This window comes from Lytechinus variegatus, chromosome 16, assembly GCF_018143015.1.
Source record: "Lytechinus variegatus isolate NC3 chromosome 16, Lvar_3.0, whole genome shotgun sequence".
Lineage (NCBI taxonomy): Eukaryota > Metazoa > Echinodermata > Echinoidea > Temnopleuroida > Toxopneustidae > Lytechinus > Lytechinus variegatus.
Genome location: NC_054755.1, coordinates 4,714,882 through 4,859,060, shown reverse-complemented (window position 1 = coordinate 4,859,060; position 144,179 = coordinate 4,714,882). Strand labels below are relative to the sequence as shown.

The 144,179-nt window shown below is 36.9% G+C and overlaps 3 protein-coding genes, 1 long non-coding RNA gene and 1 other non-coding gene across 7 annotated transcripts; 3 read left to right on the top strand and 2 right to left on the bottom strand.

Moving 5' to 3' along the window:
* The first annotated feature begins 2,201 nt into the window (after positions 1-2,201).
* Positions 2,202-11,981, top strand: LOC121429459 (transmembrane protein 45B-like). 2 transcript variants are annotated; one of them, XM_041626476.1, is made up of 3 exons: positions 2,202-2,470; positions 3,452-3,763; positions 10,451-11,981. In XM_041626476.1, the coding sequence occupies exons 2-3, from the start codon at positions 3,478-3,480 to the stop codon at positions 11,272-11,274; spliced, it is 1,110 nt and encodes a 369-aa protein (XP_041482410.1). In that variant the 5' UTR covers positions 2,202-2,470; positions 3,452-3,477; the 3' UTR covers positions 11,275-11,981. The 2 variants fall into 2 exon arrangements, with proteins under 2 accessions (XP_041482410.1, XP_041482409.1); XM_041626475.1 differs by having other exon boundaries at positions 2,202-2,492.
* Positions 11,982-20,595: 8,614 nt separating this feature from the next.
* Positions 20,596-38,933, top strand: LOC121429458 (scavenger receptor cysteine-rich domain-containing group B protein-like). The gene is made up of 9 exons (XM_041626474.1): positions 20,596-20,715; positions 24,890-25,210; positions 30,041-30,352; positions 31,897-31,911; positions 32,899-33,231; positions 33,842-33,856; positions 34,457-34,792; positions 36,321-36,376; positions 38,396-38,933. The coding sequence occupies exons 1-9, from the start codon at positions 20,649-20,651 to the stop codon at positions 38,510-38,512; spliced, it is 1,572 nt and encodes a 523-aa protein (XP_041482408.1). The 5' UTR covers positions 20,596-20,648; the 3' UTR covers positions 38,513-38,933.
* On the bottom strand, positions 29,575-29,646 carry TRNAR-UCG. Its single transcript has one exon. It is a non-coding gene; the product is annotated as a tRNA-Arg (tRNA).
* A 13,766-nt stretch (positions 38,934-52,699) lies between the features above and the next one.
* LOC121430254 lies at positions 52,700-54,722 on the bottom strand. Its single transcript, XR_005972010.1, has 3 exons — positions 54,531-54,722; positions 53,839-54,114; positions 52,700-52,950 (listed from the first exon to the last, which is right to left on the bottom strand). It is a non-coding gene; the product is annotated as an uncharacterized LOC121430254 (long non-coding RNA).
* A 19,598-nt stretch (positions 54,723-74,320) lies between these two features.
* Positions 74,321-131,561, top strand: LOC121429469 (cAMP-dependent protein kinase catalytic subunit PRKX-like). 2 transcript variants are annotated; one of them, XM_041626486.1, is made up of 7 exons: positions 74,321-75,230; positions 81,414-81,582; positions 101,944-102,210; positions 102,686-102,805; positions 113,554-113,649; positions 126,393-126,528; positions 128,984-131,561. In XM_041626486.1, the coding sequence occupies exons 1-7, from the start codon at positions 75,083-75,085 to the stop codon at positions 129,110-129,112; spliced, it is 1,065 nt and encodes a 354-aa protein (XP_041482420.1). In that variant the 5' UTR covers positions 74,321-75,082; the 3' UTR covers positions 129,113-131,561. The 2 variants fall into 2 exon arrangements, with proteins under 2 accessions (XP_041482420.1, XP_041482421.1); XM_041626487.1 differs by lacking the exons at positions 74,321-75,230; positions 81,414-81,582 and adding an exon at positions 100,478-100,636.
* Positions 131,562-144,179: the final 12,618 nt, after the last annotated feature.

Sequence of the window (144,179 nt, the reverse complement as noted above, 5' to 3'; positions counted from 1 at the left end):
ATGACGTCATCAGTCTCTTAATTTGCATACCGACCCGGATGTGCATATAAAACTATATTGTAAAATTAAGCGAAACTAAAAAAAAAAGGTCATAACTTTTTTATTTTACATCCGAATTTGATGAAATTTTCAGTGTTGCGCTTGGTGGATTTTTCTCTTTTCATTCAAATCAACTTCTTGTTTGGGTGAACTTGTCCTTTTTTAAACTTCCACCCAAATAATGCATTCAGAAGCGCGCGTGTTGCATGATTTTAGGATTCAAGTACACTTTCTACGAGAATGCCGGCGGGGAATACCTCTGTCTAAGCTTCGCGCAAAGACTCTTGGATTTGGTCTCTGGTCTTCAGACATTGGCTTCCCCAAACAAGCGGGGAATCAAAATCCAGGAATCTGAGAAACAAGAAAGAAATCGTTGAAAGGCAGTGTAAAAATGTAATGTATATATATATATATATATATATATATATATATATATATATATATATATATATATATAATATATATATAATATATGATATATATATATATATATATTCCTTTTTTAATTCGACTACTAAATGCTCACTGTGTCTAATCAGTATTTTTCCCGACATGTAGTGGAAGCTTCTTTCTGATTTTCTCAGCTTTGCTCATTTTTCATTTTACCATTGCATTGCTTTAATCTTCCTTTCTTTCTTTTTTCACTTATTCTATTTCCCCCTTTTCTTTCAGATTTCGCTTTCCATTATATATATATTGACTGCTTTGAGAGGCATGGTTGTTTCTAGAGGGGACCGCAATGCGACTATGCCCGAGGGCATGGTCTGGGCGATGCGGTACCCGCGAGCCGAAAGAAAGAACCGTGTCTCGAAATATAAAAGCAATCCATATATATTAACCGAATTAAACGTTAGATCTTATCATCTAGGGCCTAGTCTAGATCGAGATCTTAGACAAGTTAGACCTAAAAAGAGGCTAGGCCCCAGGCTAACTTAGGCCTAACGTTAGGCCCTAACTTAGCCCTGTCCCTGACGTTCGGTCTCGGAGTCGAATATCAAAGCAGTCATACCAATTAGTTTTTTACTAGGCCTAGATAATTCTTTTTAGGAACCAAATTAGGGTCTGAACTACTCTGAGTTACGTTAACAGTTTAAATCTCTGTTATAGTCTAGATCTAACCTGAGATCTCGGCTAGGTCTATGTCAGATCTAAGATTAACCGGAACATTAGGTCTAGTTAGATCTAAGTTAGATCTTGAGTCTATTCTTAACTCCTATAAGCTAACGTTAGATCTAACGACAACATTACCTAACGTTGTCGTTTGTCATACCTAAAGAGCAGTCTAGACTCTAACGTTACTTGCATAAATCTAACTTTAGAAATGGTCACCTTAAACTGACCCATCCCAATGTACCAGGATCTAGGTACGAAACTAGAATTTTTGATTGTTACGATCACACTCACAAACACACACTCTCTCTTTCCCTTCCCCGATCTTCACGCCCTCCCCCTCCTGCTTTCTTCTCTTTTTTTCTTATCTTTCTCACAGTCTCAGATCTCTTTTCCCCTTTCCCTTTCGTTCTACTTGCTGGTAAATCGGGACGTATTATTTTTATGCTAGTTTGCCGCATGTATTTTAGTTTATTGGTTTATCTTGATATGGATGCAAGCCATAATTATATACATGCGTCCCCAACATGATATACAACATTTCTATGTGCTTTGCTGTTTCTTATGATGTATAATTCTGTAAATTGAGCTTTTGATTGGATGTTTAATGTATTTTAAGTATTTTTAAAGGGGTTTGCAATTCGTTTTTTCAGCCGATATAGATACCCATGTTATAATAAACCGTTTTAAATATTTTTTTTAGAAATATAATGTATAACGTATAACGTAATTTACACATCGATTTTTATTAAGTAAATTTCTAGGTATATTCCTAAAATATATATCAATTAATCCATTAAGAAAGAGAGAGAGAGAGAAGTTGATGGAGGGGGGGGGGGCAGGGAGGAAAGAGGGGGGCATATAGGAAGGAGTGAAAATAAAATCGATAACGCGAAATAGGCATGAAATGGTCATGAGTGAAAATCGATTGAGCCTTAATTTATACATGCAGCGGGAGTTAATAATTAACAGCTGCCACCGATTAGAACATGTTGTTAATATGATCAAAGCACACAACGGCACGTACAGCGAGCCTATTCATTACAGTTGGTTCTCTATATGGGCAGATCAGAAAAACTAGGAACTCCGGAATTCCTACTGCTACTTGTACATGTAGCCGTCTGTATAAAACAGCAAAACACTATTGAATCAGTTTGAAGCTCCAACAAAGTGTATTATTGTATTATATTTTTCGGTAGATTGGTTAACAATACAGTTAAGTTTGCATTGGCCAGTGCCCTATATAGGACATTAACATTCACCTTGCCTTCGCTTTTCATCGAGTATACATGAGTATGTTTACTTTGAAAGATCATCTTTGGTGAGTGACTGGAAGCATTTTGGTGAGTATATTCGGTGATAGTATACTGAAAATCATAATAGGAATATCAAAATAAAGTTGAGATAATTGTGTGTAAAATTATGTCGACCCAGATCACCTGAAACCAACGTAAAATTGGGGAAGTCTGAATGCGATGTTTCGGATGTGTACGTGAATGGAGCTTCTTACAGCAAAAACTGTGGTGTTAACCGGTGTACATAGAGGACAACGCCAGTTATTTTACACCGGTGTTAAATTGGTGGTGTTAGTTTTACACCTATAGGTGTTATTACAACACCTATGGTTGTTACATTTAAACTCTTTGGTGTTATGTTCAATCTCTAGGATGTTATTTTAACACCTCAGCTCAGGGTGTGGTCCTCTATTAAAACCAATTGGTGTCAGTTTTAACACCACAGTTTTATGCTTGTTTGATTCCTCTCTACTTATTCAAATCAATTTTTTGCTGGGGAAGACTTGACCTTTGAGCAGCTAGAGTAAGGGGCAATATTGTATTGAGATGCCGCCAGGATGTGTTTTTAATTGACGATAAAGTAATTTTGCTTTATGTAGTTTTCTTTATACATACACTCACCCACATCGCCTCACTCACGCACTCGTGCGCACACACACACGCGCTCGTGCACACACACACTCACGTCTCCTCACATTCCCTCACACCCGCCCACACACATGTTCTACATAAGTACCTAATAGTCATTAAGCACCACGAATATGATGTATGTCCTCTTTCTGTTTAATTCCCCATGTATCTGATTTTCCGTTTTTGTAGACTGCGTTCTTTCATCTGGTATCAACTCCGTACCTTTCATTATTAATAAAAAAGAATATCTTTACTAATGGCATTCAACTGTTTCGAATATTTCTTTGCTCCTTTATTTCGTGATCTAAAGTATTACATTTCCGAAGAGCTAGGGAGTTTCATCTAAAGTTTAATCAGTACTTCTCTTTTTCCTCCAGATTGACGAAATCAGATATGACCCATCATGGGAACTTTTCTTGGCCATATCCTCCCCGGAACTTTCTTCTTTATCTATGGGATGCTGTATGTTGTCAAAGATGCCTTCAGTAGCATTTCTCTTAAACGAGATCGGGAGACGTCCCAGACGTCATCAAAACCATCCAAAACACCGGGTACCCCACGAGAAAACAACTGTGAAAAAGAGCGATGTCTCGATAACAATTTTTCTCAGCCTCAGGGAAATAATGGACGTTCAAATAACGGGTGGGAAAGTTTTGATTTTCAGTCAGACGAAGAAGAAACCTGCCTCTTCTCTCGTCACAGAGATACGATCTTACGTATACGTAAGCTCCCGAAGGGAGCTAGAGAGGCAACTCTTTTTGCGCGTTTTTGATTTTCCATAGGTTTTGTACATAACAAACATGGCTGCCATTTGTCCAATTTGAAGGTTGATTTTGGAAGGTCAATGTTTAATTCATGAGTAATGACGTCAAAATACGCACAATGCACTTGTATGATTGGATAAAACGCTAATGTTTTATTCATGTCTCATGCATTAAACATTTTTTTCCGTCCCACAATTCCCTACGATATCTGTGCGAAGTGTCGTTCTTTTTTATTCTGCGAAATTCAACTTTTTGAAATACAATAGCAAGTCTAATTATCTGTTTTTAGAATTGATGTTCGAAATCATGATTTCTGAGTGAACTTCAAAGGAGCAGAAAATCTTGGAGGAAACATTAATATCAATCTAATGACATATTCCATAAGAATAAAAGTAAGTTAAGTTCAATTCCTTACTTTGATCCTAGTTGAAATTGTAGTGTGTTTGCTGGGGTTCGGCGTCGCATGCATGGCTTTATGTGCAGTTTACAACGCAAACCACAATTTCCATATTTCCATTTCTTTTTCCTGTCCTGATCCTAAATTAGTCTGAAATCTGACTGACATATTTTCTCAGAAAATAACATAGTTCTTCGTAGAACTAAGTTTGTTAATTGGGATGCTTCATGTCCGCCCTTATTAAATCTGTATTTCAGTTCTTATTGTCAAATATCAGGGGTAGATGTGGACTTGTTTAACGGCAAAGCTGCATCAAAATCCCAAAATTAAGCCAAATACGGTACCGTACCATATAGCCAGAGCGGGATGCGGACTTTGATATCGCCGGTGCCAGCCGGCTGCGAAATTGCCGATGTAGGCTAGGTCATTAGGTGTTGGAAATTAATTGTCAAACAAGCTTGAGTTGAAATTTGAAGTTATAGGCCATGGGCCTATAGTACTGATTTTTCGACACCGCTATTTCAATATAATTATCTGCATTTGAAATGAAATGAAATTAAATGAATTGAATCTGTTTGGAACTTTGGAATGATATTGGTAGATTTTGCCATGCTCATGCTCATGGAATGATTTGAGACAGATATTAACGTTTTTCTTTTTTTAAATAAAAGTAAGGCCCTAGGATAGGTCTAACTTGAACATAGATTTTAAAAAATAAAATTCTAGATCTGTCTGGTTTGACTTTTTTTCTACAAAGATTTAAGTTAACTTTATTTTAGTTCCTGGCTGGACCATTGGACTAAAATATAATTAGCCTAGCAACGGAGTTTAATTATTCTTTTTTTTCGGGGGGGGGGGGCAACATTTATTTGTCAGGGTTCAAACTGCTCAATTGTTTTTTGGAAGGGTTGAGAAAATTTATAGTGCCCTATTTTGAATTGTTTAAGTATAAGGCTAAGCAGAGAGAGCAGCTGATCCAATTGATTTATCTTTATTGTCCTCACTTGATGTTATTTGTGGTGAAAGGCAAAGGGTCATTTAAACCTGCCAGCAAGTGAGCTAACCCTTTTTTAAAATAAAAATCAAACTTAAAGAGGAACTCACTTAACGTAGAGATTCAAATCAGACATGTTTATAGACGAGTGCAAAAAAATTAACGATTGTCTCGCACTGATGAATGAGCGAGAGCCATATTATTACACAAATGATAATTATCCTACATCTGTCAAAGCTGGCTTGGTGTATATATATATTGAAGATTGACAAAAGACCTCACTATAGTAGGCCGCGTATGCTTGAACCATTACTTTTTGGTCAAGACCTGCTTTTTTGTGTTGGGAATTTTGAAAGCTGGAACTCTGAAAAAATTGTTTTAAGAGAGGAATTTTGTTTATCACTTTTGAAATTTTTAACTGTAAAGTATTGTATGTATATTGAATTGCAGATCCAATGGGATCCAGTTCTTAGCAGTCCCAGCCTAGTCAGAAGTACAAAGTCAAATACCATTTGCACATCACCAAGAGGTACAATCTGATGAGTAACAGGATATCTGATCTAAAAGCTTGCCAGGTATGCTTGTTTTCATAAAAATATAAAAAACCTATTTTTTCTGAATCATGTTATCCCATAAAGTAAAGCTCCATGATGAGATAATGTTCTTTTGGATTCAAATTCACCAGTATTTCCATTATCATCAATGCATACTTCTTGTCCATGTCTCTTAGCTATATTAATCATACATAAATTCACTTTAAAACTCAGTTACTCTGAAGACAGAAATAAAAGAGCAAAATATTGAGATTAATCTTTCGATATCATATTTGAATGGGTTTTCACACTTAATAAAAAAAAGTTATATGAATAATGATCTATAATAGTGATCTATGATTTTTATCTGGCAACATAAGTTACTACATGTGCATTTTCTAAATAATATTGCATGGAAGAGTAGGGGCTAATAAAAAGTTTAAACTTCTAAATAAACTGGACTAGATGAGTAAGAATAATTTATATCAGCAGCTCATTTTGTTCCTTTCTCTTTTTGTTTACTATGCAGGTTTCACAAGCAGTTTGAGTATCACCAGGGCAGATCAAGAAGAAATATGAAGGCCAGGTTCATAACAAGCAGTTTCTTCATTGCAATTACAGATTTAAGAACTTGAATGAATTTAAATAAATGTGTCAATACATATTGAATGCTGCTTAAACTACACATCTGTTGAAAAAAAAATTAATTGGAGTATAGATATTTAGGTCCATAGGTTTCACACAAGATTAAAATATTTTTCCAAAGGGCACACTTATCCCCCCCCCCTTATCAATGTTCTAATCATCTACATGTAGTACTTATACTGGTAGTGAAAGCACTTTGAATAATATTAGTAGTTTGAAAGGGATAGGTTGTATTCTGGTTATCTAAACAATGCAGAATGGACCTTTACTGAGGTCTGGGCTATGTAACATACATGCCTACAGACATATAAAGGTGATAAGAAATAATGGATTTTCATTGAAAAAATGTGCATAATAAAAACAATGTGACAGAACAAAGGGCGAAGAAATCACTCTCAGTCCAGGACCCCAATTCATTAAAGGGGAAGTTCACCCTGAAGAAAACTTTGTTGTAAAAATAGCAGAAAAATTAGTAAAAAAAAACATTGGTGAAGGTTTCAGGAAAATCCGTTAAAAAGTAAGAAAGTTATTAGAGTTCAAAGTTTTGGATTTGTGACGTCATAGTAGACGAGCAGCTGCCCCATGTGTTATGTAATATAAAATGCATGAATTTCAAATTTTGTATGGTTCCTGATGACCTAATTTTGTTTTCTATTCATGATCGGGTATGAAATGATTTGTCTATTGATACACAAAAGGTAGAGTGAAAACCATTTTCAATTTTCTGAGAAAATGACATTTATTTGATTTTTTACCATTCGCTATGTATGAATGCTGCTCGCATATGACGTCACAAATCAAATAATTGAAATTCTAATATCTTTTAATTATTTGATGAATTTTTCTCAAACCTTTGGCAATATTTTTTATTATTTTTTCTACTATTTTTACAATAAACTTTTTGTCAGGGTAAACCTCCCTTTAAGACTAACTACTATTCTAACTTTGAAATTCTGGTAATTACTATGGAAACATTAAAGCAACAGATCAAAATTGGGGTTCCCATGCTAGTTGCTAGTTACATTTGGGGCCAATTTACCATAATTGAAGTCTTTATGAAACAAGAACCTCTATGTATTGCTGGACATTAAGCTGTTGAATTCATTTTCTGGGGGAAGTGAAAAGTTGTACTATTTTTTTTTTCGTTTTTAATCTCTTTGTTTTTGTAACACTGTATTGTCGATGTCCCATATAATGAACTAGATTAGCTCTGAAAATAAAAGAATTTGTTGGAAATAGAACACAGCTCTAGCAGCACTTCACAACAATAGACAAGAAGCAACTTTGTTACTGATTTTCTAATGTGCAGATTTGGGAAGGCACTCTTTAGAGAAATGTGGCAATGTGCTCCCTTTTTTTTATGAAGTGTCCCCGATTAGATTAGCAGGCTATTTCTTGTCAGCAAATGCTAAAATAATGATTTGATATTTGAGTAACTGACTTTGAGAGGTATATCGATAATCTTTTTATTAATGGCATCCTTGATGCCCCCCTTATATTGACTATGTAAGGCTTATCAATAACTATGTAAGTGAATATACATACTTATTTTTTTCTCTAGATTTTACCAAAAAAATGCATCCCGTCTCTTGTAATATTCTTGCAATTTCTTTTGCACTCATTATAGGCATTTTGCTGATGTAATTTGATGCTTTGGTGAGAAAAAAGAGAAAAAATATTTTTATCATGTATTCAAAAATTTATTAATTAATAAACATTTTAATTTGAAATATTACTTTCTAATCTTGATATTCGTGATTTAATTAATCCACCAATTTATATTCCGTGAAAGATATGTGATGATGATGTTATTGCTACCAAACTGTGTTGTGATGAAATAGCACTGAAGATTACTTCTATATGACTGGAATATGATAGTGCTACCGATTGATTGATTGATTCTGTATGTCGGGTATCCATTGGTATAATACTAGTACAACAGGTATTTAGTATCAAAATAACATGCGTGGCAAGATAGCCCATAAAAGCCATTGCAACATGGCATACTGTGACATTCAGGTGCAGCCGAATTAAAGACATGAATGAGTTTGATTTAAAAGTGGGATAGGAATTAAAATGAAATGAGAATAATTGTTTGCTCACATGATTATGTGGAATGTGTGTGTGTGGAAGAGAGAGAGGGGGGGGGGTGGAATCGATAGAGAAATATAGGGGGTGGGCAGGTACAAAATTTTTATTTCATTTGGAAGTGACCTTTAAGATAGCCTTGATGAGAGCAAATACATGGGGGGGTACTGGGCTCTCTACTGCTCCCATCCCAAACTCAGACTTTAAAAAAAAAATCTTCATAAGATTTGCACCAGATTGTTCATTTCAATTTCAAAATTACTTCCCTAATTCTTCCCTATCTGAATTATGGAATAATGACATGGGGTAACGCCAACAAATATCTTACAGACAAAATTCTCATCTTACAAAAGAACATTATAAGAATTATACATAATGCTCCTCATCGTTCTCATACTAACAATTTATTTTACAAGTCCAATATTTTAAAACTTCCAGATCTATTTCTTTTTCAAACAGGGCAATTTATGTACAAATTGAATTCAAACGAACTCCCAAACATATTAATTAACATGTTTACAAAAAATAACGCCATTCACAATTACCCAACAAGACAATCACTCCGTTTTCACCTTCCCCGTACCCGCACTCAACTCGCACAAAAAACAATTTCCTTTTACGGTCCTAAATACTGGAATACACTCAGTCACGACATCATTAACTCCGTTAGTCTGAACTGTTTTAAAATCAAGCTAAAAAAGCACATTCTCGAATCTTATAGAGTAAGTCCAAATTGAGCGCTCAGGACCCAACTTCTCTCTTTCTCTCTTCTTTCCTCTATGTCCTTCCCTTTCATCTGCCATCACCCTCATTCCCCCCCCCCCCCTTCATTCTCTTTCATCCACACAGGTGCACCAGTCTTTCTTCTCGGTTATCTATCTTTTCACTTTCATCCATCATTTCCGTACCCATCCATCACAATAGCTTTCTTACGATTTTTTTTTCTCGTTCTTGCATTTATACTTATACCTACAAACGTGTCTTTAACTTATTCTTTGAGGAATCCACACTCAACAAGCCCTGCTTTTTAGTGGATCCCTCCATTTCCTCAACATTTATTTAAATAGTAAAGATGAATAAAATAAATCATATGCAAAACTCTTTAACATGAATAGTCTGCAGATTATCTAGTTCATCGTAAATATCATTATTATTATGATTATATTGTTTCGTGTCTATTGTATATATTTACTTATATATGCTACATTGTCATACTGTATATACTTGCATATTCATTTATATCTTTGTAATGATTTCTTTTGCTGTTAAAATTGATTTGAGTTGAAATGAAATAAACCAAACTGAACTGAACTGAACTGAAAAATAAAGACAAAGTGACCTGATTGCTCTCTTGCTCAGATTTTTCTCATCATTTTAAGTATTTACCCCACCCCCAAAAAAAAATAATAATAACCAAATATTTGTGGCTATTCATGATGTGTAATGAAAATAATGGGCAGTGATGAACACCAATAGAGCAAGCAGATCCCTAAGTTCAATCATACTAATGAATCTCTTGTAAGCTTCCAAAATGTCTTCCAGGGAAATATCTAGCAAATAAATAAGGAATTAATTGATGTAGTAATAATCGCGAAAGAATAAAAAATATGTAAACAAGAAAAGATGAATAAACAACTGAATACCTTGGGGGGGGGGGGTGAACGGGGGATCGATCCGGATCGATCAATGACATGAATTTACCAAAGACGCAGCTCTATGAATACATTTCATATTCAATCACGTCGCGTATTATGCTAATTTGTGACAATTTGCTTATTTGCATATTTTTACGCTTGCGCGCAGGCCAATTTATGACCACGCTCTGTTTCGCTGGTGTGCCATGAAGTTGCGGTGTCCATAGCCTTGTACGCGAAAAATGGGAGCAGTGTGCACTTTTGACCTTCCAAAATTTCCCCATGGCTGACCGGATGCAGAAGCGGAGTTTCCACCCTCTGTCTCTCGTGAGAAACACCGCCCTCTTTCTGCAGATTCTGAATACGAATCGGGACCCGGGGATCAAAGTCTTTGCAACCATGGCAACAGTTCGCGTTCGGATGAGCTCGATGTTGACGAAGAAAAAATGAAAGTGAAACATGGGTGGGTGCGAGTTAAAGAAAGTTTAACGAACATGTTGGTTATTGAAGGTATCTTAAAGATTGCATGCGCCACCTTCGGTGCTCTAGGTGAACTCTGGTGGGGAGGATGGTATATTATTAGCCCGAGAACAGGTAACTTCACCAACATGAACAACTGGCAACACGCAACCATGTTCATGTACTTTGCCATCAGCGGGGTTGCAGATATCGTCTTCCAAACATGCCTCCGATCGTCGTCACCATCGGACCAGTCTATCGAAAAGATTTTTTTATCGCTCGCCTTCTCGGTAGAGGGGGTTCTGTTTTTCTTCCACACCCACGGGCGCGAGGAAATCGATGTCCACATCCACGCCCTTCTCGTGATCCTGATCTTCGTATGCGCCGTGGGAGCTGGACTCGAGCCGTGGTCGTACAGCCCAGAGTCACCGGGCGTTAGGCGCCTATGGGTCATTGCTACTTGTGTTCAGGGTACCTGGTTTTGGCAGATCGCGTTCGTTCTGTACAACCCATGGGGAAACAAAAGCGACTTGATACACGAAGAACGAGATGATGACGTAATGGAGAATATGATCATGATGATGACGACGATGTTCACGTGGCACCTAATTGCTGATCTTGCATTGATCTGCTTAGTTCATTTCATGGTTATATATTTCTCAAGACTTAGATGCTGCAGAAATTAGAAAGGAGATGTTTTAGCAGGGTTTCAGATACAAGGTTGGAATTGCAATGACTGTTGACCAACCGTCTGTCTAAGAAAAAAAATCATCGAAATAATAGACATTCTTTCCAGAAATTATACAAGTGCCCTTAAACTCTCCTTCATTGTCTACAGCTGGGCCTTTATCAATTTGATGTATATTACAAAGTATGATATTTGTCTTTTAACCTAAGATAAACAAAGATATCCTTTAATTTATTTATTTATTTATAAAGTATTTATACAGGATAAAAACATCAGCTGAATTGCTGTTTTACATTAATGTCCTGATTTAACAAGGTTAAAAAAACACATAAAGTTACAATATTATGATGCAAATTACATATAAATATTTGAAACAGCAGTATCCACACTCTGATGACAAAGTGGCAATTCAACACTCTAGGAACCTAACACAGTAATGGCACCTTGATTTAAGCACCCAAAGCGCCACATCAGTACCCCATCATCCAGAGTGTATGACACCAGATAACTATACACAGAGTTTGCAAGGTATATCAATTATTTATAACTACTAAAATATGATAATGAATAAGTATGTTATGACATTTAAAAAAGTGGAATTCAGTTCAAACTAGTAAAATGACCACGAGAAGGTTATCTGTTATCACTACCCAAACCTTTCAATTATCATATGGAATAGAGATTCAAATAATATATTGTCACTAATACGAGACTTTGCTAGATATATACATGTATATATATATATAGATGTATGTGTGTGTGTGTGTGTGTGTGTGTGTGAAGCTATACATGTACAACAGCTTTGGCAACACTTTTATTTTGAATATTGTGTAAAGAAATGGATGAAGAGAACAATGGTAGGCGTAGCTTAAATCAAGGTTCCCCAGAGCTACCCTTTGGAAAAATTGGTGATGCCGAAAAAATGTCTCTGCCGGGAATCGAACCAGGGCCCCCAACTTTGAACGCCGGTGCCTTAACCACTAGACCACAGAGACGGGTTAGTGGCTAGGCGACCCTGATCCAATTGACCGTCAGATAGACAGATTTTCGACACCATACCAATTATAATTTCCTTTGTCGGGTGAAGTTGGGTTTTGAACAATGACAAGCCGCTATGCCATGCCTTTATCACAAAAGGTTTAGTAAATGCTGTGGAAATAGTTTCCGCTTGAGTGAGCACCTCTTACTTTTCAAGCATTCATGAAAAATGACTTGCACGAAAAAGGGAAAGAAGTGAAGTGGGTGTAAATCATTAAGAATACATGCACTTTAAACCTGAGAAGACTGATTTGAAGATATTTTCCCTGTTTTTAGCCTTTTCCCTTGCCCATCACAAGCCATTGAGCCCCACTGCCTCCTCCCAAACCTACATGTTACGTAACATTTGCTTTATATGTAGCTGTGAAATGCATGAAATAGACATGATTTTTTTTTCTTGTTATTCCTTATACCATGGTCACATTTGTTCTACGGCGGCCGTACGGCGAGTCGAAAACAACCGTTTTATCAATTTTGATTCAAACCACCTATATGTAGTTGGACAAAAAAATTTAAACGGCTGTTTTCAACTCGCCGTACGGCCGCCGTAGAACAAATGTGACCATGGCATAAGTTTCCCTTATCTTGTTATCGTCATGCTTGACAAAGTGTGGAGAAAGCGTGTGGGATATAAACCCCTTATCAAAGGACAAAGCATAATCAAGAAAAATGCTGAAGAGGTTTGGAATAAACCTTTGATTTATTTCATGTTATGTCCCCTCAGACCCACCTATCAGAAACGACCTTAAGTTTTATTATATTTGACTTATTACAAAGCATGTACATGTATATTACTTGCAAACCTTCACAAAGTTAAAAAAAAAAGTATGTCCGCAGATCTTTCGTTGTGGTCCACTCATTGGCCTCTGAATGTAGGTCCATGGTCCACTGCATCAATTAAAAGATACTCGAGATGCAGTGAACCGATGGTTAGCCCCTGGATGTCCATCTGCCTGGCTATTGTGCAGTAATGCATTCACCAAAACTTTTCGTTCCCCATCCAAATAACTCAATTGTATATAGCATTACTAGGACAGTACTTGAACTGAATGATGATCCTAAGCACTGTTTGAAGACATTGAAATTTGTGAGATATTTCCTATGAGCAAGCGCCACGAGCGCCCAGCTATACCGGCGCTATACAAGAACCCATCATCATCAAAAGGGAAAAATACCTCTAGGTTTCTTACAGGACAAGTCCACCCCAACAAAAATAGATTTGAATAAAATGAGAAAAATCCAACAACCGAAAACACTGTAAATTGCTTCAAAATGGGACATGAAACAAGAAAGTTAAAAGTTTCGCTAAATTTAAAAAAACCGGGGAGAGTTGGGTAAATAAGGCCACCTTTTTTATATTTCCAGTTATATGTGTTTATTGTAAAGCAGTAGAAACATGTTTAGATTAGACTCGTGTGAATTTGCACCTTTCTGCCTGCATATCAATGGCTTTTCATGGTTTGTTTCTTTTTTATACATTAACATACAAATTACCATGGCTCAACTTGCCCCATGTTGGCTGGCTCAAAGTACCCAGTCCGAACTTAATGCGATATTTTCACATCCAAACATTTCGTATGCATCCATCATGTAAAAGACTATGACGAGAATGAGAATCCATATACCTGGACTAACAAGGTTGTTATTTCTTTATTAGGCCTATATTTAAAGACGTGTGGGGGTAAAAAGCACTGTTCCATTTTACTTTATTTTTTGGCTGAAATGTATATTTTCCCCTCTAAAGTACTTTTTGTTTCAAAGTCGAAAACAATATGGTGGGGTAATGGGTCGTCAATACATAAAACCACCACAATGTCTGACTCATTTATCATTGGCCTGGGGGTGGTGGCTAAACTTGCCCCTATGCTCAACTTACCCCGCCTTCCCCTACTTAGAAACTGTCTCAAATACTACACAAACAGTAATCCATTTGGCCCTACCACTATTCAGCACACTCAAAGGCGGCCTCATATACCCCACTCTCCCATATATGCAAAAGAGGAGATTGATGACGTCACCCACGCCCTTTTTCTTTTGTATTTCAATACATGAAGTATCACATGTCTTATTTTTTGTCATTTTCATGTGAAACAAACATTTATCCCTCCCTGAATATGTAGAATTACCGGGGTTTTTAACCGTTTTATGGTTTAGTTAAGTTGGTCACTATTGTCAAATCTGTAAAAATGAAATGTTTATAATTCAAACAATTAAATAGAAAATAAATAGTGAGTGATGGACATCGTTGACTCTCACATTTGCACATCAGTGAGTTGTGCATATTACTGTTTTATGAAAAATAAGCCCAACTTTAAAATGTCATAACTTTCTTACTATAAATCCGATTTGAATGAATTTTCAGTGTTATGCTCGTTTGATTTTCCCTGTTAATCTAAATCAACATTTTTTCTGAGGTTGGCTTGACCTTAAAGTATTTTATGTGGAAATGTGTGAAGTCAAAGAAAATCCAAACAAAAAGAATTGACGTATATTAAACTCGATCAGCAAGTCTTTGATTTTTTTAAGTAGAATGCTACAGTGCGTGTCAAAAAAGCGGGACAGATTTGAAAAATCTATAAAAATTTTGTTTTAAATTATGATATCTATATTTGGGTGTCAATATAGGTGCTCTGAAGTCTTATCCTTCAAATGCCATTAAAATAATTTATTTTCGTTCATGCTTGAGCGAACGCGGAATATTTTTGTCTGGGGTTAAAAAGGAGGCTTGCGCCAAAATGGCATAAAATGATAAATATGATAGTCGGACTTCTGGCTAATCAACAGACTTCCTCTTACCTTTTCAGTATCGTTTCCATAATTTTCGAATTATGCAGTCAAAATTCATTTCCAAATAAACTTATTTGCTGGAAAAGTTCTGTTGTTCCTTTTTAATATGTTCTCTTTCAGCTTTAAATATTCCTTTTGTAGGCAAGAACAATTTTTTAAACCGAATTATGGGAGAGCGTGTCTTTTTTTCAAATCCTTTCATTGTGTGCTACAAAGGTTATGGTGCCTTTTAACTGTAGCATACTGATGGGTGGACTCGGGGCGCTCCTCCCCCCCCCCCATAAAAAAAATCATGACCAAGAAAACAAATGTGGAAATACATAAAAAGAGAAATATGATATCCTTTTCTGTATATTATGTCAAAATCACAAAATTTAATATTTTAATAAAAAAGTGGAAATTTTTGCTTGCTTGCTTCATAACTTTTTAATATATTTTACCCGATCTGCCATATCTTGATTCAACATTGCCTCAATACACCATTGGCATTGAAAGACGTGAATCCGTTCCTGTTTGTCCTGTCAAGCACATAATTAAACTTGGTGAAGGATTCAATCACCCCTCCAAAATAGGATTTATGTCTTTTATCATGCGTTGTGGCCCAGTGGATTAGTCTCCGGACTCTGAAACAGAGGGTCGTGGGTTCGAATCCCAGCCATGGCGTAATTTCCTTCAGCAAGAAATTGATCCACAATGTGCTGCACTCAACCCAGGTGAGGTAAATGGGTACCTGGCAGGAATCTATTCCTTGAAACGCAGCACGCGTAACAGCTGCACTGCTAAAGCCAGGGTAATTATGCTGCATATACTGTAGAGCGCTTAGAGACTTCTGACAAAGTAAGTATTAAGCGCTATATAAGCAAGTATAATTATTATGTTTATAGGTACCATAACATACTTTGTTTCACATAGTAAAAGGATTTGAATAATTACAAAATTCTCCCAATTAATAATGTAAATCTTCTTACTTGGGTTGACAAAAAGTCATCTTTACTTACTTATGAAGGATAATTCAAAGGTAAAAGAAGTTTAAATGAAAAACAAAAAATTCAGGTAAATGAATAAATTTGTAAATGAAAATTTGACAGCATAATTCGAAAATTATGGCAAAGATAATGAAAAAAATAAACAGGAAGTCTGCTGATTAGCCATAAGTCTAATCATCAAATTTCTTATTTCTGCCATATGGGCGCAAGCCTCTTTTTGAACCCCGACAAAAAGTTCCATGTTCGCTCAAGCATGAACAGAATTTATTTTTTTAAATGGCATTTCAAAGATAAGATCTCAGAGCATCTATTAACATCAAAATATAAATGAAATAATTTGAAACAATTTTTTATAGACTTTTTAAAAATCCGGGTTTTTTTTTATACGCACTGTAGTAGCAATAATTCAAAGTCCATCCCTAGGGATCGCAAAATTATAAAGTGCTTTTGTTCAGTTTGGACACAAAAGAAAGCATGTAGCTAACATAAAATGCAAACATATGACATGTCAAAGTGGAAAATCCCTACAATTCATTTGGAGGTCAAAAAACGTTCTGCCTGAGATGGTTTACGATGCCCGGGTATGCGATTATAAAATTACCAGGGACCTGGTCTTTGGGGGTTATCTATTGTTACTGTGGATGCTTTGACCATAGAGCTATTCTCTGTTAGCTCCATGCTTTGACGATGCTGAGCTCCCTCAGTTACATCGTCCATGGCGCTATGTTCTTTGAAATTACTCAACATTACGTAAGTGCACGTCAGACCGAAAATTGCTCAAAACGTGATTTCATGTAAAACCCCAATCACTTCCATTGTTAGCAGTGTAGGTTGTATTTACCTATTTATCTATTTATTTATTAGAGTATATTTATTCAGGTACAAAAGATCAGCAAAAAGCTGTTTTACATCAATGACCATTTTGGGGGGTAATAGTATTTACTAAAATCATTCGTAAAATCATTAACAAAACACTCGGCTGTTCACAAAATCAACTATTTATTCATAGGCCTAATACAAAAAAAATACATCAAATCCCGCCCCAAGATTTGTCTTGTGTGCTGCGACAGTGTTATTCACCACAGGCAGCTAGCACCCCTGGAAAAGTATGCTAAAAATAAGAAATTTAACCCAACTCGGCCCCTTTTTGGTCTTGTCAAATTCTTTCCGACCAAATCACCTAAATTTTGCATTGATTTTTTATTATTATTTTTTTTTGCTTGTCAATTTTTTTCTTCCAAACCAGCGCTCCCCTGTTACAAAAATCGTTTCCAAGGCCCCTGCTAAGTAAAGATTAGCACTCTTTTTTTCAGCACTATTAAATGCAAGGGGGGTATTTTAGTTCCTGCATGAAGTTAAAGAAATCCTTTCATAGAATTAAGATTTGTTAAAAGATTTAAAACTTTCGCTCCGCTTTCCAAGGAATACAAGGTAAATCGCTTCACATCAGCTATTCTTGGGTGAGATCATGAATTTAACCAATCCAGTATATTCTCTGATAAAGGCAACGGTGCATGTAATCTGACATCAAGCTTACATCACACGGAGAGGATTTCAAAGAGTACAGATTCTATACAAAAAACTATGTATAGACGTTATGTCATTTATCTTCTTTTATTATTTTCGAGACAATCTTCTCCATGGGACCATGGTAGGAATTATACATTATTATGATTATGCCACGGGCGTAAATCTAGGGGATGGGGGTGGTTATATCCCCCTCACTTTTCGGAGAGGGGGAGTGGTCTGTACAACGGGCTCTACAATCACCCCTCCCTCTTTTAAACACAGAAAAAAATATTATTCATCAGAATGTTTAATGATACTGTTAACATTAATGAATGATTTTATTTGAGGGTTCACGATTTACAAGCACAGCGGACCTCTCCATTTTCCAGCATGTTTTTTTCAGCCACAACTCTTTAATGATCCATATTAAATTTCAAATGAATAATTAAGATGAATATATATATATATATATGTTTTCTTTTTTTCTTCTTTGTTTTCTTTTTTTTACTTTACATGTATATGTTTCCTAATACTATTTTCATTGTATGATTGTTTATCCATTGTAAATATGTTCTTTTTATCGTTGCAGAGCCCCTGGTAAATCAGTTTTTATAACTGAAAGGGCTAACCTGCGTAAACAAAATATATGAATGGGTGAATTGAAATTCAAATACTGTCAAAATAGTGAAATCGACATATTGTTGTCATTGCCGTGGCCGAGTGGTCTAAGGTGCCGTGGCTGAGTGGTCTAAGGCGCCTGGCTATACATGGAAAGTCCGGAGTTCGGCACCTATGCCCGTGAGCAAGGCATTTAATCTACAATGCTCTTTTATCCTGCTTTCAAATAAATGGAAATGCTATATGCATTATTGGTAACTAGGTGTGCACTTGTTAAAAAAAATTCTCAAACCGCGTTTGCCTCAACTGCCACAGGCATATCCAATCACATGCATTTAGGAGCTCACGCATTCTTTTATATTTTATGTTCTCTATGACAAATTGGTTTTGTATGAATTCTTGTTTACGAAAATAAAGAAATTTGTTAAATTAGAAGAAAATGTTTTAATGAAATGAAATTTATATTATTAAAACAAAACCTCATATATTGGCATTATTGCAAATGTTATACCCGCTGCAATACTTTTGATTATGATCAGTCAATTTCTGAATGATACGATTCCAATGAAGTTTAAAATAATATGGTTATAAATTTGATCATAAACCAATCAAAACCTTGTTGAAAATATAATGGCGTGGGGAGAGGGTCATATCCTGGTATCTTTGTCGAAGCGGGAAATAACCTGTAATTATAGGCCATATACTTCAAGTTGAACGTACAGTTAGTTACTGATGACATTGATCAAATCAATGCCGTTAATAAACATTTTGGGACAGAAATATCTACCTTATCTTTAGAATTCATATTAATTTTTATTGGAGACTAATAAAAATAATTTCATCAGCCATCGAAAAAAAAACAACCGTCATAAAATATTGTAGCATTGTGTACATTGTTTTATATCCCTCGTTTATATCCCACAACTGGGCGTTGTGGCGTGCGCCTGTAATCCAAGCTGTGGGGAAGTTACAAATTGATGCAGAGGTTCGAGGTTCGAGCCCTGGTCACGTCTTTCGGATGGTGACGTTGAAGGTCGGTCCCAGACGTAAAAAATCATTTCTGATTGATGCACGTCTGACAAAACTCAAACACACACACACACAGTATACGCAGCCCTTGATGTGGGGGTGCCATAAAGGTTTTGAATTTTCAGCTCAATATATTGTTATTACCCCCCCCCCCCTACTACTCGGACTGAATTTACGCCACTGAGTAATGCACTGTTGGTCAAATAGAATTTCCTTTTTACAAGACCAAATCCAATGAAATGACCACTTTAATAATGAAGAATTAGTATTAAGTCCTATTTGACGCGGGATATAATAAGCTGTGCTTCAGTGCAAAATACCCGAACTGTAAACTTTTTTCTTCTGCGGGGGGGGGGGCTTAAATGTATTATTTGCCTCTATATACTCTTATCTCTTTCTGTAGCTTTCGTTTCTACCAAAGTACCGAGTCTTGCCCATGCGCACATTGAACAACTCAATGAAACGCACACGAGCACACCCACCCACATCCTCACCCTCGCATACACACTCAGGGGACCTCATTTCCCATCGACCTACATTAATTTTCTTCGTAATACTACAAGTAATTTCAATGGCCTGTATTCTGAAGTCGGGTTTAACTTAAACTCAGGTTTAAAGCTGTGGTTTAAGTATGGCGAGCCAATTGTTACATAAATCACTAATAGTAGAGATATCATACTTCAGCTCATTTGGCGCTCTAATGATTCATAAATTGTCTAGGAAGTATAAAAAGATTACTGGCTTCACCGTCGATGAATCAAGAAAGAGCACAATAAACATAAGAAACATACAACTTAATAAAAAAAATGATACTTTTGGCTTCCCATACTTAAACCACAACTTTAAACCTGAGTTTAACTTAAAACCGACTTCAGAATACGGGCCAAGAATCCATATCATATATTACGAATAGCCTGTCGTTGGGCGCATGAATACCCCCCCCCCCCACCACCACCATACGCCTTCTTGAGACATTCATACATTTTCTTAAATAGCAATTGGCACCATTATCTTGACCAAAGAGATTTAAAATGAGATTCTTTCATGCTTAAAGAAGAGGATTGCTTTGCAATTCAAAGGCCAGTTCATGGAAAATAGATTCGGACATAAAAACACATCTTCTTTACTTATTGAGGCATACTGTCAGAGTCCTTCTTTATGTTTTTATGTCCTTGTGTTTTGTTAAGCTTTATAAAGAATCAGTGAATGACTTATTTACTTATATCTAAAGCTGCTTTTGTGGGATCTCGTGTACTTATTCTTAAAACAGTTCCATTCCACTGGTCAGCTGGAAAAAAAAACTAAGCAAAATAGCCTTTGTTCAGCTGTCAGTATAAAACAGAATTCGGTCAAGAAAAAGGAGCATTTTTCCTTTCACTTTCCAACACCACGGATTCACCTTGTGATGGAGGGCTACGCTAAATTCTTGCTTCTTCTCTGCCTCGGTTTGGCGAGAGGCTATAATAATTACGGTAAGGTATTGGTGGTTAACGCCTTTATTATGCACTTTAATGCTATTTAGAAAATGATATGCGCTGATTCTCCTTGTAACTCTAAGTTGATCAATATTGTTCATAAACGATGATGTCATATTTTTACATTCGTACTTCCGAAGCTTCGTTATTCCGAAGGTTCGTTATTCCGAAGGTTTGTGTTTCCGAAGGTTCGTAATTCCGAAGGTTCGTAAGTCCGAAAACGAAATGAGATTCGTAATTCTGAAGGTTCGTTAGTCCGAAAAAGAAGTGAGGTTCGTAATTCCGAAGGTTCGTTAGTCCGAAAACGAAATGATTAACGAACCTTATTTCGTTTTTGGATTAACGAACCTTCGAAACATCGAACCTTATTTCGTTTTCGGATTATCGAACCTTCGGAATAACGAACCTTTGGAATAACGCCACAAATGTTCGGATTAACGAACCTTTTTACGTTTTCGGATTAACGAACATCGAGGTATAGGCAATTTACGTGTATCGGAATTACGAACCTTCGGAATTACGAAGTGTAACTATATTTTAACCATGATTAGTGGTAGGCCTATAGGGGGTCGTGTATGGTGTGGTGGCTGGTATGGTCCCTGATTAGGACAGTAACAGACGGATTACACATAGTAACAGGTAAGTCAATTTGACATCCAATAAAAAACGGATGCATTGTCAAGTCTCTACGCGACAATAATTGGGTTCATTACAAGGCCCAACTCCCTGAGACTGATCGGATAGGTTTCCAAGCCAGGAGATCAGACACCTCTCGCCAGTCGCGGTAACATTGCTGAAAAGTCTCCCGTATAATTGCAATTACAGTCTCCGCGACACCGCGAAGCAGTCTTCCTAAAAAAAAACTAAAGATGTTTAAATTTCTTGCGACTGAGGAGAGCAAAATCTTGAGATGATAACTAAATCGCCAACAATTTAAAACCCAGTGTTTTCACTTTAAACACTTTAAAGTAAACAGTCATTAAGTAAGGGAAATCTAGATATTTAATTTTTCCAAGAAATGAAAATAAAATCACATCTGTGAATATTCAAATGAGAATGTACACAATATTACACCAACACCAGCTACATGTACAACACCATACTTGCAATGATCGATGATGCTGGTGTTGGGATTGATCTCGGAAAATATGACGTATTTCCTGCAGTTCGTTTCGAGCGCTGGTGTTGAATGTCGTCTGCTGATGAGTCGAGCATCACAGCTGGTGTTGACGATCTATGTGTAATTTCCCCATTCACCAACACCAAGGGATTGGGAAAATCGTGCTTTTAAGTTCGGTGTTGGTTGGTGATTAGAAGCCCGCGAACATGCGGCTAACAGGGTGAAACATTCCCGTAAAATTCAATTTTTACAGATAAGATGAGTGCAAATCATTGAAGCTTTTTTATTTCATTTTATGGCCAATAATTTACTCTTTCGGATTCTTGAAGTAATTTCAGCATTTGCTTTCTGTACGATGAGATTGTACTTTGATTTCTTCCGATTTCACTTTCGTCGTCTAGTAGTATTCGCGTAAAGATGAGATGATCAGTTGTCTCGATTCTGGACTATTTTTAGGAAGTTTTTATATTCCACAAAGACGCCACGAGCCTAATAACAAGAGAAAGGGAAAAGATATTCATTCGACCCAACCCATTTTTTAAATATATACTGCTGATTGACAAAAGTGTATGATTATGATTGACCATCAAACACTGATTTTAGGGAGGGCAAATATGAACTTCGTTTTTTTTCAAATTAGAACGGAATATTGATGACTTTGGAATTATTATTTGGCTGGCGGAAGAATTAGGGCTACTTAACTGTGCCAGGTAATGAGTTTGATCCCGTGAGCTGTCTTCATAAATGCTCATAAATTTAAAAATGGGACAGCTAAGGTATCCTATTCTGGTCAGTGATGGAATGTCTGATATTATACTATCCACTGGAAGTAAACATTCAACCATCTAATTTCAACTTTATTTTTTTATGGATGTTTTTTTTAATGTTCCCGAAACTACTGGTAAACTCAATATATGCGTCAAGTCGAGTGATGGCGCGATCCCAATAACCTGTCCGACTGAGAAACCATAGACCTATGAAGATGGACATTCATCGCTTAGATAATGAATTCACTAACAGGTGACTGTAATTGTCATCTGCATAACATTCTCGTCATACTTGTCGTCTTTGGTCCTAAGATCGTCACCGTGAGACGGGACTGAAGCAGTTGTAACTGAAGAAAATCTTAATATGCCTTCTGAGGATGGAGTTTTGTTAATCTTTCATAATAGGTGAAAAATCACTCTGTTATCCCTCAGTTCGTGATTAGACATTTATATTTCACAAATTATATGCACAGTTGATAACAAATCAATGAAATGATGGAAAAACGATGTGCATTTATTGTTTACCTTTGGTAATTTCAGTTCCATGTGTTGTTATTTGGGGAAATGTCTGCATATTGATTGTTTACCATATGTAATTCAATTTTCCCAAGTTTCTCCATAATATTCCAGATATACGTGGCACATACATTGGTGTACATCTCTCAATGTTATTGAGGTCCTTACATGTATGTGTAAGCGGTAGTTAGCGGATCGAATAATATCGTATTTTATATCATAAAAATCGTCTGCTTCTCAAGTTTGCTGTTCCATATATGAAGCATGTTGACTGAAAGGCACATGCTGAAACAGATTATCAGCCAACAAAATTCAAGACCGGGAAACTGTTCAGTCTTTGAGTGATCAGATACCATGGTAATTGCAATTGTACACAGCATAAACTGTGGTGTTAACCGGTGTACATAGAGGACCATACCAGTTATTTTACACCGGTGTTAAATTGGTGGTGTTAATTTTACACCTATAGGTGTTATTACAACACCGTTGGTTGCTACATTTACACTCTTTGGTATTATGTTCAATCTCTAGGGTGTAATTTTAACACCTCAGGGTGTGGTCCTCTATTAACACCAATTGGCGTCAGTTTCAACACCACAGTTTTACAGTGTAACAACACCTGTATATTCTCGAATAGAAGCGCATAACCAGGTTACGGTGACTATCATTGGATCAAAGAAATGCTCGCGTTAATCGTCCATCTTTTCAGAGGTCCATGGAGAAATTGAGCGGACTGGTTCGCAGGATCGTTCCTCGGTATCGTTTCCTCTGAACCAGCTCGATCGGTGTTGTTGGAGCTCGGTTCAGCGGCCTTTTCACGCTGTCAACACCAATATCAACACCGAAATTGAAATAACCCTTTACATTCATTGAATAATATACTGTCGTAGGAATGTGGGTAGCAAATGGGTTAAGATTAGCGAGATCCCTTGATCCAACCCACCCCCCACTTTGCCTAAGCCCCATCAAATTTAAGAGTTAAGCAAGATTCGCCATTGTAATAAAAACCTGGGAAAAGTCATCACGACTTGTATATTAGCAAAACATGTGTTTCTTGATCACCTAGAACTGTCACAGGTTTACAAGACATGTCAACTAGTAATGGCATGCAAACTTCATTCAAAATTATCAAATGCCTGCTAACAACAGTAATACAGCGTTACCAATATCATATAGTTGCTAACTCGACCGCTTTTGCCGGTTAGACTACTGCTTCTAACAATGTCCAGCCGATTTGTAGGTCCATGCTTTGAGGAATTGAGGTGGGAAATAAAATACTAAGAAATAGATCAGCTAGAATAACCCGACAAGTTCTTTTTTGATTTCCGTTTTTGATCTTTTACTCCATATATTTTGACATTGTACATTTCAGGACGACGAAATTCATTCAAGATAAGTTTTTGAACGGGGGCATGCCCCGCCCCCTTCCCCTCAGATTCACTTTATTCACTATGTCTACCCCATAGAGATAGTAACCATCTCTATAATGGTCTTCCGCTTCTTCACTCACCCATAAATTATATTGATAACTACGTATCATTGTTAACTTTATCGATGCAATTATTGTTATAACGATTTCATTTCATTTATTCGTTTATTTCCTTTTTCAACAATTACATTTTGTTTCGTACATTTTGACATAACAATAACAACAGACATTAATATTCCTGTTCAACAATTGTATTCAAGATTATTACGTATCAGGTTAGATGTTGATCATATCATCATAACGTGAATGAATTTCATTGTATCACTTATTATCATTCAGATTTGCGTCTAGCTGGAGCAGGGAGTATCCCCGGTCAAGGTCGCGTGGAGGTGTACTACGAGGGGGTATGGGGTACTGTGTGTGACGATAGTTGGGATCAGGAAAATGCTGATGTAGTCTGCAGGCAGCTCGGCTACTCAAGTGGAGCTCTAGGCGGTTACTTGCCGACTGCTCGGATATTTGGAGCCGGATCCGGAAGGATCCTTTTGGACGATGTTAGCTGCACGGGCGATGAATCCTCTATTGCTGACTGTAGTCACAGAGCCGTTGGTACACACAATTGCCAACATTCGGAGGATGTAGGAGTCATATGCACTTATGGTAAGAAATATACTTTATTACCGGTGACATTTATTGATCTGGGGCCGGCCATTTCATTAAAAAAAGTTGCTATGATAGCAAGTCTTGCTGGAACCACAACTACCTTGACAATAGTGAAAATTCATTTTTTTTTTTTGGGGGGGGGGCTCTTCGGAAGAATTGTGATATTCCAGCAAGAGTTGATATCATTAGGGGTGGCGGAACAGAGGTCAGGGGGGCAAGATCCCCCACAAAAAAAAATTAAAAAAAATCCCCGTAGGAATAAAAATGTCCTTTTTTCGAAAATGGAAAATGCCCTTTTTTCAGAATGAAATAAGACTTTTTTAAGTGAAACACAATACATTCTAGGTTAGATAATCACAAAATGTTTGGCTCGCACTTCGCGCTCGTATCGAATATTGTTTAGTATAAGGCATTCGTTCTGTCCATGTTCTGTTCAAAAATGCTTTGAATGTCCAGTTTTCAGGTTGGAATATCTCACATTTTTGGCTCGTGTTTTGCACTCGCACCAATTATTGTTTATTAAGGTAGTCATTCTGTTTTTGGTTAAATAAAATGCCTAGAATATCCAGTTTTCTGATTAGAATATCACAAATTTTCAGCTCGCGCTTCGCGCTCGCATTATTCGATTGGAGAGATTTGTAGCCCGTATCTTATTCATGAGTCAGTAAATGCAGTATTTTAAAGGTTCTTTTTCTGGTTAGTGCATTCGAAATTTTAGCTCGCGCTTCGCACTCGCGTTAATTCTTTAGTTATAATAATAATATACACAATTTATAGAGCGTTTTATAAGTTTCAAAGCGATAAGAAAGAATGGGGGAAATACAAGATATCTCAGATAAAGATCAACAAAGGAATTGAAAGTGATAACACCATTACGAAACATTAATTATACGTACAAATAAAGAGATAATCGGTGAATACACAACTTAAATATAACGGGTCGATAATCATGTATGTAAATTTAAATAATCCTAATAACTAAGCTTACAATCCGACTTAAAAAAATCTGAACACAATATAAAATGCAAATTAACTTTAGGGGGATTATTTCATAGAGAACATAAAAGAAGCGAAAAAAAAAGCAAGTGAAACTTATTAAAAGAGGCAGTTCTAACTACGATGCCTCACGTACATTAATGGGGAGATTGTTCCAGAGCTTCGGGGCAATAACTGAGAAGGATCTTTCACTGTAGTTGATTGTAGTTCTTGGTCCAGGCAGCTGTTGAAGATGTGCAGTGGTGTGGGAGCGGAGACGTCTGGATGCGGATGAAACTGATGAGGATCGGAGGGAGACGAGAATATGTAGATAAGAGGGAGCTTGATTATGGATAAACTTGTAGACTAGATGGATAATTTTGTAGACAATGCGTTGCTGAACTGGAAACCAATGTAGAGAATTCATGATTGGGGTGATGTGTTCATGTTTTTTAGTCCGGGTAACCAATCTGGATGCTGTATTCTGGATCCGTTGGAGGGGAGCAATGTTGGATTGGGAAGACCGGCTAGGAGGCTATTACGGTAATCCAGATGGGAAGAAAAAAAATGCATGGATGAGCTTTTCAGTAGATGTAATGTTGAGGTACTTGCGTATTCGGCCAATCCTAGCTATACCCCAAGAAGCAGTCCTGCACTTGTTGTGGATGTGTTGTGAAAGAGAAAGTTGATTGTCTAAGATCACACCGAGATCACAGACAAAATCCGAATTCTGAACGCACGTTCCAGATAGATCAATGGGAAAGAGATCATCACGCTGCTGCCTGAACCGGGATGATATATGCAGCATTCCAGTCTTTGCTTCATTGAGCTTCAAGTTGTTGATTACGGACCAAGACTTGATATCACGTAAACACTCTGTGAGTCTATATGGCACCATTTCTGTCGTCGTCATCTGCTCTCATAACAAGATACAGCTGGGTGTCATCAGCATAAATAACGTGATGTATGCCATGATGGGAAGCAATCGCATCGCGTAGAGGTGCAGTGTAGAGGGTGAAAAGCAAAGGGCCCACAACCGACCCTTGTGGGACACCCCATCAGAGAGAGAACCCCTTACTGTTACCTTCTGGAGACGATCACACAGATAAGACTTAATCCACTCAAGCGCAGATTCATTTATGCCGTAAGTGGTTTCAAGTCGCTTGAAGAGTGTTTTGTGGTCCAGGCAGTCAAATGCAGACGAGAAGTCTTATAGTACCGGATATGCTTCCAGTCCACTGTCTGCTGCTAACAAGAGATCATTTGCTACCTTTAACAAGGCTGTTTCAGTCAAATGAAGGTGCCGGTAGGCCGACTGGTTTGCTGGAAAAGGGTCATTGGACTCCAGGTGAGATCTAAGCTGCATGGACACAATCCTCTCTAGAACCTTGCCAAGGAATGGGAGGTTGTCGATTGGTCTGTAATTCTTGAAGTCGTTACTGTCGAGTGATGACTTCTTCAGGAGAGTCCCTGCTTCAGGGACTTCGCCAGACATGAGAGAGAAAATTAATTGTTGACGTAATGATAGGTCGTCGAGACATATTTTTACTAGCCACGTTGGCAACGGATCCAAGCTGCATGACTTAGGCTTGAGTGACTCAACGAGTTTCTTCACTTGATTCAGGAAAACTGGTTTAAATGCTGAGAAACATTTGCCTGGTTCCAGGTCAGGAGCTCGACTGGCAACTGGCGGAAACCGAGAGCATGCTGCAGAAGACTGAACCCCAGACACAATGCTAGCAAATTTAGATACATTCACATCCTTTGTCATGATTACAAAAACTGCTCGGAATGTTTACTTTTCATGTCTAATGACATAAAATTTTCAAAAGTTTGAACTCGTGATATGGGCTCGCAGGATCTCGCAAGGATGTACATTTAACAAGAATTAGATCCATAATTTACCTAAAAGCGATTTTTACAACTTCAGATTTGAAAACTTCCAAACCATTCGCTCGCGATAAAAATAAAACCTAAATATAGAAATCAATCAGAAATCACTTTCAAAAAACTTTGCTCAACTCAATTACTACAAAACACACAACTTCTTCACACACACTGTAAAAATGAAGTGTTAATTTAGCACTTACGGTGCTTGTATAGTGACTGCACTACGAGTGCTGATTTTCTAGTTTAAATTTGTACTAGATGAAATCATCACTCGTAGTGCAGATGATAATCTCATCGTGAAAATAACCGTTTTCACCAAAATGCCCTTTTTTAAGTGCCCCTTTTTTTTTACTTTGTTCCCGCAAACGAAAATACGTTTTGCCGCCACTGGATATCAGAGCAAGTTTTTTTATGAAATCGGATACAGATTGTATTGCCCACCGGAGGATCAGAGTGCAGATGGGGGTGCCCAGGGTGGGATCCAGAATTTTCCCTAAAAAAATACAAGCCCCCCCCCCAAAAAAAAAGGGGGTGTTCACTCCGAATGATGGTGATTTATGTCACGACAAATTTCAAATTTGACGATTAAAAAAACACAAGAATTACACTTGGGAATGCACAACATTTTCTAATATTTTTTGTGGCTTTCAAAAGGGGGTATGAACGGGCTGAATGTGCCCCTACCAAAATATTTTTCTGGAAATGGCGGTGACCTTTTTTGTATGTTTTCGAGAACGTTAGCCCCTCCTGACCAGATCTTTTTTTTTAGATACACCATGCACTGTTTTGACCAAAAATGAAGCAGGATTAGTCTACTAGTTTCTCAAAATGTCTGCAATTTATGGCAATAGGCTCCTCTCACAAGTATTTTAAACTTAATATTATTCTGGATTACCAAAGTGACCTTTTATTTCACCGTTATAGGCTCCTTTTAAAATCTACGATTTTATTTCGACGGCATTTACCTAACCCTTTTCTGATTGTTTTATTCCATATTCCGAAGCAGACTATTTAACAAAACAAACAAGAAAACCGCACATTAAGAATAAAAGGAGAAGATAAAAGTGTGAGGAGAGGGAAAGAGAGAATAAGAAAAAAAAAAGAGACGTATAAATCACTTTCAAAAAACTTTGCTCAACCCAATTACTACAAAACACACAACTTCTTCACACACACTGGAAAAATGAAGTAAAAACACGTATATATATATATATATATATATATATATATATATATATATATATATATATATATATGTGTGTGTGTGTGTGTGTGTGTGTGTGTGTGTGTATGTGTATATATATGTATATATGTATGTGTATATATATATATGTGTGTGTATGTGTGTGAAGCTATACATGTACAACAGCTTTGGCAACTCTTTTATTTTTGATAGTGTGTATAGAAATGGATGAAGAGAACAATGGTAGGCGTAGCTTAAATCAAGGTTCCCCAGAGCTATCTCCCCTTTGGAAAAATTGGGAATGCCGAAAGAATGTCTCTGCCGGGAATCGAACCCGGGCCCCCAGCTTCGAACGCCGGTGCCTTAACCACTAGACCACAGAGACAGGTTAGTGGCTAGGCCGACCCTGATCCAATCGACCGTCAGATAGACAGATTTTCGACACCATACCAATTATAATTTCTTTTGTCGGGTGAAGTTGGGTTTTGAACAATGACATCAATGGCATCACCAATTTTTCCAAAGGGTAGATAGCTCTGGGGAACCTTGATTTAAGCTACGCCTACGCCTACCATTGTTCTCTTCATCCATTTCTTTACACAATATATATATATATATACTTCATTTCCTTGTGGACTCTCATTGTATTTTACCATTTTATATATATTACGTGACATCCGGAATGATGTTACCTGGCGTTTTTCCCCCCTTTTTTGGTGGGGGTGGGGGTTAATAACAGAACAATTCCCTGATCAATTGTCGTCTCTCATTTATTGCAGAAATTCGACTTGCTGGAACAGGGAGTACATCCAATCAAGGTCGCGTTGAGGTGTATGCCGGGCAATGGGGGACAGTCTGCGACGATTATTGGGGTCAGGAAGATGCTGAAGTTGTCTGCAGGCAGCTTGGGTTCTCTGGTGCACTTGATTATACGGTACAAGCAGCTGACTTTGGACCAGGAACTGGACCGACTAACCTGGATAATGTGAGGTGCACTGGCACGGAAACTTCCATCTTTAAGTGCGCCAACAACGGTTGGGGAATAAATGATTGTCAACATAGTGAGGATGCCGGAGTCTACTGCATTCCTGGTATGAAAAACCATTTGTGACAAAAAAGAAACGCCAATAGCAGGATAATTTGGTCGTAAAATCGGAGGAGGACCAGAGTTATCCGTATTACTTTGATGCTGCAATTATCCGCATAATAGCAGCATCGGGACCAGATTTTGACTTTATGAACGCATTTCAAAAGTAATGCGGATAATTGCCATGGTGCGGTCACAAGGTCGCCCTTTTCCAACGCAACCCCATCGGAGGGGGCGTGTGCAGTTGCCATGACGATTATCCGCCTTTTTCAGGACGGGCGCTCGTAAAATAATGCGGATTATTTTCGGAGTTTGTGAACGCAATTTTTTTTTAATTATCCGCATTTCTCTTAGGCGGCTAATTGGAGGATGGGTTTATGAAAAGGGCAATAGATTCGGTGAAGGGTATGAGTGGAAATCGACTGTAAATTCAAATTTGATATAATAGATGTAATTAAAGCTGAATAATTATACTGTATAGCGGAGCATAAATGAAGGTTCGGAAAAAATCCGTCAAGGACTTTGGTAAATAACAAAACTTTTCTTTTTACCATTAATCAATATTATTAAATGCTATGATTTTTTTATGAAAATCTTATTTCGATTTTTTTTTAATGAAAAGTTGCCATTTTCATATAACATATTAATCTACAAAAATGTTGCATGAAAAAAATTTGTATTCAAATTATAAGAATGCTGAATACAACACATTGTTTGAGAAATATCTCTTGACTTTTCAAAAATTTTGAAAAAAAAAACTATGAGCATCCCGGGATATGTTTCTATTTGTGACGTCAAAGAGTTAAAGGCCAAGTCCAGCTCAGATAAATGTTGATTTGAATCAATAGAGAAAAATCAGACAAGCACAATGCTGAAAATTTCATCAAAATCGGATGTAAAATAAGAAAGTTATGACATTTCAAAGTTTCACTTATTTTTAACAAAATAGTTATAATTATGAACGAGCCAGTTACATCCAAATGAGAGAGTCGATGATGTCACTCACTCACTATTTATTTTGTATTTTATTGTTTGAATTATACAATATTTCAATTTTTACGAATTTGACGATTATGACCTCCTTACCTGAAGCACAAAGTGTTAAAATAATGGAATTCCATGTGTTCAGGGATGAATGAAACTTCATTTCACATGACAATGACGAGAAAATAAAAATATTTCATATTTCACATAATGAAATACAAAAGAAATAGTGAGTGAGTGATGTCATCAGTTCCTCATTTGCATACCGACCAAGATGTGCAGATAACTGTTTTGTGAAATGAAGCGAAACTTTAAAATACTATAACTTTCTTATCTTACTTCCAATTTGATGAAATTTTTCAGTGTTATTCTTGTTGAATTTTTCTCTTTTTATTCAAATCAAGTTTTTGTTGGGGTGGACTTGTCCTTTAAGCTTCGATTTTATTCTCCTTCCTTCTGCCGTGTCTCCTTCCTTCAATATCGACGACATAACTAGTAACAATCACTATTAACACGGATAATGATATCTCTCTTTCCCCCTTTTCTCCCGTTCATATTTCACAGGTCCTGTTGGGCCAGGTGAGTTTATTGTCTTTTAACTATTCGACATTAAGTCAAGATTACTATAATTAGATCAGAAATAGTCAGAAAATCAAAGGAAAGTAATAACTAAAATTCTTTTGAGTGCAAAGTGCAAGTTTCGTAGCGAATGGAGATCGAGATTGGAACAATTAATCCTTGCCTTTTCGTCACCTCCGTATTGAACAACATTGTAGGCACAACCTCTTCAAAGAATTCCGCTATATATACGAGAGTGGCAGCCCCCATAGGGGTTGGAGATGGGTAATGGACGATTTCTATCTGAAAACGATACAGATGACAACAATATAAATATGATTACATAATTATCGTGTTTTTTTCTGAAACGGCCGTGCAGGATAAGTAGTAGCAGGATTAGCACTAGTCATAGTACATGTAGTAGTAGTAGTAGTAGTAGTAGTAGTAGTAGTAGTAGTAGTAGTAGTAGTAGTAGTAGTAGTAGTAGTAGTAGTAGTAGTAGTAGTAGTAGTAGTAGTAAAAAAGAGTAGTAGTAGTAGTAGTAGTAGTATAAGTAGTTGTATAAGTTGTAGTATTAGTAGTAAAAGTGGTAGTGGTAGTAGTAGTAGTAGTAGTAGTAGTAGTAGTAGTAGTAGTAGTAGTAGTAGTAGTAGCAGCAGCAGTAGTAGTAGTAGTAGTAGTAGTAGTAGTAGTAGTAGTAGTAGTAGTAGTAATAGTAGTATAGTAGTAGTAGTAGAAGTAGTAGTAGTAGTAGTACTAGTAGTAGTAATAGTAGTAGTAGCAGTAGTAGTAGTAGTAGTAGTAGTAGTAGTAGTAGTAGTAGTAGTAGTAGTAGTAGTAGTAGTAGTAGTAGTAGTAGTAGTAGTAGTAGTAGTAGTAGTAGTAGTAGTAGTAGTAGTAGATGTATAGTACTAGTAGTCCAAGTAGTAGCAGTGGTAATGGTAGTAGTGGTAGTAGTGGTAGTGGTAGTAAAATAGTTATCATCAAATCGTCGCAATTCTCTTTCAGGTATTCGTCTTGGAGGTTCTTCCAAGAAGAATGATACCCTAGGGTGGGGCGTTGTTGAGATAATGAGCAAAGGTGAATGGGGTACAATCTGTGGAGCAGGATGGACACAAGAGGACGCTAATGTGGCTTGCAGACAGCTTGGCTTCTCTGGACCAGCCTTTTACCACTTTTCTGATATTAAGTTCTTTGGAGCTGGATCTGGGAACATTTTGTTCTCCGATGTCGCGTGTACAGGAGACGAGGATTCAATCACGGACTGCCCATCCAGTTCGACTGTAAATGTAGACCCTACCTGCACCCACGATCAAGACGCTGAGGTTCTATGTCTTGGAGGTAATACTTGCGACACAACTTTTTACTTTATACATCTTCATAATCGTATACCCATTTTTGGTGCAGGTTTGGATTTATTCCAATATGTTTCCGTAGGAGGCCAAAAACTGATTACCAGTTCGTATCGTTTGATGGTAATATGGACATGATATATCAAATGAAATCATTTATCATCAGTTCATAAGTGATTCCTTGAATATTAAACTTCAATGAAATAGAATATGAATTATTCAGTTTCCCCAAAAATTTGAGAACTTTGAATCAAGTCTATAAACCGATTCAAATAAAATATCAATAAAAAAGTTAACATGTTTTAAAAGATGGTGTTATTTATCAGAAACAAACAGAAGCAAGATTAGGCACTCACACTTAATTACAAGGAATAATGATTACGAACGATAACGAGCGTTATTGTTGTACTTTACATTGACTTTGAAAAAAAACGTGTTTTAATGAGAAGACGAATTTCGTCCATTTATATTAGTCCTGACTGTAAGTATTTAAATAAAAATTAAATCCAGAAGCTTCTTTCAGAATGTTACAAATACTGTACATACTTCAATACTGACTTATAATTTCCCCACTTTCCATTTTTTTCTATTTGTCACAGCTTATGAAGGTCCAGGTGAGAATTGTCTTTTATTTTCTTAGTATGTAAGAGTATCATCAATTTTAGTCATTTTATGGGGAATTGGACACACTGGGGACAATGACCGAATACGGAGATGTGGCATCAAAAAAAATAAATTATGGCTAATATAATTATGTTACCCAATATTTTGTCTTATTTCATCCATTGCCTCAATGGTAAAGATAATGATGTAACTTTCCCTAAAAGAAAATGTCCTTGAAATTGACCGCGTAAGAACACGTCTCCCTCTCCGAATTACTATAGAAGGAATGATCATTTTAGGTTGCTCTAAATAACCTCTCCCTAAAGTGATTCGAAAAGAGATAGTTATCTCGCAAAATTAATTGACACGCAAATGATGACATCGCAAGTTGGCAGTAATGGTGCTTTGCGTGGTGTTTTATCAGATAATCGTTCCTCGGGTGGCGAACGATTTGCGAACGTCATACGTTACCCTGCCTGGCAGACTTGCTAAACTCCATGTAAATCATCACTCCTTTGGACTAATCGTTTCTATAGATTCGGGAGGGGTTTTTTCTCAGGATATGTATCAAACCAACATCATAACTTATTCTTATAATATATCTCATTCAGTGGTTCGACTTGGTGGAAGCAATAGTGATGAGAGCAAAGGATGGGGTACAGTTGAAGTTTACAGGAATGGTGAATGGGGGACCGTCTGTAACAGTGGATGGACTCAAGAGGATGCCAACGTCGTCTGCAACCAACTCGGCTTTCCCGATGATGCATTCTACTACCTTCCTGACTATGACTTTTTTGGACCTGGTTCTGGATCCGTTGTGCTCACCGACGTTGCCTGCACGGGCGACGAGTCCTCTCTCCTGGACTGCCCGTCATCTATTGCCGATGGATCTAACTCTAAGTGCGATCATGACCATGATGTCGAGGTCATGTGCACCCCCGCAACAGGTAGGTGATTTCCCCCACCTCGATGCGGATCAATGGGGCCCGAGGGAGCATCCTCCTCCCTCAAAAGAAGGAGAAGGGAAGAGAGGGAAAGGTATGGAGAAAAGTGAGAGAAAGACAAGGTAAACAAGGAAAAGGAGGGAGAATAAAAAAGAATGGATAACAGAAAGAGAAAAAGCAGGAAATGGGGAGGCAAATAAAAGGAAGATAGAAAGAATGATAGATAAGGGAGAAAGGAGAAAATGGAAATTGTAGGGGAAAGAGGCAAAGAAGAATATGAAAGGAATAGCGGACAGAAAGGTTGACAAGAGAACTAATTAAATAGGGTAAAGGGAAGATGATAATTATAATGAAAAGGGGAATAAAAGAGAAATAATATTAAAAAGGGAGAGATAAAAAGATTAGTTTTGAACTCAATATGCGCTAGCATTTTATTTCACAGTCCTTAAAACGACTTTTTTTCATTTCAGTATGGATATGATAAAGTCCCAAAGCGATTACGTCAGTGTGTCATGGCGGCCTGTATGGTTCTAATCGAATGACAATGAAGGCCATTTCATGAGCTGTTCGTAAGATGGGAACGACTTTAAGAACGACTGGTGATTCCTTCTTACGCGCTAAACCATCGCCAATTTATGATACAATATACCACAAGAAAGAATCACCAGTCTTTCTTAAAGCCGGTGTTATCTTACGAACAACTTTATAAGGGGCGCCTAATATTATGACTTTAAGAATGAAGGTAACAATCATTGACAAAACACATCACCAATTATGCAAATACAAACGTGTATAGACGATCGTGCAGCTGCGACTCAGTTTAGAACCAGCCGGTTAGTTGTCATGACATCGTGACGTCATGCTTCGGTACTCTATTTAACAAATTTCGGTTCGCGCTTTGTGCTTGTATTTATTAATCATAATCATCAATCAATTTCTGTAAATATACATGAAAACATTGCATAAATATCCGGTTTAAAGTTTTAATATCAAGACGGCACGTGCTTTTAATTCGATGGAATTCAATTCAAAAAATTGTATTTACTGATGATCATATAATATCGTACATGGGGGAAAAAACAGCCACAGCTGTAACATTCACTTCATTTTCGAGTTTCTTCGAGGATTTTTAAGCGTCTGGAGTCCCCCCCCCCCCTCCCCGAAACAGTTGCAGCGTCCGGCCATGCATGTGTAGTGGATGTTATAAACAGAAACGAATGTGTAAATCATTTGAAAAAGAAAATTCTCTTTGCTACTTTTCTTAGCAATTTCATAAACTAATCCACCAACATTTGTTGTAAATAATAATAATACACAAAACATTAAACTAACTTTAGCTTTCTCCCCCCCCCCCTTCTCTCTCTCTCTCGTTTTTTCTTCCTTTCTTCCCATCTCTCAATTGTATTTTTTTTCTTTCTTCAACCTTTCACTGCTACATTCATCTCCCCCCCCCCTCCCCCTCTCCCCCCCCCCCCCCCCCCTCTTTCTCTCTCTCTCTCTCTCTCTCCGCCATTTGTCTATATTCTATCAGGCGCCAGTCTAAGCCAGATACTGTACAAGAAGGAAGACATGAAACAGCAAGGAAAGGTAAGGACCAATTAACAGTCACAACGACAGAGACTCCAGGGTCCCGTTGTACAGAGTTACGACTGATCCGATCAATCGTAACTCTGTGGAAATCCATCAGTGTCATAATTTTTTCTACAGGAAAATTGCAAAATGTCCTTTATAATCAAAGGAGAACACCCCAAATTGTTAAAAAATCAATGAATTTTAATATGGATATGGATTCATATCTGTAATTTTTTTAACAAACATATATTTCATATGTTGACTTTGCTGGCTTTCCATAGTTACGATTGATCAGTCAAAACTATGGAAAGCCAGCGACCTCAACATCTGAAATAGACGTTTGTTCAAAATATTTTCGTGATAATGATGCATATTCATACATTCAATATTTTCTTTACGATTCAGTATACCTTTTTTCATTTCAAAGGGCATTGTGCAAATTTCCAGGAGAAAAAAAAACACGACAATGTTGGATTTTCGTATTGTTTCAGATGATCAGATCAAGCGTAACTCTTTGTAAGACGGGACCCCAGGGGACCGTTTTATCAACAATTTTGTCTGACAAGTTGTCAGATCTGACATCTTTCCTTGATTCTGAGAGGCACTGTTACTATAGTAACTGTCGGATAAAATGGGACTTGTGGGATAAAACGTCCGACAAGTCCTTCATGAAACGCTCCCATTACCTTACCAATGACATACTATATCGTTCGGTTAGGGGACAGATATGTTCATGTGAGTGACGTGACTGTCCAATAACAGCTCCCAATAACCACCTCTATCTCAAGAATTGAATTGAATTGAATTAAAGAATCCCTGTTTAATTACGAGAACTTTTTCAGGCTAAAAATACCCATTAAAATTCCCGCATTCACATCGCCCCGATACGTATTATCATAATACCCTTCGGGAGAACTTCCTGAAGTTACGAACATGCGCAGTATGCTGGTCTGATAAGCAAGCAAGGCGCGAGCAAGGAGGCCCTTCCTCTTTTTATTTGGCAACCAGTCATTTTTTTTCTATTTTCGCCATCATAAATATTATGATATTATTCATGTTTACTTTCTTTTAAAAATATACTTATTCTCCGTCGTATCGTACTTTCCCGTAATCACAAATAAAGCATTTCGTATCAGAAAAAAAATTGACAAGCAAAAAAAACAGGTCTTCAAGCTCGTCAGGGGGGGGGCAATAAAGGTCTTCAAGCTCGTCGGGGGGGGGGGGCAAAAAATGTCTTTCAAGCTCGTCATATAAAGTTATCATGTCACCCCAATACTATTTACTAGCGAGTGCCTTGACAACTAGCAAGACATGAAGCTATAAACACTGCTATCCATCAAATTAGGTTGAAATGTGTACCGACTGCAAAGAATTAATTTCAAACTCCATGAACTTTACAGTCTGATCATGTCGGAACATTTGAGTACTGGGAGCGTCTTAATTTTTAGTCAATTCCATATTACTTATGGGCTCACATGAGTATTACAGACCCCCCCCCCCTTACCCCCCAATTGCTCACGTGTTAAATCATTGTTCATCAAAAAAGTCATCAAAAATCATCCCACGATAGATTTTGCTTTTTTTATTCACTGACATTAGTCACAAAGAAGAGTACATCAAAACTGTATATTAATCGTGTACTTGTCCAACTCAAACAAAATTTGAATGGCCTAAAAAAAAGACTAACCATAATTTCGGTCACTGCGTTGTGGATAATAATTATGAAATACAAAAATGCAGTCTAGCCTCCCCAAAGGCCTTGATTATGAAAGAGTATTAACATGACATTATTTCTATCATTTATATGTTGATATACAAACATTTTGTCTATTTTTAATGAATAAAGTCATGTGATCTTTACTTACGCCTGTCCGGCATGCTTTGCGAGCGGATGAATTACTCTCATATGCCCTTATTATCATCAGTTTCTGATAGGTCACGTTATAAATCTGTTTGGTCTTAAACTTTTCGTAAACACCGTCAAATTAATTTACCATAGCCGTGTTTCTCTTGTTTTTTCTTCTTTTTTTTCAGATGGCCGATCTGGAAATGCAGCTAAAGGAGGCTGATGAGAAAAAGAGCGCTGACCTAAGGGAGAAAGATGTCGTCGAAGCTCTTGTCAATCTCCTGTCAAAACTCAAGCAGAAGTAGACCTAACGACGATATAACCATGACAACGGACGTACTCATCTGGTGAACTGGTGGCGGCTTGTTACAAGAATGAGATTTTTATAACCCTTTCCTGTTAAATAGCGTTTACAAATTCTCTTTATATCGTCATGTCAAACTAGGAATGAAGACAGTTTAATCATGGAAGAGTAGAACGAGGGATTGTTACATGGCGATCGACTTTGGAAAAAGGGAAGATCCCTCTCGCAAAAGATACGACCAAAAAAACATATTATGGCTTCTATTTAGATTCCTTATGCCAGTATTGTTTTTTTTTTAGCCCAAACCGTAGAAATTGTCCAATATTTTACAAATAAGCTACAGATCACCTAATATACAATGTCAAAAGGATATTATTCGTACGTATGTCAATGTAGAAGCATCAACCAAAATTAAACAACAAAACAGCCCAGGGTCGCCTGACCTGGTTAATAGGGGACTTAAACAATTTACGATGGTAGTTTGTAGAACCATGTAATCATTATCCTTGCGCATGCTTCCGCACACCATCTTTGTGATTTCTAGTGAAACACATTGTGTTACCGTCATCCCAGGGACTTGTTAGTGACGACCATTTACTTCCCTGGTAATCCAGTCTACAGTCGTTAATCGTCTTAAATCGTAAGCTCACTCTTATAACCTTTGAGATTAATTTTCGTAAAGGTTTGACTAATCCAAGTTTTCTATAACTGCTCTAATCCAAACTGATTAAAATCAAATAGTCTTCAAAATCGATTCTCCCATTCCAGTTACCAATATCATTATTTGTATCCTCTTTTGTAATTCACACCGGGCAGACACACTGTAAAAACTGTGGTGTTAAGACTGACAGCATTTGATGTGAATAGAGGACCACATCTTGGGGTGTTAAAATTACACCCTAGATATTGAACATAACAACAAAGAGTGCAAATCATGGTGTTGTATAACACCTGGAGGTGTTAAACTAACACTGTCATTTCAACACCGGTGTAAAATAACTGGTGTGGTCCTCTATGTACACCGGTTAACACCAAAGTTTTTGCTGGGCAAGGTCGTATAATTTTCCTAGTAATTTTTTTTAACAATTGGCGATATTTTAAACTTTCTATTAAAACATGATAATGCAAAAGTTTAGTCTTATACTAGTCTCATTTTTGTATGTTAACTGTTTACGTATTCATGTTTTTTTTTTTTGTGTGTGGTTGTGTGGGTGTTTAAAAGAAAACTATTTACCTGGAAATAGCAAGCATACACACTTGATATGTTGGGCAACATACTGTCCACTGTAATATATATATTAGGAATTCGAAACAAAATTCACGAGTAATGCAGTTCTTGCAATGCCAACAATTAAGTTCTTTTATTCAGTCTGATAATGTGGTGTGTAGCGTTTAATAACCAGAAACAGAAGAGCGGAAAACCTTTTACATTGTAGAGAAGACAAAAGAAAACATCATGAGTATAAAATAACAAAAATCATTGAGTTATCAGACTTCTGTACACAATAAATTAGTAAATCAAAATGGAATATCAATTGCACTTATTTCACCCGGGGGGCCACTTACATTGGCGAGTGGATACCATGCGCGACCAACAAACACGTAAAAAGGATGTCTTTTTCACGATAGGTCACGTTACGTACGTAACGTGATAAGGGTGTCAAAAACACAAAAATAATGAAAAAAGGGTATCTATTTCGCTAGGAAAATTACGTGTTTAGGGTCGAATTTGCGGGGATGATAAAACAAAATTAAAATGTTTTATAAAGGATGTCCTTTTTGCCCCGAAACTTCTTGTTTAGAGTCCGATTTGCGCGAGGTGTAGAAGGTGGGGTCGTACTAAACCAAATAAGGTAAAGCCGACGACCGAAGGACCCGTTACAATAAATCATTCCTGTACTTGTTTAGCATGTTTAGGGGTTCATTTCAGGGAATATTTGCCAAGAGTATCGTTTTGTTTCCAATACTTGTTAAGGGTAGGGTTTCACACGCCAATACTTGTTAAGGGGTGCATTTTCAGAATATGGAAATTACGTGTTTAGGGTGCTTTTCGAGACCCCATCGTCGCGCATGGTATTCACTCGTGAATGGAAGTGCCCCCCCCCCCCCGGGTTATTTCACCAAACAATATACAAAATTCGTATTATCATAGAATAATATTAGTATAATATTGTAAATTGTCGTATGACTGATTATTTTTTCGAGACATGTGCACAAATAAAGAAAGAAAGGAAAGGAAAAAGTAAATAAAGCAGGTACGAATAAAGAATAAAACAGAAAGAAAGAAAGTAAGTAGGTAAGAAAGGAGACAAACAATGATCACAATGAAGCAGAAATTAAGAAAAAAAAGATGAACGGAACAAAGCAGAAAATAAAGAAAGCGTAAACGAAAGAAAGCAAGCAAAAAGAACTTAGAGAAAATCAAAAATTAAAAGAAAGAAAAAAAATGAATAAATGAAATAAAAAGGAGAAAGAGAACGATTATCAATGATAAATTGAGCAATAAAAAATGAAGGTAAAAGTTAAGAAAGAAAAGGAAAGAAAGAAACTTAAAGGGAAAAAACGGAAACGAAGAAGGACTAAACAAAAATATTAAAAAGGATAAAATGAAGGAATAAAGAACAGAAAAAATAAAAAAAGATAGAAAAAAACGAGAAAAAGAAAGAGAAAAAGAAGGAATAAAGAAAATTTTAAAAAGTGAAGGAAGAGAGGAAAAAGGAAAAGATAAGAGAGATCGGATGAAAGAGAAATTAAAACAAAAATAAAGATTAAAGAATGATAAATAAAAAAGGGTAAATTCAAAGAAAAAAAGAGCAAAAATGAAAAGGGAAAATAAAAAGACAGGAAAAATGAGGAATAAAAAAGGAAAAAGAAAAACATAAATGGAAAGAATAAAAAACAAGATTTTTATAAATTAATAGAAGACAGAGAGAAAAAAAAGTAAAGAAAGAGAGTAATTAAGAACGAACGGAAAAAAATGAGCGAAAGAGAGAAAAAGAAGAAAATAAAAAAAGTAAATAAGACACAAAAGTGTCAAAAAGCAGGAAAAAAATTAAAATACAAAAATAAAAGAAAGAAAAATAAGGGAGAAATCTTATAAATTTAATGGAAGGAAGAAAGAAAGAAAAAAAGAAACACAAATATAAAGACGAAAGAATGAATAAAAGAAAAATAAGGAAGAAATAAAAAGATTACAAAAAAATAAAGTGAAGGTAGAAAGAACAAGAAAAAAAGAAAAGGAAAGAAAGAGAGAGAGAAAAAAAAGGAACTAAAAAAGCAGAAATAAAGACTTAGTAAAGAAAAAAAAAAGAAAGGAAAAAAGGAAAAGGGAAAAAATAAAAAAGGAAGAAACATGAAGAATAAATGAAACAAAAGAAAAGAAAAATTAAAAAAGAAATAAAAAGATTCAAAAGACTAAAAAAAGGATCTAACTGGAGAATGAAGGAAGGAAGAAAAACAGACAGATAGAAAAGAAGAAAAAGTGAACATAAATAATACAAAGAAAGAACGAAAAAAGGATAGAAAAAGAGACGGGCAAAATAAAGGGTGAATGAAAGAAAGGGTGGGAGAAATACCTGTTACTACCAGTGTCCATCAATTTTTGAGTAAGAATGAACGCGGACATTGTGAGATGTGATAACTCTCATAATCAAACACTAGCTATCTTAAGTATTATCATTAATATCGTAAGAAGGTAAGAAAGATAAAACATAAGAACGTTTTTAGAATACCACTTATCTTGATTTTATTCTTATCTTTTTAGCGCGCGCTTTTTCAAGAGCGGTAAATTTACGCGTTCAGCATAGCAGGAAAGCAAGATAAGAGAAAGATAAGAACAAAAGATATAAAAAAGATAAGAACATTTTCAAAGTTTGAGAACGGGATGTAGATAAGAACAAAATTAAGATGAGAACGTTTTCAGAATACCGGAATATATGTTTCCTGGTCAGCTGCGCCCATGGTAGGCAGCCATGAACACTCAACAGCCTCTATATCCGCGGCTATGAAAAAGGAATAGATCAGTTATCTTCTATGTATTTCATCACATAAATTGTTACTTCAAACAAACAAACAAAAACAAATTAATTTCGCAAAACAAAACCGGGTCTGATACTCAAGACTAAGCATCAATAAAAATATTGTAAGCAAAGATCACAAAGTGTACGCTTATATACATAATTACACATTCCATCATTTGGTGAATAAAACAAGTCGTGTAATAAATGCAAAGTGATTAAATATCATCACTGTCGATCAAATAAGCTGCTTATTTTGTGGTACATAATGAATATTAATGTTGAAGACTAAAATTAATTAAAATTAATTAAAATTTACATTTTAATGTGTGTTCCGAAATTCAAAAGTTTTAAGCTTGATACATAACGACACCCTCCAAAATGTAAACAGTGTGTTTTCTAACACTACTTTGTCCGTCTAGAAATGAAAAATTCCATACAAATAAGAATATTTTTCATGTAGCAAGATTCATTCTTATAAATTCCAGCAAAGTAAAATACACATCAGATAAAATTTAATTAAATATACCTGGTAAATAATAACTGCAAATATACGGTCAAAAGCTAGTGTGCAGCTTCCAAAAGAGTTAACAAGCCGCGACGACTTCGTTTTGTGCTGTGCACGGGATAATGTCACTGCCCAGCTAAAGGACCTTGCCTAACTTATCTCCGCATTTAAATATTCACGACGTCACATTATTTTGCAGCAAAATATGATATGCTTGTAAATATAAAGTTAAATCGACATTAATGTGTTATATATATGTATATTTCTATTCATGCATATTTCCAACGATTGTATAGTATTATATGTTTTAAAAATGATAAAAGCGAGGACAGGTTTTCCTCAGTGGGATGACATTAGACCCACGTGACCCAAAAAAGTCAAGAGGTTTCGTGATATGTAATAAAAATTTTACCACACCCGAATTGGTCGTATGGTGGTAAAAAATATAAAAATCAAACAGAAAAATTAAGAAATTAGTTTGGTCACTACATACACACACACATATAAATAAATATTATATATATATATATATATATATATATATATAAATGAAAAGGTCCTGCGTCGGTTGTGGTAGTATAAAACAAAATACAAGGTGAATAATACAACCGTACATAGAAAAGTTGATCAAATTTTCGCCCATAGGGCTTCATCAGGAAATGATGAATTTATTAGTCAACAGCACCAAGAAACGCAGTGCGCAGAACGCAAAGCGTAAAAAACAACGCGCTCAGAGGTAAGACGCGGAGCGCAACAGTACAAAAGAAAAGAGGGAGGGAGAAAAAGAGAAAAAAAGAAAAAGAGAAAGAAAGGGGAAGGGTGACAAGAAGAAGAAGAAAGAAGAAGAAGAAGAAAAAGAAGAAGAAGAAGAAAAAGAAGAAGAAAAAGCCGGGGTGACAAAAGGAAGAGAAAAAAGGGAAAAGGAAAACGACTAGAAGAAAAGGAGAGAGGGAGAGAAGGGGGCAGAAATAGAGGACAGCTGGGGAGAAAGAAGTAAGAAAAAAAGAGGAAAAAAAAGAAAAAGTAGAAAAAGAAAGGGAAGTGCAACAGAAAGAAAGGAAGAAAACAAGAAAGGGAAACAAGAGAGAGGGGGATAAAAGATATCAAACCACGGGAAAGGAGTGGAAAGACACATTCATTCAATCAGGTTGGAGAGAGCCAAGAGAGTGGATGAGGCGTTCCTCCTTCTCTTTCCTTGTCCCATCTGAACAAAAACCAGTCAGAAGAACGCACACCTTGAAGTACCCGATGTTATGGCCCGGTTGGGTGAAATGATGAGCTACATGCAACCAAGGGCGCCGGAAGCGGGGGGGCAGGGGGGGCACTTGCCCCCCCAAAGAAAATTTTGGGGGGGCAAAACGAGATTTTGCCCCCCCCCCCCCATGTGCCCCCCCCCCCCAAAAAAAAAAAAAGTAGAAAATGATATTATTTAAGGACAAAAGTAAACGATGAAGGCACTTTTCTGCCTAAGAATTGTCATTTCTTTTGTCAAAAATGAAAAAATTTCGCCCCTGACGGGGCAATTACACATCTTAGTAAGCCTTGCGTCTTTTGACGAACATGTCCCTCTGTGAAACATACCTTTGATAAGCCCCTTTTCCATCTTATTACAGTGTGATAACGTTTAACCTTTTAAACCCCCATTCCACAGAGAACAAGACCGCTGGAAGACCTTTGAAAGACCATGAATTTTGGTTGATCTTTCAGAGGTCTCTCAATGAACCTACAATGGTCTTTGAGGTCTTACACGAGTCCTGACCAATCTTTCAGTGGTCTTCGTGGTCTTCATGGGCTCCAAAACTTTTTGAAACGGTTCAAAACAGTCTTACAACGGTCTTACAGGAAAATTGTCTTTCAGTGGTCTTTCAGCAGTCTTTCAGCGGTCTTTCGATGAACTTTCAAAGGTCTTCATAGTCTTTCATTGATCTTTCGGCAGTCTCTCAAGATTTTTGCGGAGATCACTGTAAGACTCATGAGAGATTATTGAAAGATCATTGAAAGACCATTGAAAGACCAGGCAAAGTCCATGGAAAGAATTCAGAAAGATCACTTATTGCATAAAATATCTCTGAAAGACCATTGAAAGATCTAAGACCAGTACGACAAGAAATATCCATCAGTCTTTCAGAGTTCTTTTAGGGGTCTTTCTGAGCCATTCCACAGAGATGACAAATTTCATTGATCTTGAAAACCGCTGTAAGACCTCACCAATTTTAAGTCTTTCAGTGGTCTTTCAATGGTCTCCGTTCTGTGGAATGGGGGCCTATTAATGAATACATTTCAGACTAAAAAATTTGCATGCTGGCTGTGTCGGCTAACAAACGCGCGGTCGCCCAGAAACGCTCAGACCGGGGTGGTGTTTCATCAATATTTTCGTCCGACAAGTTGTAAGATCTGACAACTTTCCTGTATTCTGATTGGTTGAGAAGCATTGTTACCATAGTAACTGTCGGATAAAACATGACTTGTCGGATAAAACGTCCTACAAGTCCTTTCATGAAACGCTCCCCGGACCCGATATCACCAACGCGCGTGAACGCTAGTTACTCGAGCAACATATGGAATCTGGAAATAGCTGTAAAACCGAAAAGTTTAAAGAGTTATAGAGGATTGAGTAGTTGCTTATTGGATAAATGAGAAGATGCTAGCTTGAGTCGGCGAATGGAGTGCAGAGCAGGAGTACTCATCTATCAACTAATCAAGCCTCTTCTTCAACCTTTTCTGGTTTACTGTCTTTATCAGGACTACGCTCGTTTGAACAAAAAAATTACTCGACTATCAACTGTCTACTTCCTCCTATCAATTTCACTTCTTCCTCTATCCACTTTTTTCGAAAACTCCACATGGTGTACCGTCAACCACATCCGCTGTTGGAATGTAATTGTTTTCTTCTAAATAATGTTACATAATGTACATTATGAACTGCCGTAGTTTGTTAGTTCATGATTATTTACAAATGAATATTTCCTGGAATTTGATATTCATCATTTACTAGTTATGGTCACATTTTCCCCAGAAAATATGTAAAGAAAAAAGAAGATTTTGAAGGGGTCATCCAAAAGTGCTTCCCAGCCATACAAAACATGCCAAAGGAAACACATAAATCGAGTAATGTTTTAAATTTTCAGAAAAGTTTTAAATTGTTAGACAATAATTAAGCAGGTCATATTTCTTTTTCCTCCAGTTACAAAATATGAAACGTTTTGCCTATGCATGGATGATCAGGGACTCTCTCCAATGCTGAGGTCAGAAATGATTTAAATAGAATGGGGATTTAAGCGCTTACCGTCGTCTGCCACGTCAGAACAGTATGGCATTTTGAATTTAAAAAGACATTCATTAGAATGTATTTTGTTTCTGTTGTTACGCTTCTTCTGCTTAATACACTCCTTGGAACTTATGATAATTGTGCTCTCTCGCGTCGTCCGTGTATGTAAATGTACATAAATAAATATTTCTGAAAGCATATTGCATGAAAAATGTAATTTCTGGTATTTTTAGTCAATATAAGCGTATTACGTAATTTAATTGATCAGACACGAAAACCACATTCCGAATTAAGCGATCGTTTTGCGCGTAGATTTCATAGGTTCTCATAAACTCTGAGTATAGTCTTTCGTAGTGAATTCTATGTTTAATTCTCAAGATATTTATTTTTGAATTCTCTTAGAAACGTAACTTTTAAACTCCATTTTTACACAAAGTCCTTACCGTGGGGGGGTCCCACGCCCTCTCCCCCTCGATCGCTTCGGTATCTCACGCTGTCAAAAATATTGTGCCCCCTTCGGGATTTTGCCCCCCCCAAAACTGAAAGTGTTCCGGCGCGCCTGCATGCAACCCTGCTGACCTGATCCTGATGGAGCGAAGATGTTCCGTCACTCTGTCAGCAAGCCTCCTCTTCGTTTCTCCGATGTAGATCTCCTTGCACTTGGAGCAGTAGATGCAATATATGCAATCCTTGGTGACACATGTAAAAGAGGCGTGGATATGCCAGGTACCCTTTGATCTGGTTATCTCTGTCACTGATGAAATGACCCCACACGTGTTGCAGTGAGGTCTACGACATGGTTTGCTTCCGACACCACATGTAGCATTGATCGGAGCATGGACCTAGTAGGTCCATAATCGGAGTAAGCTCGGATTTCACGAGGAGCTGGCGTAGGTTCTTGTCCTTCCGGAACGAAGCCAGAGGGGGTTCGGAGAAAATCTCCGTAGTGGCAGGATGCTCGGTTAAGATGTGAAAGTTATCCCTCACGGACTTGGCAAGGCGTTCACTAGTGGGATGGTAAGTGACGACTAACGGAATCCTTCCTGAAACGTGCTTCTGCTGCTTGGGCCGAAGGAAATCCGCACGTGTTGATGTCTCGACCCTCTTAGCTGCCTTAGCCAGGATCTCATCCGTGTATCCTCGTTGCTTGAAGAAATGTTGCATTTCATCTGCTCGTTGGCTGTAGTCATCTTCCTCTAGACAAATACGACGGATGCGAGAAAGTTGAGAGAAGGGAATGAAATTCTTGCATGCAGGAGGATGTGAAGATGCGTAGTTCAGGTAAGCATGGGAATCAGTAGGCTTGTAATGCACTGACGTGGTGATACCCGGGGGGGTGTTTCCTCAATATTTTCGTCCGACAAGTTGTCAGATCTGACAACTATCCTGGATTCTGATTGGTTGAGAAGCACTGTTATAGTAACTGTCGGATAAAACAGGACTTGTCGGATAAAACGTCCGACAATTCCCTTCATGAAACGCTCCCCCGAGCCTTCGATTGTGACTTTAAGGTCCAAGAAAGCCACACTGCCACGTCTGACACTTCGTTGGTAAATTGAACTGAAGGATGCATGTTGTCAAGTCTGTCAATGAATTCCATAACTTCATCCTTGGACGACACTGCGATTCCAAGATAATCATCAATATATCTTCGTAGAAGCAGGGGCCCGTTGCATAAAACTTTTTACCTGAGAAAACTCTGGTAAAAACTGAAAACTAAGGTTAGTCTGATTTCTGCCATTGACTTTAACACAGGGCAAAACACAGAGTTTTCTCAGGTAAAAAGTTTTATGCAACGGGGCCAAGAGGTTTGTATATATATATATACAGTGCGTATCAAAAAAGTTTACACTTAGAAAAATCCTGTAAAATTATACATTGGTAATATCTTGGTGATTTTTCCACATTTTAACAGGTTCAGATCCATTAAAGCAAAATGCCGATATAACTGTCGAAAAATATTTCCGCTTGAGTGTGCACCACTTACTTTTGAAAATTTAGTGAAAAATGTTTTGCGCAGAACTTTGAAAGTTATGCAAATAAAGGTAGACCTTAATCATGATGAACACGTGGAATTTAGCTAGTAAAATTGATTTGAATATATCTTTTACCTTTTTAACCTGTTTCTTTGTTCAAAACACTTCGAAGAGTGCATTGCGCCGCACCCCGCTCCCCCACACACCGAGGCCATCGTGACGTTATTTGCTTTACACTGAGCTGCATGTGATTTACATGAAATGGCTTAGGTTGAAATTCGTTTTGTGAATCATTGTCAAGCTTGGGAAAAGTGTGGAGAAACAAGTATTGAATGAAAAATGAAATGTAAACCCACTTTAAATGATAAAAACTTAGTGAAAAAAATGCTGGAGATGTCTGATATAATCTTTTGTTCAGATTCAGTTATGTCCTTAGATCCAGCTGGCACAAAACAGTTGAAGGTTGTGCTTACTAAATGTTGAAATTCCAATTTTGGTGGCACAACTGTTAAAAAATTCTTGAATGTATCCGTTTTATTTCAATTGACTAAAAGTGCAATGGAAAGGTACGAGAAATGTTTCACAGGGCAAGTGTTTGATTTCGCCCTTTACCCTTGACACAGCATGACAACGAGCATTTTTGCGCAAATAGATTTCCGCGAGCTTTACGAAAATTGACAGGTATGTGTAACATTCTGTCAAAACTTTTATTGTCATTGGATAGATGAGACCCAAACCCAAGAATATATGTGAAAAAATACCAACATGTTGCATATTATTTAATTCCCAGGGCTTTTTTAAAGTGTAAACTTTTTTTTTGATACGCACTGTATATATGTATATATATATATATATATATATATATATATATATATTTATTTATTTATTTATTTATGTGTATGGGGGGGGTGAGGGAGAGAGGGATATACTTTTAATTTATGATGATATTTAGAAAAAACTTAACCTTGGTTAAGCGGCGCCTAGTCTCGCTCTGCTATGCAGGCGAGACAATGAAAAGGTGGATATTGTCCACTTTCTCAAATCAAGTTAAAGGTCAAGTCCACCTCAGAAAAATGTTCATTTGAATCAATAGAGAAAAAATCAAACAAGCACAATGCTGAAGATTTCATCAAAATCGGATGTAAAATAAGAAAGTTGTGACATTTGAAAGTTTCTCTTATTTTTAACAAAATAGTTATATGAACGAGCCAGTTACATCCAAATGAGAGAGTTGATGATGTCACTCACTCACTATTTCTTTTTTATTGTTTGAATTATACAATATTTCAATTTTTACGAATTTGATTATCATGACCTCTTGCCTGAAGCACAAAATGTTAAAATAATGTAATTCCACGCGTTTAGGGGGGAATGAAACTTCATTTCACATGACAATGACGAGAAAATCAAAATATTTCATATTTCAAACAATAAAAAACAAAAGAAATAGTGAGCGAATGACATCATCGACTCTCTCATTTGGATGTAGCTGGCTCGTTCATATAACTGTTTTTGTGAAATGAAGCGAAATTTTGAAATGTAATAACTTTCTTATTTTACATCCGATTTTGATGAAATTTTCAGTGTTATGCTTCTTGAATTTTTCTCTTTTTATTCAAATCAAGTTTTTGTTGTGGTGGACTTGTCCTTTAATAACAGGGGGAGCGTCACTGGCAGTCTGGCCTGCATTACGCGATTTAATATATCAGCAGTGCTGACTTTGAAAACGACTATAGAATTATCATTTACAAAAAACACGATTCATGTAATGAAAAAATACTATGGTCATTGACCCTAAATGATATTTGACCTTGATTTTGTGACCGAAGACTCGTGCAAGACGATCAGTCATACTTGATTACTTGACAAATTTCGTACGTCACTACGCCGCTGCGCGAAATTTTATGACCGCACCGCTCAATGACATTTTACTTTTAAATCTTGCGCATCTTTTGATGCTATTTATGATCGCAAAAATGTCTCCGACAAAGTTCATCAGAAAAAAACAATAGAAAACAAAGGTTTTAAAAAACAAAAAAATAAATGAGAATTTAAAAAAAAATAAAATACATAAGAAATTAAGCACATTTTTGCATTTTTTCGTAGATATTGATTTTGTTAGAAATGTAATAACTGATACTCACACCAACAATTAGCATTCTACTGGCTATATAAATTGAGTTAAAGGCAAAAACATACACAAAAAAAATTAGGGCAAATTTCATACGCTTATTTGCATACCTAATTAATAAAAATATAAACAATTAATTCTTTGAAAATTCCACCATACAGTCATGTAGTTTACAACCGCCTCTACGCGCGTGCAAATTTTCGCGGCGATCGCGCAGTCAAAGTCCACATTTCATGAACTAGATTCATAAACTTTCAAAGTAAAGATTGCATTCAATACCCCAACACGACCAAAGTTCATTGACCTTAGTCATGTGACCTGAAACTGACGCAGGATGTTCACTATAATGCTTGATTACTCTTAACTCCACGTTTCACGAACTAGATCCATATACTTTCAGAGTTGAGATATTTAAAAAACTTAACCGTGGTTAATATTTTCGTTTTTATTCCCACAAATTAATCTAAGTTCATTAACCCTAAATGACCTCTTACCTTGATTATGTGACTTGAAACTCACAAAGAATGTTCAGTAATACTTAATTACTTTTATGTCCAAGTTTCATGAACCAGATCCATAAATTTCCAAAGTTATAATGGAAATCAGCAAATACCCCCAACATGGCAAAAGTTTATTGACCCTAAATGCCTTTGACCTTAGCCATGTGACCTAAAACTTGGGCAGAATGCTAAGTAATACTTGATCACCATTATGTCAAAGTTTTATTAACTAAGTCTGTAAAATTTCTAAGTTATGATGATTTTTAAAAAACTTAACCTTCGGTTAAGATTTTGATGTTGATTCCCCCGACATGGTCTAAGATCATCTACCCTAAATTACCTTTAACCTTGGTCATGTGACCTTAACCCCTGGCAGGATGTTCAGCAATATTTGATGAACCTTATGTTTGGAAAAAAATAACCATGAATAATACTTGAATGAATGATTGGTATAAAGACTTGTTAAAACCAAGAAACATTAAAATAGCTGAAAAATCATTTTCATACATTCATCTATAAAACTCCAATCGCATGTTCTGTCACATAATATTGATACAACAGATTATCCCGTCGCCCCAACACATTTCATTCGCCTTCCATTTTCACATTCTTCCCCCCTCAAGAATTTTCTACAAAACATGGTGCTTTAAATACAAATAATAATATTATTTACACGTATTTAGAACATTAAGTATTAAAATCATAATCGTGAATCATTTTGGATCCATTAATTCGACTCATAATAGGAATTATTACAGACTGTATTAAAAAAAATAAAAGTCCAATGATTTTGAATTCCTTATTGAAAATATCAAACTTTCATGCTTTTCTTACGATTAGAGTTAGCTGTAAGGTCGAAATGATATTTCATAAAGCAATATCCAAAAGAAAATAAGTGGTTTTCTTTCAATTATCAGCTCCTTCATATGTATATGGATCTTTTTATTAAAATAGACCTTATAAATATGACGTAATAATTTCATAGCGCCCTCCCTCAGAGGGTAATTTCATACGAATACGCGTAAACGGAGTTGTTAGAGATGCAGTTGAAGATCCCTAAGGAATGACTTCAGTCTCTATGGTGGCGGAGGAATGACGTCAACGCAAAAGGTCTACAAGAAAGGATTAAAATACAACAACTTTCCTATTCACAACCAACTTCCATGAATAAATGTCATTGCTAGAGAAGGGGTCTGATTTTCCTCTTCTAAATTATTTTGTGGCGGCAGTGGACTTGGCCTTTGAATTATAAGAATTATATCCGTCGGAGCACAACACAAGATGATATCATTTGAAGGTAAATAAATAAAAACATTTTAATGAAACAAAAAAGTTTTTGCCTGATATTTACCATAACATGATATCACAATTCATCAAGGGAATATTCTTTATCCTTGAACAATCAAATAATCAGATCCTCAGCATAATGAAGTGCAGCAAGAAATATGCAATCCATACAAAGTTACCTTTATCTCCCTCAAATCAATCATAATCAACAGTTTGATCCAGCACTGTTCTTCCTTTGTTTTTAACTGGGGCAATCTTTCTGAATTTCACGTTACAAGACTAGTATTTTATTAATTTTCTCGAAAATTTGTTTTTAGATAAAAAATACATGTACTAGGAAGAGAGATCGTCTGATCCACCAGTCTAAAAGCAGGGTGGAACATAAGCACTTGCCCGATTGCCCGGGGCAAATAAAGTTGGAGTCGTTTTGTTAAAGTGTTTTGAAGTAAAGACCAAAACTACTTGGCCGAAAAGGGCAAGAAAAATTCTCAATTTTGGTCATGGCAGACAAGATAAAATCACTTTTGAAAAAGAAATTCAATAACAAGGTAGATATATAAATTTTACTTACCCAACCAGGCAAGCGCTTCTAAACAGTTAAGTAGCACCCTGCTCAAAGTACAATCTGACAAACGAATGGGTGATGGATTCCACACGATACATCATTCACTACTATAGACCCATTATCATCAATCCCGATAATCAGACAGTGCCCATGGCTTCCTCCAAGATGAACGATGCCAAAAGGGACATCTATAATAATGAGAGGAAAATAAAATAAAAAGTAGAGAGAATGGATTAACCCCTACTATTGAGAGTCGATGTGCAAACGCGCTAACAGTATTATTCTTTTTGCCTCGTTGGCTACAGAGGGGAGGCTTTGGGGACATGCCACCCCCCCCTTGAAAAAGTTCCATGACCAAAAGAAAAAAGATGAGAAAAAAAATGGATAGGGCTATCATGTCAAACCTATCACAAGTTTAGATTTTCATTTTCATTTATATATTATGTTTTTACTTTGTAAATCTTTCTCAATTCAGCCACTGGCTGCGATGAAATGATAATAAAACCTTCAATTCAATTCAATTCATTGAAAGGGTAGAAATTGTTGCTCATCCGCTTCGCTCGCTCGCGACTTTTACCGAAAATGCCACACGCACCAAACTGTGCTCTCTCAAAATTTGCCTCACTGTGCTACTGTATTACCGAGTCTTTAAAACATGAATTCTTGTAACAGCAGATGACTGATCATTCCTGATTACCAGATAAAACTAGAGTTACACCGGAACCGAATCAGCTGCGAATCCATCCGAAAAGGATCGGTCTGAATTTAGTCTGGAGTATTCGGTTTTGGTGTAACCTTAGCGTAAGTCTGGGTTACACTGGAACCGAATCAGCTGTGAATCCATCCGAATACACGTAATTCGGGAGGGTTCGGGTTTATTATATTCTCCCTTCGCGAATGCAAGAAAATTCGGAGAAATTCGGCTCGTTTTGAAACGTTCAAAACCAGCCGAATATCCTCCAAAATGGCCAGAGACGAATAATTTCCGAAACCACCGAATCCATCCGAATCAGGCCATATTCTTGCAGAATTTATTCGAGAGAATTCGGCACTGGTGTAACCCTAGTTATACTCACCAGATGGAGGTCCTGTTACTTCACCATCATCACCAACACAGTTGAAATGCCCTTTTTGTGATTTCGCATAACAGTTGAGCAAGAATTGACTTGGACCCAGCACTTTGTTTATGTCAAGGAATTCACTGCGTGTGTTTACATACAGTGTGGAAACTGCCAGGTTCCCTGACGCTGCATTGACCACATCGAAACTCTGGCAGAGGGAGTGCGATTGGTAAAACGTACGAAGACCAATCAACCGGTAACACTTTGACAATGTGCACTTCCAGGAAGGATCTAGAGTGGAATATGACGACAAACTCGATTTGACCGATGGGTGTGTTTCTGAACGGACTAGTCATAGTTTACGTTTCAAATAATAATAAAACAGCACAAGACTGCATAACCATAGGCAGAGGGGAACTGGTAGCCTGCTGCGTACTACGTAAATTTTGAAAATCTACGCTTTGTTACTGAAAATTTTCCTATAATTCATCAGAAGAATGTACAAGATTCTTCAATTTCACTGATAAAAATGCAAAATGCAATGACAGCTCAATAGCTTTACTCCTCGTTTTCGAGTTTCTTCAACAAATTTTACGTATCCTGCCGCCCCCCACCCCGAAAAAAATTATGTGTACTGCATTGCAAGATTATTATTTTGGAAGTTTTATTTTGGAACAAGGGGCATCGAATAACCTAGAGATGCCTACCTGCTGATCGAACAGCGAAAATGAAAGAACAGTTCCCGTTTGTCAGTCCATTGTTGTCGGTTATATTGTAACTGACTCTGATAGAACTGCCGACCGCGACATTCACTCCAGGCTGATGGTTTGAAACGATTGATGCGATCCCAGCTACATCCCAAGCTATTGGCTGAGTCCAGTTTAGTGCCAAATATTGTGTGCCAACTATCACAGTATGGTTCGCGCTTCTAGGGCAGAACACTACCAACGGAGGGGTGGTATCAACTATTATTATAAAAAGGGAAAAATCATATGTTTGTGAATATTAATTGGTAAGATATCACTCTACTCTGTTTAGGTTATCGTAAAATGCCACATCGACTTTTCTCATATCTTCTTGTTCTTTCTTTAATTGCCCGTAGCAATGAAATATGCCTGGAATCATTACACTTTGTAGGCAAAAGCTCAGTGAAATTAATATACATTTGGTTAATGCAACCCATTTCCAAAAGAAGGGGTAAAGAAAAGAACAGGGGGCACGTATGCCCCTTTTATGTGTCGGTTGCAACCAATGACCCAGAATCCGGATCACATCTGACCTTATTCTGGATATTTCTTTTACCCAGAATGGAGTGTTGTTCTAGCTGGCCGATTTCCAGGTAAACTCTGATTCTTAATGTTTGAGTTTATATCTGATTTCTATAATGATTTCTATAACAAAACATAATCAGAGGTAGTGATATGTGGTATATCAAGGAGTGAGTGAAGTAGTTACTAAGATGTCTTAATTGCCGATAGGTCCTTGTCCGGACGAGACAACGATCAAGAACGTTGCAATCAATATTTTCAAACTGTTTAAAAATAATTTCAGAATAAAATACAAAGTGCAGCCTTCCCAATTGGGGCTATCAGTGCGACCTGATGTATATTTGTTGCAAAACCCAAAGCAAAAAAAAAAAAGTGTTTTATCTACCCAAATGTTCGGACAACAGAGTCCAAAGCTGTTTCACCGTGTACGGTACAAGACTCAGGTAAGCTCAGGCAAGCTCTAAATTCAAACCCAGCTTCAATATTCTACAAATTAACATTAATTTCCCCGATTTAGAGAGCTGTTCTTACTGGTAGAGACTGTCACGGTGAAGATACAGGACGCATTATTCCCACTGTCATCAGAAAACACATACTCGACTATGGTTGACCCGACAGCGAAGTCATCACCCGAATCATAGTTGTGAGAAACGAGTTTCAGTCTGCTAAACTCATCTGTAGCTGATGGTGCGATGAATGTGACTGAAACGTTCGGTGTACCAAACTCAATGGTCACGTCTACGTCGTCAACACAAGTAACATTCGGTGGTGTCATGTCCACTTAATAAATACATAAAGTGATTATGAAAAATTCTTATGGCTAACTTTGCCTCCAATTTAACTGAATAAAATTATTTGAGCTGATCACGTTTCCAAACGTATCTCTTTTCGACGTTTAAAATTTCCTTCCAATCGTGATTCTAAAGACGTTTACTTTAACTTGTTTAACGTCGGGGAAAAGATGCGATGAACGCACCCTTTGTTTCTCATTTTATCCGCGTTTTGTAACCACGTTTTCAATCATGATTCAAGTTTATGTTTAAGTTTGGAAACCGACAATGAACACACCCTCGTAATCACACAACGACCAGTAATTGACGTCAATCATAGCCACAACGCAATGTTCAGTAATCCTCTCCTAAATTATTAAATTCTTTTGTCTTTCCCTGTTCTTTATAATCCATTCAAATCAAAATAATTGAAGATATTTATCAACTAATACGAAACTGCAGAGTTTAGACAAATAATGTTAAAACTCTAATTGGTCAATAATGCATGGTTACAAGACGATAGTACCACAATTTATCAAATTTTCACTTATATAATAGACTGCCTATAACAGTGAATACTTTAGTCTTTGAATTGTATCGATAGTAATTAAATTGTCCAGTAGTAACTGGAAGTATAATGCCCACATTTAAGGGAGAAGACAAATATCACAAGGTCCATGATTGGGACTGGGAGGAGATCCCGTTGGATCTATCCAAAACCTTGCTCTGGACAGTTTCAGTTTTGGAGTTTACTTGTAATACCTTGTAATTGGTTCTACGGGGGTCGTACGGCGAGTCGAAGACAGCCGTTTTAACATTTTTTTTGTACCAGCTACGTATAGGTGGTTTGAATAAGAAATAAATTAAACGACTGTTCTTGACTCGCCGAGCGGCCGCCGTACAACAAATGTGACCAAGGCATATGTATAACCATGGCTTACCTATCAAAGTTTAAACAATGCGAAATTATTATTTTAGGTCCTCTTACATGATTTTCTCTGTTCACAGTACCGCCCGGTAAATGGTGCCGAACAATGGCAAACAAAACTTGTCATAGACTCCTCGCACCAGCCGTTTTGACATGGATTCGTTATGCAGTCTGTTTTGAATTCAAGAAAAAATCAAAATGCACGTTATAAACTAATACGAAACTACAGAGTTTAGACAAATAATGCTAAAACTCTAAGTGATCAATTATGCATGGTTAAAAGACGATAATACCACCACCACAATTTAACAAATTTTTACCTATATAATAAACTGCCTAACAGTGAATACTTTTGTCTTTGAATTATATCGATAGTAATTAAATTGTCCAGTAGTAACTGGAAGCAAATATCGCAAGGTCCATGATTGTGAAGAACACGGCACTAAATCAAAAATTCAATCGGTCCAACTGGATTTATTGTAAATCCATGCGATTTAGGATGTTGCTCCTGTACAATCAGGGGAAAGAATGCTAAAGAATACTTATTCATGAGAAAACCTACATCACGAAAGAGCGGTATTCGGTAACTCGTCCACTCACCACATGGTCTACTTTCATTTATTCTAATGCCATTCCGTCCATCAACATTTCGCCTAACAACCATTTGGTCCAATTTTCACTTCGTCTAATCATCATTTCGTCTCATTACCCAGTTGGTCTAATATCCATTTCATTTTCATCCATCAATACCTAGTCCAATTAGACCAAATGGTAAATGGACTAAATGGCTATTGGATCAATTGGCTATTAGACGAATTGCGAATTAGACCATGTAGATAGTGGACGAAGTGATGGTAGACCAAGTGATAGTAGACGAATTGGAAATAAACGGAAGGGACTAGCCTTAATGTGAGGTAAACAAATGGAAAGTGCATCAACATTTGCAGTCCTTCTTAAAACTTAGACAAAAATCGATTTTTATTATACTTTACCATGAATTTTTCTCTCCAATGCACATGCAACTTTCATTTTTATTCCTTATGTATCTCACCCGGGGGGCCACTTCCATTGACGAGTGGATAACATGCGCGACCATGGGGTCTCGAAAAGCACCCTAAACACGTATTTTCCATACTCTGAAAATGCACCCCTTAACAAGTATTGGCATGTGAAACCCTACCCTTAACAAGTATTGGAAACAAAAAGATACTCGTGGCAAAAATGAGCCCCTAAACAAGTACAGGAATACATGTATTCAATTGTATGTCACGGGTCCTTCGGTCGTCAGTTATTTTACCTTTACACATCATTTGGTTTAGTACGATCCCACCTTCCACACCTCGCGCAAATCGCACTCTAAACACGTAGTGTTGGGGGCAAAAAGGACATCCTTTATAAAACACTTTAATTTTGTTTTATCATCCCCGCAAATTTGACCCTAAATACGTAACTTTCCTAGCGAAATAGATACCCTTTTTTCATTATTTTTGTGTTTTTTACACCCGTATCACGTTACGTACGTAACGTGCCCTCTCTTGAGAAAGACATCCTTTTTACGTGTTTTTGGTCGCGCATGGTATCCACTCGTCAATGTAACCCCCCCCCCCCCCGGGGGGTATCTCCCTGTCCCTTTATTTGCCTCTGCCTCTTTCCTCCTAACTCTTTATTACCCTCCTCCTGTCTTTATTTCTTGTTTCATATGTTTAATTTTTGCACATCAATAATTGTATCACACAATTGTCTCTGTTTGCAATTAGTTCATGTTCATTTGCCTTATTCCTATTTAATTGATATCATTAGCTTTCTGACTTAGTTTGAGAAACCCACAACAAGCCTTTGCTTTTTTTAGTGGGCCCCTCTATCTTCTCAAAATAAGTGATCAGCACTGGACATAGATTACTCTGTACTGCTCTGTAAATGCGTTTGTTTTGGGGGAAATTATTGCAACGACAGCAATGCCAAGGAGATCGAGATCGGCATTCTACAAGAAACAATCGGCACTCATCAAAATCACCTCACAAGAATAGACAACCAGATTAATGCTCAGAAACAATATTGTATTCGCGTGTTTTGGTCTACTGCGGGGTTGGCATATCATTTACCCAGTTCTTGTTACCATGGATGAACTTGCTTGTAACCGTTGGCTACGAAATTTCTTTTAACGACTATCAACCTGAAGTTTACATCACATTTGTCTACCCTGTAATTATACCTCAATCAAGCTCTATAAACATGTTTGTAATCGCATAAAGACAAGATGGGAAGTATAATAGAAGTGATAATAATTAATTCACTTCATCGTCACCATGTTGACATAATTCTGAAGTGGTGACGACCATGTTGGCGACAATCAAGATGAATTTTACATTACATTGTCGTCTACCCTGTGATCAAGACATTTTACAAGCTTTATGTTTCCGATCATGCGAAGAGATAAAATGTGAAACTACTTAAAAGATATGTAATCTTCCAACATTCGGCCTCCCAATTAACCTTATTTTAAGCAGGGTTACAGGAACCGAATCAGTTGCGAATCCCTCCGAATATACGTATCCGGGTGCACTAGCGTACCTAGGGGGGGGGGGGGGCAGGGGGCAATACGAATATAGGTCCGAATCTGCCCAGAATACTCCGAATGCCTCCCCTCATCCAACCTATGTCATGCCAATATATCCCAAATTTGACCCGAATGAAATTTGTTGTGGTCACGTTCGGGAGTATTTTGCAGGGCATTCGGTTGGTTTTGAACATTTCAAAACGAGCCGAATTCCTCCGCGAATGTTTCCGAATCCCTCCCGGATTTTCTCGCATTCGCGGAGGGAGAACAGAATACTCCCGAAACCAAGCGAATACGAATATTCGGATGGATTCGCAGCTGATTCGGTTCTTGTGTAGCCCTAGCTTTACCGATAAAAGGTAAGTTCACCCTGACAAAAACTTATTGTAAAAATAGCACCAAAAAATAATTTAAAAACTTATGAAGTGCCATCCACGTCGATCTCACAATTTTGGGGTATCGAAGAATATGTTGACACACCGGTCACAATTAAGCTTAGGATAGGCCTACCCGAAATTCATGATAGAGGCTGAATAGGCCTACCTCATTTCTAAAATATTTTAAACAGAATTATAGAATTAATCAGTTCTATGATAATTTTGAAATTACACCATTATTTTGAAACATTCATCAAAGTAAATATTTATACTAACTACCTCCAAAATTTTGACAAATGTAGAACCAAACGGCGACTGACCTTTCGTCTCGGCCAAAATTCAAACCAGTAATTTGGATATGGCAGGACCGATCCCCGGAGGGGCCAGTTCCATTGACGTGTGGATACCACGGGGTCTTGAAAAGCACCCTAAACACGAATTTTCCATATTCTGAAAATGCACCCCTTAACAAGTATTGGCGTGTGCCGTGTAAAACCCTACCCTTAACAAGTATTGGAAACAAATTACTATTGGCCAGTATTCCCAGAACTGAGCCCCTAAACAAGTACAGTGATGTATTTTCCATATTCTAAAAATGCACCCCTTGACAAGTATTGGAAACAAAACGATACTCTTAGCAAGTATTCCCTCAAATGAACCCCTAATAAGTACAGAGATATTTTATTGTTATGTCACGCGTCTGTCGGTCGTCGGGTTACCTTTAGACACCATTATTTTGGTTTAGTATACGGCCCAACCTTCCACACCTCGCGCAAATCGGACCCTATCGCATATTTGACCCTAAACACGTATATTTTTTCGAGCGAAATAGATACCCTTTTTTCAATATTTTTGTGTTTTTGACACCCTTATCACGTTACGTACGTAACGTGCCCTATCATGAAAAAGACATCCTTTTTACGTGTTTTTTGGTCGCGCATGGTACTGACATGGCTATAGCCGTTTTGGACTGCCGGCCCCCGGTCTCATTCGGCGGCTACACCGGCGTGACTTAAATCATCTTATATGACTATTTTATCGATATCAATTTGTCCACTGGAGTTATGTTCATAATCTAAAATGGCCGCTATACTACTTAACCCTATATGTCATCTGAGATATTAAGACCGGAGCAATGTCGAAGGGGCATTACGTCGTGTCACCGACAATGAACCGTTCCTTTTTTTTCAGAAAATAAAATGCCTCAAAACAGTCTCCAACCAATTATTGCCCTGAAGAAAAAACCTTACCTGGAAATTTACATGTTCGTAACCCAGGAGGGATTCCGAGCCGATTTCTCACGTGACAACCGGAAGCAGCGGGTGGTGCCGGGATAAGTTTAGGCATCGTCTTGACCATCCCCATCCGGGGATGTTCTCTCTCAGAACAGACTCCAAACATTGGTAAGGTGTAGTTGAGATGATATCCATCCAAACACTGGTTGGTTTCGGCCACAGCCATAGCAAGAAAAACTGCGGAAATCAAAGGTGAACCCAAATGATATGGAGAGTTGTTTGTATAACAAAAAGAAACCCAAAAAAGAACAAACACTGAAAATATTTCATTTCGTTAAGTTGCAAAGAAAATGATACCTCTAACTTACGGATGATTCATCATGATCTGAGATCAAAGATAACTCTTCCATTTGTTCCAAAACTGTAGATGCCTACAATCTAACCCCCTCCCCCCCCCCCATTTTTTTTTTCAAAAAACGATATTTTCTTGGATGAGGACACACAGTATCAAATATGCTCGCAAAGTTGCATTGGAAGCACTAGTAGTGCTTTCATCGGTATGAATATTGCATCATGCAACCCTCTTGGAAATTCTTAATTATTTCTTTCCCCTCAGTCTCTCTCTCTCTCTCCTCATATTTACACTTTCATCCCCCCCCCCCCCCTCCTTGTTCGACTACTCGATAAAATAATACAAACTTCCATTTCTTAAAGCGCCGCACTTGCATGTACTAGAATCATAATACTGGATATATAATTCGATATCTACATATTGATGGTGACCCAATTTGTTTAAAGAACCCTAACTTTCCAATTCCTAGATGGTTTTCTTTCAAATTGTACATTCCGTTTTCCTACGCTAAATAAGTTCAAGTGTATTCCTTTTCATACACTCCAATACAGTTACACAAAGTGATAGAGTAAAGTAAAGTGATATATGAGGTTTTCCGCAAAGGTTATTAACACCTATGGAGAGGGATTACCCTTTGTGGAGAAAAAAGTTATTCACAGCAGTTTATTCATTTCATCTTTATTTCACAAGCCAATCAAAATAGGTTGATAAAAACAACATAAATACAAAATAAAAGGACAATGTACATAATGATGTATAGAGGCTCATCACATATTGTAACCAAATTAACTAAACATCACACTAGAAAATAAAAAATACGATTGTGTTCTAAAATGCAAGGCTTGTGAGGCACAAGGCGTGGCCTGAAATAAGATGAGATTTAGCATGCAATATAAGAAAAGAACACAAGGATGATGCAAAAGACTGAGAAAGAGATCAAGTAAAGATGAGAGAAAAGATTCAGGAGGAGAGGTAAAGTGAAAGAAAAGAAGAATAAGATGAGCTCCAGATTAGAGAGATGAGAGAGAGACAGCAAAATAATGAAAACAAAATTCTAGGCATACTCCAATATTATTCAAGGAAAGATAGCATACCGGGAAAGTATATGAGTAAGGAATATAAAATGTAATATGCCATTAATATAAAACCTTGTGTAAATATTTTTTTTCTTTGGACCCTTTGTCAAAATAATGTGATTCAGGAAGATTTATCGTATTACGTGAAGATACAACTTACCAGATACAACGCATGATAGCAATAATGAAGCCATGGTTATACTGTAATGATAACATGAAGGACCATTCAAGTACGTTCCTGTGTATAAATTAAGAAAACATACATTTTTTCATTAGGGGAGTAAGTTACATTTCATAAGTAATATGTGTGTGGGTGTAATAGAGTTATTACATACGTGTATGTTATCAGATATGCTTATTTACGTCTGGTAGGGTCCGTGGAACGGTTTAGAAATGGGGGGGGCAGAGCCGAAAGTTTGGCTGGCCATGAAAAAAAATCACGATTAGATGGTTATTCTTAAGTTTTTGTATACGGTTTGAAAAAAGTAGTCATTTAATTTCGTTTGACTTTATTTCATTTATTTTTTTTAAACACGGTAAAAATCCCTCGATGAGACAGTGGATGGTTTTAAGAGAAGCCGTGCAATATACCAACACTACAAAGAATAAAAAATCATAACGGAGTAATCTAAGTAAAAAAAACAATAACCAAAGGGGTGATAAAACAAAACAGAAACAAAAACAAACAGAAAACAAAAACATAATTGTAAAAAGATAACAAAAATTGGGTAAAAATTAGGTTTAAAAAAGGGTTGCCCTTGTCCTTTCTGTAGACCATGCATGAGGTGGTAGCACATGCATGGTCTTTCCACGGATCATGATGGAGCTACTTAAGGCCTAGTCACACCGCCCGAGCGTTGTTGGAGCGGTCGTGAAAAAGGGTCGAATTTCGCACTCAAAATTGGGGAAAAAATCGATTAAAAAATATCGAACACAAAAAAACAACAATTGAAATCGAAAATGGTAAACGGTAGCGAGCGGTGATGATTTTTTTTCTATCCGCTCCACGACCGCTCCAACAACGCTCGGGCGGTGTGACCAGGCCTTAAGTAGCTCCATCATGATCCGTGGAAAGACCATGCATGAGCTACCACCTCTTGCATGGTCTACGGAAAGGACAAGGGCAATCCCTTTTTTTAAACCTAATTTTTTTACCCAATTTTTGTTATTTTTTACAATTATGTTTTTTCGTGGAGCGTTAGGGAGAGAGGGTCGAATTTCGCTCACAAAATTGGGGAAAATCGAAAACAAAAAAAAACAATCGAAATCGAAAATGGTGAACGGTATAGCGAGCGGTGATGATTTTTTTCTCTCTGCTCCTTTAGGCCTGGTCACACCGCCCAAGCGTTGTCGGAGCGGTCGTGGAGCGGTAAGGAGAGAGGGTCGAATTTCGCTCACAAAATTGGGGGAAAATCGAAAACAAAAAAAAACACCAATCGAAATCGAAAATGGTGAACGGTAGCGAGCGGTGATGATTTTTTTCTCTCCGCTCCACGACCGCTCCAACAACGCTCGGGCGGTGTGACCATGTCTTTAGCTCCATGATAATTACAATGTATCCTGGTTTGGAGTGTTGAAAAGTATTGACCAGTGGCGGATCGAGGGGGGGGGTATTTGCAAATGAAGATTTTATTTTCCTCGTCAGATTTTTTAAAACAAGAATCCCCCCCGGATTGCCCATGATAAGAAAATTGACCAGTCAGGATAATATTTCATCACATGTTTTGGTATTCCATGCAAATACGACGGCCAACTGTATAATTCACGAAAGACACGCGTCTTCCTTTAATGTTAGGCCTACTTAAGAATACATTATGGAAATTTCATGAATGAAAAGAGAAAAAAAATATGAATGTGTGAAATAATCAAATAAACACCCGGATAAACACGAATTAACAAATTCTTGGCTTACCTTCAAACACTGAATGGTGCGATCAAAACTTGGTATTATCGTCAAATCTCCCGATCATCTGGCCTTGCTAAAACAATGTCAAAATAAACAGAAAAAGGGGACTCCGCAAACGAGGCAAACCGCACTAGGAACAGCGCTTCTCATATGTCTCAGTCAATTAAAACCAATTAATCGTCGGATTAAAACGTCGAGGAAAAGCTCTTCTTATATACTTCATGACTTCCAAGCCTACGCTGAAACTTCTGCCGCATAATTAGGCTGACAGTGCTCAAAGCTAAGTTTCGCGTCACGTTGTTGTTATACTAACCAAGTTACCAAGCTGCTTATATTCTTCTTTGACTGGATCTTGAATGATCTTCTCCAGACGGGAAAGCTTTAGTGGATTTTTACTTCAATTTCCTGATGATTCGGTAGGTAATGAAATTAATGGGCCATTATCATTAAAAAGGTTGTCGGAGCCAAGAAACAATTATTCTATAATCAATATAATGTGTGTAATGTCAGTAGAGGTGCCGTGGCCGAGTGGTCTAAGGCGCCTGGCTATACATGAAAAAGTCCAGGGTTCGATCTCCGGCCGCGGCAGCGATGCCAGTGAGTAAGGCGTTTAATCTACAATGCTCTTCTATCCTGCTTTCAAATAAATGGAAATGCAATGTGCATTATTGGTAACTAGGTGTGAGCTTGTTTATTAAAAAAATAACAAATAGAAGAATTTTGCGAAGTTTGTTTAGATGAACTCAAGAACATTATTTTCTCTGTAATCTCCTCTGTAATCTCCTAAAGGCCACACCCCCCATGGTTAACCGGTTAAAATATTGTAAAGACGAATTGGAAGCAAAGTTTATCTTAACTCATTCCCTCGCTCCAATAGCTTTTGATCCCTATTGTTTTCCTTTCACAATGACTTCGAATCTGGAATTTGGTGTTAGCTGACACGCTCCGGACAGGGTTTGTTCCTCAATGGACATGTATGATCCCACTTCACCCCCCCCCCCCCCCTAGGTTCCATGAGCCTATTTACAACAGGAGCCTAATTACAACAGGAGGGCTAGAGATATTCATTCGACCCAACCCATCTATTTTTTCAATTTGATATTGCTCATTGACAAAAGTGTATGAATATAATCGAAAATCTAACACTGATTCTAGAAATGGTAACTACTGAACTTCCTTTGCCCATATTGGGAAGTATAAAATGACTTTGAAACTATTTTTTGGCTGGCGGAGGAATTAGGGCTATTTTACTGTTTCAGTTGATAAATATGATCCCATCATAGTTATCTTCATAAATTGCGATTTATTTTTAAATGAGCTGGCTATACGACACCCTTCTCTGGTCAGATATGGAATGTCAGATATATATATCCTATCTAATGGTAGTAAACATTCGACCCTCTAATTTCACTTTTATTTTTTTAGGAATTTTTCATTAGTGCCATTTTAACACACAAGTCGATGGGGAATGTTTTATGCGCGTGACACCCCTAGTCTAGATTGGACGTTGATATCTGGAAGCTCTCTTTCCCAAAACTAACAGAGAGGTATGGAAGCTTAAAAGTGCCACCGAGATGTTGAGATAATTATCTCGGGAAGTCGACATCTTGATAGCAAAAGATAAGATGACGAGATCCTGGATCTCATCATGTCGACATCTTTTAGAAGAGATGATGAGATGACAAGATCCCGGATCTCATCATGTCAACATCTTTTAGAAGAGATGTTGAGATGACAAGATCCCGGATCTCATCATGTTGACATCTTTTAGAAGAGATGACAAGATCCTGGATCTCATCATGTTGACATCTTTTGGATCCCGGATCTCATCATGTTGACATCTTTTGGATCCCGGATCTCATCATGTTGACATCTTGTAGAAGAGATGATGAGATGACAAGATCCTGGATCTCATCATGTTGACATCTTGTAGAAGAGATGATGAGATGACAAGATCCTGGATCTCATCATGTCAACATCTTAAGAAGAGATGTTGAGATGACAAGATCATCTCATCATCTCATTATCTTTTCTACAAGATGTCAACATGATGAGATCCGGGATCTTGTCATCTCAACATCTCTTCTAAAAGATGTTGACATGATGAGATCCGGGATCTTGTCATCTCATCATCTGTTCTAAAAGATGTTGACATGATGAGATCCAGGATCTTGTCATCTCATCATCTCTTCTAAAAGATGTCGACATGATGAGATCCAGGATCTCGTCATCTCAACATCTCTTCTAAAAGATGTTGACATGATGAGATCCAGGATCTCGTCATCTCAACATCTCTTCTAAAAGATGTTGACATGATGAGATCCAGGATCTCGTCATCTCATCATCTCTTCTAAAAGATGTCAACATGATGAGATCCAGGATCTCGTCATCTTATCTTTTGCTATCAAGATGTCGACTTCCCGAGATAATTATCTCAACATCTCGGTGGCACTTTTAAGCTTCCATAGAGAGGGCTTCCTGAATCTCAGTGCCTAACCCAGTGCTCATGGGAGATGAGAGGCCTACAGGCTGACGAAGGACCTACTAGCAAGTCCATGGGCTGACGGACTATCAAATATGTTTGTAGGTGTTAATCAATCGACAGCTGACGCCCCTCAGTTAGCATAATTTACCCCCATCAAGCCCGGGGAAAGGACCAAACTGTATGTCAGCTTTAAACGTGTACCCCCCCCCCCCCACCGTCGTGTTTGATGGCCGAAAGAGGAAACTTTAAAACAAATTATAGAATGTGAGCTCTACAATCCTATCTCCAGGCGCGTAGCCAGGGGGCAGTCGCCCCCCCCCCAAAAAAAAAAAGGGGGGGAAATGTGAAGAAGTAAAAGCGAAGGGAGAACAGGGAGGAAGGGTGTAGATTTATTATTTTTCCTTCTTATTTTTTGTCTAAAGAATTAAACCATAATAAGAGACGTTCCATTCTTTCGTCATACAAAATTTTTCTTTCGCGCTCCGCGTGGGATAAATATCGAAAATGCCTTTTTCCTTTGTTTTCCATATTTTTTTCTACTCCGTTTTTCCCCTCCACGGCTATCATGGCTATAGGACTCGTGTATTTCTTGCCAAAAATCATTAAGTATGTATACATTGGTTTAAAATATGAAAAGTTTTTTTTTAAGTGCCTTGACATAAAAATGTCCGCTCTTCTGTTCATCCTTAGCCCCTTGGAAACGCCCCTCAGTTTGGCTTATTTTATCCCCATCAAGCCCGAAAGGACCAAGTTGTACGTTAGTTTGAACATTGACCTATTAACATGGGCCTATTAGGTCCATGGTTTGAAACGTATACACCCCCCCCCCCCCCGGTCTCCTTGTGTTGTTCATGGTCCGAAAGAGGAACGTTAAGGTCTCATCATGTTTGCTATCAGGCTCCCAGAAACCATAGACATGGAAGGTGTGATGCTCACCGGGATGCTCAATAATAAATCCCAAGTCATTTTGACAGTACCCCATCTGCGGCAAGAATCCGGCAGTGCTGGCAAGAGCCTATTCGAAGAAATGACATCGAAATGGCCCTTGTCTGCCGCCGAGGTAATTCAAATCGATTAAATTTAAACACAGACCAACAAAGGGATTAACAGTAATTGGGAGGATTACAATTCTTTTCATCTTTGAAAATGTATGGAAAAGTCCAATGACTCCAATCTATTCGATTGATTGACGAGATCTGTAAAAAAAAAAAAAATCGGGGTGGTGTTGGTAGTAGTAAGGACTTTATCTTTATATCAACAAGGAAGATGAAGTTTGTCATTGGGCCTAAAAACCTATATACAATAATCAAAGGGGTGATAAAACAAAACAGAAACAAAAACAAACAGAAAACAAAAACATAATAGTAACAAAATAACAAAAACTAGGTTTTAAAAATGGATTGCCCTTGTTCTTTCTGTAGACCAAGAGGTGATAGTTATCTTTATATCAACAAGGAAGATGAAGTTTGTCATTGGGCCTAAACAGATAATTCAGCACGAAGCGCCAGCTGAAATCTGATGATAAACTCCCCTGATAATGGGAAATAGTAAGCACGTTTTGTAATCATGAACAAGATGTGTAACTAATCGAATAACGCGAAGAGTGAGTTGTTGTTTTTTTACATTCAGACCTCGCTGAAAACAGAAGGATCTGAGCTCGGTTGCTTCGCTCCCTCGCTTTCGAATTTCTTCGAAAATTGTTATGCCTCTTGCCCCCCTTCCCCCCTCAGAAATAAATTTCTGCATATATGGCCATGTACTAGAATTAGTGTTCAAAGTACAAAGAATTTTTCCTGCATGACCCTAAAAGAATTCAAAGTTTATTAAGCAAGATGCTTTCAAAATTTCACCTTTTTGTCTGAACACTTTGTGGATATTAGGCATTATTAGGTTCGGATCTTTGATTCATAGTTTTTTTTTTTATTTGTTTAACGAAGAAAAAAAAAGAATTAAGGCATAAACTAATATGCAGTCCGAAGTTGGTAGCCAACCCTAATGGTGAAATGGTGCGGGGAATACCTAACTGATAATGATATAACAACAATAATAATACTTGACCCGATTCATTGCCCTGAGGATAACCTTAAGCATGTTAAGGTTCGATGATGATGATAATGACGAGCTCTTCTCCTCTCGTAAATCCTTTGATGACGTATCACGACCATGTCTCAATGCATCACTCGCAGTCATCAGACACGCTCGTTGAATACCACTCACATTCCACACTCGCTCTATGACGTCAGCAACGCGCACATTACAAAGAGAGAGGGGAGGGATGGAGAGGGGGGGGGTAAAGAAAGAGAGGAAATACGTAAACTGTCTCCCAGTCCCCCGTCTTCAACTTAACCCTTTTCTAAATCTCTCACTTTTCATTTTTTTTTTTACTTAACATCCATTCTACTTTTTTTCTACTTAACATCCATAAATCGATGATGTAACTGCATCATAAATAACATGGTAAATTCGCGAGGTCCCCTTCGTAAGTCTCTCCTCCCCCCCCCCCCCCTCCTCCTCTCTCTCCCTCTACATTTCCTTTATTGGCATACGTTTTATATTTCATTCAAAACTATATCTTTTTAAAACCATTTTTTAATAGGGATGGGGAATGGTATAATACACTGGTGATTTTTTTTTCTCCAATCCTTCTCCAATCTCCAATCCAAATCCATGTTTTGCATTTTCGAAATACATAAACCTACACTGCAAAATCTCTGGTGTTGATATAACACCAGCCCGGAATCTATTTATGTCCACACCAGAGAAGTGTTAAACAACACCAGTTTCATTTTGGTCTAACACCAGATAGCTGTTTATATAACACCAATTAGTATCGGTTTGATTCCAAACTGGTGTTGTTCCGATACTTCTCTGGTGTGGATATAATATATATAGATTCCGGGCTGGTGTTAAATCAACACCGGATATTTTGCAGTGTATGAGTTAACACATTGGGAGGCATTTATCCTCATTCCAGGACATCAATCCAACGGTCACCTATCAACACGATTAATAGGCATGTGAAATATTTTATTTATTCATATATTTATTAGGTACAAAAGATCAGCATAAAACTGTTTTTCATCAATGACCTGATGAAAACATAAAGAACAACATAAATCATCATTTATCATATATGAAAATAAAGTCAAAATCTAAGTCAAAGATAACAATACTTAGAACATTAATAAACAAATATTGTTACTATATTTTAAGTTGTCAAAAGGGAACAGTTCCTAATTTTAAAATTACTAATTGTATAATTTATTGGCTGATAAAAACACTGAACAATGATATAATCATGGCATTATAGAAAATCGAGTGAAACAATGGCAATCAGTTACAAATAACCGAAATAAAGGTTTAAATATTACAAACTTAAAAACGGAAACTATTATAAGAGATTCTAGCTCGATCCCTCATTCCTAGAGGGGAATAGGAAAGAGTATTTTTGTTCAATACTTTAGAAGGGGGAAGGGGCGAAATTTGGACAGAAATAATGGAAATGGTGGGACAGACATAAGGAAAAAAAGAAAGAGGGTAAAAAGACAGAGAAAAGAATATTTCCACAATTATGTATTTCAATATTCAAGTGTCAACCAGGAGTGGATTGCGGGATTCCATCTCCAGCCCCGATACAGAATCAGTTTGTATCAAGGTCGAAGATTGGATGAGTAATTGAGGAGGGCGAAGGCAATTTTGTGAAAATTTCAATTAAAAAAAGGGTTTAGAAAATTTCGAGGGAGAGGCTAATCAAAACTTATGGACCATGATCGTGTAGTGGATCGTAATAAAAAAAAAACCTACCCACCCTGTGTTGTTAATAGAGAGAAGGGGAAGACTAAAGGAGGGGACAGAAAGAGAGAGGGGAGGGGGTGAAGGGGAGAGCGAGGTTGAGGGTATAAAACCAAAACCAAAAGATGATCCGAAAAGGGAGACAATGTCATCCTGCCCCCATCTGCATCCGTGACTCTGGTTCACAAGAATTCGCAGACAAGTGATATAATTCTTGCTCTGGGTTCGTAAAAAAAAAACCTCATTTTGTTATTTCCATATAAATATAAATAAACTTTAGAGAAAGTTTATAGCTCTTTTCGAAGGAGTCTCCGGGTGAAAATGCACGTACTCATGTGAGTTGATCGTTTATTATTGATAGACCATTCTGGACCTATCGTGATCTTTATGATTTTTCAAAATAACAAAGGTTCGTCAGACGAGTGGGATGCATGAAAAGTCCCGGCCCCTCCCCCTTAAATTTCAGGATACTTGGAAACTAGTCTGGGTATGTTTCTTGAAGGAACTGGCGTTGGGGCACTGGACCCACCCCTCCCCCAAAAAATGCGATGAGAGAAAGGAGATCAAGGGAATGAAAAGAAAGGGATAGTGATGAAATATCGTATCGTTTTCTGAATCTTAATTCAAAATTAATGTATCACAAAATTTTATATTCATCTTTAAAAAGTAGAAAGTTTTCACTGACTCGCTTATCTCATCTCATCTCATCTCTTGTTTTTTTATTATAAAATGTTTGGCGCATTGTTTGAAGGCATCGATGCCGAATATAATATGAAATTAAATCTTGTCAATTCAACAAAACATTAATAACTCTAGAAGAAGTTCCTGAAGTGTCATTTATTTTCAAATTCAGGCACGAAGCCAGTATTTGTTATAAACATGATAAAGGCTTCCGAATAATAATAAGTGAACCTTTCTCCAACATCTGTTTATTTTAACCGCGTTTTCCCCGATCGACCGCTGAAATAAGTAATGCGAGCTCAAGCTCAAATTTGGGGATCTTTCATAATTATGATGTATTCAGACTTGAAAAATTGAACGTTTTCCGTTTTGTAATGATAATCAAGATGCGCCTATCTAAGTATTCGATTAATGCAAGAGCTGAAATTGTAATGTAATGACCTGAAAACATAGTTTTTTTTATATTCTAACCTGTAAACTTGACATTCAAAGCATTTCTGTACCAGTGATCAAGATGGGTATCTAAATAACAGTTGATGCGAGCGAGAAGTGCGAGGTGAAAATTGTCAACACTCCAATCTAATAATTAGACAGCTTTTGATAAAAATAACAAAATATACGAGCGTGAAGCTGATGTTTTGGGCAATTTAGACCTAAAACGGGATATTTTGAGCACTTGTGATTGGTATCTAAGTTTATCATAATTTTCGGACGCGAAGCACGCGGTGAAGATTTTGATATTCCGATCTGAAAATTGGGCAGTTTAAGCGCGTTTTCAATAAATAAAAAAAAATATGCATGCAATAAACCTTTATTGCAAACAAAAACATTTATATTCCATTAGTTTTACGCAGACATGTAAAGGCATCGTCTTTGGCAACTGAAATTCAAGAAGTCAATTCTTAAAATAAACATTTTTTAAGCTAGCATGGGGGGGGAACTGGGCATACTGAATGAAGATTAAATGATGAAGAAAGTTTCACCATATTTTGGGGGAAAAAATCATCAAAAGTCTTTTCAAATATATTTTTTTCTTATTTCCTCCCATAATCTATCCGAAATAAACACTAAGTTATATAAATTGTCATTCTATTTTCAATTGTGGTTTATAATAGATGAATTATTTTAACTCAAACATGACTGTGTATACTGGATACTGTATTTGGAAATTTGGTTACACTTCCGAAGGTTAGTAATTCCGAAACACGTAAATTGCCTATACCTCGATGTTCGTTAATCCGAAAACGTAAAATGGTTCGTTAATCAGAACATTTGTGGCGTTATTCCAAAGGTTCGTTATTTCGAAGGTTCGATAATCCGAAAACGAATTAAGGTTCGATGGTCCGAAGGTTCGTTAATCCGAAAACAAAATAAGGGTCGTTGTTCCGAAGGTTCGTTAATCCGAAAACGAAATAAGGTTCGTTGTTCTGAAGGTTCGTTAGTCCGAAAACGAAATAAGGTTCGTTAATCAACGGAATTACGAACCTCAATTCGTTTTCGGACTAACGAAACTTCGGAATTGCGAACCTTCGGAAATACGAACCTTCGGAATAACGAACCTTTGGAATAAAGAAGCTTCGGAATTACAAATGCGGGGAAATTTATAGGGCATTGTAATGTTATAATTTCGGTAATTGTTAGTGGAAAACGCTAGAACACGTCAATACTTCATCTCTCGCGCCTTTAGATTTAGAGCATGCTCACATGGACAACACGTCTGAAATTCTTTCTGCTTTTCTTTAAATTTGTGGTCAAACTTTATAAACTGGAAACCCCCGCAGACAGGCGCGGATCCAGAGGGGTAGAGGGGAGCACAGGGGCACATGCCGCCCCCTTGAAATTGAAGACTTTTTTTTCTTTTCAAATGTTTATTTTTGCGTGTCAACTCTTTTTCGGGCACGAAATATCCTTACTTTGTGGTTGAAAACCTTTTTTTTTGGGGGGGGGGCTTGTCAAAATTTTCCTCCGAAAAATTCCCCCCCCCTTTTGGAAAATTCTTGATCCGCCCCTGCCCGCAGACAAACAAGATTTCTTGTGTCTATATGACTTGGGTGTGAAGGGGAATTCCGTTAATTCTACTTCTTTGCTACTAATCGATGGTTGCAATTATTATTCTGAGAAAGTCGGTCCCTTTTGTGAGAGGAATTAAGACTCTTTGGTCACTATCGTCTGATGAGCAAATTGAATCATTTAATTCTAGCCTGCTTTGTTCAACTTGGAACGCAACAGAAGTTAAATTCACAAAAGCAACAAAAACTTGTTTTAGGATAATGGTTGCCCATTATCCATCTCAATCAATATATCTATCCATCCATCCATTTATCAATCTATCTATCTATCAATAAATCTATCTATCTATTTGTCTGTCTATCTATCAATCTATCTATCTATCTATCAATTAATCTATCTATCTATTTGTCTGTCTATCTATCAATCTATCTATCTATCTATTTGTCTATCTATCTATCAGTCTGTCTGTCTTACTTTTTTTTTCTCATTCACTGTCTCCCCCGTCGCATTTTCCCGCGCTCTAATATCTAGCGATGCCAGAAACCTGATACGAATGTTTCAAATCGTATCTTGGACTTGTATTTTTCAGTCTCACCTCAAATCAGTGAACAAAAACATACATTAATTTGAAAATCGTCATCGATTAGTGAGACCATAACCGGTACCACCCCCCCCCCGCACACACACAAACCCTCACACATCACCCTTCTTCCTGTCTCTCTTTCTTTCTTTCCCTCGGCATCTCTTCATCTCCAGGCCCGGTCTCTATCGTTTCTCTCTTTCTTCATTCCCGTCTCCCGGATCTAGAAGGTCAAACTCCTGGCAGGCATTACCTTGACTCATCCATTACCGAGAACCGGAGAAAGACTCTATCCCAAGAAATCAATATAGCCCAAACAATGTCTCCCAACACAGACAACAAACATCAAAAACCCATCACATATCACGAGGGAGGGAAGCGCCTAGCTGGAAAAGCGGTCGCGCCAGCAAGAGAGGTAAAAAGCCGGTATTTTTTTCAGAGAGCCGAGCTCAGTATACCACGCGTGAGTGCCTCTGCCTCTCACTGGCGAACGCGCGCTGTGCAATACCAATCAGACTATCCTCACTTTTTACCCCAACTTCCACGCAACTTCTGAACAATCAGCGTGCAGGCATCAGCTCTCCGACGAGGGATATCTCATCTCGCTCGAGATGGGTAGGGAATCGTATGTAGCTGTAAATTAGGGTGCACTGCCAGTGAAGTTTGGAGCTACACGACCGGTATTTACATTGATCTTTGACGTTGAACCATCGTAAATCAAATATTCCACATCGAAAGGTGATGCTTTGCCTTTAGAAAAGTTGCCAGTGAGTTTTGAGTTGACACGAGACTACGTGCAGCGAGGGAGTCGAGGGAAAACTTCCCCACCGGTGAGCGGATGACGCATCTAGGCTAGGCCTACACGAAAAAAATGTGATGACTTTCATGTTTCGGGCAAATGTGACCTACCTCTATGCTTGCCAGAATGAGTTTTATTTGACGGAAGTCAGCCGATCTGATTCTTCAAAACAAGATCCTTTCGTTTGGAAATACTATGGCTCATTCTGCTTCTCAATACAATCTTATTAGCATCATCTCTGAGCAGACGTACATGTAAGCTTCGGAATCTGCCTGCTCGCTATCCCCAAGTCTAACTTCTATCCAACAGAAGAGAAGTTTAATAGCGTACATAATGATTGTGAAATCCAAACATTTGATATAATTTTCGTGTGGCCAGAGTTGATCATTTCCCCCTCCAGGATCTCTTATTGGAAATATAATTGTGGAAATAAAGCAATAAACATGGCTTCCAGTCGGATTAAAGGAAAGACATCAAAAAGAAACAGTTCGAGTGGGAAAATGAAAGATTTGCCACCTCCATCCTCTGCCTCAAACAACAATGATCACAGGAAGTTTGATCTGTCAGAACTGGAGTTGCTCAAAACTGTTGGTGGGTAGTCATGGTAGTACAGACTGGATAAGGAAAACAATATGTTTCAATCTCTTATCCTCCTTTCTTCTCTTTGTGCTCCTTCTCTTGCTTCACCTTTCTCCTCCCACCTGACGACACAGCCTAACATGCCTAAGTGCTAATTATATCTAGATATATTATACAAATGGTCCATCTGTACACCATTTACAGATGGGGGGGGGCTTTTGGAGGTGTCCCCCCCCCCATTTTTACCGCCAAGGTAAAAAAAGAAGAGAAAAGGATGGTGAAGGTGAATCATTTTCTGAAAATAATGTCAAAATCTATCACAAATTGGATTTTTGTGATATTAAAATGAACTTTGCAATTTGTTTTAGAAACTTTGCCCGATATGCCATGTATCGCCCCCTCAAAATTTTTTGCTCATTAGGCCACTGCGGCACTGCCTATATTAATACATGACTATACAGTGCGTATCAAAAAAAACGGGACAGATTAGAAAAGTCTATGAAATTTTTGTTTCAAATAATGATGTCTATATTTTGGTGTTAATAGATGCTCTAAGGTCTTATCTTTGAAATGCAATTTAAAAAAATAAATTTTATTCATGCTTGAGCGAACACGGGACATTTTTGTTGGGGGTTCAAAAAGAGGCTTGCGCCAGAATTGCAGAATATGTGTAATACAATGATCAGACTTCTTGCTAATCAGGAGACTTTCTCTTGACCTTTTCATTATCTGTGCCACAATTTTCGAATTATGCTCTCAAATTTCATTTACAAAGTTATTTATTGAATTGAATTATTTTGTTTTTTTCATTTAATCTTCTCTTACCTTTTAATTTTCCTTCATAAGTAACTGAGAAAAAAAGATTTTTTTTTGTCAACCCAAGCAAGAAGTTTTGAATGATTAATTTGGAAAACTTGTGATTATTAAAATCGTTTTATTATGTGAAACAAATAATGTTGTGTAACTTTAAAAGACATGAATCTATTTTTCAATGTGTCATTAATTCCTTGACCAAGTTTAATTGCTTGACAGGAAACACAGGAAGGGATTCATGTCTTTCAATGACAATGGTATATTGAGTCAATTTTGAAGGAGCTAGATATGGCAGATCGGGTAAAATGTATTAAAAAGTTGTGAGCGAGCGAAGTGAGCACGCAAATATTCCCACTTTTTTAATTACAATATCAAATTTTGTGATAGATTTTGACATAATATTCAGAAAATAATATCATATTTTACTTTCTATCTGTCCTTTTATTTCCTGTCCACTTTTTTTTGGTCATGATTTTTTTAATTGGGGGGGGGGGGAGCAACCCGAGCGCCAACCCATCTGTGAGGCTTTGTTCAAACGGCACCATAATCTTTGTAGCACATAATGAAAGGATTTGAATTAAAAAAATCCATGCTCTCCCATAATTCAGTTGAAAAAAAATAATTTTAGCTTGAAGAAGGAATATTCAAAGCTAACAAAGAGCATATTAGAAAGAAATAACAGAATAATTCAAGCAAATAGATAGATCTGAAAATGAATTTTGACCGCATGATTTGAAAATTATGGCAAAGATAATGAAAAGGTTAAGAGGAAGTCTGCTAATAAGCAAGAAGTCCGATCATCATATTACTCATATTCTGCAATTCTGGCGCAAGCCTCTTTTTGAACCCCCAACAAAAACGTCCCGTGTTCGCTCAAGCATGAACGAAACTAATTTTTTTAATAGCATTTGAAAGACCAGACCTTAGAGCACCTATTAACACCAAAATATAGAAATAATAATTTGACACTAAAATTTTATAGACTTTTCAAATCTGTCCCGTTTTTTTTGATACGCACTGTATAGTCCAGGTTCCCAACATAACTTGTTCTTCTGTAGTCTTGATCCCATAGGCAGCCGAAGCAGGGAAGAAGAGGGGAGTCCTGTCCCCCCTCCCCCAAATTTGAGGTGGGGGGATGTGGACCCCCCCAAAAAAAATTTTGTTGATAACCTTTTTATCTTTGCTTGTCAATTTTTTTTCCTGCATCCCCCTAAATTCAGGTGGACCCCCCCCCCAAAAAAAGATTTTGGTCCCCCTTGATTATTTTTTTTTTTGCTTGTCAAATTTTTTACCTGTGTCCATCCCTAAATTTCAGGTTGACCCCCCCCCCCGCCCTAAATTCTATGACTTCTGCGGCCAATGCTTGACCCCCTAAAATGTCCCCAAAAGACATTCCTAACTTATGCTGCCTAATATGTAAGTTGTACATGAAAAATGAATGTATGTATTGAACTCATTGTAGTCAACTTTTTATCAAGTTTCTGTACTTTTTCTAATGTAAACTAATAATGCGTATGCTGCTTATTTATATTTTTTCTTTTAATTTCAAATTACTTGTATTGTTTATATGATTTGTCACGCAAAATCATAAAACCCAATAGAAACTTTATATGCATGAAAAAGATTTTCATGAAATAACCCTGAGAACACTTTGTTATAAAAGAGATCATCATCTATTTTGTGTGTAACTCTTAAATAGTCTCGCCTCTATTGCTGAAAGTGACCAGCTTTCACTACAGTGTGGGATATTGCAAACAAATAAAAAAAACAGATTATCACTATAATGGCATTATACATGTACACACTCACAGCAGAATCCATAGTGATGTTATGACCATGGTCTACATTATCTAATAGTATCGTACAGCTGAGTTGAGCAGGGACCGCGGGGGGGGGGGGGGGTTGGAGGGGCTTCAGCCCTCCACTTTTTTCCAAAACCATGTACAAAAACGTGTAAATGACCATAGGATTGTGAGTTTTTGCATGGTCAGCCCCCCCCCCTACACTTTGAAAACCGTTCTGCAGTCCCTGTTGAGGCCGAGGTAAGGTTAAACTTGGGGCTTTCTGACCTGTCTTTGATGATTCATAGATGATGGGAGGCAGTAGTGTATGTGGGGGGGGGGGTTACAGGGGTTCAAACTACCCCCTTAAATTTTTTTGATACCCCACCCCCCTAAAATGTTTTGAAGACTTTTTTTTGTTTGTCAATTTTTTGGGGTAGGATATGACCTAAAATTTGTGGTGAAAGAACCTTTTTTTTTGGGGGGGGTTATCAATATTTCCGTCAGCTTGACCCCCCCCCTTAAAAATTTATCTATTATTACAAATTGAACTGTGAATTTCAGTTTGCCATGTTTCATGAATGTCTTGTTATAAGATTTTGGGAAAAATATGAATCTAATGAAAATCTAATATTATGATGAGTAGGCCTACATTATAACAATCATCAAGGGTTACCATGAACAGAAACAGGAATAGACTATTAAGGTGATCTTGAAATTATTACACTCCAGGAAGTATATCTAGACATTTGTATCTCGGGACAGGTGAAGACCAATATCAAAAAAAATATGTATATATTACAGGGCCAATCAGTAAAAAGTTACAATATTATGTCAATAGTCTGAATGCACAATTTGTAATGACTCATGCTATTCAATGAACATAATTTTTTTGTCATGATCAGTCCATACAAGATTTAATAGTCAAAGATTGTATGACAGAGTCACACTTGACCCTGTTTCATCACCTAGTAGAGTTTAGGAAGCCAGTATGCCTACTCTTTTTCCATTTTTCTTACGCGAATATTCAGTTCCCAGCACTCGAGTCTGGAGGGGGGGTATACAAAAATGGTTTAGAACTCACATGATAGAGATTGGGATGCTTTGGAATTGAAAATTGATATAATTTCAATAATTAATAGAATTTCATGAGGAGAGGAGGATGGACTTATTATTATGGTTAAGGCGTGTCTCCGGTTACCAAAACATTTTGTTTACCTTTCATGGAATGATTGTGTGGTTAATAGAGCTTGGCAAGATCCATTATGATCCAAAGTCCTTTCAAGTCTCTTCAATGACGTCAGTGACATCCTGTCAAAGCCATCAAATAAATTCACAAAGCAAGTTCTTTTGATAATGGACCCACCCAATTTAAACAAGAGTGTTCTTTTAAAGCTTGTGTGCGACATTTTTCATAATGTACTGCTTGTATTTTCTTTATATCCTTTTCTAGTCATTTTTTTATCATTAATATGACACTTCAACAAAAGCTTAGACTAAGAGCAGTGATAGGAATCGTCCACCAGCCCCTCTTCTTCCTTTTCTCCTCTTTATTTTCTCTTGTGTTGCCATTTGATGTGCCCCCTACATTCTGTCCACCCCCTTCTCTACAGCCATCTTTCTCTCTTTCCCTATCTTTATTTCATCGGAGACTACTATAAGCACACCCTCAGAAATCCTGATTTCTAATCCTTTCATGGCATGAATAGTTTCTAATGAGCATGACTGGTTAAACCCAAAATGAAAGACCAATATTGCTTGCACTGACTCCTTTCTTGCCAGTGATGTTGAATAGCATTTGTAATTGTAAGGTGCCATTTATCTGTCAAAAAGAAAAAATTGTCACATTACCACTATTTTGCACTGAACACTGTGCAGGGAAAGGTTTTGAAAGTGAGAGGGGGGGGGGGGGGCTGACCATACAAAAATCACAATCAGATGATCATATGTTTTGTACACGGTTTTGGAGATAAAAAAACCCCTCCAGTCCCACAGCCCATGCTGTGCAAGTTGGATAAAGGAGGAACTGCAACCTCCCTTGAAGATTAGATTATATCATTGCTTTATGAAATAAAAAATTGAATAGAAGTATGTTGGGTATGAAAAAGACTATATCCTCATTTGTACAGACCTATGTCATCAGACATCACCTTCAAGGTTTCACCAAAGAACAGGGACCATACTTCATACTTACCAAGGGTAAATTTTTAATCTTGTTTCACGGTTGTTAGCTTGGATGTGATGAAAATTTGCTCAAGTAAAGAGTGAAAAGGTCTCAATGTTTTATTTGTTCTTCGTCTATGTTTGCATGAATTCAGCCTAGTAGGTTCTCTATTCAATTTCAATCCAGATCAAACTTTGATTTTTTTTCTATTTCCGTGTGAATTCTGTTTTTACACCCTTGAATGATAAAGAAAAATGTTGAATATTTGGAAATTATTTCAAGTTGAAAAATAAACTTAAATAGAATGCCCTTTCCCCTAAATCAGTCTCTACATGAGGTAAAAAAGGAAAACATTATTTTGGTCAAAGAATGAACTTGTTTATTACTAAAGATCTTCGATTTAGTTGCACAGCATTCATGGTCTGGTAATGAATTCAACCAAGTTTTTGTAGACATTGATTTGGGGCTGAATACCAGCTTATAGTACATGGTGCCATTTGTAAACAGAATAAGAATTCTCAACAGAGGCAACAAAATCCTTTCATATTAGTGGTTATTTCATAAAAAGCTTGGCTTCTCGGGTAGATTTCACCACTTGTTCATTCTGTCACCTGTGGGCAGTATTGTACAAATGGTCAATAAGCTAAGGCCCAGCAAAGGCCAAGGTGAGTCCAGACTATCTGAATCAAGGACAAGACCAAGTACAGGCTGTGGCGTTATTCCAAATGTTCTATATTCCGAAGGTTCGTTAGTCCGAAAACGAAATAAGGTTTGTTGTTCCGAAGGTTCGTTAATCCGAACATGAAATAAGGTTCGTTGTTCCAAAGGTTCATTAGTCCGAAAACGAAATAAGGTTCTTTAATCATTACGTTTTTGGACTAATGAACCTTCGGAATTATGAACCTCATTTCGTTTTCAGATTAACGAACCTTAGGAATTACAAACCTCACTTTGTTTTGGGACGAACAAACCTTCGGAATTATGAACCTCATATCGTTTTTGGACTAACATACCTTCGGAAATACGAACCTTCGGAATAACAAAGCTTTGGAATTACGAATGTATGCAGGTCTCATCCAATTACAGGTAAACTTGCGTAAATTAGAGTCAACGTTCAAAAAGTCGAATATTTACCAAAGCCAAAGTAATTTTTAGTAGGGGAACGTTTCATAAAGCTTGTAATAGTAGGCCTAACATTTTTGCAATATCATAACAGTTAAATGCTACTGAAATACTTGAATATTATTGACCGAGAGTAAATTTGTTATAGAAATTTTACATTTGTTATTGTAAAACGTCTGTATGAAACGGGACCCGGATTATTTAAAAGGGTGACCTCTCCTTTAACAACAATAATTCAATACATTGAAAATTTATTAAAACTAATGACCTAAAGTTACCTGCTTTTTATATTTTTGTTTGTTTGTTGCTGTTTAGGTACAGGAACGTTTGGTCGAGTGATCCTTACGAGGGATAAGAAGACAAAGGATTACATGGCGTTAAAGGTGTTAACGATAGAAGATATAATTAAACTAAAACAAGAGGATCACGTGAGAGACGAAAAGGCTATACTCAGCATCATCAATCATCCATTTATCATCAAACTGTAAGTATGCATGGGCTGCATAAATGTTCCATTTGTATAGTGCAGCTAGTGTAATTTCATATACTCTACTGCGCTTGATACCTGGTGTCATTACCCCCACTGTAGTTGAGTGAACTTGAGCCGCCGTATAAGTGCTAAATCATTCAAGGAATACATCCTTCCGGGTACCCAGTCACCTCACCTGGGTTGAGTGCTGCACAATGTGGGTAAATTTCTTGCTGAAGGAAAACACGCCGTGGCTGGGATTCGAACCCACGTCCCTCTGATTGAGAGACGAGAGGCATAACCACTAGACCCCAACGCCCCCGACATAGCAATTATTCTAAAAGGCTGTTATTCACATCTACCTTGGGACAATTTTTTTTTTCAATGCTGTTCTTTCTATTTAAATCATCCATTTAGAGCTATCTTTTATTGGCCTCTGATGTAGTCTGATCTGTTTAGGGAATTAAGTGCTATTTCTTACTTATTTCTGGCCTGCTCTTTAATTGCCTATTTGTAAATGCATATAGTGTGTTCTGGCACAAATAAATGATAATTAATAATTGATTAATGATAAATGATATAGTATTGATCAGTTATTTTTTATTCATGGAAAAATAGTTTATTAAAAAATTAATGTTAGGTGTAACATGTAAGTGGATGGAAGGACTAAGGAAGAAAATGATCAGATAAAAATGTTTGGGCAAAATTGCCTTGATGTCTCGAATTTAAGGGCGTACCAATAATTTTTTTATGTGATATTTTGCTGAAACCGGGTGATTTGTCTCAAGACTATCTGTGACTTTCTTTTTAAAAAAAGCTGTGTAACCAATTTCACTCTAATATTTTTGTGAATATCTTGGAGAGAAGGATATTAAGAAATTTGGTATTCTCATGGTTTCTGATCTGACAGATCAACATCCTTCCTTTGTGCTATCTGAAGCCACAAAAGTAACTCAAGTTCACAGTTACCCTGACATCCTATCCGGATCTACATTCTCATGTCACTCAATCAATCAATCTTTGACATTACTGAGAAATGTTTACTCACCATAACACAAGAAAGCAAACAATGAAGATAACAACATGTGATTATACTGTTTTTATTTTGTTGTGATGAGTATCCATTGTCAATCTCATCTTGACACATACTTCAGGGTTGTTTACCTCTTGCAAACAACTCTTGAAGGATTAAGAAAGCAAACATGGTTTAAGAGTTGTCTCTCTTAGCCAATTTAAGACCCTTAAGGTTAGAGAGGAGTTTAGGAGAGGGGTAAGAGTGTTATATCTGGTTTACGTTTAACCTAAAAAAAATCACTAGAATCATGTTAAAAGTTCAAACCATGGTTTTATTATAGGACAAGTCCACCCCAACAAAAAAGTTGTTTTGAATAAAAAGAGAAAAGTCAAACAAGCATAATGCTAAAAGTTTCATCAAAATCAGATGTAAAATAAGAAAGTTATGACATTTTTAAATTTCGCTTAATTTCGCAAAATTGTTATATGCACATCCTGGTCCTTATATGCAAATAAGGGAAGTGATGACATCACTCACTATTTCTTTTGTATTTTATTATATGAAATATGAATTATTCCAATCTTCCTCTTTTTGTTATGTGAAAGAAAGTTTTCTTCCTCTCTAAACATGTGGAATTACCATTGTTTTAACATTTTATGGTTCAATTAAGTTGGTCCCTATTGTCAAATTTGTAGAAATTGAAATTTTGTGTAATTCAAACAATGAAACAAAAGAAATAGTGAGTGAGTGACATCATCGACTCTCATTTGGATGTTACTGGCTCGTTCATATAACTATTTTTTGAAAAATAAGCAGAACTTTAAAATGCCATGCGTTTCTTATTTTACATCCGATTTTGGTGAAATTTTTAGCCTAATGCTTAATGGATTTTTATCGATTGATTCAAATCAACATTTTTCTGGGGTGGACTTGACCTTAAAATCAATGTTTTTGTAAGTCTTAGAAAAATGTCAATAATAATATTTTTAAGTTACCCAGGGTAGCCACTTCAACTCTGATGGCCCATCTCCCAGCAGGATCTTAATTTACCCTTCCTCCTGCCGAAAACTAGGGAGTTAGGAGGTAACAATGAGCACCAAACTGAGAAGTCATAGATAAGGGAAAAGGGTGATTAAAATGTTCTTCCACGGTTTAATAGTGTCTTATTATAAAGTGATTCATATTTGTGATTCCAGCCACAGAAATGTTGATCAAACGTGATTAATAATGCATCAAATGCATTTAAATGAACTTAATTCATTCAAGTATTTTTGTTTCATATAAAAATCATTTTCAATGGCGTGTCTAATCAATGAGTCATATCAGATGGGAAAATAAACATATTTTGACAGAATGATTGATCATAATTTTTTTTATTGAAATTACTGGTACAGAATTTAAAATCTGTTCCTTTGTTTCAACTATTTAGGGCTTTTTTTCTTGGGGGGATCAACCTTTGGCACCATAATTTCCCTCTGATATCTTCCAAAATCTTCCAAGATCTGCATAGACCCAACTGCGCAAACAGTTGAAACTAATTTAAAATGAAGTCATTTGCCCAGAGTTCAATCATAAGGACCACATCCCGGGCACTGATCACCTTTTCTGGCCGTCAATCTCAATCTACTCGCCAATCGTACGCCTTCATAACTCAATACGGGCATCTTCTCCAAACAACTGCTCATGGTTTGATAGCTCTACGGTTTGACATGTTTCTTCCCTCTCTATAATGCCATTGCTAATGCCTTCTCCAGCTTTCTCCCCCTACCATGAACTCACGATCACCAGACGGTCGCCCCTACCTATTTTAGTCTTTATCATTCTCAATCACCGAGCTGTAGCCTACCGTGTATGCATCAGGGATGAGGCATTATGGGTACAAAAAGTTACCTTCGTATTATGTATATAAATTTGTATCACTTTATGAAGAATCTTGGAGCGTTACAGGAAACTCTGCCAGAGTCAAATATTTTGGACCACAGATATCTCTTTGACTTAGAAGAGGTATTTTGAAGGTCTAAAAATGTCTTCGAAATAGGCAAATATTTGACTTATGGAAGGGAGCTATCATTGATGAAATTGCATCTCAAATGAGCTACATGTAGTATGAGTAATTCACTTTTGTTTGTTTATAATACAGTATTCGAACAGACACTTGCATTTGCACGTTATAGTGAGTTAGTTGAACCAGGGAGGTATCTCACAACTCCCTGGTTAAATATGATAATAACACAAAGTCTCCAGTAAATGATATGTAAAAAATTCATCTTGCAGGTAAATGACTCCATTTTTTACAGATTCCCATCAACACTACACAGTTGAATGCTGAGTTTGGCTTAAAAAATTATTGTGATTGGTACAATTTGTACTAGTCACAATAATTTTTGAAATTTTAATTTTGGTTGGTCATTTGATTCACTGCGTATAACTTCACACTGTGCAGGATAAGGAAACTTTCCTGGTCTGATATTCAACTGGATGATGGCACCAAACCTGCTGGCTCTTAGCCTTAGACCCTGTTTACACTCACTTTCTGAAATGGTTCCATGCTAGACTGATCTCATGAATCTGAACTCCGTACATTGCTCTTGAAGTAAGGGAATCTTTAATATGTGAAGGGAACTTTTGATGTGGCAGATTTACCAACAAAGGTGCAAGAGTTGACTTTAGACAGTGATATTATTTGAAATAGAGTTAAAAATACATTAATTAGTTTGTAAATAATCTAGCAGATCTGGCTGCTAGCAAAACAAACCAAAAACTAAATATCAAACAAATATAATACCTTTAGAAACTGTTATACATTCCACAATTAATAAATCATTAATGAATTACATAAACAAATACTGACTTAATTTACTAAGTAAAGTAAGAAGACTGCCTTATGGATGATCTTCTGTAACACTTTGAGCCTTGTTAGAGATTGTTTTCGATCATCTTTTGAATTCAAAACAGTAGTTACACAAAACATCAACCTTGGACTGGACCAGTCGAGATCGATCCTCCATGGGTCAGCCCTGGAGAGCAAGTGTGAATGGGGTCTCCACTCCAGCATCTCCCTGATACCACCTCCTAGGATGTTGGATCATCCCTCATCTACCCCTTAGCAACCCCTCCACCCCACTAGTTTCAAAATTAAGAAGACTGCACCTGTCAGCCTCGGACTAGTCCGGTCTAGGTTGATCCGGCTTTGTTCGGCCCTGGAGAGCAGTTGTGAATGGGGTCTCCAGCATCACCCTGATACCACCTCCTAGGGTGTTGTATCATCCCACATCCACCCCCTAGCAACCCCTCCACCCCACTAGGATCAAAATTGCAATGCTCTGCAGGACATTGGACATGGTCATTACCATCTCCTTGCCCTATCACCATCCTCATCCTTGCAGAAGGATGTTGCCTTGGAACGTGTGATGAGGATGGAGGTCATCCTAAAGCTAGTCTCTGCACCAGACTCTCTCATTCGTAACCTTTTCTCTTTTGTTACACTGGAAATGAAATAAATCCAGATTATCTTTGAATTCTTCGATTAAAGTTTAATTCAAAGGTAATCTGGATTTATCTAATGATTCAAATCCAAGTCTTCCAGCTTTGTATTGGAAGAATTTAGAGCTGAATCATTACAATATTGTACATGTAAACAAAGATCTTGTGAAACGCCCCCAGGTCTGAGGTGTTTTAGCATTTTTGTGAACTGATAAACTGTCTCTTGCAAGAAGTATATCAATACATCAAGGTATTTTGACACCCACTTGATTACCCCAAAATCCTGTAAATTATAATACTTTATAACTTGTGATAAAACCTCTTGATATAAATGATGGCAAGTAATTACTCTTGACTAAATTAAGATGCAACTTACTCGGGACCAATACCTCATTAAAAAAAGAAAATATGTACAATTGAACATTGTTCTTTCCCAGACATTAAAATTTTTAGAAATTAGCTTTTATACAGCAAATAATCCTCTAACATTGGAAAAATGCATCAAAAATATCTTGTAATTTAAAAAAAAATGCAATGGATTCTTCTTTCATGGAATCTTGATTTCCTGGGAGCATTCTCTATCAACTTACTTTTCTTTCATACTTGCCAAATTCCGGATATTTTCTGATTGTGGTAGAATTCCTGATGAGAAAATACCTGTTAATTTTGTAATGGTATGGGTCTGTAGGCACCCATTGCCTGTGGAAATATTTATTTACCATTATACCTGTAGCTAACCTGTCAGTATTCATAAAAAGTTTCTATGAAAATGTGAAAGAAAGTGCATGAATGAGTGCAGCGAAGGATCAATACTAAATAGGTGTGTAATTGATTGGTTTTTTAGACTTAAAGTAACAGATGCCTACATTACTATCATGGGGTAAAAGTTAATCTCTCTATCTGTAGATCTTGATACCAGACCCTGCCATGTTTTGGAAGAGAGATTAAATACCCCCCCCCCCTCCGCAAAATATGAATTAATATTTTTCATTCTTGAATATGATTCTTGTTCGCTGCTTCTAAAAGTCTCTTTTGGATCACTTTTTCAACCTATTGGACCCCCTTGAGTGGAGCTCTTGAGCCTGTTTGCAACTTCGCATCTCACATTTATTGCCTCCTGAGCCTTAATGGATAATGGTATTTAATATTGCTTTATAATTCAACACCACCTGTCATACCCTAGGTAATTAATATTTCCCATCAACATTCTTTTTGATTCAGCACACGTCAGGAATTAATCATATTCCAAATGAAAAACCTGGATAATTGATTGCTACTCCTGGGTCTTTTTCACCAAGACTACTTCTTATTCCATTGGTTGCATGATCCGTTAAGAACCCTATCGATTTGTTCCTCACAATCAATTACACAGTGCAAGTTTCTTGAATGTCTTCATCCCCGTCATGTTATGCTGTCGGAGAATGCCACGGCTGACTGGGTTTCTATAGAATACAATGGATCCGACTTGACGGGGAGAAACATGATGATCTGTCCGTTAAATGCCCTTTTGGGTCGTCTTCCAGACCTTAATGGCACCATGAGGGAGCTGTAGATTGAGACTTTTCAAATGTGAATTTAGAATGTGGCTTTTATTGCAAAGTTTTACTTATCATCAAAGCCAAATGTGTATAGATGAATTTATCTTCAGAGCTTGGTTACTGAAGGCCATGACTTTTTTTTTGGGGGGGGGGGGCAGGGGGGCTTCCCAAGAAGAGCAAAAGTACCTTTTTTCAACGGATAATTAAAGTGATGAGCAAGGTGTGGTCCTGTCAGTGCGTAATTGTCTTTGTAAAGAAATCCTTGAAAATTGTCCAATTCTTGTGATGCACGCTTAAAGTGCATTGGCCCTCCCCCCCCCCCCCGAAAGAAATTGTCATAAAAGACAGTTATCAAGCTGAATCACCTTATTAGAAACTTGGACTTCTACCCCAAAACAGTAAATTAATGATGCATGAAAAAGATGCCAGTTGAGTAGGGGGGGGCAAATGCACATAACTTTGAATTAGGTAGTTGAATGATAAAGTTGAGTCTTCGTATTGTTTGATCTTCCTCACAAACAATAGGCCTGTATTTCATACAAAGTTTGTGACAAGGAGACCCAACTAGCCTTCATTATTAAAGATTATCATTTATTTTTTTATTCATTATGATTCACAACTTCTGTCAATGCATATTTATCACAATTTATATTAAAAAAATCATCGTCTTGTTAACCAAGAAATAAATGTTTACAGCCTGTTGTTAGACTGTCACTGAGAATAGATTGTCATTTGGTAGTGATAGGCAGTTACACAATGAAACAAACATTGAAAGAATACAATGGCGCTTTTTGTATAAAGTAGTTAATCCCCTAAGCCTGCCAACGATTTTTCTCACCCAAATTGTAACCGATATCTTCTAACCTTCGCTGACCCATTCATTGCAAGGCAATCATTACTGATTTCAGAACTCTTCTTGTAGTTGAAATGTTGAAATGAAGCCTGTCCAAAGCTTTGCTAAAGGGTCAAAACTCAGTAACATTACCCTCGAGTATCATCAGACATTATGATATTGCAAAGGCATCAGTAGTCATTGAATGCATATTTTACCTATTAGAATGTAAATATGGCATTTTTCTGGCCTTAAGCATTTGAATTTGAATCTATCACCCTCTCTCAGTAATGTCAGTGTTTTTTTTAAACTAGAATAACTGTTTTAGCAGTTAATTTACAGATTTAGTACTGGATATTAGAAAGCTACTGGCAGAGATTAGAATTTTCCTGAAATGTTGTTGACAATTCCTTGATTGAGAAGGTGTATTTTGACGAGACACAAAGTATGCAGGTATTTGATCAGGCACCCAACTGAATTTAATTGATTAATTTTGATGTAAAATCTGTAAATTTAGAAGGAAGATTGATGGTCACCACTGGAGTTTAAAGATGCTGGAGATGTAGTGGGTCTTGAACTCTAAACCCTCAGATTAAAAGCCAGAACCACTACACCCCAATGATTCTATATCACATGGCAAAAATGAGGGGCAAACCTGTATCAGGAAGATGAAGGACACATCTTTCTATAGAGTCCCTCCTGGTGTCTAGAAGCATGTAGAGTCCACGATGGGTTCCAGATGTACTGTACAGACATGAATGTGCATTACATATGACAAATTAACCCAGGACTTAACGATGGATGGAAATAGAACCTGATTATTAGTACCACCGATTAAAATGGCAGTGGACTGACGACTGGAATTGCCTGAAGGTTACCGGCAAGAAATAGAACAAGGTAATGTGACATGACTGACGTCCGATTAACACCACATAGACGTGCTCTTGTATTAATTGAGGGGAGGTTGAGGGGAGGTTTAAAGGAATGAATGAGTGTCAGTTTCATGAAGAAATTTTATGATTTTTTTTGGGGTTGATTATTTTTGTTTTACCTGTACACTCACACATTGGGATACACAAATTTGATGTAAATCAGTCTCATTCAACCTCCACTGTTGTCGATGAGAACCAAATATTTGACAAATTGCACCAACAAACAAAAGCTCAGCTATGGACTTGCAAGTGGATAAAGCGATGTTACCTCATAGAATATTGTGTGCAGTGGGTTGAATAATGCAAATGCAAGCTCAGATTCATGGGGTGGTGGAAGAACTTGATAATGTAATTGTGTTCCCCATTGCTCACTCCCATAAAAACTCTTCATTTGAGATTGATGACTTTTTTTTGCTTGTCAAATTTTTGGGACAAATTTGCACCCCATGAAATTTTGAATTCAGTCATTGGTGCCTGGAATTGGCAGTGTACTTTTTTTAGTGTGAAGATCATAATTTACCACAGATTATTTGATTATGGCCTACTGGTAAAAGTCATTTATGTTATTAAAACAGAAAAATGCTATGTTCATCTTTCGACAATCCATATTCAAGTTGCTTTTGTGTATAAGAGCTTTATGAAACAGACCCCACTGAGAACATGTATCTTGATGGGGCGGGGTCTGAAGCAGTTCTATTTTTATTTATTGTGTTAATGAGACCAACATGAAGGTATGCTAGTGTAATGATTTGATGACAGGAAGATGATGAGGATCAGGAAAGGGATTCTGGGATATGCAAAATGTCAACCTGTATGTTATCAATCATGTATGTACCTATAGGCCTCTAAAGATAGAGAAAAGTATGCAACACTTGTAAAATCAATTTTTGCTACTTTTCTTCCAGATACACGAATGCATTGTCAAAAAATGATTGGGGGTAAATTTTATTTTTTGAGAATTAATAGAAAACAAAATCTGAATCCTTTACAAGTATTCATAAGAGCTTGGCCTCTGGATGCATATGTTTCACTTAATCATTTCATGAGGCACCAAATGTTATGAACAGATCAACAGTAAGAACAGAACAACAAATAAATTTGACCTGCTGTTCGATTTTATCATATGAAGCTTGGTCCTGTAGTATGCTTTTCACATTGCATTTCCTTAACCCCATACTATCCTTAACCCCGGACTATCCTTAACCCCATACTATTTTTTTTTGGATTCACACTGTCTTTCTTAACCCCATACTATCCGCTTAGCCGGGGTTAACGCCTTAACCCCGGACTATCCCACAGCTCATGAATATTGATGATTTTACCATACAGAGCGTGATTAAAGTGCAATTTCGGCTTCTGTGATTGGCTATTGCTCAGCCCCACTTTTCTTTAGCCCGGTTTTGATTCACACTGCATCCCTTACTTAGCACCGCAATTGTGGTGCTAGCACCGCAATATGCCGGCTAACCCTAGCTGCTTTTTTGCAGGGCCAGATAGTACCATACTATTTACCGTGCTAGCCCACTTTGCTAAAACGTAGTGTGAAAACGAAGTGGGCTAAGCTTAACCCCGGGAAATTGGTGGGGCTAAGACCCCCCCTAGCCCCACCAATTTAGGACAAAAAGTGCAGTGTGAAAAGCATATAGGTTCATGGTGGGGTGATATTGGGGGTGGATATGGTGGAAGGCCATATTTTATGGTCATTGATCTCCATTTTGATCAACAGAATTATTTTTGTCATGATGAACTTCAGTTCCAGTTCAATAATGCACATATATTTACAAACTTTACATTTGTTTGCATAACATAATTATAATGAAGTGAAATAAATGGTTCTTGAGACAAAAATAGGAGTTCATACACATTAAGAATTTAAACAAGTAGAGAATGGAGTGGCCTCAGTTGAAAGCATAGCTTGTGAGTTAAAGGCCCCAGAGAAAATAGAAAAATTTAAGGGCTATGATATTATATATGAAAAAAAGTTTATATTACTTGTGCCAGAATGCTTATAATGAATTAGAGTGTAAGAAAAATCAATAAAACATAAACTCTGGAAGGAAACTAGGGAATAAGAAAGAAAAGAAATCATACTGTTGGGAAGGTGGGGGTTGCTATTTTCCAATCCCATCATCCATTCATTCCAAAGCACTTTTTTATGGAACCCAAAGATAAATGATGGGGGCCAATTGGCAACTTTCAGGGCATTGTCACTCCCAGTCCCTATTTTTTCTTTATTTCTCGTTTATGAGCATCTTAATGGCATGTATTAATAGATTTTCTGATACATGCTGTAGTATTCAACAGATATCTTTTGACAAGAACTGAGAAATTAACCAACGTTCATACTGCATCTGAGTGGAGAGTGACTGTAAATTATGCAGAAGATCAGAAAATGATAATCAGACCTGGCCATACTTGAGGGCTAGCAAAATGGGTATTGACCATGCCATACTGTGGAAATGTGCGAAGATTGAAAAAATGAATTATACTTTTTTCCCAGTTTGTGGGAGTTTAATTTGAGTGTAAACTTTTCAGCTCCAATGTGTTCATTCAAACAGCCTGTTTGGTTCTGCTTGTGTCTGAATAGTGTGGCGAAGCAGGAAGGAGTAGGAAGTTTCACTGAGCATAACTCTCACGATATGCATTTCATCATTCAAAAGAATCTATATTTATACAATTTCCAACAATTACCCACTATTTACTCTCTTCAACAGGGTTGATTGAATTTCTCTTTTCCTAAAAACAAAAATAGGAGCCTACACAGCACAAAGCTGGGACTCAAAACAGTTTGAATAGTTCTGAGAACAAATTTTGAAAGCAAATAATCAGCATGAGCCTGTCGGCCCACGTGAAATATTTAACACAAATTCATACCTTAATTCATTTTATGAGCAAACAATCACAATGGACATTGATTTGAGATGAAATGGTGACATGCAGAGGGGCATTTATGTGATATTAACTGTGAAATTAAGGGATAACCGCCAACCTTCACAATAAAATTTGTCTAACATGTCTAATGTTTTGGATACTTGAGAAAAAAGCTGATTTGATCTGTTTTTTCTGTTGAGCTCTTTTTTTTCAAGACCCAGCCCTTTTAACTACATAAAGATTAGACCACTTTAATAAAGTTTTGTGTTTATTTGATATTTCTGTAGAGAGTTCGAGCACACTAGCATTCCATTTTCTTAATGTTTTCAAGCTATTTCCATAATCCACACCCACTGATCACTTTCCACAATCCACACCCGCTATATCAGAACATGTTGGTATAGCTAACATAACAACCTCAGCTCACAGGTAAACATTACATATCCTTCCTTTTATCATGATAGGTAAAGCATGTTTATATGTACTTGATTTCCCTATTGTAATGTATAGCCATCTCTGATGCAAAGATGGAGGGGGGGGGGACGGATCCATGATTTTCCACAGGAGGGGGGGGCACATTTTCTGATGAAAATTTGACAAGCAAAAAAAAAAGCTTTACACCTAAAATTGAAGAACATTTTGTCCACAAAAAATTTGACACGCAAAAAAAGGGTGGGGGGGGACATTTGGGTAAAACTGGCATATATACACTACAAATTTTGATGATGGCTCTCAAAACGGGGACAAAGACCGGATTTGTCCCCTCCCCCAATCTGCCACTGATCATGGCTATGTATCCTTGTGCATGCAAACAGGAGCATTTGAAAGTTGTAAAGGGTGATGAAAAATGTTTGTTGTAAATGAAGTAAACAGAACTCTGAGATATGTAAGAGAACATGACCCCTGACATGTGAAGAGGTCACAGCCAAGGATGATGAGTGTTTCACAAAATTCAGCAAGCAGATGCTAGTCTTTGATCAAAGAAATTACAGAGAGATTTAGATGTGAAATTGTTATCTAAAGTTGAATGAGAGTAGAGTTAAAATGGATACATACATGTGCAGATTTTCCATTGGAGCAATTGTCGCTGGAGCAAATGTCATGGAACCCTTTAAATCAAACTCAGTTTAGTAGAAACCAGGTTTATGTGTAATGGAAATACTCAAAGCAGTCTTGGAAGCAATCCACCCAGTTAAGAAATGCACCTCAGGATTTTTTTTAAAGACCTCTTTGACTCCTTAGACTGGTTTAAGTGTACGTGAGGACACTTCCGCACCCCATCTTACAAAGAGTTGTGAGTGATCCGCAACTATGGATGGCCAGCAACATCAATATCTATTGATATACTGGAGGTAGGGGAGACCAGGGTTAGTTGGAACATGGGGTAAGTTGAAACATTGTAATTTTCTTTAACACCTGTGAAATAAATTTATGCAATACTGCCCTCAATTTATTGCTATTAATAATACAACACTGTTGAATTATTATTGCAATAAATAGAGGACAGTATTGCATAAATTTATTTCACAGGCGTTAAAGAAAATTACAGTGTTTCAACTTACCCAATGTTCCAACTAACACCGGTCTCCCCTACTATTATAAAAACCAGTTTAGTTTTTCTGAGAAAATGATTTTTCATTGATTTTTTTGGCATAAGATATATAGGAAAGCTGCTTGCATATGACTTCATAAAAATAATTAGAATTCTAATAACTTTTTTTAATCTTTGATGGATTTTCCTCAAACCTTCGCCAATATTTTTAATATTTTTGCAATGAACTTTTTGTCAGGGTGGACTTCCCCTTTAAGGACAGTCACTTTTGTCAGAAGAGAATTGTGAGACATTCCACTAGAGGTCATTCAAGATCAGACCTCACAAACTAGGTGGTTTCAAACCGCCTCGATCACAAGAATCCCCGTTAAATTACGAGAACTTTTTAAGGCTATAAAATACCCGTTAATTATTCCTGCATTCACACCGCCCCGAAACACATCCTTCGGGATAAGTTCCCGAAGTTACGAGCATGCGCAGTGTGGTCTGATAAGCAGGAAAGGCGCGAGATTCAAAATCACTAGCCCAGCAGCCACCCACGACGCCGCGCCCAACGACACGCTGGGCTAGAAGTTCCCGTAATTTGCTTTCACATCGCCAAAATACCTACGACCTTGGAAAAATCCCCACGAAAGTTCTCGTAATTTTGCCAAGTACCTACTATTTAGCGGGTATTTTCTTTCGGGGAAATTACGCGTAGTTTGCTTTCACATTACCAAAATACCTGGTATTTTCTGATCGGGGTAAATTTCCCAATCAGAGAATACCTGGAACTGGCGAACTTCGAGGCGGTCTGAAACCACCTACTGTCATTCACATGGCCTTTCGTTGAATGAGTTGAGGGAACCATTTCTACAGGACTTGACCTTTGAAAAAACATCATTATCCATGCTTTCTTGACAGGGTGCATAAACTTTTGACAGAATTTGGAGTATATTGATGTCTCCACGTCAATTCAATTCAGGGAGACCATATTTGTTTGCCCTAAACAGAATTGCATGCACCCCCCCCATCTCCTCTCCCTGAATAAGTAGTAGGCCTGTACATTTTTGAAGAACCAGGTCATTCGAGAAAGAACGTAGTTAGGGACTAGCGAATATATGATTTTTAAACAATTAAAAATATTCTACAAGACAAAAAATTAATATTTCCCCCAAAATGTTAATTCACTTTTTATCTTCATTTTATAAATAGGCCTATATAGTGAAAGTTATTGTGGTAATTATCATATATCAAGTTTACGGAAGTAACACTAGATACTTGTGGTGTAGCCTATATTGATGTGTGTAATTTCATAGGACTGGTCATTTAGTAGGTTTGAAGGGGATTATTTTACCACTGTAATTTTTATCTAGAAGTTCCCATTTTCAATTCTAATACATTTCATATTGAGGAAAAATAATGTATGGATCTAGGCCTATATGGATTATGTGTAGGTTTCGTTCTGTTTTGATCTTACAGATAAAGTGGATATGCAGCTTGTATAGTATCAAACAAACACTGATGCGGACTGCATCACTTTTCATCACATTAAACAGACATAAACACAGATTCTTTCTCTGTGTTGAATTGAACAAGATGAGAACATGAGGGCGTACATGTCACTGTGAATAGATAAATGTGACAGAGGGGGTATTAAGAATAGTTATATCACTGTTGAAAAGAGTTGAAAAGTCAGTGAAAGAGATAAAGTGAAAGGAAAAAATGAGGAGTAGAGGAGAAGTGACCACATCGCTTGTCATTACACCAAACAGACGTAAACACCCATTCTTCTTGTATCAGATCGATTAAGAGGAGAACATGTAGATTCAAAACTAACATGAGAGCACTCAAGGATTCGTTCTAAAGTACTTTCCTCACATCACACTGGTATTTTAAACACCAAACAAGCTCTTAATTCAGTTTCTTGTATAGAAAGACCACCAAGCTGTATTTTTAAGAGGAAATAAAACTTTGAATAAAGGCATTCAGGTGTAGATGGTCTCACTTTGATATCACAAAAGTCACAACGATGTCAATAAAGATGAGTGAAGCATGGTATCAATAGTCTTCAGCATGGTTTGTCTCCAATCCGTTGCCTCACAGATGGGCTTCTGAGATCCAGGTCTGAGATCATCTGGAAGTGGCACCGCTTAAAGCTAAATGACAGTAGTTGCAGTGAACACTGATTTCATGAGAAAGTCTGTAAAATCAGTATATCATCAAGGATCTAGATCTGGTACAGTTACATAAATTAAACTTTGTGAAATCTTGAAATCTACGCTGAAAAAATGTTCACATTTAAGATCACCAACACAGATAAGCGCACATGGGACAGTGTATTATTAGTATTGCTTTCATTGTCGGCCCGACACTTGACCCAAATCCTGTGCTTATTTGCTGATTTCTCAGCAATTACACAATTTCTTCCAGAATCCTTTGGCACATATTTTTTATTCATACAAACAGACACTTCGGTGGTCATTATATTGGATTCTGTAAAAAGTCATTTTGAGATCGTTACCACAACTGGAATTTATCTTTAACCCACTGGGGATAACATATTTTGGTCTGTTTACTGTTTGGTCCCAACATGGTCCTACCACTTTTGTTGGTCTAATACCTGGTCTAACTTTCATTAGTATATCGCCTAGTTGCCTTATACCGTTTTCAGTAACTCATGATTTTTGGGTCCGTACCAGGCCCGCGCTAAAATAGTCCGCACCAAGCGATAAAAAATGCTTTCAGTAACTATAGCAGAGCCGCGCCACTTTTACAATCACCCATTCAAAAACTCGGGCACGTAACTGTCATGGTAACTGAACACGCCATATACAGAGCAGAAGTACTCCGTATTCGCTGAATATTCGCGCGGTAAATTTGATGTACACACGATGCGGAGGCACGGCCAGAATAGTGTGACCTTTGACCGTGCGAGGAATTTTGGCCGGGGCCTGGTGATGCTATCCGTTCATAAACTCTTTGGTCGGCTCCTGGTGCGGGCTTAGCGCTGGTCTGGCGCGGGCTATTTTGGCCCGCGCCATTCATAAACTCAAAATTTTACGACTTAGCCCGGGCCTGGCCCGGGCCAGCGAGTTACTGAAAGGGGTATAAGTTTCCATTTTGTCTACTTATCATTTGGAGTAAGTGAATCCACCCCAAAACCAACAAAAAGGTATTTATTGAGTTAGAACAAGCACATTCTTTAGCTTTGAAATATACATGTATGATTGTCCAACCTGATTAACAATAACCCACTCAAATACTTGATTGAATGCAGAGAAAACAAAGCGAGATCTTCAGGAAATATGGAGAAGCTTGAGGTGTGCACACTAATTGCTATTTCAGTGGAACTTCCAAGCAGTCTGCAAAAACTTGTGTCAAAGAAACTCTTGTAACTTGTTTTCTATTCAACTTTGCATCTCAAAATTTTTACAGTATAAAGATGAAGAAATAATCCTTCCGACAAGCTAAGTTTTCAATTTTGGCTTTATGAAGACCTATTTACTATTTTGGCTATTAACAGAGAACCTTCTCAGGCGACTTATTGGTGGTCTTGAGATGGTTAGTCACATATTTGTCCCCAAAATAGTTCATCTTATCATGTATACTAAGGTTTAGGATAGGGATAGAACTCAGTAGTGTAGACATGATTTAATAGACTAAATGGGAATTCAGACAAAATTGTGAAGGAGCTAAATGGCAATTCGAGCAAATGGTTTATACACACAAAAAAAGCTGTTTAATTTATTTTGAATAAAATACTGTTTACTGTATAAACCTTGCGGTAGTGGTTAAAGTAGTTTAAAGAAGTGGGGAGGGGGCATAAAATGTTTTCTGTCCCTTCCTTGAATAAATGTCTCTGTGTATTGGATATTTTTGTAACAATTATTAATTTTATATTAGAGCAAGATAGGCCTTCATATCATATGAATGGAATACATTCCTGTTTGTATTGTTTTCATGGATGATCTAATAGGATCCATGTTTCTCGCAGAAAGGTTTTTTCTGTTCATATTTATGAAACGAAATCTGCTCTTGGCATTATGTTCCGGGATTACATTACAATCAAGTCCTATAGGCCTATGTGGTTGTAATTCTACAGGTACATATACTGTACTGTGACAATTGGTTAATAATACATAAGAGCTAGACATGTGACCAACTGTTACATTTGCAGCTGTTTGACGAAATACATAATGAAAATGATCAGTTAGATATTTATTTTCTATTGATAATTGAGATGGTAATTATGCTTGTTGTAGGAGCTTACACGTTCTGCCAATAGGCCATTGTCTGTCAGAAGTCATTAGACTATAACCTTTCTCTCTGATGTATGGAGGGGGGGGGGGGTATACGCTGTGAAGCACGTTGAGTCGTTTCTACATGACAGCTCTATTTGAATGTGGACTGTCATTATTATTTGATTTGTTTAATTTTTAAATCTTTTTTATTGGGGGGCCATCTTTTAACTGAGAAATTTTAAGTAAGCATCATGTACTTATTTAAATAATTTCCGTGAAGATTATTAAATGTTTATAAGAAGAATTATTGGCAATAACTTTGTCAAAAATTTCAATGTGTGAATTATTAATGCTTCATTCATATGGAATATGATAGTTTTCCAAATTCAGAGATGACTTGAACATAACTACAAGTTATGGTATAGGGACTAATGAATTCTTACAGAATCCAATATAATTTGATGAATTACTGTGCAGTGTTGTGTTTTGTCAATACTACAAATGAGTTTGAAAATGAAAGCATTCATGACTAAGGCTTCATTACATATCATAAAAAACCTGCAATTTTCAGACTTCAGAATAATATGCAAGTATATACATAACAGAAGCATCCGTCCATGACCTGGTTGAATTTCTCTTTATAATTAAATTCCGGTCTTGCATTCAAAGCTATAAACCACAAGCTAGAGGGGTAATCAACCCCACCCTTTTAGATTCCGGAATTGACAAGAAAAGTGAAAATTCAAAATTTTGATACGGTTTGATTATTGTCTACCTGCAAGCTCAAAAACTAAATTGAACCTACACCTTTGCATAATGTCTATGAATATTTGACACTATTCGTAGGTCCTATGCAGTAAGCCTATATGTTTCACTTATAATGCCATGAATACAGCCAGGCTTTCAAACTCAAAAAGTGATCATGGATTTGAAGCATGTGTTTTTATATCTGAATACTTCTCAGGTGACTTTTCCCCTTGAAATGTAATCAATAATGGTCTATTGAAGGCCCCATTATTGTTGTTTTGTGCCACAGTACAATGGGATTTGCACTCAACTTTACCACGAGGACCCCCAGTTATGTATTTGGCACTTGTTACAATACAAGTGTGCATGCTACCCCCTATGATATGTGGGTATTCCATCCACCATCCAAACCCCCTGTGGAGGTTAAATCTACTGTGAACTTGATACAGGCGATATAGCCATGTGCTGTTCGAGCGAGCCCCGGATGATTTGTTAGTGTAGTTACCAAGACTACCCCTGGGGAATGTCGTAGCCTTGCCATCAGTGAATATTTTCATATTTTCACATCAGAGTGGGGGGGGGGTTACTACTACTTGATTTTGACTGATATATGGCACTACTCCTGTAGAATTTACAATAGGCTATGATTACTGTAAATAAAAGCCTGTGCCCTTTTATGAAAATAATTACAGCGGTGTGGTTAGGGGGATCACATCAGACAGTAGCCTATTTTCAATGGACAAGGTCATTTACAAACAAAAATGATCATTGATACAGTCATCAATTCATTGGGATGTCTCGGCTTCAAATGTATTTTGTCACTCGATGTTGTTTAATTGTAGTCATCTGCTATAGATTTTATGTGTCGGCCCTACCTACTAAACCAGTATAGAACTTTTTTAGACTTTATTATTGCATGCTTGTACCCTTTTATGTATAATGAGCTGTCTGGTATAGTGACCAACTTATAAAAAAAGAATAATAAGTCTACTTCTTATTTCAAAATCATATATTCTCTTGCTTCACAAATATTTGAGGGAAATGAATTGCCTGCTGAACTCCATATGGACTGTCCTTGACTTTGCCTTTATAATTTTTGATGTTATTTTTATTCTATCATAAGCAATTTTTAGTTTACCATAAGCAGTGTCATGTATTTGAATCAGATTTGTTCATTTGTTGAACAATTTCTGATTTTACAGCATTTACCATCCGAAATATGATATCTCACTTTTAATTATATAATATATGGGGTATGGAATAATCACATGGAATATAGATCGTGAGTATGACCATAACTGAACATTAGATTCACTTTTGAACCTAACTGATTAAAGATAAATTCCAGTTCTAATAACGATCTCAAAATGACTTTTTACAGAATCTAATATAATGACCACCCAAGTGTCTGTTTGTATGAATAAAAAATATGTGCCAAAGGATTCTGGAAGAAATTGTGTAGTTGCTGAGAAATAAGCAAAATAAGTGCAGATTTGGTCACTTCCGTCGGGTCTTTATTCAAGCAGTAATAATACACTGTCCCACGTGTGCCTATCTGTGTTGGTGATCTTCGGTGTGAACATTTTTCAGCGTAGATTTCAAGATTTCACAAAGTTCAGTTTATGTAATTGTACCAGATCTAGATCCTTGATGATATACTGACAATTAAGCCTGGTTTTACAGACTTTCTCATGAAATCAGTGTTTACTGCAACTACTGTCATTTCTCTTTAACAATCGAAGATGTTCATCAAACCAATTAGTAGCCTTTGGCTTTGTTACGTCTTCCTCTCGATGGGATCCCAACAGAAGTATCTGGGATCCGTCATCGGCGACACTTCTCAGATGAGACGCTACCAAATGCTGGTGATAACAAAGTCAGTTGTTAATGCACCGGCTGAGTCTTCTTGACAGTCCAGCTATGCGGCTAATTAAAGTGGCATTTAATTGGCGGAAGGGAGCCAAAAGTCCCTTATATGCTTTTCACACTGCATTTATAACCCCATACTATCTTTAACCTCAGACTATCCTTAACCCAATACTATCTTTTTTTCGATTTACACTGTCTTTTTCCCCATACTATTTGCTTAGACGGGGTTAACGCCTTAACCCGGACTATCACACAGCTCATGAATATTGATGATTTTACCATACAGAGCGCAATTAACATGCAATTTCAACTTCTGTGATTGGCTAATGCTTAGCCTCACTTTTCCTTAGCCCTGTTTTGTTTCACACTGCATCTCTTAGCACTGCAATTGTGGTGCTATCACCACAATAAGCCGGCTAACCCTGCCTTTTTGCAGGGCCAGATAGTACTGTACGATTTACCGTGCTAGCCCACTTTGCTATAATGTGAAAATGAAGTTGGCTAAGCTTAACCCCCAGAAATTGGTGGGGCAAAGACCCCCTTAGCCCCACCAATATCCAGGGGTTAAGGGAAAAAAGTGCAGTGTGAAAAGCATATTAAGGTATGACATCCATGTAATGTACAGCCTTGCTTAGAGCATGGACCCTAGGGGTTCTATGCAAAGGTGTAGACCGGTAGCGCATGATATGATTCACAAACATTCCTGTGGGTGTTCCATAATGCTGTTCATAAGTTACAAGCGACTTCGCGAACAACTCATGATCCTTTCTTAAGAACTAAATTATTAAACACCAATGAAAATCTAGTGTGTATCGTTTACCAAAAGAAGAGATCATAAAAAAGCCGCTCGTAACTTGCGAGCAGCTTTATGAAACACCCACCTGGGGTTATAGTTGCAGAAAGAGTTGGAATCAAACGTAATTCCAGAAATCAAACACTATTTGATGATCAACCAATATTAAGCATGTATTTTGGACTTTTGATTGATTTTTCCGCTATGTTTAAACATGACACTTTCTGCAACAGGTTACCTCTTCAAATGGAAAGTCAAAATTCTATAAATCAGAAAAGAAAAAAACGGTAGGACAGAGCCTTATTTCAATGTACATGTATGAGCTTTGCCATGAATTAGAAGAGCATATATGGGATTGGTTAGTGGTCAATATTATGAACAAAATCCAAATCCTACAGTGATTTTAATTGGCCATTGCCATTTTGTAATTGATGGCAAACCTTTGTGTTAGGGGGCCCCTAAGTCAAATCAACATATATTCTTTATTTGATCAATTTACTTATTTTCTTTCTGTTTTACAGACATTGGACGCACCATACCGATACGTTCCTATACATGCTCTTGGAATATGCCTGCGGGGGCGAACTCTTCACGTACCTCCGGAACAGTGCGCGTTTCAACAACGACACAAGTAAATTCTACGCCATGGAAATCATATCTGCAATAGACTATTTACACAAAGAAACCATTGTATATAGAGACTTAAAACCAGAGAATATATTATTGGATTCTGAAGGTCACGTGAAGCTTACAGATTTCGGGTTTGCCAAAAAGCTGGTTGATAACAGGTGAGTACATTGTTGTATTAGTCGGTTTGGGTCAGCATATTAATGACCTTTGAGATTTTTGCAAAAATTGCAAAAATTATATTCTGTGAAAATTTTTTTGGCATTACTCCTTCTCCAATTATATTCTGCTTTTATGTAGCACTTTATACATCGGACTCAATATCTTACAAAGGAACTGTTGCTGCACTAGTGCCATGAGCATCTCTGGACGTTGTGTGTGCTCAATAAGACATCACTATTATTAATACTATTATTTTCAAACACTTTACAGATGTACTATTACCATGGTCATCTAATCCTTGCACGTCCGCACACAGTGTTCGAAATTGACAATGAAATAAAAAGTCCCATCTTTTATATGGCAAAAAATTACATTCTGTATTGTAACTCTCAGTTTCAGAGAAATTAGAGATTTCAGGGCTAACCCTGAGCCATGGAACCTCTTCATTTTCTCTATATATCTTTTATTCTTCAGGACGTGGACGTTATGTGGGACACCGGAATACCTTGCACCGGAGATCATCCAAAGTAAAGGGCACGGGAAGGCTGTAGACTGGTGGGCTCTTGGTATACTCATCTATGAAATGTTAGCAGGGTTAGTATTCAATTTCAATGCTTGTCATTGAAACTTGATTTCTTTTTAGTAGGAACACATTTACCTCAAGATTATGGTGATCAGGTTTTGGATCCAAAGGGGTTGGGACACACTGTTTTTTGTTACATTGTGCCTCCTTTTTATGAAAGTGATAACCATGTTATTGACTTCTTCAGATGCATGTATTTAGGATCATTATATCCTTTTTGAGTGAGAATATGTTATTTCTTGCTCGACAAGAAATTCTGAAGAAATTAACTATCATTCGCTCCAACCCCTCTTTCATCAAATCATAGTTCCATCCCTGATTTGAGGGGTAAAGTTGATGATGATGATGATGCTGCTGATGATGATGATGTTGACTGATTGATTTTGGTGGTGATGGTGGTGGTGATGATGATGATGATGATGATTGATTATGGTGGTGATGGTGGTGGTGATGGTCATGGTGATGATGATGATGGTGGTGGTGGTGGTGAGAATAGTGATGATGGTGATCATGATCGTGATGAAGATGCTGATGATGATGGTTATTATTATTATTATGAAAATGATGGTAATAACAATGATGACAATGGTGAATTCCATCCATTAAAGTAGCATGACAGAATCTGACATTGCCCATCAAAATGTGTCCCCTCTTTCTTGGCGTTATGTTGTCAATTGACCTTATGCCATTAGTATCACTAAGTCAAGAGAGGTATGTTTCGTCAAGGAGATATCACCTCTCCTTGGTCAAGCCATGATGATGAATACTGAATTCTAAAATTCATTTCAGTGTTCCTGCATTACTTTATTTTTAACGTTCTGGTCTACAGGCATGACAATGTGAACACGGCATTATCTCTGAATATGCAGAAAATTCTGTCTTGATCCTTAAACATACCCTCGATCTTGGACACCAACAGTATACTCCCTCATTGCTCCCTAGTAAATCTGTCAATCTACAAGATTTCTTACATCCATATCTATACATAGTTATGGCCCCTTTTATGACTTCTGCTTATGATGTTTATCTGTGGCCAAGTAAATGGAAGCTCAATGCAGCAATTACCCTGTGTAGTTTATGTAATTAATTTGAAAAATGAATATTTACTTTGTGTTTAAATGATTTATACATATCATATAGAAATAGTTTACATGCTGGCCCATACAATGTGGTTGAACAGAGCATGATGTAAGAGAAATGGTTAAAATGAGGTCCAGTCTAGGAATCATTTCTCATCCAAGGCAGGTTTAGAATGGCATGGAGATCAAGAAAAGAGAGGACAAAATAGACCGATATATGAACCGTTTTGCAGAGCAATCATACTACAAAACAATGGTTGGATCTGTAGGACACCTTACATTAGTGTAACATACAAACATTAGAGCATGAACATTATAAGGTTTGTTTCCTTGCTTAATGCTAAAAAGGAAAAAAATGTAAATTGTACTTGTCATTCCCATGAAGAGTTCAGTAGATCATGGACCTACTAGGTCCATGAGTAGATTGAGTATTTGAAAAGGCTGAAAGGTAAATGCACCAAACATCAATTATTAGAGATTTGTATTATATTTGGCCATGCATGAAAGCTGTCCATTAGTCTGATTTCAACCATTTAAGGATTAAAGAATGAGCTATTGGGGTTTAGCATGATCACAACTGGTTTGTTGATCATTGAACCAATGTGATGCAAGGGAGTTAAATCATCCAGGTGGATGTTTCATAAAGTCGTTTGTAAGTTAAGAGCGACTTTAAGAACGACTGGTGATCCTTTCTATATTCATAGGCAATGGTTTAGCGCTTAAGAAAGGTTCACCAGTCGTTCTTAAAGTCGCTCTTATCTTACGAACAGCTTAATGAAACGGCCCTCTGGGAAAGTCAGTTTCCTGAATTAAATGGTACTCTTTAAAACTCCCTATTACCAACAGGGACTTGAAGATGTTATTTGCTCTTCATCCGTCCCTTACGTTATAAAGGGAGACAGTATCGATCTCAATAAAGAGTTTGATTCGATATATGTCATTTCATTTCAGTCATTAAGATATTGAAATTCAAAGATGGAAAAAAACATTGTTATCATGCTGAAGCCTCTAAAAGTAATTATTGGCCTACTAATTTCTGACTTCTTGATACCCCTTCTAAATATTTAAAGAGAAATGGGCAGTATTTTGGATATTGTGTCAGATTCTGCCGGGGGAGGCAAATGACCCCCATATTTTTCTTGTTCTATCTCTCTCCATTGCTCCTTTGGATTTTAGACATTCTCCAATTGTTGCCCCCCTCTCCCACTGACCAATATTCCCTCCCAGTATGGCGTAGGTATGCTTGTGCTGGCTAGAGAGTTTTCCATTATCAATGTAGAAGAAGAAACAGCTTTGACTCGTTCTTCTCTCAACACTGGTTTGAGAGAGGAGGGGTCATATCGTCGGGGAGGGGGACCTGACGGTGAGGAGAAGTGTGTCTTAGGAAGGTAGTGTGTATATCACAAACATTCAGAGAATCTTGAACTTTGTCACGCAACATTTGTGCTACTCTCAATAGTCAAGGCATTATCCTCTTATAAATCATGTGATGTGTATGTAGGTAAGCTATTCTCAATAGCATTTGTAAAGTAGGTCAGTTTATATTTTGTTAGCGATGTATGTGTACTATGTTTATCTCTTGATCATGACACTCAGTCTCTTTGTAGCTTACCTTACTGGTCCCCCTGTCTATCCCTTCATCCTTTTCTGACGTAGTCTCGTGTTGTGTTGTCCTTCTGTCTCTAGTCTGTCTGTGTGTCTGTCTGTCCATCAAGCCTTCCCTACCTTCTTGCCCTTTTCTTCCCCTCTCCTCCAACTTAACCCCTCCCCTTCTATCTCTTTATTTTCCTTCATCATCATGTATCTCATTATTTTCTACGATCCGGCTTCTTTCTGTCAAACTCCCCCCCCCCCCCCCCCCCCCCCCCCCCGCCCCCCACTCCATCTGTATTTCTCTTTCATCATCATGAATCTATTCATTTCATCTTCTCTAATCAATCTTTGTTTTACTATTTACTACCCTCCAGCCTTGTTCACTAATCCCTTTCTCTAATCCTCTACATGTGGAGGGGGATGTATCCTACTCTTAATATTGAGTTTTCCTCCCAGGGGAACTATCCCAGAACTGACGCTAGATGTACCATCATTGCTTAACTCGTTCACGTTCACGTGAGTCTGTCACTCCACTGCTAAGGGAGCTTCATATGCTAAGGGTTCATGAATGAATTGATTTTAAGATCCTCTTGCTTACTTTCCAATGTTTGATAAAATCAGCTCCAGTCTATCTTCAACGATTAATATCAGAATACTCACCCTCCTGCAACTTGCGCTCATGCAAAAAAATCACTCTTAGAAGTTCCTGCCATCAACACCCAGTCTTATGGTTCCCGATCTTTTTGTTCAGCATCCCCTCAACTTTGGAACAACCTACCTCAGAGCATAAAACAAGCAGACTCAACCGACAAATTCAAATCTATGTTAAAACTCACCTTTTCATTAAATAGATCATCCTTAGCATATGCAGCTTCAACTGTTTACTTTCAACTGTCAACATGTATAATTTAATTTTAGCTGAAATTTCTTGTCTTCCTGTTTTTCTTCCTTAAGCGCTTAGAGACATTCTTTGTGATAAGCACTATATAAATGATGTTGATTATTATTATTAATTATTATCGAGAGTGCATCTGAAGTTGTGCATCTAACGTCTCTCTAGTTGGAATGTGAGAATGGATGTAAGAGGCTTCCTATGTCTTCCATCACAAAAGAACACAGATGGAATATAAAGGCTGCAATCAATCAATCACATTTGTTTAGCCTAGAAACACTGTTTTCAAAGACATTAAATTCAAACCACATAGCTTTCTGTATTATTTTCATATATTTTTTTTTCATTTCTCACTTTAAAAGATAAAGGAAAAACTAATGACAGAAAAATTATATGATCATAGACTTACTACTCTCGGGGGGGTACTTGACCAAAAAAGTGGTAGGGGTGTGCCGCGGGCGAGACAAAAAGGGGGCCTTGGAGCGGGCTTATTGTAAAAAAGATGGTCCTCGGAACGGGCTTTTGAACTACAATTTTGTGAAAACGGGGGTCCTTGGAACGGATGGCCAGCGTGTGAGTATGTGCGTGTGCACCCCTATGGAACGGGCATGCATGCATGATGCAGCTAGCGCGGCCTCCGCCGGGTGCGCTCGTGCAGAGACGATGGTCGGACAGCGCTCGGCAGCCGCTTTTCACCAAAATTGCAGCAGATCAATGCGACCGGAACGGCGTAACGAAAAATATGCGAAGCTTTGAGGAGGATTTTTTCTTCTTTTTTCTCAATAAGACAAAAATGCTATGCCTTGGAACGGAAATTTGGGTGTAAAAATGGGGGTCCTCTCCACGGCACATACCCACTATGCATTATATACTGAGTGCCCCCCCCCCCCCCCCCCCGGGACTACTCTGTAGGTCCATGGTATGATGATTTGATTGCAAATACATTGCATTGTGTAATACATGTCTTTATCACTACAATATTATTGATTCATTTGTGTTCTTTGAGTATAGGTTTCTCCATTAGTAACTGATAAACTATTTTCCTTGGAGTGCCTATAACAAAAATACAAGTTTGGCAAGCATAGAATTTGAAATAATCTATTTAAGATAATATAGAGGCAATTTTAAACAATTGAGAAGAAAACATTAAAACCATGTAAATGGCCAGGTCATTGATTTTAGATTATAACACAATAATAAAAAGAGTAAATGAACAGTCTGTCTGTATTTCCTATTGTAAGAAATTATGTCAATTATTTCAAATTTATAGATCAGTGAAAGAAAAAAACTTTGTTCACCCATATGGCATTTTTCTTTTTTTTTATTTTGGATATGAGGGTAATCCTTCCCAATGTCTCCATGATACCATCCAAAGTTTTGATAATGTCTCCCAAGTTGCCCATCTATCTCTAACGTTCATCACCCATCCCTGATGAGTTCTTAGGGACAATGCACTTTGGTAATGAACCTCAACAGAGAGTTCATTCCATGCCCCCATCATGTGGGCGGGCAGGCATCGTTTTGGTAGACCATCAACGTTTCAAATCGCTGAGGATTAGCCATAATTGCTAACATCGTTCAAAGAAGACATGATGTGTTTTTGGAAGGGACGCATCATATATTACCCTTGGCGGCTTCCCCATGGTGGCTGAACATGTGCTAAATCTATGTCAAATAGATGAATAAGTTTATGATCATTTCGCAGATTTCCTTATAATTTCATGAAGTGTAAAGAAATAGATGTCAATTAATGTCTGGAAAATTCTTTGTTTTTGTCATTGGTAATGATCTGGATTTGTTTGAAATCATCCAATGTACTGTTTTTTTTTTCTTAGTGAAAAGGATTTGTAACATTGATTCCACATTTCCACTCATTAAGATCATCAATCTGTCTTACGAAGTTGATTTCCTATGTATATGTTGGCCTGTACTTTCTTAATTTCTAAAATTAGATTCAACCCCAATTTCATAATTTAAGATTAAATTGTAATCTAATAATTTGTTAGTGGTATCTTCATTTTGGAATGTAAGAAAACTGAAGAAATTCCTGAATGTACAATATTATATGCTTATAGTTGATCCTTGCTTAATACATCAGCAAAGATCTTTATTCATTGAAGTTTAGCTTAGATTAGTTTATTTATAAACTTTATTTTTATACTTTTTTTAAAGACATTTGTTTCGTATATTGCAGATTAAAGAGGACCTTCATGTAATCAATATGTAAGACTGTTTATGAAGCTACCATGTTTACAAAAAAGACTCAATGAATGCATACATATTATTGAAAATATATATAGCTAAATAAGTAATATATGTACATGTATAAAGAAATTTAAAAAAAATTGATTGATAAAAGTCAACTAAGTTTTTCTTTTCCTGTATTATATTTACATGTATATCTATGTAAGGGACCCCTCTGTAAAAAAGTGTTGATATGTTATCAACGCTGAGAAGGGCAATCCCTCCGTCTTTTTAACGATCATTTGTATGTAATTTTAAAACTATCTATCGTTGTTGTAATTTTTAATTGACGGAAAATAAATACAATACAATACAAATGAATGACAAACTACATATCAGGCTGGCTAGATATTATAAAGGTAATATAAAAGTAATATTATATATTAAAGATTACTTCTTCTTTCAGTCCAGCTTATCAGTATACATTGCAATTACTTATTAATCTGGAAATATATTCCTATAGAGAACAGCCCATCATTCATTCATTCTCATCACTCAAATAAGGTGGATTATGATGATATTAAGTTCCACCGATATTGTCATGAATATTTTGTTTCAAAGGGTTACTGTACATTTTATGGGTGCATTCAACCATTTTTTAAAGCAGTCACATACACAAACCAATAATCAAAAGAAAAACCATGAAACATTGTCACTGTGGTTCTGCATTCAAGCTTCCTTTTTTGTCAAAGTTGATTAACCCCTATTTCAAGCCAGTTATAAATCATGATTTGAATCTTTGCTATTGTTAAATCAAAATTTAGCATCAATGCTTCTGACTGTTGCATGGCCTTCAAAACAATTTTTTTTACAGCGTTCGAACATTTTGAAAAACTTCACGAACTTGTTTTAAGCACAACTAATGAAAAATCTCTTGAATGCATCCATGGTTCAAACTATTAAAACATCTTTGAAACCATTTTTCAAGCATGCAAAAACATTGATTGAACACAACCTTGAAGATGAACCTCCTCTCTGCTATACGAAATTGAAAAATGATCTTGATTAATTGATATTTTAGCTTGATAATGATAGAATGATTCCTCATGCAGCATGGACGTATCAGATGGAAAGTTTTCTGTTTTTACTCCTAGTTCTTCAGTTTTAATTCATTTAATTCTTTTAATTATCATTTTGTTCTTTTATGACTATACTTGAAGACCAGCTGTATTTCTGTCTCAATAGTCATCTTCAACAACCATTGTTGTTTTTTATTTTGAATTTTTTCAAGCATTTAAGAATGATGGGGACTAGTATAGTTATTGACCAGTTCAGTTTAAATGTTTTTTTATGCTGTCTAACTGGGACTTAAAGTTTGCCTAACAAACAATAATTTATGAAAGGAGTTAGTAACACAAAATGCTCATGCATGATCCATTGATTTTTTTTTTGGTGGGGGGGGGGATACCCAAATTACGGCCACCAAATGTTACAGTGCTCCTGAAGTCAGATTTATCAATAGGACTAGAGTAAAATGGGAAGTCGTTCAGTTTATAGCACTTCATAATTTCCAATCACTGTTGCTCTTGAACCTCACTGAATCATATTTAGCAAGATTTGTGGCCTGGAATCCCTGGGAGTTGTGTATGTGGCAGATGTCACATGACATACTAGAGGTCATGTGACACCTCTTCTGCCATCCCATAAATTTGACATGCAATAAAATCTACTTCTGAGTGGATGGACATCATAAAAGACAACCATCAATGATCTCTTCTGCTCCATCATATTTGATTTCCAAAATTGTCGCAAAGAGGGATGTCATAAGAAGATAACGTTATGATGTTTTCAAACAATGTCTAAGAACAAGATTGTCATAGAATTTGAGCAGAGGGTTGATCTTTTAATGATAAAATTAAGTAAATATTTCATTCATAGTAAAATTCATAATTCAGAATTTGGGGAAACTATTTCTGAAAAAAAACATAGACTGACAGAGAAAGGTCTGAGGGTAATTTTGTATGATTTCAATCATGGGCGAAAATACTGTAAATGATATCATACTTTTCAGGGGGGGGGTAAATATTTTAGTTGACCCCCCCCCCCCCAAGAATAGGTTTTTAGGGGGTATTTTTTTATACACCAGTGTTTATAATCATAGATTATAATAGATTCAGGCAACTTGTTTAATATTAGTAAAATAAAGGAGGTTTCTTGGTAAAACATAGGCTATATGTTTGTTGTTGGTAGAGAGAGTTTTATAGCATCTGCTGATGACATAGAAATAAGCTTTAGAATCTGACGAAACGGTGGCAGCTAGCAACTGTGCTTGCTGTTGCTAGATCTAGGTCACCCGATTATGACAGCTAGTACTGTATGCCTCTGGTAGAGTCCTAGAATGGCATTCTCCCAACAACGGTTAGGAAAACCCCAGGTGAACTTACGCCTCCCATTCATGGAATGCTAGTTATCAACACATACTCCAAGTATAAATTGATGTAATGATACAGTGATCAGTACTAAAAATGCTAAAAATGTTTGATGATGTTTGTTAATTGCTACGTAATGAGAGCATAAATACTATAGAATAAAATGATAAATAAGTTTTCCATTCTTTGTTTCCCATGAGTATCGAAGACGGATAATAAGTTTTTGCATTCCAGGGAAGTTATAAGTGTGAGATAATAATCTTGAATAGTCTGGAGTTAGTTATACATGGTTAAGGGTTTGTTTATCAGAATACCACTGAATGTGTTTTATCTATTTGGAGTCTGCACCTATAGACTATACTCTTCAGACTGATGTCACAGACACATGAAGTACATTCCTGATTCAATATGGCAGCCATTTTTGAAAGCTAATGATCTTCAAACATGCCCCCTTTGCGTAATGACCGGTCTGTTCACATTATGAATGTTGGCGGAGGTTGCCAAAAGTGTCAAATATAGGGCTGGGCAATTAAATGCTTTGATTCTTGGCCTATATTTATAGAGCCTTGGTTACAGTAGACTTATTAGTGTTTCTTGGGCTCTTGGCACTGAATTTTAAAAATCTTATAAATCTTCAAGTTCATTTAGGTTTTATAAATTAATTGTGAATGACCAAAAAATCTCTGGCCTTTGAACTATTCAGAAAACAAAATGTTAAGTTTGTAAGTTTGTTGTATTGATACTTTAATATTATTGATAGTTTTCATCTTCCATGCAAGTCAACATGTCTCTTCTGCTTCGTCCAAGGCAAGCCGTCGGATGGAGGGAAATCGGGGACGGCTTGTATTGGCAGAATCCTTAGTTGTATCATCTTTACGTATGCTTCTATTTTGATTTTTTATGCATTTACTCCCCCCTTCCTGGGCTCCACCATGAATACTCTTGCTCCTCTTGGTACAAAGTGGCAGATTTCAGATGATGATAGGAATGATGATGATGATGATGATGGTGACGGTGATGATGGTGGTGGCGGTGGTGATGATGACATGATGAGGATGATGATGATGATGATGATGATGATGGTGACGGTGATGATGGTGGTGGCAGTGGTGATGATGACATGATGATGATGATGATGGTGGTGGTGGTGGTAATGAAGATGATGATGATGATTATCAGCAGTACAGTGTAGTATATCGCATGTTGAGATTTTCTTGTATGTTTTCATGAACGTTGACATAGCAACAAATGATCAACTTGAATTCACCACTGTATTAAGCCTTAATGTATGAGGAAATATGTACAGGGGTCTATGTGTCTTCAGAGGTTAATTGCTAGCCAACAATGATAAGTGGTGCACATTGGAAATATGTCCTCAGTACTGTAAATGGGTCTGTGTTAGAGACTACTCTCTCTTGACTCAGACATCACCTGCGAGCCAAGACATATCTGAAATGTTTGGCAACACTAGGCTAATAAACAGACCTCTCTGATTACGATCAGTGTCCATACATAACACAGATGTCCATCACTACTTAAAGGTGGTTTGCTTGGGTCCATCAAAAGGTCACTTACACTGTTTGTACATCTATATGCTACAGCATTGTGTCAATCTTCTTAACTTGTTGCTTCCCAAAGAGCTTTGTTATCCCTGGGCAAAATATTTGGGAATTTTAGAATTTAGTTGTCAATGGGTTAAAATCAAACAGCTATTGATAGGTGATTCTAGCCATATATTCTTTTTTTTATTGAAACTTTTAGAATATAAGTAAAGTAAATGATCACACTCTCCTCTCCAACTCTGTTTGTCTCTTTATTTATTAATTTATGTATATTTGTATTTATTTATTCATTTATTAATTTATTCATTCATTCATTCATTTATTTATCTTTTTATTAATTCATTTATTTATTTATTTATTTAGAGTGGTTTATTACAATGTATCATTAGCAGCCATTAAGTCAAATTGCAGAACCCTTGACATAAAGTCTTCAACATACAATTCAAAAAAACCTCACAAAACTCACTCCAATTCTACTTCTGATGAAACAATAATAAATAGAAATGCTGTTTATCATGGTGGAGATGAATGTGTTAAATTATGATATGCATCTCCATCATGATAAACCATAATTTGAAATACATTCATTGGAATATATTATGGCATCTGTTATGAATGAAACGCATTTGTTCTTCCATCACTGAATAGGGAATCAAGGAGAATGTCCTCAATAGACACTCATCTAATGTAGATGTGAACTTTTTACAAATGAATCAAAATAAGCCTAATTTGCATTTTTCCCTATTTTTTCTCTGTTTGCTTTCATTTGACATCAATGAACTATGATCTCCATATTCCCCCATCCCCCCACGCCCTTATGAGATCTCATGCCATTCAATTCACGTATATGCTCTTCACACTGCATTTTATTAATTCCATACTGTCCTTAACCCAGCCCAAAGTATCCTTAACCCCATATTGTCTTTCTTTTTTTTCTTGGGGGGGGGGTCGGGGAGGGGTTCACACTGTATTTCTATAACCCCCTACTATTTGTTATTTTGTATTCATCTCTTGCTACAGGTATCCTCCGTTCTATGATGAGAATCCATTTGGTATTTACGAGAAGATCTTGGCTTGTAAGATAGACTGGCCTCGCTCAATAGGATCTAAACCAAAGTAAGTTTTTTTTATTTACTTCTCTCCAAGTATTGAAGTCGGTTCATCAGTTTATTTCTGTTTGGTTCAAAGTCGCCTGTTAGAATGCCCAAATCGTCCAACATTCTTTGGTCTATTGCCAGTTTTTCCAATATCCATTTGGTCCATTGACTATACCATCTATTCACTGTTTCTTTGAATAAGGATTAAGCGCAATAACCATGTCTCTAAGGTCCATTTGGTCTAATAGCCATCTGGTCTATTACTATTCATGATATTGATTTAGCAAGCTCACATCCTCAATTTCCCCTTTCCTTTGGAAGTTATCTATTATTGAATGATAAAAATCAAAAGAATTTAATAAAAGGGGATTTAATTGATCATTACCCAAAACTTAAAAGATTAGAAAAGACAGATTTTTTCACTTAGGCTTGATTTAGTGACCAATGTGTTTTTTTTAATGCAGGGATTCTTGCAATTTAATGGATTCTTATCATTTGATTTGATATTACGAGTTTGTCTGATATCCATTTGGTCTATTGCCAATATCATCCATTCACTATTTCTTCGAATACGGATTAAGTGCTAAAACCCTATGTTCTAAATCCATATGGTCTTAAAGTCATCACTATTCATGATATTGATTTAGCAAGATCACACCCTAAATTCATGCATTGCTTATGGGTGTTTTTATTCTTGTGTTGATTGTTTTCTTGCAATGCACTGATGCAACTATTGCTCCATAGATTAGATGCAGAGAGAGAGAGTTGGTTTTATTTTTAAGCACTACAAAAATCAACACAAGTTCCAAAATCATTTGCACCCCTTTTCTACCATACCGTGAAAAAAATCACAGAGCTAAAAAGAGTGAACCCGCCCCCAGAAAAAAAATGTCCATCGTAAGAAACTTTAAAAAGGTATTTGAAAGCAAACAACCGTGAAAATAAGTGCAGATATTGCATTATGTGAGTATTGGATTATTGAATACAGCTCTTACCTTGAATGCATATTACAAGATTATGACTCTCCTGTCACTGTTCAGATATTGTTTACTACTTGAGGTGTTTTCATACCCATCTATCAGGAGAATTATCTCAGTTGTGTTTCTTGAATCTGTTCAGAAATTAAGCATGACTTGTGACTTGCTCTTTTATTTCTACAGCTAAATTTGACATCAGATCTTTATTCTTGGTGTTAAAAGGAATCTGAAAGCAAAGTTTAGTATTAAGAAAGATCTCCTATATGGAGATTGAGGGATGTTAGGGCTCTAGAGTCTTCTACTTTGATATCAATTTTCTTTTTTTCAAAGTTGAATAAAAAATGAAATTCAACATTTTAAGTAGAGTCGGTCGGGTTACAAAAAACAAATGTTATATATTATGGCCTGGTCCCACTGGCCGACGGGAACGAAATGTATTCACAACGTATACAGCGGAAAACCAAAATTTCGGGGTGGCTCCATCCATTTTCGTTGGTTCTAGACAATGGACAAAAAATGAAATCACAGTGGCTGGATGCTCGATGGATATAGAGCGTATGAAACACGTATGCAAAGAGTACACAACAGATGCATAACATTTTTCAATGGATGACAAGATTCTTTTATTTTTACTTCCTCTCTGCATCCGTAAGCGCACTGGGACCAAGCCTTAATTAAAGGCCTTAATTGTTTTGAGGTAATCTTGGTAATATTTAAATATTTTTTCCTGATTGGGGTGGTGTAAATATGGTTTAAGAACATTCCTGAACCAGTTGTTATGGATTTGCTGACCAGTTGTTCATCCATGGCTCGTCCATGATTGTACTTGCCAGTCGCTGACCTCACGATGTATAACAGGCATTCCAATGACCTATTCAGACAACAGGATATAAGACTGTTGTATTGTTGGTGTCATGTGCGTATGCAGAGATTTGTTTTGTAGGGGGGGGGGGCAGGATACGTTAACTTTAAAGAAATTTTTTTAATTTGAAAGCGAGGGAGCAGAGCAACCTAGCTTGACACTGGGGCGCTTTTGTAATACCCCTTTCAGCATACTCCTTCACATCTGTTCCCTCGACCACACTAAACAGTAACATTTACTCCTCATAATTCTTAAAGACCCTGACCGGTGTAAAAACGATCATATATTAAAAGAAAGGTAATGATTCATAGAATACAAATATACCAAAAATATGCTATATATCTCCTTCCATTTCTTAAAAATATTATATAAAAATCAAAGAAATTTCTCCTCCAATGTACGCTTCGATAGAGCACCCCCACGTTGCCTGGAAATGATGACGTCATGTTGTGTCTGGAGGGTTACGATTCCATAGGTTTGTGTACAAAAGCATTGGGTATTTTCTTCCATTTCTATATTATGAATCCAATATTTTTCGTTTTCAGATGAAAATGGCACTCACAATTATTCACTGTTCAAATTGATGGAAACCTACAACTATTCACTACCTTTTTTTTGTGATTTCTTTGTTTGGCACTTATTGGGCCTAAATTGCTATGTCAGGAAAAGTTGTGATACATAATCTGAATGCAGATAGAATTGAAATCTACGCCAAATAAGCAGGAAATAAAATATGGCAAAAACTAGTTCAAAAATGTAGATTTCATAATTTATGCATGTAGAAAAAAATATATGTGATATCACTCTGTGATGGAAGTGAAGAAAATGAAATGCGTAATCTGGAAAGCAAAAAAATAACCCTGTTTTTCTGTGTACAAACCTATGGAATCACGACGCTTCTTACACGTGAGGTCATGGTCTCGAGGCATTTGAAAAGCAAAATAAAGCCTATTTTACTAAGCCGGGTTCGAAGCCCGATAATTGAAATATTCTTAAAGCTTGTGTATAGTTTTGGTAAATCCACCAAAATGCACCTATTACTATTCCAATTCATTGCTACCTAATATGAACGGATATGCCCTATAACAGTTAAAATATGGAGGATATGAAATGAAAATGTGTTTTACATGATAAATTTTGCGATTTTACATGGAAATTTAACTTGATCGGGTCACCCGATCAAATTAAAATATCTGTGTGTTTTTGTCTTTCAATTAAATCCTATTCCAAATCATGGAATGGGCTGAAACTTTCAAGATATGTTCTTTGTTTGTAACTTTTGGATATCTAATCACTAAATTTATAAGATAAGTGCTTGAATGCCCCTTTTTTAAATTTAAAACAAGCATCGCCGAGAGAGGGCGCTATATATCCAAGATTTGAATATTTGAAATTTTCTCAGAGTAGTGCAGTTGGAAAAATATCTAACGGTCTCTACGCTTCAGTACGACTGTCATATTAGATTATATTCGATTATCAATCACATTATTGACCCTTTACCAAAGCTATACACAGGCTTTAAGCAAAATACTCAGCTGGGAAGGGGTAAAAATGAATAAAGCTCACATTGCTGTATTTAGTAGCTTGTAAGCTTTCGATTGGTATATAATTTGTCAATTTCATTTTTGGGTCCGGTCTGGGTCTTTAACCGACTTCCCCTCTTTTCTGAAGATCCTATGGAGAGGGTTTTGTGAAAGATGAGTGACAATAAAGTTGTAGGGTACAAGTGCCCTCCCGCTCCCTGCCGCGGTGGGGGGGGCCTTTGTGTCATGTGCCCTCTGGTTAGATGTCTTGGGTTATTGGACAGATTTAGTTATAATTTTTGCAATATTTCCTTTTACATTTTTTTTTTCATTTGATAATATAAGAAGAGTAAACTATAAATTTTAGATCTTCCCACAAATTTCAATTATGAAAAAAAAATGGCTCAAAGTGAATGGTCAAGGTCGTCAAAGCCTTTCTGCAGCTTTGGCTAAAGGTCAATAAAAGTAGTATATCATCTACATTCCAGTGATATTTTGCTGATCGTACTGCACTTATCAGACATTTGTGATGAATGAAACTTTTGAGACCTAAGACAGAGTTATAATTTAATGATGCAGAAATAGGGGATTTCATGGTCAATAAAGAAACCCATTAGACATGGTCAAACTGGTTGCAGATAGGATATAATATGGTTCGGTGGTCATGTAGGCCTAGTCAAATGACAAAGGTCCTGGATCTTGTAATAAGGGGCATTGGCCTAACTAATGGGAAATGGGGGTCATTATGTTTGATCAATGAGTTTGGCCAAATAATTTGTTTACAAACAAGTGTTAACAAAAATATATTTGTGTCAAACAACCCTTCCCCACCCCCTGCCCTCCACTAAGTGTCTTTACTCTTTACACCTTTACCTCTGATGCACCCCCCCCCCCCTCTTTGGGAGAGGGGGGTCCTTTTCCCTTAGAAGTCATCTGCTCCATCTATCATTGATGAAAATCACAAGTATTGGATAAAAGGGGATTTAACCGATTATTACTCAAAGCTTAAAAGATTAGAAAAGACAGATTTAGTGACTAATGTCTTCTTTAATAAAGGGTTATTGCAATTGAATGGATTTTCATTGTGATTATTTGATGCTCACATTCCCTTCTGACATTTGTTCTACAATAATGATTTTTTTTTCTGCTTAATATAATTTACAATAAGTGGCTGAGTGGGGTTTACTCATGTGACCAAAGAGATAGGCCTACATGTATCTGATTATATAAAAATACAATTCATATTGATGTGTTTGTAATGAAATTTGACTAAAACTGATTTTGAATTGCATATGGTCAGTAAGGGAATACGATGAAAACTGGATTGAATTAAGTCCATCTACGTTCAAGGGAAATAATTCTAATGTTAAATCATTTATAGAAGAATAAAATAAATCAAATTATATAAGGTAGAATAAGTGAAAATTATATATTACATTCTTAACATTGTAACAAGTACGTACCAGCATTGCATATCATAGCATGGATTTTATTTTTCATTTGCCCATTGTGACATAAATTAACAACCATTTTTCTTCTGGAAGGTGTCGATGCAGTTTGCTTCTTTAATACGTCTCCTGTCTCTATTAATGTTTTCTTTAATTTTCTTTTCTTTTTTGGTTTTATAAAACTTATATTTCAGTTCCCATACCAGGCATAATATACCAAATTTAAGAATATTTATGGTTACATTCTATTTTTCAATCACCATTTTGCAATTATAAGTCAAATGGGTACTGTTCTACAGAAATGAGCAAGAAACCAATTCTATCATTTCAAAGTGTTAACAAAACTGTCATAACACTTTAATTAGCATTCAAGATTTGAGTTTATTCTAATGCTTTTTTTTTTGGGGGGGGGGCAGTGTGGAAAATACAGATCTGAATTACAGAGACTCAGAGAGAGTAAATTATTGGTTTCAGACCGCCTCGAAGTTCGCCAGTTCCAGGTATTCTCTGATAGGGAAATTTACCCCGATCAGAAAATACCAGGTATTTTGGTAATGTGAAAGCAAACTACGCGTAATTTCCCCGAAAGAAAATACCCGGTAAATAGTAGGTACTTGGCGAAATTACGAGAACTTTCATGGGGATTTTTCCAAGGTCGCAGGTATTTTGGCAATGTGAAAGCAAATTACGGGAACTTTTAGCCCAGCGTGTCGTTGGGCGCGGCGGCGTGGGTGGCTGCTGGGCTAGTGATTTTGAATCTCGCGCCTTGCCTGCTTATCAGACCACACTGCGCATGCTCGTAACTTCGGGAACTTATCCCGAAGGATGTGTTTCAGGGCGGTGTGAATGCAGGAATAATTAACGGGTATTTTTTAGCCTTAAAAAGTTCTTGTAATTTAACTGGGATTCTTGTGATCAAAACATGCTCTTAACAAAGTGCCAGTAATAGTTGCTTGTATGTATTTGTACAAACGTTTTACTGACTGCCCAGAATTGGAGTTACGGATGATTTATTGTAGCGGAATTGATCTGTCTATTGTTTCAAACATAAGTGCATGGCACAAGGAAATAGTGTTATATTGATTTTCAGGGTTGTGTTACCCCAGTACAAGGACATTATAACCCCCCATGAATTGCCATGCTCCACTTGCCCCAGTCAATAATATCCAGCCTGAATGAAGACCGGTGCGTAATCCAATCTTCTCAGAATGGTCTGGATCTATGTTCTTTGTTTCTATTCAATTGACTGAAACTTTGGTCACACTCTTAGGGAGTTGAATGAAAAGCTACAATAGTGTTTTCAACAAGCATGATCTCAGAATCAGTCCTACACTGCAGCAAAATTCTCAGTAGTCAAGATAAATATCAGTTGTGGTAACGATCTCAAAATGCTGATTTCGAACAGAAACCAACAAAATGACCTTCCCAAAGTGTTTGTATGTATAAATATGAAATGTGTGCCAAATGGCTCTGGAAAAAATGTCTAATCTGAGAAATGAGCAAAATAAGCATGGAATTCCTTAAAATGTCTGGTATTTTTACAAACAAACTGTCCAGTGTCCAACATATGCCTTTTTGTGTTAGTGATCATCAGAATTTTTGGTTTTTAGCTAAGATTTCATGATTTAACAAAGATAAGTTTATTTCAATGTACCAGAACTAGATCTATGATAGTATGGTGGCATTTAACAGTGATTTTAAAGACTTTCTCATGAAATAATTGTTTGCTGTAACCAAATTCATTTACCTTTAAAGTTACAATGCCCTTTGATTTGCGCCACCTTCAGACCTAAACTGCCTGATATGGACCCTGCATCCTTAGCCAGGATGCAACATTTTAATTTGTAGGCCTCCATTCTTATGTTGTTGAGTTGTTTATTTGGGCTTTAAGGTGCATTTCATTCAGATTTAGAATTATTTGTAGTCCTGTAGTCTTCAAGTTTCACTGCAGTGATAAATGATATTTTTTCAATCTCATGTGGCATCAGAAGAAGGGGGCGAGACTCCATGACCCTGTTCTCATAACTGCCCTAAAACTAGTTTACTTGAAACTAGTTGAACGCGTCATGAGAACGGTCTGTACCTGGTTCCTTTTTGATTTCCGTACTCAAACTGTTTTATGTTTCATTGTACCCTCAAATAGTCTTATTTCTTCTTGCACCTTGCTCCTTTAATTGACTTTCTTGAATATTTTTGTCTCAGAATTCAATGCACCCATGGTTTCTGAATATACGACTCCTCCCTTTGTTTGTACTTCAGTGTTGTCATACTAGGTTAAGCTAGTTATTTCTTTAATATTTCAGATAGGTTTCCTAAAACATCAATTCCCTTTGTGACCTTTGACCTTGGCCCACCTGCTCGGTGTTGTCCCCAAGTTTAAGGTTTCCTTACAAATTTGGAATATTTAGCCACTGTTCTATATAGCATAGTCTATTTTTTGACGTATAGACCTGAATGTTTAGACTTGTGTCAAGTTGAAGGGTTCCAAGACATTTGCTCCAATGGAAAATCTGCACACAAAGAAAGACATAAAATACAACCTCCAAAAACAAACCCTGATCCTAATATTTTACATTATTCTGAACTAAAAACTTTACAATCCTAACTCTAATCCTATGCCCTCTGAGATATTAAGACCTGAGCAAATGTCATAGCCTCATAGGAGGTTGGAGGATATGTCGTGTCACCAGTTGAAGATCTATAATGACAATTATTGTGCTTGAAAAAGTTGGAAGCCCCTCTAAAGTTTTGGTCGCAGTTCTAGTTCATTACTACATTATTTTTATGAATGTGTTTTGTCCATTGGCTGTTTTTCACATCAAATCATTTTTCATGATAATCATGATTGGCCTGTCAGGTCCACATGGAGATGAAAAATAGTTTTGTGCTTTATTCCTTCTAATTATTGATATCTTTCAGTTCATATCAATTATAATCTCTTTAGCCCCCCCCCCCCCATGAAAACAAATCTGTATTCTGAAACTCTGAATCCTCTCTTATGATTTTATTTTTCCTTGGGTAGCTACAATTGTCATGATTGAGAACAGTCTTTTTAGAGAGGCCCACAAACGTGCAAAAATATGTGCCCTTGATAAGTGTTAATTGGTTCAGAAAATGACAGACGCTTGCTCGTGGGGGAGACCCCCTTCGTCATCAGTCATATTGATTTTGCATACCCCCTGCATTCATTCAGGAATCTTTATACAAAACATGCATCTCTGTGATCAATGAACTGTCTAGTGAACTATTCTTGAAATTCAGTTCAGATATTTTAAAAGTTTGATTGCATTGGTGATGTTGGTTACATCAAGTGCACATACGTGTATGAACCGATATGTTATTCATGGCAATTATTGGAAATCTAGACCCATTTGGGACATTTTTATGCGAGTGGTAATTTTGAGAGAGAAAAGAAAAATCTTTCAAGAAAGACCCTAGTTATTAAAGCTGTTTGATCCCCCCCCAAAAAAAAAGAGTGGTTAGATTGATGATAGATCGCAATGAATCATGATTTATAGAAATATAATTTGTTTGAGAAATGCTCACATTCATGGTGGAGGTGCAGATTTTCTGTTATTAGGCCTATATTTTTTTGTAAATATATTTTTACTAAAGAAAAGTAACAAAGTAGATTAGAATTGAAATAACTCACTTTGTTTCACCTCTAATAATAGAGTCTGAGACACAAGACTATTAGCCAAACCAGGGTATCATGCCCAGTTCATGTGATTCCCTCATTGTTTGAAAGTACACATTGACCTCATAGATTGCTCAACTCGTTCTGGTTGCCATGGTAATCACAAACAATTGTATCAGTCTATTAATAGCAAGGAGAACGCTCTCCTCCTGGAACGAAAAGTTTAATGGAGTGCAAGGGGGGGGGGGCTGTCTTTGCCTCTTTCAGTTTTAGGCCTACAAAATTATGAAATCATAATGTCAGGTGAACCTTGTGTACATGTACCTGAATTACTTGGGGTTTGTGCATTCCATGGCGTGCATGATTTACGATCCCAGAGAAAAATGTTTGATGTTTCAGGAATATTTTAGGAGGGCTCAGAGTGACTTTCAAATTGAATTTATTGTTTTTCTCACTTTTCATATTCATTTTTTATGCCCTTCATGTCAAAATGTTCATGACATTCATTGTTAACCAGGGCCCTGGGAATGATTTTTTTACAGGGGAAGCTGATGTAAATTCGACAAGAAAAAAAATTAAAAGGGTTTCACTAAAAAAAAAGTGAATGTCGGTTTGGTCCCGAGAAATTTGTCAAGCAAAAAAAAAGCTCGGTCATACCTTTTTTCATTTTGTCACACCAACCAGAATTGCAGGGGTGTTGCCAATGGAGAATAATAAATGCAGCACCCCTGGGAAAATCTTAGGGGTGCTTCAGTATCCCCAGCACTTCCCAGGGCCATGTGTTTTTCCCTTTTACTGTATCAAATATATGCATATACACCCTCTGGTTGTTGTGCGTTTGGGATATATATGTATTGCATGGGCTCCATTCTTTTGTACAAATGTATTTTGTCACTTAACATTTGTTTATTCGAAATTGGATAAAAGAATATGCACAGTGACTAATGATTAGGCCATTGTAATTTATTTTTATTTTCTAATCATCCAAGTCAATTTATAGGCATATTGATAGTTTTGGGTCTTCCTCCCAAAAATTGGGAAAAATATTATACTTCAATCTTAAAAGACAGATCCAGAGATAATAGATAATCTTGCCCACAGGGAAATTGTAGTACTTTCATTGATCACAATCAATTTGAGAAATTAATCATCTTTTTGAGGCATAGAAAGATGCTCACAAACATGACCTGATGTAAATTAAAGTCCTTTTGTTTCTGATCGAAAACGAGAGAGATGATATGACAGTAGATGTGAAACTAATCACAACAGTTGAGTCTCTTCGTCATTACCAATGTCATCTCTCATCACTTCCTTAGTGCATCAAAACTGATACTGAGCCTTACCTGGAAACCGTCTCATCCGGCTGCTACCCGGCCTCTCCCCTCCCCCCCATCCTCCTTCAATGTTGAGAAACAACATATTGATATCACTATGACCTGTGCATATATATCTAGAGCCCTGTTTTATAAAGACTTGCATGTCCTCTCTGAGGGGCCTGGTAATTAGGATAAATGCCTTACCAAAGGACTAGCACTAGCGCACCAAGTTGTAATCGAACTCGGGTCACCATAGTCCGAAACCCGTGCTCTACCGGCTGAGCTATCGCACCTCCTCAGATCATGTGATTAAAATATTGCCCCAATTTCACCTTTTATTATCTCTCTGCTAGCAATGGCGCAATGAGCCGAAAGTTTTACGCGATATAATAAAAAGTTGCGAGCCTGCAAAACAAGCAAACAGAAATTTGAACATTTTTATTACAAACATTCAAGTTTGTGATTGATTTTTACATAATATTCAGAAAATAATATATTTCACCCTCATCCTTACATTTTCATTCCTTTTCTTTTTTATTTTCTTGGTCATGAACAATTTTGAAGGGGGAGCCCCTAAGCCCCCCCCCCCCATCTGTACACCAGTGTATGCCATGCCAACAGCAGCATCGTTATATATATTTTATATTCTTCCAAATGGCCCTGTCTGTAAGATTCAAACATATTCTTGTTTCAAGATGGGAGACTCTTCACCCTTTTCCATACCTCGGCTCCCTTTTCCTCCAAAGTTCTTACCCCTCACCCTGAATCTCAATTCCTCAGACAATGCATTATATCTCATCCTTTCTTGTACCCCTGTAATCATCCTTCAGTAATGGCGTTTAACAAGAAAATGTGTCGCGGGTGGTCCCCCGTGATGCTTGTTAGAACAGTTGCGTGTGATTCACTGCAACGGAATGTACGATCCCTCTAACAATGGAGTAACCCATCTGGGGCCCGTTGCATAAAAGTTTTTACCTGAGAAAACTCAGGTTGTTTTTACCGGAGTTATTGCCCCGTGTTAAAGTCAATGGCAGAAATCAGACTAACCTTAGTTTTCAGTATTTACCAGAGTTTTCTCAGGTAAAAAGTTTTATGCAACAGGCCCCTGGAGGGTTCGTGATTACTTTCTCTGTCTGCAATTCCTAAGAAGATATTTTGTTCTTATTGTTGTTCTTAAAAATGATATATGAGATTTTATTTCTAGTGAGACTTATTATACATTTAACTATTTGACTTGGTTTGAATACCCTTTTGAATTTTGGGTCATTTTCATCTGTTTTGATTGATTTTGTTAGGAATATCATTTAAGTCAAGAATATCATTCTTGACTAGGACGGAGCTTCAGGAAGCCGTTTGTAAGACTGGAACATGTTTCTAAGTGCTAAGTCAGTTTATCATTTGGTAGAAATGGTCACCAGTCATGTGTAAAGTCATCTTAGAGAGTAATGAAACCTTATCCCTGATTTCACTGTAGTCAATAACATGTTCATAATTTTCTGAAAAGTTTGTCCCACTTATATTATGTAAGACGACCATGGGTATTATGGAGTTATTTGACTTCGTGTTGAACTACATCAGCCCGATTGCTCTGTAGGTTTTTAGCCAAGTGTGATAGGGTGCTGTATTACCTCAATGTCAAGTACACGAGGCCATGGTGTCATTATCTGGAATTCCACCCATGCCATCGACTTTCTGGTAATTCCAGAGCCTAGCGTTCAAATAAATCAGGACTCCTGTCATTTTACACATAAAAGTGATGAGTCTGGCCATTTCCTGAAGTTATAGCATGCAGGCCTGCTTTGGGAAAGTCTTGCAGTACACGGTCATTTGGGATTAAAGGTAGAGGCTACAGGGGCAATTTTCTTCCAATGCCATTCAAAAAGCATTTAAAAAGCCTAGGGACTGTCAATGACACCAATCATACTATCTTTATTTCCATATTTCTCCAAATGTCTCTTTAAAAAGACTTTATATATTAAAAACAGTTGTCATTTCAAAAAGCAAACAAAAATTTGAAATGAATGGAATAAACAGAGTGTGCACTGTCTAGCCGAGAATCTGAGTTGAAAACACGGTCACTAATGTCTTTATAATATGAGTTTGAAATGAGTCAAGCACCGCAGCCGTAGTTTATGATTAGCCTAATTCCCTGGTTCTTGGAAAGCAAGCTTGTCATCATCATTTTCTTGGCATTGTGTGACTGTTTACTAACTTGATATCAGAAAGATTGTTTACATGTTGATTTATGAACTTTCACTTACTTTGATTTTCTTGTCCCTTTTCCAATTATCTGCACTGCATTGACATCTGTTCTGGTATTTTGCATTGTCACTGTATCACTGTTATCTCTTTTCTCTCTTTATCAATTATATTTGCTCTCTCTTCCCGTCTATTTTATCTTTCTGTCTATCTCATCCTCTATCACTCTCCCACAATTTCTCTTCATGTGTGTTGCTTATTTCCAATCTTCCTGAGCCGAGTTCCTCCCATTTTTCCTTCTTCCTATCTCCTCATCCCTTCCTAGCCTGTCATCATCTCTCATTCCTCCCTTTCTCTCCTTCCTTCCAACTTTCCACCCATCCCTTAACCTTTCCCTCCCCCTTTCCTCTTCCTCCTCCCTCCCCCTTTCCTCTTCTGCCTCCCTCCCGCTTTCCTACTCCCCCTCCTACACCCTTCCTTCTCTGCTCCCCCTCCTACATGTACACCCTTACACTCTTTCTTTCTTTTCCCTTCCACCCTCCACATTTCCTTCCATACCCTATTATCCCAAACTCCCACCCTCTCCCTTAGCTTTCTCCTTTCTGTCTCTTTCTCTTTATAACTTCATCCCTTACTCCTCCTTTCTACTCCTTTTTTCTATTTTGCTCTCCTTACCTTCATCCCTCCCTCTCTCACCTTCTTACCTCCTCCAATCCTTCTCACTGTTTATTACAAGTTTGCGGTTGTAATGAAGATATAGTGTTGCCACTTATGATGACTCTGCCCTTATCATACTACAGGAAACTAATCCAGGGTTTACTGGTAATAGACAGGACCAAGAGGTTAGGCTGCATGAGGGCGGGCTCCAATGACATCAAGAATGCTGATTGGTTCGAATCCGTCGACTGGGAGATGGTTAGACAAAGACAACTCAAGGTGAGTGGTGTCCCTGAGGGACTGAAAAGTTTTGCAAAAACCAAATTGTGGCGGCGATTGACCGAGGCCCCAAAAGGGCGAGGCCTTTTCCTATTGCCTTAGAAACACTGTCGGTAATGGGGGAATTTTGAGCAAAGGCAGGTCAGGTGGTGACACAACATTTGCTCCTGCGACAGTTACTCCAGACTGATACCCCTTTCATAAACTCAATTATGTGGCTAATAGTAGCATCATTTGGTTGTAAAATTGGAGGAGGACCAGAGTTATCCGCATTATTTTGATGCTGCTATTATCCGCATAATAGCAGCATCGGGACAAGATTTTGAGTTTATGAACGCATTTCCAAATAATGCGGATAATTGCCATGGTGCTGTCACAAGGTCACCCTTTTCCAACACCACCGCATCGGAGGGGGCGTGTCCAGTTGTCATGACGATTATCCGCCTTTTTCAGGACGGGCGCTCGTAAAAATAATGCGGCTTATTTTCGGAGTTTGTGAACGCAATTTTTATTGAATTATCCGCATTACTCTTAGGCGGCTAATTGAAAAGGGTATAAGACGTAGGGTTATGGTTGCAATTGGATTTTATGTTAGGTTTAGGGTAGGGCATAGCGTTAAATGCAGGGTTGAAGTTGGTCTTTCGGTTAGTGGGTGGAATCAAGAGCGGAGCAATTGTCGCCGGAGCAAATGCCATGGAACCTGTCGCGGAGGCTTCTAAGGTCTAAAGCTAATGTTGGCAGTGATGATAGACATAGTAGCAGCTCTAAAACAAAATGAAAAAAATGATAGGGCTTGGAATGAAATTTAACTAGAGTAGCTGTAGTCAGCAAACTTTTCAAGAGAAAGAAATCATGGGCGCAGGCTTGTGATGTCATGCTTATTAATGGGGGAGGTGTGACACTGCATTTTTAGATCTTGGGCCCGTAACGCAAAGCTTAGCAATGATCGTAGAATGATTGATTCCATTGACTACAATGTTCAATCAAGCATACGATCAATCGCTAACCTTTGTGTTACGGGACCCTGATGTGCTTTTAGCAGCATCATAAATCAATCATCATTAAGAGTTGTAGAAATGACAACAATTCAGATCCGGTTGTTCTCATGCTCTTATGGGATCAGTACTTGTCCCTGCTGATCTAAGCCTCAAATGTCCATTACGCAAAATTATTTGTAGTTTGAGTAAACTATCAGTGTATTTATTCAATTGGAAATGTTTATTTGAATTTTCTTCTTAAGGCCCATCATCATCATTACTATCATTCTTTTTTTTTTCAAATGTCAAGCTAACCCAATAACGATCAGTCTCAAGATGATTCTAGGAATGGTGGTGATATTAGGTGCAATTTACAACCTTTGCCTAAGTCTATAATCCCTATTTTTAGTTGCCAAAATTGCAATTCATCACCAAAATTAGATCCTGTAAGAAGGTGAAATGCATTAGCTGTATTTCTTTCTTGAATATATCAATGACATTTTAACTATTGTTTGGTAGGCCGAAAAAGGTTATCATCCTGTTGAGAAAGTATATAATAACCCTTAAATTTTATCCAATTATAATTATATAGTCCATTGATTAGTCATAAATGGAAAGGAGCCTTATCATTGGTAGATATCTGCCCAACTGACATCATAATGTTCCGAGTCTAACCCGATGCTAAATCTGCCACGATATCTCAGGTCTCCAATGATTCACACCATGTCAAAACATTCCTACCAGGATGTCAATAGAGTGATCCTCAGATCAGTGTAAAATCTAAATTTCTTTCACAAGAGCTGTTTAGAATAGAAATAACCCTTTTATGTTCAGAGATTTAAATGCACTACGACCCATTGACAGAAATATCATTTGATGGTGGCTTTTTTGTTATATTTAAGTTGGCAATTTAATTTTTTTTTTTTTTGGGGGGGGCTGATCACGCTAGCCACTATTTTTTTTACTGCCTTTGAGTTATTCCTCATGTTTCTTAATGAGACTGTGTTCCCAATTTGTGGTAAAATTACCACACTAGATTTTGATAGGGATGAGTTGTGTGATGAAAACACTGATTGGAGTTTGTAATTTTGTGTAAGAATTTAAGATCATGTCTGAACATACGGTTGTGTTCTTATTACATGGGGGTGGTCTGATTAACCTCATACTCACACCAATCACCCTAACCCCCTCCCTCAACGTTGCCCAATTCAGTGCATCGTACATCATCATCCTAACCCTCTTACTCTCCTCCTCCAATGCTTTCATACCTTCTTTGACCATCCCCTTCTCCTTGAACCACCCACCTCAAACTCAAAAGCCCTTCCTCAAACATTTCTGTTATCAATCCACAGCACATACCCTCACCCCCAAACCCCATTTGCCTTCACCAAGTTACCCCTACCGTTCCACTGTTTCTTCCAAACCCAGCATCTGCACATATTCACATGAGTAATTCTCATTCTCATCTTCTCTTCCAGCCTCCAATTGTTCCGAGGCTAACCCACCCTGGTGACACGAGTAATTTTGACGAGTACCCTGAGGAGGACTGGCAATCGGCAGCTTCTTCTGTCAAGGCAGATGTCCTCAAACTCTTCAAAGACTTTTGATGGCACCTGTACCCTCTGCTCCGGAAGGGGCATTTTGAACTCTTAAGGAGGATTGACTCGATAAACATCTTTATACCCAACCTATCACGCCTCTTGGTACTGGATGTTCCTGAAACGACATGCAGGACACTCAAGATTTCAGTGGTACAACGTTAATCGTTTCCTTGGTGCAGTTGTGACAAAGGCCCATCATGGCAAAATTTGGACAAGCCCAATTGGCAAGTTTAGCCTCTTACGCCAGTGGCAGACATGGTAGAATGTACATGTACTCCTTGATCTTCAAACTTGATTTATGACATGGATATAGAAATTTTGAAGGCCCTGATTATGCAAACCTAAGATATGGCACAAAGGTTCTTATGTTCATGATGCGAGGGACAATGTCCTCCATAAAGAGCCACAAGAGAAGAACCTGTGAAACAAGGAGTGAACAGTCATGTAGTTACTTCAACTTATAAACATTTTATGAAATATCGTACTGTGTTTTTAAAAAATGACACTTTTGAAGAGATCGTGACTTCGTTGAAACACTACAAATGGCCAATGGTATCAAGTATGAAGAATTGACTGATCTAGTATGGGTACAATTCTTTCTTGAAGCATGGAGCGTATTGCTAAGATTACCAGGAACATCACTGGAGAGCCTTCGGAGAATGAAAGGGACCTGAAAAAAAGATGCAGATATTGCTGCAGCATCAAGGTTTTATCAAGTTGTGGTGTCCTCTACGTGTTGACTCTCATATCAGAATTTAACAGAGTTATAATATATCTGTCATAATTGTAAATGATAATTTACACAGATGAAACTGAAATCAGGCCTACAGTTAATGTGCAGAAATCATTAAAGTAGATTAAAGGCCAAGATTTTGTCATTGCTTATCAGATTGATAACTTAGCTTGATGATTGTCAAAAGTACTATGAAGACATATTTTCATGAATCAGGCTTGGCTCATTATTAAATAAAATATAGATGTTTGAAAGTCTTCCCTGTCCTTGCAATAACCTTCCAAACTTTTATACATGTGAAGCTGCTTCAAAAGCTACTTGTAAAGTTATGCATGATTTTACGATGACTGGAACATATTCTTATACTAAACCAGACTGTCATTTTATTCTTCATCCACAAAAGTTTAAATACAATCCTTGTAGAAGAGAAATTCTAGTTAGCAAGCAATTCAGTTCAAAATTCAGTATTATCAGAATTGGCTTATTATTTTATGAAATTCACTCCTGTTTTATGTGAAGACCAGAGAATGTTTTCACTGGAACATATACCAGTCTTTTGTAAAATTCATGCATAACCTTATTAATTGCTATTCATAACAGACTTCAGGCACATCTATCCAAAGATAATTTGAAAAGTGTTGTCTTCCAAAAAAAGTCTACATGGTGACATTGTTTGTGCCCAGCAATACTGGTGATCAAATCATGTAAACATCTCATGTAGCCCAGCTATTTTTCCTTCTTCTTTTTTCTTAGCAAATGTTTATGATGCTGGACCTTTATTTTTTTCAAGGTTTAATTGGAAATCTACCTATGATTCCAGTATGTTATGCAGATACATAGAAATACTTCTTTCCAAGGCTTAACATAACATTAGAGTTGCGAATATTCATTCTATGTCTTGCCAGTCAACACATTTTTACTTGGATTTGTTTTCTGCTCTTTTATTATCTATTGAGTATTGCCTGCAACTGTTTCCATGCAAAATAATTTGCTGCCATGTAGCTTTCAAGGTAGGTTTTATTTAGAAGTTTCATTCAACAATTATCCCACAACAAGATGGGCTCTGTACTAACTTTGATGACAGAAAAGGGAATTTGTATTTGGTAAATTGTGTGTGTGCATTTTAAAGTAGTCAATATTACCAAAAAATAATTATATAATAATAATAGAAAATCTTTAATGATGATAGTGATAAATACTAATAAGTTACCTCATCCATTTGCAAACCTTAACCTTTCTATAATTTGTCTTTTTTTTTTAAATAACTTATTGTCAGGGTGAACTTCCCCTTTAATATTTCTCTAACAGAAATGTTGATATTATACTGATCCTGAAAGAGTTAATAATAATATGTAACATTTAAAGTGCACCTTCTATCTAGTTTCAGAGGTGCAGAAAGAAATATTACACAGAAAGGGGAGGGGTGTTATTTGAAATATGATGAGAATAGATATGTCTTAAGGTTGGTTTTGAGTGACTCTATAGACTTGGCATTGTGTATTGTTGAAGAGATTGCATTCCACAAAGTGGAGCACTATTAGCAAAAGCTAATATTATATTTTCAAACACTCCTCATTTCACAAGAATTAATATGTAGTACTAGTCCTAAATAATTTATGTGTACTGTGGACTTTTTACGAGAATTTTGTAATGATAGACAGTACTAAAGTGATATTTCTCTTAAATAAAGAAATAATGATAACCATTGTAAAATGTATGCTTACCAATAATTTTGACTCTGTAATAATGATGATCCTTAACAGAAGTATGATTGTCACATTTTAACTGCTGGGTGCCATATGATAGTTTATATCTTCAAGGTCTGGTCCCACTGACCGATGGACACAAAACATACTCATAACGGATACAGCGGACAAGCAAAATATTGGGGTGGCTCCATCCGTTTTCATCCACTCCAGACAATGGACAAAATGGGCTAATAATGAAATCACAGTGGACAGATGCTCGATGGATATAAAGCATATAAAAAAAAACATGCAAAGAGTACACAACGGATACATGATGTTTTCCAACAGATGGCATGATTCTTTTCCGTTTTACATCCCTTCTGCATCTGTAAGTGCAGTGGGACCAAGCCTTTAACTCTTGTTATACTAAAAAGTAGAAAGAAATATATTTTCCCAGTGTATTTTTAACTCTATCCCATCATTTGAGATGATATGATTGTTTTAATAGCCATCTTATTTCAGACATTGGATTGAGATTGGCTGCCTGTGCCATTCTACGCAATTTATTTTAATTTCAGTTTTGTGTGTTTTTTCCTTTTGGTGGCTAGTAATATCCGTTACACTCCTGAAATACAGTGAACAAACAATCTAACTTTATTATCTTAATTTTTTCCTTTCATTTTTTTTAGATTTTTTAAAGAAAATCAATTTGGTATTTTACTCAATAATTCTGCTCTTTTACAGTTTGGCTTAAAATAATTCAGCTAGTAAGGCCAGGAGGGATCAAGTTTTCATCATGATGTTCAAAAGAATTTGTCTTTCAAATGTAAATTTTTTATGAGTTTACAATTTGGCTTTTACGATCAGCTTTTAAATGATTTTTTTAACCACGTCTCGCAAGATATTCAATAGATTCATAAATAGCGCAATGAGGGCTTCTTGCACCTTTACATTAGGTTTAGGGGCTACTCCATAGACACAGTGGTTCAGCTTGCGATCATGGATCTCAAGCTTTAAGAGCTTTTCATCAATTTTCCTTTTCATTTATCTGTAGTTGGTCATATAATTTAGGAATCTTATCAAATTCGAGTTGACCGACTCTTTCAGAAGTGTCAGATAGACTAGCCGTAATATCGCCAACAAATGTCTTAACTCCTTCAAGTTCCACCGTAAACCAGATAGTTCCCTTATAATGTGATCAAATATCTGGCTCATATCCTTATTCAAAGAAGAAAGCCTACATTTCATTTCTTGCTTAAAGACACTGCACTGCACAGAGAATGTTGGATACAATCGCTGAGGTTCGGTGAACGTGCTATAAATTTGTGCTGGCAGACAATGCAGCCTTAGGTCGATTGTTTACCTGACATATCAGAATCATTGGCCACACCCAGTATCTCAAAATCGTATTTTCCTTGCTTATTTTGTCGAAGGTTTGCTTCGGAGCTTGTAGTCGTTTTTACTCTTCTTCGTCTGATTACTCATAACTGTAATTTAGTTAGGTGTAGATAATCAAGGGAGCAGAAAACTACAATTTTATTCTATTTTCTTGGAGAGCTGCCACAAAATGCTGATTATCTAAAAAGCGCCATCTATAAAATAAGGTAGAGCGCGTCTGTGGTGGTTACTAAATGGGTATCAAAAGCCTGATTAGGGCTTGAAATAGGAAATTGAAACACACCTTACAATAGCTTTGGTAGCATACAGTTATACACAACATTCTTCAGTCTAATATTTCTTGAATTTTATTTAACTACTTATATTGCTTTTCAATTTATTACGTCAATTTCAATGTCTTTTGCAATTCTCTAGGTAATGGGCTTTATTTCTTTAAAAAAAACTTGTAATGATTAGATTTTTACCTTCAATCATTGTATTTAATTCACACTAGAAAAAGAACTACACTTAATGGTCACAAGAGATTTGTTGATGTAATTAAGTGAAATAAATTATGCAATTAGAATGATTTCAACCTTAAAATTGTTATTCAACTCCCAATGTATAGGAAAACGGACAGTCAACCTGTCCGAAACGTCGAGTCTCTCTACTACTCATCATCTCTACTCGCCGACTCAAGCCAGCATCTCCTCATCAGCTCTACTACTCAAGCTGTTCTCACTCAACATTCCTTCTGGAATACTCTATTCTCAAATCTCCACTTTCTCGCCTATCCACTTCTTCTCTCCTATCCACTGTTTCTATAACACTCCACATGGTGTACCGTAAACCACATCAGCAATGTATATGAAAATTGTTTGCTGACTTTTATAAGATCCTACTGCTCAAATTCTTTTAAATCCAAAGGTTACGTTGCACATATGCGAATGATTGGATATCATTTCTGTACGGTACTCAAACTGCAATTCAGTTAATACTCCATTCTTGATGATTTTTCATGTAAATTGAGAAGATATGAATAATGTGCATTGAATAAGCAGAGTATCTTGAATTTAATAATCAACTTACAAAGAGATTATGATATAAGAAATACATATTTTTGCATATGGAAAAAAATTACCTATTTATTGAAATGATCCATTTGAATTCTTTCTTCAAGGCCATATGAAGTTCTAGAGATTGAATTTGGTGCAAATGACTTACCGGTACATGGTTCCTACAACTACATTGAGAAAAATGTACATTTCTAAAGATTGAATAAATCTACATTACGTGTAATATGTTTGAAGGATCATGGATATACTCATAGGATATAAACCAAAGAAAATAGTCATACTCACATCAGCATAAACTGCAAGAATCATTAAAAATTTGAAATTCAACTTGTGTCAACCTGAAACTAAGAATAAGCATTAGCTGTCTTGATAATATTTTATCTGCGTTTCATGATAAGTATGGTCAATTGTTGACTGTGTTTGAAAGTTTTTCCGGAAGTATTTATTATGACCCTCGGTTTCACCCTATCATGTTTAATATTGTATTATTTGTTTATTTGCAGTCCTTATACTGCCTCCTTGGAGAACTTTGTATTATTTTTAAGATTTTATTTTTAACTATTCACTGGGCATATGGTTCTTCTCTTTAGTACCTCATTTCACAAAGCTACACCCCTTCAAGATCCTTATGTTCACCCACTTCCAATTCTCTTGTTACCCCCTCCCCCCAAAGTTTCCAAAACTTTGGAGAAAGATCATTTGTCTTCTCATCCTCTATGTTCTGGAAAAGCCTTCCTGAAGACATCAAACAAAAGTTTTAACTTCTGAAACTTTTTTAAAAACACTTGAAAATGTTTCTGTTCAATTCTTCTTACTTTCCTTTAATTTTTTGATCGCCTTGAGCACTCTACAGAGTGGGTTTGGTGCGATACAAGTCCAATTTATTATTATTCTTCTTGTAGATTCTGATTTGTACAAGATGAAAATCTTCTGTATACCTCGGTTTAAAACTATATTTTTAATTTGTCTTTATTATTAGCATCTTTTGGGTTAACAAGCAATGAAGCAGTTGAATTTCCAAAGAATGATGAAAAGATACCTTAAATTTATTTTGGTGATGTTTCTATCCTAACAATTTAGTAATTGTGTGGCCAGGTACTATTTTGTTCGTCTATTTTATTCCTAAATTGTAAGAAACTGCCCATTCATGAAATGATGTATGATAATGTTAAATCATACAGCCTGGAAGTGAGACAATCTCATATATCATGTGAAAAATTGAGAACATATTGATATTTGTATTGTATTTATTTGTGTGTGTGTCGAGTGCCTTAATGATTTGAAGAAAAATACCTAGAAGTGTTTCTTGAATGTTTTCTCAGCTTTATATGATAAATATGGTCAATTATTGACCGTAAGCAATGTTTGAAAGGTTGTCAAAAAATATTGTAGAAAATATAGACTTATTATGTTGATTTTTATGTGAAACAGGTGTGGGAAAGGAGAAATCAGCAAGAGAAAAAAATAATAAAATATTGGCTGGATGAAAGGCCAGTTGAGAAAGAAAAAATGTTATACAATGTTTACCTTGTGTTATTATTTTGGAGTTGTCTTTATTATTAAACAGTAAAATGCCAATTGGTCTTCATCATATTCATTGGTAAATTGACAAGTCGTCTATTGCCAACCCGTCCACTCATATCACATGGTCAACCTATTTAGCCTTATGCCATTTCATACATAAACATTTCGTCGAACAACCATTTGGTCCAGTCATCACTTTGCCTAATCACCAGTTCATCTATGACCACTTCGTCTTGTAACCAATTGGTTTAATATCCATTTTTATTTTCATTAATTTCGCCCAATCAACACTTCGTGCAATTAGACCAAATGGTATATGACTAAATGGCTATTGGACCAACTGGTTTTTAGACTAAATGGTGAGTGGACCAAATGGCAATTAGACCATGAAGATAGTAGATGAACTGATGGTAGACCAAATGATAGTAGACAAGATGGTAGTTGGACGAATAGGCATTAGACCAATTGTAAATAAACCCTCTTCTGTACATCTACTATCCTTTTGTCCTCATCCTGTGTGGTGGAGGTGCTGTGGCTCAGTGGTTAAGTCTCCGGACTGTGAACTACAAGGTCCGGGGTTCAAATCCCACCACAGCAGTAGCGTCCTTTGGCAAGGCGTTTATCTTCATTTGCCACTCTCGACCCAGGTGTAGTAAATGGGTACCCGGTAGGAAGGAATTCCTTGAATGCTTGATGCGCCCGATCAGGGTAGCCGTGCTAAAGCCGGGGTAGTAGTATGCAGCGCTTAGAAACATTTGTATTAAGCGCTATATAAAAAATTGCATATTATTTAATCATGGAGCTTTTAACGCAGATACATGTAGCTCCATGGTTTAATTGCCATTTATGTCATTCATCATTTTGTCTTATTTCCACTTAGACTTTGCATATTTTGTCTAATATCCACTTGGTCTAAAATCATTTAGTCTATATGGGGCCCGTAACACAAGCTTAGCAATCATCGTACAACATTTTTCTACAATTGATTCCATTGTCTACAATGTACAGTACAATCAACCATGAGGATCAAGCGTACGATTAATCGCTAACCTTTGTTACCAGACCGTGGTTAAATGAACCGCTTCAAAATCAAAGTTTCATTTTACAGAATACAAAATGATTAGGAGATGAAGTGGAAATGAGACCATCACTAGAATTAATGAGAACTACCTGGGTATAAGACCAAGTGTAAAAGTAGAACAAACTGATAATATCAGATTAATAGACCAAAAGGGTTTACAGCCCATGTTTACTCTGTAGACCCAACTATTTGTAGGAAAAGAAATATATATATCTTATTTTAGTCATCTACACTCCTAAATCAATTATCTAATCTCTCTTCCCCCACCCCCCCCCCCTTCTTGCATGTGCAGTCTCTCTAGGTGACACAACATTTGCTCCTGCGACAATTGCTCCAGGCTTTTTTTTTTGTCTAAGATATAGGGTTAGGGTTGCATAGGGTTTTATGTTAGGTTTAGGATAGGGTATAGTGTTAAATCAAGGGTTGAAGTTGGTCATTCCATTAATGTGTGGAATTCACAGCGGAGCTATTGTTGCCAGAGCAAATTTCATGGAACCCTCTCTTTTAATATCATCCTTACTCTACTCCAGATAGCCTCCCCCCTTATTTCTTATTTTTAATTGCCACATTTCCTCTCCAAACCATAAATACCAGTACGATGACAAGGTGGCAAATCAAGGTAGGGGCACAAAGGATATGCACCACCCCCTCTATACCTACATGTAGAGAATCACCATCCCTGCTTCAACGTCTTAGTATTGCCAAACATGTATTGCCAAATATATGAAATTGTAAATCTCCCCCCCCCCCCACATTTTAAAATTTGCTCTCTGCAGCCCCTCCCGATTCGAAATCCTGGACCTGTCATTGTTGCCAGTTTAAGGGGATTATCCAATAACAAGGATGCACATCATCACTTCATAAACACAAGTAATTTTACACATCAGTTGTTTGGTCATTAATATGAATAAATGCCCATTCTCGGTATCTTCAAACACCTTCGGCTATCGCTTTGAAGATGGTACATCGAGTGTTAATTCTGACTAATACCCTCACTGATGCGTATTACTTGTATGATAAGCCTACTAAAGAAAGACACCTTATATCATTTACTTTCATTTATGCCAATATGAAGGTAAATTTACAGTAATATTCTGATGGGTTTGAAGCTTACTGAATGGTCTAATACTCAGCAATGAGGGACTCACTTTACAATACTTGCTGACCTGTGTTTTGAACTCTGGTTTTACTTTAAAGGAGAATGAAACCATTGGAACAAGATAGCTTGTGTGAAAGCAGAAAAATCAAAGAAACAGATCAACAAAAGTTTGAGAAAAATCAGACAAATAATGAGAAAGTTATGAGCATTTGAATATTGCGATCACTATCGCTATGGAGATAGCAAATTGGCAATGCGACAAAGATGTGTGATGTCACTGATGAACAACTCTCCCCATTACTTTAGTATATATTTCACTTGAATTGCCTCTTATCACATTTATCTATAGTTCATGTGTTCTTTCTACATGAGGTCATGTAATACATATTTTTTAAGAATACATAATGGATTAAGAGTTTGTATTATCGTAAGAAAAAGCAAAAAGAGACATTTTGAGGGTATTTTATAGTCCACCAAAGGGAAAGTTGTTCATCAGTGACATCACACATCCTTGTCGCATTGCCAATGGGAGGATCTCCATAGCATTAGTGATTGCAATATTCAAATGCTCATAACTTTCTCATTATTTGTCCGATTTTTCTCAAACTTTCTTTATTCTTATTCTTTGATTTTTCTGTTTCTACACAAGCCTATTTGTTCCAAAGGTTTCATTCCCCTTTAAGTTCTGGGCTCAAGTTGAGGTCTTATTATGGAAAGCCATTTGTGACACCAATCTCTTCAATTTTGTCAGCATGTTTGGTGTGAAATTCACTCATATCTATCTGGGAATAATATTTAGTAAAAGTTTTCTATACCAAAACTTACCCAGTTAATGAAGGGAACACATAGTGACAAAGTTAAAATTGTTTTCTTCCCATAATTTCTAGAGGTAGATCATGGCCCAAGTTCAGCCAGATTTCAGTATACGGGCAGCTTTAACCGATGACTACTAGTATACTATCATGGAGCTAGCTCCATGATACTATCAATAAAAAAAACATAACACAGGTAATGTTCAATAGCTAATGATTTTTAACCGATGACTATACTATCAATGAAAACAAACATAACACATGTAATGTTCAATAGCTAATGATAATTCCTTTTATTTCATACTTCTTTTTCATTCATCATTTATTATCACAATCTATTAACTTGCTGCCAACTGAAAACGCATGGTTTCTTGTCATAAACCAAAAGGGAATTACAGAATTCAGAAGTCAACATGTTAGTATGTAAGCCTCTTTGAAAGACACTGCATTGTTTACATCATTTCATTTTAAACGAGAATGTAAACAACAACATCACATTCCAAGTTTCAAACTACTGTATAATCTAATACTATTTAATCAGTAACCCACTTGCACAAAACTTACTGTTCATAATAATGCTCATGAATTCAAGTTTTCAATTAGCAGTTACCACCGAAAGCAAATTAATAAGTTTTGTGGAACAGGGCTCAAATGATCTGAAGTAATATACTTTAACCGCAATTGCTTTTTGTTGCTTAATTAGGAAGTACAAACTCTCACCAACAATTACCTGGCTTGAATATTATAAGGGCAGATTTTAAACAGATAAGTTGAATAAATATTTGAGCAGTGAAATCTAATTAGAATATTTCCCAGTTGGAGCAGGCAGTCGGAGTGGAGTCAGATATCAGTGCATATAAGTGTGCATTTGAATCAATGGTGGTATTGGAGATTTTTTTACCTGATTGCTAAGAAAGCATGAATGCTTGTAAGCAAGCAACCAGAGGACCGACGGCTTAAGGTCCTCTCCAAAGGACTTGGTACTGAGGATTAATGCCTTACCAAAGGGCACTAGCGCACCAAGTGGGAATCGAACCTGGGTCACCGGAATACAAATCCCCCGCTCTACCAACTGAGCTGTGGCGCCTCCTCCTCAATGGTAACCAGACCAAAAATCTACTTATTGAACTGTTTTGTTTGAATGTCCATATATAACCTGACACTGCAGCAAATTTCATGCTTATTTTCTCCAGTCCAACAATCTCACTGTGCAATATATTCTAGAACAGACCCTTTTCATATACAAACTCCTAAAATGAATTTTAAAAAAAGGTTAGCAATGCATGAGTTTCACTGGTCCCAGTGTCTTGAATAGTCTCCCTAACATCCATTCATGTTCTTAAGTACAAGTATTAAAAAACAAGCTAAGAACCTAATTTCCTCAGTAATATCACGCTAATATATAGAGGCAATTCCATAAAATAATCAACCTTTTTGTACATCCGACCCCCATTTTTCTCACGTTTTACTTCACTTCATAAACTGACAAACTCATGGTCCTTTGAGAACATTACAGACTGTTAAAAGAACAAGAAATCAGAGACAGAAAATATCACAAAGGTTACACATAATAGGGGGTCGGATGTACAAATTTTATGGAATTGCCCATATTGTAATCACTTGGAGTGTAGAATTTACTGTTATGTTTTACTGTAAAGCGCTTTGAGCATATTCAATAAAAAAGAACTCTATTAAGTGCTTGAGTATGTATATGTTATTTTCACACTGTCTCCAAACAAATTCATACAGTAGACAAGTGTAAGAAGTGTAATTATTGATTAAACCACTGAAACATTCATAACACTTAAACTGACATGAAAAGGCACTTGCGGGTCATTTGCATTTAAATTTGGCGATGGAGCGAAATTGCTCATCAAACCGATTATACTAACATGTATATAGATGAGGAATGTTACATATCTCAAACTTGTTAAATATAAAATACAAAGAAAATATAAACAAAGATGGCATGACTTGGCTATACAATGGTTATCATCTAGATGCAAAGTTGATATTACAAGGTTTATATGTTTGAGAAATCAATTTTCTTCACTATTAACAAGTTCAAGTTAATTTAAACCAATCAAACAAGAGATATATCACACATTTTGAAGGTTTGGGACCCCAAAGAAGCAGAGCTTATTAAAGGGGTCCCTTAATATGGCATTGAAGTCAGGCCTTGATGGAGTTTATTTGTACTAACAATGTGCCAATTGGCGAGACTACTGTTAATGACAAAGGAATATAAACAATCCCTTTAATATATAATTTAATAAGACATGAAGTATCATTCAAATTCAAAGTATGATTTTTGGTATATAGATACATTTTCATAGATAATCAAAGAGAGAAACTTCAGTACTACACCAATTTCTTGGAAGTTATATACATTTCTGATGAAATAGATAAGATGAAAAAGTACAGGGTTCTTGATAATAATAATAACAGCTGGATTTACAAAGTGCTTTTTGCCTCACCTGGGTAGAGTGCAGCACAATGTGGGTAAAATTCTTACTGAAGGAAAACATGCCAAGTCTGGGAATCGAACCTAAGATTTAGCATTACAAATGACACATGATTGTAAAGAATAATCATACTTTCTAAAGATATTACTTTTACATATGATAATGGCACAATAAGAAATTTATTAGCACTCAAACTTGCAGTTTGAGTTGCAGAACTCAAACATGACATGGCAACGAATTTTTGCAACATTTCATTTCTTACATTGCTGCATATTTATCATGTCTGTGTTTTTCATGATAACACTAGCATTACAAATGACACATGATCGTAAAGAGGAATAATCATACTTTCCAATTATACCACTTTTACATATGATGATGGCACACTAAGAAATTTATTAGCACTCAAACTTGAGTTGCGGAACTTTTTTTGAGGGGGTAATATATCAAGCCATAAACAGAGGCGCTCAGAGGTTATTGAACCTACCAGAAAATAAAAACATTAAAATTGTTCAAGTTCTACCATGTTTTAGATATTTAATTTTGAAGTCAGATAAAGAAATATTACATTTAACACGGTTTGTTTCTATGGGCTCACCGAACAATGTAGTGTTGTCTACATTCAACACTCAACATGAAGGAGTGCATTCTGTGGTAGGGTTCACTACCTTTTGAGCACAACTGTCTTTAATAATGAGACGGTAAATCTACCCTTTCTTACTGGTCCTTCTATGGAATAAATACATGATGTGCAGGCAATCACCAAGGAGAATAGCTCTGATAAATATGAGCAAATAAGCAGATTAGGGTAATAAGGTAATCTGTTACACTTTATCTTACTTTAAAAGAAGAAGACACAATTGCCTAATCCTCCAAATTTGATTAATTTCCAACACAATAGGTCAACTTTATTCACATCCTTCAAAGTGATTAATTTCTTTAGTTCTTCCTTCAATTTATCCTGTTATAATCCTATTGTTTGCTTCCATGCCTGGATTTCTATGGGTGCAATCAATCCCTTTTTCGCATCATCTACCTTAACATAAATAAGTGCAATAGTTTGTTATATTACCCTCTTGGGGAGTCATATAATGATGCTATGCATGTTTGGGGTTTCTTAACATGGCTTCTGGCCATCTAGAAGAAAATTGAATAAGCAGTAGTTACATGTAGCTTACACTTCATGGCTTCCTTTAAATGTGAATTGATCTCTGATTTGTTACCAAGAAATGGGAAGAGAGAGAGAGAGGGGGGGGGCAGATAGTGGGGAGTGTTAGGTAATAGGGTCTACCCAAGATTAAAGACAATAAAAAAAATTGATACAAAATGTGTTGAGGGTAGAAACTATAAAACACAGAGAAAGTGAAAGTAGAAAGAAATATTAAGTTGATATGTACAGCAGAGTGGGTAAAGGTGAAAATTAGTGATAAAGCAGAAATATAAAAGGAGAAAAATAAAGAAACCAAAAGACACAAAGAAAAGATAGGTGAAGAGACAAGAAAAAAAAGGAATCAGTGATACCCAGAGAAAGGGTAGCGACTGATAAATCTTCTAATGAAGCATCTGTAAAGTTCACTGACCTTTTTGCTCTGACCCAATAGGATTCAAAGATTTCAGTGGCTTATAACAAAATAGTGAGTGAAAAGTACTATTTGTTCCATGAAATGTTCCAAAGGAGAAAAAAGGGGAAAACAAGACCAAGAGAACGAAAAAGTTAAAAGAACGACTGAAGAGGGAAGATGTTGTGGAATGAGAAGAGGTTCAGATAAAGGCATAGAATCTAAAGACAAAGACAGGAGGGCATCATTATGAGAGGAAGGAATGAGAGTGAAAGTTACATGGAAATAATGATTATTTGAACATATCTGTGTAATATATGAGTGGGAAAGAATCCTGATAAGTGAAGGAATGCATTTGCCTTTCTTAAAGTCAGTTTCTCAGTAATTTATGAATGTCCAAGTAAGATTGTAGGTATGTTAAACCCATATAAATGTAGCAATGCGTTAAATCCATCTCAGTTCGTTTTCTGGGAAGAAATTCTTATAAACTTTGTTTGACCGGATTGGATTGGAACAGGAAAGTTATCCAAAAAAAAATTAATAAAGGGATTAGATGTGACTTTTAATTTGTTACTGAATATATAGAAGAGCCATGGTGTAGTGGTTCTGACTCTCGCCTTGTAACCAGAGCATCGGGTATACAAATTCCACCATAGCATATAGCGTCCTTTGGCAAGGCATCAATCCACACTTTGCCACTCTCCACCCAGGTGCTAAATGGGCACCCGGTAGGATGTGAAAATCATTGTGGCTTTTCCAGTATTGTGTGAGCCTCAAAAGTGACTGGCTGGAATATTCTCCAGGGAGGGGGTAATGTGCATACATTGTGTGCAAGAATGGTTCATTTAATCTGATGACTGGGGAAATGTACATGCAATGTACATTGTATGTTTTATGCGCATCATGAAACACAGCTTTTTATAATCATCAGTACAGTTATCTTCAAATTGAACATGCTGGATGTAAAAATATAGAAGAGAATAAAACAAAATATGGCAAGGGTCTTGTGAATATCTTTCAGAACAACAAGCATTAAACTGAAGTGGAAAGGACTTCATACACATATTAGGTTGGTTGGTTGGTTTTATGACTACCAGGCCCCGTTGCGTAAAAGTTACTCTTATGGTAACTTTGCCATCCAATGGAAACTTCTCTGAAATATTTGATTTTGATTGGCTATTGAGTATTGTTACCATGTAGTTACCATTGGATGACAAAGTTATCATAATAGTAACTTTTATACAATGGGACCCTCAGGCTTCATGAAGATGTTTATAAGTTACACACATATTTAGACTTTTTTATTAGCAATGTGGTCACATCAGGATCAATCGTGCCATACAGACTCCAAGAATTTAAGAATTCTTTAAGGACAATTCTGTGGAATCATGGCTATACACTACCAGTCAACATTCTTTGACTACCTGTTTTACCATGGAACAATAGATTCGGTCCACTGAATCTATTGTTCTTTGGTGAAACAGGTAGTCAAAGAATGTCGACTGTATGACATCCAGCAAAGGATGATGTGCTTTTGGCCATCAGGAAAAGATGTTATCGAAAAAAAATCAAGAGGGAGGATTTACCAGACAAGCACCTCTGGCAATTGATTACAGTGAGGAAGTTGGTGTAAGAGTGTGTACAATGATTTTGAAACGG

What these genes read in the sequence shown, in the direction of transcription:
- LOC121429459 (XM_041626476.1), top strand. Translation starts at nt 3,478, where the DNA reads ATGGGAACTTTTCTTGGCCATATCCTCCCCGGAACTTTCTTCTTTATC. An exon ending in CGAAGAAGAAACCTGCCTCT is followed by an intron (nt 3,764 to 10,450) that starts TCTCTCGTCACA and finishes TTCCACCCTCTG; the next exon opens with TCTCTCGTGAGAAACACCGC.
- LOC121429458 (XM_041626474.1), top strand. Translation starts at nt 20,649, where the DNA reads ATGGAGGGCTACGCTAAATTCTTGCTTCTTCTCTGCCTCGGTTTGGCG. An exon ending in GAGAGGCTATAATAATTACG is followed by an intron (nt 20,716 to 24,889) that starts GTAAGGTATTGG and finishes ATTATCATTCAG; the next exon opens with ATTTGCGTCTAGCTGGAGCA. An exon ending in AGGAGTCATATGCACTTATG is followed by an intron (nt 25,211 to 30,040) that starts GTAAGAAATATA and finishes CATTTATTGCAG; the next exon opens with AAATTCGACTTGCTGGAACA.
- LOC121429469 (XM_041626486.1), top strand. Translation starts at nt 75,083, where the DNA reads ATGGCTTCCAGTCGGATTAAAGGAAAGACATCAAAAAGAAACAGTTCG. An exon ending in ATCTATGAAATGTTAGCAGG is followed by an intron (nt 102,806 to 113,553) that starts GTTAGTATTCAA and finishes CTCTTGCTACAG; the next exon opens with GTATCCTCCGTTCTATGATG. An exon ending in TTAGACAAAGACAACTCAAG is followed by an intron (nt 126,529 to 128,983) that starts GTGAGTGGTGTC and finishes CTTCTCTTCCAG; the next exon opens with CCTCCAATTGTTCCGAGGCT.